The 143,555-nt window shown below is 49.9% G+C and overlaps 2 protein-coding genes across 2 annotated transcripts; both read right to left on the bottom strand.

Annotated features, from left to right (window-relative positions):
• Nucleotides 1–29,390: 29,390 nt before the first annotated feature.
• FGF18 (fibroblast growth factor 18) lies at nt 29,391–103,415 on the bottom strand. The gene is made up of 5 exons (XM_082489840.1): nt 103,157–103,415; nt 102,822–102,858; nt 75,238–75,418; nt 48,628–48,734; nt 29,391–30,421 (listed from the first exon to the last, which is right to left on the bottom strand). The coding sequence occupies exons 1-5, from the start codon at nt 103,186–103,188 to the stop codon at nt 30,155–30,157; spliced, it is 624 nt and encodes a 207-aa protein (XP_082345966.1). The 5' UTR covers nt 103,189–103,415; the 3' UTR covers nt 29,391–30,154.
• Nucleotides 103,416–116,734: 13,319 nt separating this feature from the next.
• Nucleotides 116,735–130,083, bottom strand: NPM1 (nucleophosmin 1). Its single transcript, XM_082489687.1, has 11 exons — nt 129,947–130,083; nt 129,185–129,264; nt 126,022–126,141; nt 125,208–125,301; nt 124,373–124,476; nt 123,791–123,852; nt 123,243–123,297; nt 121,626–121,715; nt 120,614–120,715; nt 118,068–118,142; nt 116,735–117,090 (listed from the first exon to the last, which is right to left on the bottom strand). The coding sequence occupies exons 1-11, from the start codon at nt 130,008–130,010 to the stop codon at nt 117,052–117,054; spliced, it is 885 nt and encodes a 294-aa protein (XP_082345813.1). The 5' UTR covers nt 130,011–130,083; the 3' UTR covers nt 116,735–117,051.
• Between the last annotated feature and the right edge of the window lie 13,472 nt (nt 130,084–143,555).

Below are 143,555 nucleotides of genomic sequence, written 5' to 3'. Positions count from 1 at the left end.
ATAGAAGAAAGCTCCAACTGGGAGTTCATAAATGGGTTTCTAGCCCTTGAAACTAGTGATGGCACACACAGGACTGGATATCCCAGGAGCTCCACCCCCAGCAAGTGAGGTACTGGGGTACCTGACTGTAACTGGGTTACCTGACTGTAACCCACTTCCTTCTGATTGCACCGAGAGAGAGATGGACAGCATGGTACTTCCGAGGTTCGGAGTCAAGAATAAAGCCAACAATAAGAGCTAGAGTAGGCAAAACTGACATCAGAGAATGGAAAGAAAGTGGGAATTGTGCTTTGAAACGGAAAAAGTACTTTCAAAAAATTTATCCTATATAATTTTAGTCCTCTAAATACCAGGCTGTCTTCTCTCCTCTGCCCAAGAAGTTGTTTTCACAAAAACCTGGTAAAAAAATCTCTTGCTAAATTCTGAGTTTACCAGGATGCTGCCCAAAGCTCACTTGTGCTTATTGCCAGAGGAGTTACCGCATAGATTTGTTCCCTGAACTGACAAACTTTAAGCCAATATCGAAGAGTCTCAGCAAGCGTGATGGATAACTAAAGCATGGGAGAAACCTGTTTCTGCGTACTGCCTGCACCCTTCCAATCAGGAGGTCCACTGTATGGGCCATCCCAGGGCCCGGCAATGCCAGCGGGAAGGATCCCTCCGACTAAACGGACTTTAATCAGGCCCATGTGAGCTGTGTGCATGCATGCAAGACAGTCTGGATTTGGACTATCAAACACTCACAACAAACAAATCAGTAATAAGCTGCAGACCACGATTTTCTTTTTTGTCAGTGATTATTCAAAAAAAAAAAAAAAAAGGTTTCCAAATAACGACTTTCTCTGGGAAAAATCCAGCCTTTTCATACAGACAACTCGCATACCAGAAAAAAGGCAGCATTACTCACATAAATAATTCATTACAAATTACACACCCGGTTCTCACAGCCAGCGGTGCTTTTCCTATACCTGGAGCTGTGGAAAAGCCAAGTTAACGTCACATCAGAGAGAGGGGAAGGGTCGTTATAACCAGCCGCGAGACAGCCAGCCAGCCAGCCAGAGTTGATGGTGGGACCTCCTGACTTGGCGTTTGTCACCGGGACCCAGTTTGCCATCAGGACGCGAGGCGGCCCCCCTCTTTCCCCTCACCCCCTTGAGCACTCCTGGGCCAGCAGAGCTGACTGAGGTAGAGGGGCAGGTTGCGTTTTCGGATAAGCCAGGCTGGACGGTTCATTGGAGACCTCAGGGCAACGCATTGGCAGCAGAAGGCACAGCTCACACGTTGGCGCTGCGCTGCCAAGTGGGAGAAGGGTTTGACACGAGAGAGAACCTATGGCTGGGAAAGGCACTGGCTCCGCTCTCGGCTGCTCCTCAAAGATAGCTGTTTTGCAACATGAATAAAACCTGCAAGTCCATCTTTTGCGATACGTGTTCTAACTTCTCTAGCAAACCCAGCAGCACATGTCCACTCTGAGACCAGGGCATCAGTAAAGGCTTCTTCAGAGCATTTCATCTGCAGGGGGATGAGCAGGTACAACTGAAATAAACAATAAAAGCAAAACTCACAGCACAGACTGCAGAGAGGCATTCGGTGAGTAACTAAAGGTATTGCACAAGTTCATGCAGAAATGCTTCCCCAATGCTGCACCACTTCCATGGAATTGCGACGGCCACGGAGCAGTGACAGACTGGGTCTACATTGACACAGAGATGAAGGCACCTTTGGGACCCAGCATGGGAGCTTCCTCGCTGCCCCTTCCGTGAATCTCCCTTGTACAGCAGCTTCCACTGGTGCTCCCAGTGCTCCCAGCTGATCTGCTGCCTTGGGAGAGGCTTATGGGGAAGGCACAGAGTGCTACTGGAGCCACAGCAGAAACTGGAAGTTTGTTTGTCTGCATGTTTGTACATAGATGCCTTATTTTGTAGGTCTACAACCCATTGCTGGGTTGTAGGAGGCATGAAAAACCTCATTTTTTGCCCAGCGGTTGTTTGCCTGCCCACCTCTAACCTTCAATCCACATCAAGAGGCAATCAGAAGAAGCCATCCAACATGTTCCCAACACATTGTCCTAAAAAGAAAAAAAGAAAGAGCAGGCAGTACCAAAGCGGGTGATAAAACACCCATTTGTTGAAAGCTTCCCAAGGGACAGTGGAAGCAAAGCAACAGGACTTCATTGCAAAACAGAGCAAAGCTTTGTTGGTTTCCCCCTTGAAAAGAAGGTTATCTGCAAGCAGTATCGTCCACGCTTACTAGAATGCCATTGTTCACTGTCAATGCCGAAGTCATGATGGAAAACAAACGCAGCCCGTGGAGGGAACTCGATGAGGGGTCCCGTGTCTCAGCCCCGTTAAGGCAGCAGCCAGACTGCGCACTGGCATGTGGCAACTTCCATCTCCCGGTCCCGATTTGCCGAGCTCCTGTGTACCATCAAGGACACCATGAGGCATGCCAAAGCTCCCATGCCAGCACACACTTTCCTCGGGGTCACAGCATTACAGCGCGTCAGGATTTTACAAAACAACAAGGCTCGTATAAATTCAGAGTTGCATTCTTCCTGCTTTGTGCATCCAAAAAATGTCTTATCTACTACCATAAATCTATCACGTGCATCTTCCAAAGCTGAAACTCTTAAGGCAAATCCTCCTGTCATGTAATAGTCCGAATGCACGGCAGTTGAGGAAGCCACAGAGTCAGGCGTTATTCTGCGTCTGGTGTCTTCCAGACTGTACAGTGCAGGTGGCTGTACGTGGCGGCTGGGGCTCCTCAGGTTGAGTTCAGCCTGGGCTGAGTTTTGCACGTAGGACAAAGCAGCTCAGCATTATGTACCCAAAACCAGGGCACATATTTTTTCTGACCAATAGCTCTTCTTAAGTGTTAAATCATTATCACTTCAAGTATATACTGTAAATAGTTTAAAAGGAATTACTGGAAGTGGGGCAGTGGTGGACCTCAGCATTTTTGTTTCATGTTGCTCTGAAGCTGACAACAGAACAACGTGGGCTTTCAGGCTTACCAGACAGTTAAGATCCTTGTGCCACGGGCGTACATGAAATCCCTGTTGAGGAGATTAAATGTCAGTTTGAACCAGCAGTTCCTCAGAACTGATGTTCTCCTTTGGCAGAGGCCCCTCCAGCAGAAGACACGAGCGCACGTTCCAGTACGTCTGTTCCAGCGAACAACTCTTCTTGCCATCTTCCTCCTACTTTCACATCTTGCATCTGCTTGAAATTTAGAGGCTGCTTTAGCAGACCTGACTTTGGCTCCTCACGCAGGCATCCTGACTTGTCAATCTCAGCAATGGCTGCTGCGAGAAGCCTTGATAACAACTTGGGTCGTATCCACTCTTAGAAGCCAGCGCCTAATGCTAGGCCATCTGGACACCCACAAAGTGCCAAACGCTGTCGTTCTTATTTAGTCCAGCTTCCTGCTCAAGTCAAACGGTATTTTGATGAGTGACTGCTAAAATGCTCAGGGTTTGACCCTCGCGTGTTTGCCTCACCGTCTCCAGGCCCCCTCCAGCAGTGACGATGGTCTGCTCATCAGCTGTTGACTCAGTTTGCAACAGAGCCAGCTGAAAATTTTTCAACAGAGCAATTTCTCATCCAGTAAAGTCTATTCAAAAATCAAAATATTTCTCAGCAGTTTGTCAATTTCAATGAAATTTTACAACAGGAGAATGTCAAAACATGGTGTTTCATCACCGCCACAGTGGTTCTTTTCAATGGCATCGACGTGCTTCGTTTCATTATGGTCTTTTTGCTTCCACGGCTGCACATAGTTGAATATTGACTCAAGCGTTATACAGATTTTATATTTTGCGCTGCCTAATGTCTTAGTTTTTCCACTTTTGTATAATAGGAAAGTAGAAACAAAACCAACGTCATTTAAATAAGTTTTTTTTTCCTGAATAGTTTCTAAATTTACGTTTCATGGGAAACTTTGAAATTTCGCCTTTTCATCTCGATTCATAACAAAAAGAAGCGGGGAGTGTCAGAGCTTCTCCTGGAGCGGAAATTCCACCTTCTGACCAGTTCTTGTTACCACTCAGCCCTCACCCAGCTGAAACCCTTGGCTCTGTGGGAAGGTCCAAGGTAGATCTGATTCACAAGCCTAGCAACAGCCGGAGAACACAACTGGCAAACCAGCCCTTTGCGAAACTCAGTGACTCATCATGGCTTTGATGCAGCCTGCCCTCCTCGCAAGGAAAATGTACCTCAGTAACAGAAATAAGATCCTAAATCAAATCAGATGCAGCTTGAAATATTTATCTGCTGTTCTTCTGGGAAGAAGAATCGTAGCTGAATAAATTCTTGGTTATTTTACTCCTAAGATGGAAGGGGGAAAAAATTAAAAATCTAAGTGCAGTTTGACCAAAAATGGGGGAGATACAGGAATGTGAAGAAACTCAGGCCACTGAAGTAATATTGCCATGTGACATTGGACAGGCAGTCTCCCACAGGCTTTGGTCGAGGAGCTAGAACACACACCAGGTCCTACCACAAGCAGAGGAAACCCTTCCTGGAGTGAGTCATGTCACAAGGGCTTGTGAAACACGAGACCACTCAGTGCAGAGCGGCATCTCTGGGTGAGATTCAAACAGTGTCTCCTCTTCCAAAGGAGCACTCCTTTGGACAGAGATGCTCCTTTCATTCTGAAGGTACCTTCTTGACTGCTGGAACTCATCTGCTATTTGCTCGAGTTTATTGGTTTCAGATGACGTAGCTCCTTCCTGTGTATTTGGTGATCGCCTGACGGTGCAGTGAAGGAGAAGGTGAGTGGACATATAGGCTGGTGCAACACAGAGTGAAAGTCATCTGCAGAAAGTCAGAGGAAGCGTGAGTTGGCAGGATAACATCTAATCCAAAACGATGTTGGCAAATCAACCACCGTTTTTCCCTTTTCACACTCTAGAGAGCTGTCCCAGAAACTCAGCGGTACCCAGGGACATGTTTGCCTTAGAAAAAAACTTTGGACCTGTTCTGAGGGTTAGGACTGTTCCTAAGATCCACCTATAAAGTGACTTCACCTCTACAAAGCAAACCAAGGGTGGCACTGTAGTCCTAGGAGCTGAAGAACCTTGCTCACCATTGGTAAAAGAATTTAGAAGATCAGGTAATTCCAGGTTGATCTTTACCAAATTGTTCCAATTCCCTCAGCATTTGCTCCCACACCCACCAATATTCGGTTGTACCTAAGCTACACCCTTTGGATCACACTCAAGAAGAATGTGTCTAGCCTATGACCTGCTCTTCTCTCCACTTTCCTGAGGGCCCTACAGCCTTTTCCACTTGCTGTCCAACAGGAGATGAGTCCAGTTGCAAAATGACCACACTCCCATCACAAGAGCAGGGGCACTGAGTTTTCCAGCCCACAGATGCCCACCCCCAGCCAAAGGGTTATGAACTACAAGGTTAGATCATAAGCAAAACAGGGTGGGAACTTCCTAGCAGAGCCAGGAAGCCTCTTAGGGCAATTTCAGTGCAAATAAACAAATAATAAAGTATCTTAAATGTGACTGATGTGGAGCCCCGAATATTTGAGGCTGACAGCCCTCGAGCAGAGCCCTGAGGACCAGAGGTGCCCCCTGAAGCGCTGCGATTAGAGTGCACTGTCCATGTACGAGTAGGGAGCGAAGAGCCAGGCTGCGGTTTCGCAGCTGCACGGCGCTGGCCTGGGCGATGAAATAAGGCCCAGACAGGAAGCAGTTTTCCTCAACAGTAAGCTGCTATTTTTACCCATCTCGCTTCTTTAACCAAAAAGATGCTTGAAGTCAGTGGGCTCTGCTCCGCTGCAAGTCACGCCAGCATCAGCCTCCGGAGGTGTCTCCTTGCCCACCACGGGGCTGGGCAAGGAGCACTCCTGGCTCCCCGCTCTACCAAAACCCCTCTCATGATGAGTGTTGCCTCCACAGGTAAGACCACTCAAGCCAAAAGTCCCAGCGGAGTTATCTGTCCTGTGTAAGAGGAGCAAGACGGGTTGTGAGTGATCTCCCATGGGTCAAGTACCTAAAGGGGGCCTACAGGAGAGCTGGGGAGGGACTTTTCACAAGAGCGTGTAGTGACAGGACGAGGGGGAATGGCTTCAAACTGGAAGAGGGGAGATTTAGATGAGATATTAGGAAGAAATTTTTCACTCTGAGGGTGGTGAGCCCCTGGCGCAGGTTGCCCCGAGAAGCTGTGGCTGCCCCATCCCTGGAGGTGTTGAAGGCCAGGTTGGACGGGGCTTGGAGCAACCTGGGCTGGTGGGAGGCGTCCCTGCCCATGGTGGGGGGGTTGGAACTCGATGGTCTTCAAGGTCCCTTCCAACCCAAACCATTCTATGATTCTAAGTAGCCCACAGTGAGCTAAAGAGCCTGCAACGGGGCAGCTGGAGGTGGGCTGGAGCCTGCTGCCGCACCACCCAACACACAGCATTAGCCTCAAGGAATTGCAGAGGAGGAGCCGCAGGGCATGGACGTGTCCAGTGCTTCACTATCATCGCAGCTGCTGTGTGACTATCTCATGTTGCTATTTATACACGGAGGCCGCGGTTTCCGATAGCTTCCCGCATGCCCCTGCCCCTCGGTCACAGCCTGCGGCCCCCACCCCGGGGGCTGCAGCTGGGTCGGGCAGCGGAGGAGGCAGGCTCCATCTCCGGCTTCGTGCAAGGTGACAGCCCTGTTTATCCCCCATTTCTCCTTCTCCCCACCCCCCGGCGGCGATGTGGGCTGAGGGAGTGGCAGCACTTCCCAAATCCCAGAGCAATAGATCTGGAGTGAAGTCACGAATAACTGCAGCTTCACGGGAATGAGCTGAAAAAAAAAAAAAAAGAGCTACGAGGGGGGAACATGCTGTTTATGCCAGAACCGCTTGACATCTAGTAACACCAAAAAGCAAGGAGGCGGGAAGGGGGGGGAGAAATACTATCGTCCTTTCCTCGAATATTTCTTTTTTTCCCCCTATTTCAGTGCCTGGGTGTGGGAAATCTGAGCTCAGCTGGAATAAGATGGAGCGAGACGGGCAGGGGTTTGCAGCTCTGGCAAAGAGCAGCCCCTGGCCCAGAGTCCCGCAGAGGGACCGTCGGTGGAGGCTCCCGTGCACGGCTGAGGATCCGTGCCATCCTCCTCCCTGCTAGCCGACGGTACGGGCGACATTTCTTCACCTCTTTGCAGCCTCCCTTGGCTGTACCTGCACGTGTGGGGACCAGAACGTCTCGTCACGCCGCCGCGACACTGTCCTTTTTAAGCAGGGGATGTTTAATACGAGAAAATGTTCTGATCTCAACCGCTCCTGCCGAAGCTTCAGTCCCACCGTTGTCTCCCCTGTTCATCGAGGACGCTGCAATGCTGCACGGAGAAATCAAGAGGCTGAAGACTAGACTTAATGAAAACATATAAATTAACATATGCCTCCTAGGGGGGTTGTTAGGCTTAGCTCATTAGTGGTTTAAAGCATATCCAATGCTCTAAGTTATTTGTTTGTTTGTATTTTTGCAGCTGTCCTTAGTTCTCTTAGGTCAAGTAGAGGTGTGAGGTCCAAAATAGCATCGGGATGGCTGAGCTTATGTTTCCAGCCCTGAAAAAACAATGAAGTGCTAATAAAAAAAAAAAAAAAAAAAAGAAAAAAAAGCCTTGTGAGAAAGATTTCACTCCAAAGCCCTTCGCAAACAACGCACACACACCAGCATGGAAATGCAGGAGCCTTCACTCCCCAGGGAGGGGAGCTGCTGCCAGCTACTTTGGGAGGAGAAGTGGAATCTCGGTGGCCTGGGGAGGAAATTTTGGACACGGATACCAGAATAAGAGAAGTCACTGGATCTTTGCTCCTTCTCTGCAGCTCGGCTGAGCGGCTGACACGGGTCAGAGGAAGCCGTCCATCCAATCTGGCTGGTCATTACCACCGAGAACCAGTTCTGCCTGCGCTGGTTCCCCACAGCTCCACAGGAGCATCACTGGGTCCTGCGGTGTGCATGCCTCTCTCGAGCAGAGGCACTTTAGCCCAAGCTCATCCTCAGCACGTAACCCAGTGAGGGGGTGTACGCTCTCAAAATATGGGCACCACGCTTGGGCTATGGGGAGCGGCTCTTGCCCAAGAGAGCTGCTTTTCCCCCATCACCCTGTCCTTGAAAACAAAGAAGTTCTCGAAGCAGACCCTGTTTTACAGTGTTACTCCTTTTTCCAGCTGAGCACGGCAGTACAGGTGTGGAAGTGCATGTAAAGGCATAAGCAAGGATTAGAAGCCTCCAAAAAAATGATGTAAAAGTGCTGTCGTCCCTTTCTGAGTTGCTCAAAGCAACTCCCGCGCATCCCAGTGCAGCCTCTGAAAGTGAAAAGCTGTGATTTCTTCTCCAGCTGGTGATGTTGGAGCAGACCTGCATGTCTCTGTATCCTGAGGTAGACGAACATCAAACCAGAGGAGAAGATCCACATTTGTGGAGGCAGCAGGGCCAGTTCTCCAAGAGGCTTGGTCTTGTTTGGACGGGTGACTGCACGTCACTGGTTTGGGATCTGCTGGGTGAGAAGCAGCACTGTCGGGAAGCAGTGACTCTGAGGGGGCCAGGGCAGCAGAGAAAAGGCGAGCTAATTGCAGGGCAGCCATGGCTCTGTGTGGCACATCCACCAGTAGATGATACAAAATCAGACTGGGTGATAAGGCAAACCAACAGAAAGGTGACGCGAGGACGTCTCCGCTTGCTTCGGTTAACTCCATCAGGGATGTGCCATCATTTTTTAGCAAAGAAACTCTGCTAAAAAAAAAAATAATCCCCTCGGCTAGTGATGGACTCTCCGTTCTAGGGTATAAACATTGCTGGGAGGTGATGGAAGAGCAAACAGTCAAGCAACCCTCCGATGGAAACTTTATCCCTGAAAATTGCCCTGAGCACAGCAGGAGTACTGCTCAGCATCCTGCCTTTGAGAAGGGGTCAGGGAGAGTCTTCCCACAAGATCCCGCTCTTTCTACAGCAGTCATTAAGTGCAGCCATCTTTGCCATAAAGTGAAAAAACCTGCATCTTTAGAGCCTCAGAGATAAAAAATGGACTTTCAAGAGACGAGTCACAGTACGTGATGGGGTGACTTTTTGAGAAGCAGTGAGGCACTTAGACTGTCCTTTTGATTTAACGACAGCCTCTTAACAAGCGATCCCCTTCCCTCCCCGGGCATTCCTGTCCCCGGTTCCACCTAACTGGTTTAGTCTTAAAAGTCACCGATGGTGGACTCAGCCCAGGCAAAGCCACCGGGACTTCTTTGGCGGAGCCAGAACCCCACCAGACAGGTTTAGGCTGGGGCAAAAAGAGGTTCGCTTCCAAGCGCCAGCGTTGTCGTGTGGGTTGCAGGAAGAGCTAAACAAAACCTCAGCCGAGGCGCGTTGGCAGGCTGCGCACCCAGCGAAGGGACTCTGCCTCCGCGGACGGCTGCTGCGTCCCGTTCCGGCGTCCAGGACAGAAGTTGGAGGCAGGCTTATCTCCCGCCGGTCAAACCCAAGCCCAAACCCAGCAGAGTTTTGTTGTTTTGTTCCTTCTTCGAGGGAATGAGCTCAGACGAAACTGAAGCAGGTGCTAATTAAAACCAGGGCTATTCTTCAAACCGGGCTTTTAATTACTGTAAAAATATGTCAAGGAAAGTTGCAAAGGGGAAGAAAAATAGTAATTTCTTGTGCTACCTGCCATTTTCACTTGATTACCATCACACTTTTCTGTAGAGCAAAAACATCAGTCCTTCATAACAAACTCCTCTCTTGGGGGCTAGTGTGAATTGAGAGCTGTGAGGCCCTGCCATGGGTTCCAAAACTAGCAGCATAATGTCTGTAACAGACATGCTACCTAATTAAATTGTTAGGGAACAGGCTTTTATATCTTTAACACCTAATTTACTATTGTTTCTTTGAAAGTGTTTGGCTTCCCTGTGGTTTTTTGGGCCTCCCTTCTCAGTTTTACGACGGCTTTTAAGTTTTCCGTGTGTATTTCAACTAAATAACCATTTTGGAGGTTTGGTTAGAGTCCCGTCTCGAGTCGGACCAAGGGAAACAGGGGCCTGTTTTACTGTTGTTCGTGCTGGGTGAGTTACCACTACCGTGCTAATTATGTAATTACCCCATTTTAATAGCTATTGTACACCACTTTACTGCCAACAAATCTTATTTCCTCTTTCTTTGCGCGCTGATCGAATGGTAAAAGTATAAGGACACACGCAAATGTTATACTGCACTATAAACCGCAATATAAACCTTGCAAGAGTTAGCAGGGCCCTAACCGTAAACAAGCATCTTCAAGGCAGCAGCGGTTTTATCCAAATCTACACAGCAGTTGACGATGACACAATTTTCGCTTACCGGGAAGATGCAAAATTGGATTCATTTCTCAAATACCAAGTGCTATGCTGCAACGGCCATTAGTCTCTTAATGTGAGCTTATACGGCACTCACCGCAAAAGGCATGGGTTAAACCTAAGGAGTTTAGACTGTGCTGTACCAGAAATGAGTAATGAACATGTTAATCGATTACTTCCTCCCCGGTATTTGAAGCGAAATGAAATATTTGGCCCCAGAGAGGTGAGGGAACATATGTTCCAAAATATTCCTGAATTCTGCATAGTCATTTGGAGCCCATGGCTGACAGAACACGGTAGGATACCGCCCAACACACTGACGATATCAAAATGCGGTGGGGCGGGATGAAAAGGGGAAAGGTTACCAAGTTCCTAGGAGGCATCTGAGCACCACTGAAATCAGAAGATCATAGAATCATAGAATCACAAAATGGTTTAGGTTGGAAGGGACCTTGAAGATCATCGAGTTCCATGCCCCCTGCCCTGGGCAGGGACGCCTCCCACCAGCCCAGGTTGCTCCAAGCCCCGTCCAACCTGGCCTTGAACACCGCCAGGGATGGGGCAGCCACAGCTCCTCTGGGCAACCTGCGCCAGGGGCTCACCACCCTCAGAGTGAAAAATTTCTTCCTAATATCTCATCTAAATCTCCCCTCTTCCAGTTTGAAGCCATTCCCCCTCCTCCTATCACTACGTGCCCTTGTAAAAGATGCTACAGCATCGGGCACCCCTCACACAGGGCTGAGGAGTGGAACCGAGAGAAGGGCATTGTCCAGGGAGGAAATTCGCTCATATGTTGATTTCTGAATGCTAAGCTCTGCCGTTACATTCTGTATTTATAAACACATATATGTACTCATCCTATGATCTCTTAAGATTAAAATAAGTCTATCCCACATGAAATTCCATCATTACAGCAAAACCTTGGTTTGCCCTCTCCATGTTTTTCCCCGCAGCCGGCTCCCCCAGTTTATCTCATCCCCCAGTTTATCTGAAGGGAATCCAGCCTCCAGGCAGGTAAAACACATTGAATTCAGCTGGACTTTCACTGGTGTTGAGCACTGTAAACCAGCGCACCTGCTCATTTCCACCGATGCCGATGGTCCCCGCTGCCCTCCTCCAGCCCACCCTCCACCCCGGGAGGATCTCCGCAAACAGCAGCAAGCTCTGCCGCTTCACATTCCTCCTTAAATCCATCCTTTGCCAGCATATCTACCGAAAAAATGACAGCAAAAAAAAAAGCTGAATTAGGCTTAGGCTGCTGGTGTGCTAAGACCACTGTCTATCATACTGAGCAATATTGGCTCATCGTCTCCCTGCGCTCGCTCTCTGTCTGCACCCATCTGCTGCCTTTCCTCTCCTGCTCGGGTTCAGAGCGCTGGTACTGCGCGTCGCCTAGGTCAAGGACAAAAGCTTTGGGATGCTGTGGTGGTAGCAATAAAGACAGAGAGGCGCACGTGCATGTGTGTATGTGTATCATAGAATCACAGAATGGTTTGGGTTGGAAGGGACCATAGAGATCATCTAGTTCCAACCCCCCTGCCATGGGCAGGGACACCTCCCACCAGACCAGGTTGCTCATACTCATATACACATGTACATGTACATGTATATGTATGCATATGCATGTTTCTATTTCTATTTCTATTTCTATTTCTATTTCTATTTCTATTTCTATTTCTATTTCTATTTCTATTTCTATTTCTATTTCTATTTCTATTATTTCTATTTCTATTTCTATTTCTTTTTCTATATTTCTATCTCTATTATTTCTATTTCTATTATTTCTATTTCTTTTCCTATTTCTATGTATTCTGTAGGGTCCAGCCTTTGGCAGTCAGCGTCTTGTTTCTCCTAGCTAGGCAAGAAAAAAAAACAAAAAAATCCCATCAGAAAACAGGACTTCACTGAAATCGAAATGTCCGCAGAGTGATCGCTGTTTGAGCAGCTTCTTCCCGCAGGAAAATCAAAAAGTGTTTCATTTCATGCTGGACCAAGAGACATTTCCAGCCATCGCAGTGGCTCTGGAGACACACTGAGCAACGTCAGCGTGCCCTGATGTAGCACGAGATAACGGAATTTGTTTAAGCTCTTTGTGCGGTCAGAAGTTTCAATGTTCTGAATTTTCACTGTGCGTGCCTGCCGGCATCTCTTTCAGCGCGGGGACCGCAGCCATCACTCCTTGGGCCGCGGACAGGCTGGGCTGGAGAGCACGGCCGTGAGCTCGCCGTCGTACACCTCCTGCATCTCCTCCTCGGCAGCCGAGGGCGACTCTGCCCTCCCCGCGCAGGACCTGTGCTCAGACCCGCGCAGAGCCGGCCCCCAAGCCTGATGTACCGTTTCATTATTAAAACAAGCTGCCACCACGGAGAGTCTTGAGCAGGACACGAAACCCCCGCTCTGGACTCTTGAGAAAATCAGCCGTGACCAGGAAAAACCTTTTTAACATGAGTTTCACCTAGGCAAGGGCTGACAACCCGACCTGTGACACTGTGGCACTCCACGTGCTTTGGCAGAGCCACCGATATGGCGTTGGCTTTTCAGCCCAGAGTGGCTTTTCACTCACTTGGTAACTGTGTGGGTTACGGGCTGTCCCGGCTTCCCCCTCTGAGCAGCCCCGGAGCACGTCAGGATCAGTCCGCTCTCATTCAATGGCTGCATGAGCCAAAAACCACAGTGAGAGCCAATTCGTACATGGTCATTAACGGTCAGATGTCATTCATGCTGGTATAAATTCTTTTTTTTATTAAATAATTAAAAATAATTAATAATGAATATTACATATTAAATAAAAATAATTGATGATGAAATCATTAATAAATAAATTAATTTTTTTAAGTGCCAGGCTAGCGGAGCAGAAAGCAGAAGCTGATCCCCTCCATCTCCGTTTCTGATCCCCGGCTCGTGTCTCAGCCCCTTTCACTGCCTCTGGGACACACCGGTGACTTTTCAGGAGAAGGTCTGGAGTCTTCTACTCATGGACTGCCTCTTTCATCCAGCCCAAACCAGGCCAGGAATTACTGGAAGCCGCCTTTGGAAGACCCAAAAGGCAAGAGCTGGTGCGTAGAGCCCAAGATCACGATGTTTCGAGCCTTTGGGCAGAAGCATCACCGCTCTCTGCTTAGGGTGCTTCTCGGCTCAGCGCTTTGCTGCTCAGGAATCTCGTACAACAGCCTCATCCCCCCGTTTGGATCTGCGGGGCATCGTTGGTATCACGACATTGATGTCAGCGTTGACAGCCATGCCACGGCAAAGCCCTAGCCGACATGGCACAACCCACAAGCATCTATTCTGAACTGATGACCGCATATTAATAGTTTACCGCTATTTTGCAGCTGCTGACTGGTACCTTGGGTGCTCCATCCAGGCGTGACTCTGTGGACCGGTCCAGAAGAGCAGCTTTCCACCAGCTGCTGCTGTGAGGACATCAACTGAGACCTGCCTGCCACGTCAGACCCCTCTTTTATTTCCCAGCCAGGCTCTTAGGATGCCCCTCAGAAGGGTCAAAATCCGATCCGTTTGTCACAACCTGTATTCCCAAGAGCTGTATAGTCTGTGAGTTGAGATACCGCCTGCAAAGCATCAGTCCCCTTCCCCCTTCTAACAGATGATTTCCACCTTCTCCTGCCTTCCACCAGCACGTGCTGCCCTGAAAGAGTTAAGAAGGATTTACAATATTTTTAACTTATATTACTCACTTGTATTGAATTATTCTTGGATCAGATATTAAATGGAGGTTTTCCATATAATATCTGTCACAGATGGAAAAAAAAAACATCATCTATGGATGAGTGTAATCCATTCATTGGTTTACGGATACAGCCCTCTCCGGGGATTGTCAGAAATAAACACGATGTCCCCGTTTGCCGGATTTTTGCATTTGGATTGCTGAGCTAGCTGAAAAAATGTGTGAAATCGCATGTAAGCCGACAGCTCCCTATTGACGAGGGGTACGAACAAGCTCCCATGTGTTATTTATTCCAGCGAGCCCACGGACTGTGCCGCGCACATGAAATGCTAGCCCGCTCTGAAATTCGAGGGGATAATAATCAATAACGCTTTGTTCCTAACGCAGCTTTCATCTGCCAAGCCCGCAGCCGTGTCGGGGGGGGCCGGGGACAACTGGTGTTGAGGAGCTGGGGGGGGGGGGGGGGGGGGGGTTTACACAGACCCTCACTCAAAAGGCAGAGCCGGAACCAGTCCCTCCAGCCCAGCAAACCCTGCTGACAAGGCACCTTTCGGCATCTCTCAGACATGCTAAATACATGGATGTTTGTTTGTTTGTTTGTTTGTTTGTTTGTTTGAAGGAAACACTCTCGGCCAGAGCAGCCTTCCAGTTACCTGCTATGATGTACTCCAGCGGTTAAAAACGACTTGTTCTTTTGGGAATTCCCAGGAGCAATTAAGGATGCCCAAAGCGAGGGTAGGGTGAGATGGGAAAAGCCAAGCCTATTTCCACCCCAGCCCCGCTAGCGCCTCCTTTTTATTCCCAAACGCAGGGTTTGCAGCAGCATCCTCTTCCCGGGCTGGTCACCCCCGAAAAGGTTCACCCCCGGCTCTCACCGAAGCGATGCCTCTGTGCTGCGTGGCACGGCTCCAGGAACGGCATCACCCTCACCGCACAGCTACCGGCTTGGGGGATAATTAGTCTCTCCCCCATCTGCTAGATTATCTTGGGGAGGGGAGGCAGGGGAGCGCTGCCAGGACGCGCTTAACTCTTCCGTCCTCAGGCGTTTCCAACGCCCCACCGACCAAGGAGGTCCGGGGAAGGTGGCCAAATCCTGCCGTGGGGACGGGGCTGCTCCCGCCGGCACTGCTGAATGGGGAGGGTCCATCCTGCTCTCACGGGGCCACCGCCAAATCCCTGCAAGAACCCATCCGGGGCAAAATATCCACCATGGTGCCCTCCTCCGGCAGCCCCCGGAGGGGCAGATTTGGGTTCCTCAGCTGGAAACCTTCTCCGCACCCCGGATCCCCCCTCCAAAGCCAGGGCGGGGGCTGCCGTGCCGGGGGCGGCATCCTCCGGGCACCGCTTTAAATGGGGCGCTGAGGTTTGGGAGACGAGGGAGGATGCTAACGCCTGCAGCCCAAATGCAGACGCAGGATTAGTGCCGCTCTCGGCAGCAGACTCCTTTCCTGCATTAAAGTCAACACATCACCCAACACTTACTTCACACCCTCCCTGGGGTGGCCGGAGAGTTCCCTTTATAAGGTTAATACCTTCTCCTCCCTCAACTCCCCCCTAAAGAAACAGGATATTTCCTAGCTAATTTGTATGTGTCTAATTTTCATATCAACAAAACCCAAAGTCATGATTCGGGGCTTTTTTTTCAGGTTTGCTTTATTTCTCGCCGCATTCCCGCTCTGTACTGAGTCCATTTCCACTCCTCCCCTCCTTTCCCAGATTCCAGTATCCACAGGTTTCTGGGTTAACAACAAAATAACACGGGCTGGAACGTGTTCAGATGATTTTGATTTTTTTTTTTTTTAACATTATTTTTATTTTCTTGCTTGGAAAACCTTTTCCCCTCTCTTTCACCCTCCCCGCCGGGGAGTTCAAAGGGACATGTTCGCAAACACGGGCAGCGCTCTCCACACCCACACTTGCCACCTTGAGGGAGGGAGCGGCACGAAAACTCGCTGGTGAACATTTGTGCAAATATTCATTTGGCATCTGGTAATGTCAAGTCTGGCTGGATTGGGGCTGGGAGCTGTGGAAAAGCATAAACGAGTCGGGCAGACAGCAAGAGCCGAGCTGCTTCGTTATGCAAACAGGAGCCTCCGCTGCGCAAGAGACGGGGCTCGCGCTCCGCATCGTTCCTCTCGTGCTTTGTCCTATCCTTTAGTTATGATGACTTTTCTCATGCGCAGACCCCGGAGTGCCAAATGCCTGTGCCAACCTCCAGCTCGAAAAAAAAAAAAAATAAAAAGCTTAGTCGCGCTAAACCACAGCCCGAAGCGCCGAGCTTTGTGCCCATGCACAGGCAGCAATGGCACCCCAACAGGGGCTGCTCCCGCCCCTCTTTTATTGCTGTTTTATTGCTGTTAAAGTGGTGCAGGACTGAGTTCCCATGAAATACACTGTGCTACATGAGCCGTGGGTCCTGCCAGCTCCCCGGCTACGGCAGAGGGTGCAGGCGGCCGCTCTCCTCTGCTTGCCGAGCAGGCACGACGCGGAGGGCTCGCCGCCAGCGTAAGTAAAACATTCAAACTGCAAATAACCCTCCTATCTCAGCCCCTGGCATTAATGGGGCAGCCACAGCTGGGTCGCGTGTCTCCCTGATAAAATGTCATCAAGTAATACCGGACCCAGGGTCCAACCTAAAAGGATGGACTCGGTTCCCACTCGCTACCCCAGTGGCAAACCTTCCCTGGGCACCAGTGGGACCTCGCGTGGCAGGGTCAACCTCCCGCGGCCACAGGGGGGACGTTCGCTGGTCTATCCACTGCAGAAACTTTATCCCTTTCATGTAAATCTGACAGTGCCAGCGCAGCGGCTAACAGACTGCGCAATCTAGAATTTACCAGTTAGTCAAATACAACCAGTAGCGCTTTCTGGAAGTGATGCGCGCGGGCGCAGGGGCTCACAGCGCGTCCCGCTCTCGGGCGGTTCGGAAACAGCCCGATGGCAGCAGAGGGATTGACCATGTCAACACAGTCCCGAGGCGTTCAAAAGACGAATTCCTCACTTCTGCCCCTCTCTAGGTGCGTGCCACCCTGCCACGGGCGATGCAATGCGGGGGGCAGGAGGAGAGGTCCTTCAAACCATGGGAAAATTCAGCGTTTCTAGTTCAATATTTACAAACAGAATAATCTATGTTAGAGCTGGCTGGAAATTTCCACGCATTTACAGATAAGCAAAAACTATGCATTAAAGGAAACCTTTATTTTTGTCAAAAGTAGAAAAACTGGGACCTGAAATGCATTCTTTTCACATTTCAATATTCCTAGACTTTGTTTCTAGGCCGGAAAAATGTGAAGAACTTTCCAAGAAAAAAAAAAATATCTGGTTAAAAAACACAAAATTTAATCCTTTAGCTGCACTTCTCATGGCAAAAAGGCAAAAAAATCCCAGTCACATTTCACCGGACCCCTGGCTAATTCCTGATTTAATGTTTAGTCCTTGTTTAATCGCCCCATTCCGATACCAGACTCAGCTCTGGCATCGGTGGAGGCATCTCCCGCGGTGGGTGCCGGCACCACGCGAGGATGTCACGCATGGCGGGGTGGGATGCTGCTCCGGGGCACAAGCTGCCATCTCCCCAGTCCTTGTCCTGGATCATGCCATGAGTCACCAGCAGAAAGGGACGCAGATGGCAGTGACTCTCCCAGCAACCCCCAGTGACGCTGGCTCCCTCCCCATCCCCTTCATGCTGCACAAACGGGGCAGACTGTGGCAGAGCTGGGAGGGAGCACAGGTTTGCCGCAGGGGGATGAAGTGTTAACACAGAGAAACCACTGCTCCTTTTCCATCTTTGGAAGCGGGGGATGCCGAGGAGTTGATGCCACTAATAATATTCCAGTTTGGGGTTGGAAAAGCCCAGTTGTGGTCATCACGGAGCGATGTGGGAGACCCACAGAGAAGCTCTGGTAGAAAACCCAAGCTCCTCCGGGGCAGCACGGTGCAGGTGCCAAGCAGAGGCTGCTTGTTTAATGATGCAAACTGCTAATGAGCCTGCGGAGCAGGACAGGCGGATGAGCCGGGTCTCCCGCTCCTGCCCGCCCGAGCATCGATCCCCGGGCTCCCCACCGGCATCCCTGCCCACCTCGAGAGCTTCCACCCGAAGCAGCAGGGCCTTGGATTCCTGGGTTTCACTGGAAACATCGGGGAGATGAATCCGAATTCCTTCTCATCAGCCTAAAGACTTCTTTATTATTTACAACTGGGAACGATTCCCACCAGAAACGTGTAGCTGGTTATAATTTAAATGTTTCTTCTAACTCGGGAAATTTCCAGGAAGGTCTAATAGTAAACACAACAATGTGCCCACAAGTTACAAATCAGCGGTCCTGTTTGTTTAATTCATTTGCCCAGAAAAATAATTAATGCAAAACTGATGGTGGTTTTTGTTTGTTCCCTAAAACAATGTTATCAGTACATGCCCTCAGTGCATTTTTACTGCAATTATAGAGGTTTTTCCAGCTGGAAAGTGAGTCAGCTTTACTTTTTTTCTTTTAAACTAATGACCATTTAATGTCAGATAAAAGGTTTAGAGGAAAGGATTAAGTACCACTTTCAACAGAGATGGTGGGAGATAATTGACTCAATTTACCCCTGACATCGTTCAGGACACCCGTGCGCGTGCGTCTGTGTGTGTGTGTGTGTGTGTGTGTGTGGCAATACCCAAGCGAGGGACCCCGCCAGAGACCCCACGCTCTCCCCAGGGATGGGGGGTCACATTTGCCCCTCCATCATTCGAGCGCATCCGACTCGCCATCTCTAGCAGGTGTCCCCGTGCCCTCCGGGAAGACGCAGCTATTCCAGGTCTGGAACTAGCAACCCCCTTCGAACAGCAGAGGAGGAGTTGCAGGACAGATGTGAAGCCGATAATAAAACTCCAAAAAGTAGATAAAGAAACAAAATGCTCCAGTTCGGATATTGGCCAGCAGTCGCGGGCGCAGCCCTCCCCTGACTCTCCAACCTCTGGCTACAGCCACATTTTCACTCACACCCACCAACGCTTCTCTGGAAACTTCCAGACCAAATAACTTCTGCTAATCTTTCATCTCTACGTGCTCCTTTGATCCATTTTCCTTTCCCCCGTCGCTGCCATTTTCAAGGACCTGGGGTAATTTCTCCTGGAGTGATGGGTTTTTTGCCATTTGCCCACATGGGCAACCCCTTCGTGCAGGACGGGCTCCTGCAGCCGGGCTGCTCCAGCTGCTGATGCTCCCATCCGCTTGCTGCCAAACCTTCCCCGGAGGTTTTTCCTGCGTGTCCCAGGAGACAGTGTGGCCCTTTTTCTCCTCTGGCTGCGAAGCCGCCAGGAAAGGCTTTGATTGCTGTTTTGGTGTAGGAACCACTTGGCTTGGGTGGAAAGGTGTTTAATGAAGCACATGCCGTAAAGGTATGCACCCCATCGCAAAGCCCAGCTGCCGGCTCCCTTGCAATGCGCGGAAGCCACCTATAAATTTAAATGTCATGAATTCCACCTAAGGGCAGGGGTTTGGTTTATTCCACAAGTTGGTCACTTTTCGAACGCGATCCCTGCCTCCCGGGGTCGCTGCAAGCTCGTATCTGGCTTGTCCCACGCATTTGGAGAGCGATGCCCCGGGAAGGGAGACAAGCTTCTCCAGGCCTTGTGACTGAGCTGGTGGTGGTCGGTCCCACCACCTGAGCGGAACCACTGGAGAAGCCAGCTGGGAAGGGTGAGGGTCTGTTTTCATTGTCTTTTTTCGAGAGCGTGACGTGATCCCAGTTCACACCTCGAAGAGGTACGGCGCAAACATCCAGCCCTGAATCACTTGGCTGCTGCAGCAGATGGTAGATTAGAGCACCTTGGGCTGGGTTCAGACCACCCGCCGCGACGTCTGACGGCAGCACCCCACGGCTGGGCTGGCCCGGCCAAAACCCGCTCCCCGTGCAGGCGATGGAGAGGACACCCAGTCACTCTGCAGCGCCCCAGAGCTTTCGCAGCCAGACTCGCCTCCCACCCAGCAGCTATTTTTGATGCTCCCCAGCAAACGGCGCCGTGCAGCCGTTCGGGTTCCCGTTGCACAGAGCCTGCTGCGTGCACGGATCTCCTCCTGAAATCACAGGAGGGATCCGGCTGCAACATGCCAAATGGATGGGACTTGAACACCCAAATCCTCCAGGCGACGGAAGATCTCAGCCTGAACGTATGCAGAGGAGCTTGTAAAATCAGGCTCCGAAACACTGAGCTCAAAACTTGCCACGTTCAAGATCAAATGATTAATCTCAACTTCTCCACCCCCGGAAGGGGACCACTTGCGCTTAGCTGCCTGGCACGGCTGGGGTGAAGGGCAGCAAGGGTTGGAGAAGACCTGGGTGACCCCGTGAAGGCAGGGGCTGATAGTTCTCCTCTCCGACCCCAACCAGCTGGTGAGGGTGGCCATACGTCGCCACCACGTGCCAGCGCTGGTGCTGTCTCCATGGTGAGAAAATGGGATGGTGCCTGTGCGCTGCAGAAAGGACTTTAGGATCCAAAAAGCACCTAGAGAAAATGCAAGGTAGGGTTTGCAAGCAGGGTGGTTGCCACCCGGGCAAAGGTCTCCTCAGGGAGAGGTGCCTGTGGAGCTTCTTGTGGGGGTGGAAAGGTAATGGGGAGAGGACGGACCCTACAAGTGTCCTACGAGGCCATCACAGAGCATCTTTGCAGCTCCTTCAGCCAGCACAGGAGTGTGAGAAGTGACAGGCCTGTGCGATCGGACCGGGAAAGGATCCAAAGCACACCTGGAGGTATCATGCGCTTTCTTCAGAGCTGTTTAACACGGACAAAAGAAGGACGAACCACCAGGACTTTCGCTGGGTGGGATGGGAGAAGCACCCGCCGTAAGGGGGTATGCTGCCCAGCGCCCTTCCCTCCCGAGGCCGCTCTCCGGGCTCTCATAGTCTGAACCCAAAGGTTAATCACCGTGCCGTATGGTAATTTTCCCAAGTCAAGAACCGCTCTCTTTCACCAGTTTTGAAGTTTGCTGCCTTTCATTGAATTTCCCCGCCTGCGTTAGGAGAGCAGGTGAGCGGGAGATCCCAATTTACTTTCTCTGCAGTCTAGACTATTCATTACTTTCCTGTCTCTAAATGAAGCAGGCGCAGTCCTTTCAATACCTCCATAAAGCATTCCCTCACCAGGCCTCTAATCATTTTCATTGTCAGCCTCTGAACACTTATTATTTCCACTATATCCCCTTTTGAGATCAGATATCCAGAGAGGAGCCCGGCATGTTAGCAAGGGTCTCCTCCGGATCTCCGCTGTGAGCAGGCAGGCTTTCAGAAATATTTTACATCCCTCTCTTTAACCATCCTCATATTTTGTTTTACTTTCCCGACAGCAAAAAAAAAAAAAGGAAAAAAAAAGACCCCGGAGTCGTTGCGGATAGCTCGATAAAAGCGTAAACGATTACAATTAATTTGGATCCTGACGACATGCGTGCATAGCTCGAATTATTCCTCGCCGTGCCTCGCCTCGTAGTCGTCAGGGGTGAGTTTTATCTGCCATTGTGCTGCCCATTCACCTAGCTTTGTGTGGTCTGACAATATCTCAACCCAAGGTGGTATATGGTTGCAGGCACTGCCGCTCTCGTTATTTACAATGGCTAATTAAGATCCTGCTACAACCTTCATCCCACCCTTAATTCTTATGAAGCAGCCAACAAAAGGTTTTGATTTCCTTTTTGGCTGGAAGACCTTTTGGCTTCTGCAAAAAGGGGATTAAGAATGAAAGCACATAAAGGTATGTGCACAATCACAAAGTCATAACAGCTCTCCCAGTGCAGTCTCCCAGGAATGAAACGCAGCATTAGCAAGAAGGGCTAATTGGGACCGGTTTAAAGAGCGCACATTGTGTAGCTGAGTCCGGTAACACTTTTGATCAGGCAGACAACACAGCCACAAATTGCTTTCTTCCCCCTCCAAAATACCTGACCCCGCAGGAAATGGTGTTTTACCTTTCCCAAGCAACCCAGACAGACAGACAGACGGGCAGACGGACGGACGGTGCGCACGCCGTGGGTCGCACCAGCGGGGCACAGCCTGGACAAGTCCAGCTCTCTGTGGGCTCCAGGCAGACGCAGGGTCCCTGTCCCCCACCCTCGGCCTCCGTGTCCCCGGGTGCTGGCTCTGACGGCGGTCACCAGTGTCACTGCCATAGGATCAGATGGAGCCGTACACATGCAACTCGCCCAGACTTTCTCTCCGGGGAGTGTTTTGGGCACTGCCATCGGCTGCGGGTTTCAGAGCAACTGCTCTCCATCACCTCTTTGCCTTCCAGCAGAGGTGGGTGCCGGTCCCCGGGCTCAGGTTGCCTCCAGAGAAGCCCTCCCCGTTGCAAACCTTGCTGTGGAGGAGGAGGCAGCCTGGGTCTCCTGCGGGCGGGCACCCCTGGAAGGCTCTCCACCGAGTCCTCCGGTCCCCAGAGCTTGTCCCCAGCCCAAAGTCCTCCCCTCTTCGTCCCCGCGTCACCGCGCCACCTCAGCCTGCCAAGCTTGGGAATCTGGTTCGTTAGCTCTTGGCAATGCCATCCCCCAAAATGTCATGGCATGCAGAAATCTATGAAAACCAGAGACCCGAGACATGTGTTTTTGTTTGTTTGCATGTGCCAACATTTCCAATGGCTCAGAAATGTGTGCCTGTGAAGGCTGCGTGTGTGTTATTCATTTAGGATCGTTTTCAGCCCCCATAATAGGAGGCTCATTTTATCCTTTTGAAAGCTCTCGAGCAGAGATGATCACAGCCCTAAAGCCTGCCATGGCTGTAAACAACATTTAGGCTCCACATAGCTGTCTCTCCGTGGAAAATAGTCCCACGAAGGAGTGGAAGGGTTTTCACTACGTGCTCGTGTCAGATACATAGATAGATAGGCAGCTCGCTCCTCGAGGCTCCTTTGTAAACCCCAGCCAAGACTTTCACATTCTGATTCATGCAAATACGATCATATGATCAAAGTAACATGTGCTACCTCCCAGGAACTAATGCGCTAATCGTTGGCGTGCCGCGGGCCATGGCCTATCTCACACCATCGCTTTCCCTCCTTGTTCCTGACCCTGCTTCCTCCTCTCCCTGCACACAGCATCCCTCCAGCAGACGGCTGGCTCCGAACCAGCCATGATGGGAGCTGCCTCAAGCCGGCTCTCCATGTGGCCTCACAGATCTCTTGGAGAACCTTCCATTGCGTCCTTTCTGCTCCACCCACGGCAAAGTTTCTGACGGCGTATCTCTCCCGGCTTCTGATGGGTCTGTGACTCCGGATCCCCTAGCTGGGAAGTTTGGGGGTGAAATCTCCCAATTACAAATTTCTCCAACGACTTCCATAGCTCCTTTCATTTGCACCCTGAGGTGGAAGCATGTTCAGAATTGCCTCTTTTGGGGGGGGGGGGGGGGGGGGGGAAGGCCTCTCCAAGCCTGGGACTGCACAAGTGGGTGGAAACACAACCCAAAGGAGGAGCGGGTCCTCGGCGCCCAGCTGGGAAGGGGGAACGGCAGCATCACCTGCAGTGCTTTCCCCAGCCAGGCTATGCTGTCCTTCATCCAGGCCATCCCTCAAAACGCACCGGGAACCTCATGACACTTAGGCTGCTTAACCAAGGAAGAAAATCCCATTAGAGGCTCCGATGCGGTTACATCTTCTGTTATTCCTGGCCGCCGCGGTTGTTTTTTCCAAAACAAAGGCGGTGTTTTCTATCCTTTAGGCCCAAGCAGACCGATTCATCTCTCTTCAGATTGGTTTGATGTGGCTTAGGAAACTCAACCGGTCGTTTCCCGAGCCCGGCGTAACGCGGTTATGCTTCCTGTGGCTCAGCCGTGGGTCCCCCAGCCTGGCAGACACCGGGGATGTGCACACAGTTACCCTTTTGTCTGCTCCCAAACTGGAAATCAGCTCTTGCCCGGCGAGGTGTCAGCCACCTTCGGGCTGCCCTGGTCGGACTACAACTTTCCATAACTTTCTGAGTAGAAACGAGTCCCACCCAAAACAAACAGGGCCAGGTACTGCAGCGGTCGCCACCAGGCCGGAGCTCACGGCTTGACTTGTCTCTGCGGGTAACCACTAAATCCACGGCTCTCCACTGCCGGGGAGATCCTGGTATGGGCCAGACCTTGCTGCGGGACAGGGAGGGACTCTCCAGGTGACACACTGAAGGGGATGGCCACGGGCTACATCTCTTTGGGTTGGCACCTTAACGTGGGCGTTGAGAGCTTAAAATGCCATGGGAGAAAGGAAACGGTGTTACGAGCTTTCTTCCCGTCAGCCAGGATTCAGCCTCTGGAGGAAAGGGGGTGGAAGCAGGGGGGCAGCAGAAACAGGTAAGACACAGCCAACCCAGAGAAGGTTTGGGCTCTGCACCCCTCAGCAGGCTCCTGGGAAAGGCGGCAGGAGTTATCATCCCCGGCCTCAGCCCAGGGAGCGAGGCGGCGTTCGATAAAGAAAGAGCAAATTGCCACAGAAGTGGAGTTTTAGAGTGGGGCTCAAATCTATCCACAGACCTTGAAAACTGTGTCAACTGAGAAATAGGCAGGTGAGATTCTTTTACACATAGGATACTGCTTTTTCTTTCAAAATGAAGCTTCTGATTTCTTTTTTTTTTTTTCCTTTAAAATTACCTATATTTATAGGGCTGAAGTAAATTGTTAAATAGGGTGAATAGGTAAAAATAAAAAAAAATAGGGTGAATTGTTAAATAGGGTGGTTTTGGTAAACCCAAATCTCTCCACCCAGTACTTTGTCTCACTTAAGAAAAAAAAAAAGAAAAGCTTCAGAGTTTCAGTTTGACCTGATTTTTCCTCCCTAATTTTTCAGCTCACACCGTTGGAAATAACAGAGTCTACGTAGGTTACATCATTCGTGAGGAATCTCCTCTCATCCGTCTCCAAACGAATAACAACAAACATTCAAAAAATAATTGAAGTTTTATATATATATCCCTTGGCCATTCAGGTGGTATGGCTGGCACGAGACATAGGCACTTTAAACAGCTGTTGTGAATCTTAAGTATAAACTTCCACCCTTTGGCACTGCACCAGGAAATTATGCATAGGAATATACCTGCTTTCCCTCGCAGCCGACCAAAATCACAGTGTTTAATACCTTGAGAGGGGATGGGAGAGAAAGGCTTTTTTTATTTTTTCGTGGGGGACACCCACGCTTCGTCTGCCCCTTTCTGCTACGTTGGACGAGCGGGACGGAGCGGGGCTCACGGCTGTGCCAGGACAGGCAAAGGGCTTTGCGGGGGGTATTTACAGTGACACCGATATGTACGCGCCTCCTCCTCCTTCATCGGCAGACACCGGCGTTGTAGAGCAATTCAGCGCCCTAAAAAAGAACAAGCACCACTCCACACACACGCTTTTTCACATATTACCACCAAAGGTGGGAACTGTAACATAGCGTGCTCTTGGAGCCGAATTCACGTGTGTTTTCTGTTACCCAAACTATCCCACCTAGAGCCGATTCCGTTTGCTCAGTTAGACCTTACTTGGTGGACAAACTCTCCTAGACCAGACAAAATGCTAGATCATCTTCTCCAGCTGGAGGCTGAAATCTCATTTCACTGCTTTCGTGAAAGTACGGAGACACCAAAACGCTCAGGGAATCCGGGAAAGGTGCCAGACGTCCATGGGGCAAAACACTGCCCGTCGCACAACGCATGCGCCAGTCAAGCCTTACTCCGAGAGCTGGTGTAGGCCGAGTGTTTGCTTCAACCAGACCTAGCTTCCACCTTGCCGTGTTTCCGCCAGCCAAGGTAAATAAGCTATTGCACAGATCAAGCCGATTCGAGGCGGTGCAGCCGGCAGGGGCGAGCCCAGCTCAGGTCTCGCGGTGCTTTCCGGGATCCTCCCCACGCTCCGCTCCCACGCGTGTCTCCCTACCGGGTTCACGGGCACTGGAGCATTCAGCTCATTTAGGCTATGGCCTCAACTCCAGAAGCCATGGACGTCAAAACTTGGTCTTCTCTTCTCATCGCTGAGCATCAGGGCAGCATCCCTTCCCCAGACTTCGTTACTTTTGTCCCGATTGCTTCTTCCTGACCTTCCCTCACCTTGTGATGTTTATTGGAGGGATGTATCAGCTATGCTCCCAAAAGCTAGTATTAATTGTGCAGATATACACGCTGGCGTGTGAGAGGTGATGTAGCTGAAGGGATAAATCCCTCTGCATAGGTGGGCTGCATCTTTGGGCAGGTCCAGTAATCCCCCACTTGCAGAAGGACACCGGTAAAACTGCACGCGTGCTCCTGGAAGAGGCTTCCCCGCTGCTTCACGTCTGCAAAATGCTCAGCTCTAACTGGGAGCCTGTGAACCAGCGCTACGGAGATGATCCCGAGCTAAACAAGACTGCAAGGACAGCCCAAGCCAACGAGCACCAAGCTTCACGTGCTCGTGCTCCCGAAAGTCGGGTTGCCAAAAGCTGACTGTTGGCACGAGGGGCAGATGCGGCTCGAACAGGGCAGACCAGGTGCTCCACAGCGCAGAGCCGGCAATGGCATCTGCATTTGCATCAACAAGGCAGAGGCAGAACAAAACTACCTCCTGTCGAGCAGGAAAGACCACACCAGCTTCAGAGCTCCAGCTGCAGGGATGTCAACTGCTCCCACTCGCTGACAGCTTTGTGGTCCAGGAAAGAAGGTCCCTGGTGAGCTGGAAGACATCTTGCACAGGGACCAGGACGCTCTTCGTCTTCTCAGCCAGTGGTGAGCCCCACACAGGTCATGACAACACCATGATGAAAGGTTTGTCCTGGTTGGACCAGACGCAGAGCCCAGCTGAGCTTTGACTGCCAACCCTTCACCATCACAGCAACAGCATGGGAGACCCACCACCCAGAAGGGCTCACCAACAAACTTCCCTGGACCTACAGAGCACCTCTCTTGGAATGGACTCAGGTTTCGGTGTGCCCAGCGGAGCCTGCGCCCGGCTTCATGACAGAGCCAACCACGGCATTATCGGAGCGTGCCACTGTCTGATCTCAGCTATGAAAACAGCGCTACAAATCTAGCAGCATTTCTGAAACAGTAGCTACAATATGCTTTTATTAAATCCAATTAAGCCGTGTATTTGTTTAAAATGTGCCCACCCAGAGCTCCACACACATTAATGCCATCCAGTTGCTTCAAGCAATCGCCTAGCGTTACACCCCTCGCTGTTGAGGTTATTTCCACAATAGTAATTAAATCCTCATTAACAATTTTCAATTATAAAGTAAATCAAGTGTAATAGCCTACACGGGGAATCTCAGCTCGTATTCAGGGAGCCCGAAGACACCCTGCGAGGAAGAAATGTTAAGCACCGCAGACAAGCTGCTGCTTTAGCCTGGAGGTCAGCAGAGAGACTTGTCCAACGGGGATGCTGACAACCACTTGCACCCTCTGGCCTCACCACCAAGCGCAACCCAGGCACAGAAACACCACATGCCGGGTGGTGGCAAGCACAAGACTGTCCGTCACTGGGCACGTGATGGATTTCCCCTATTTCTGTTCATTTCTTGAACATCTCCTCCCCAGAGCACCCTTTTGCCCAATGCCAAGGTGCTCCGAAGGGAACCTGGCGTGAACTCTTCTCCTCTTTGCCCTCGCTTTTGTCATTGTTAATAAAGCCTAAGGAGATGTTTAAGCACAAATCCTCAACGCACATCAGTCTCAGTCAACAAACCTCTCTGACGGCAGGTGACCAACACATCTCCTCACCACATTGACTTTTCACAGCCCACAGAACCCATCCCACTGCTGTCCAGTCTTGTAAGCCAACACCACAAGTGCCAGAGGCCCCTAGTGACAATTTCACGCTGCCTAGTTGCCACTTGCCAGTCTCCAAACCCAATGGGCCCTGCAGGACAGGCAGCAGATGCTCCCAGGTTGCTCTCGGCCTCACAGGAGATCCCTTCTGCCCAGCCTTCTCCGGCATTTGCCGCCTCCACCTCTTCGAATTTCCCCCATGGCAAACCAACCCTGTCGTTCTGACAGTGAAACCATCAGTGCCACGGGCCAAGGAGAAAAAAAGGCACCCATAAATCCTTTCTCACTCTGGAAATCAACTGGGTTTCTCCTCTTGGCGGCTCTAACACAGCAAATCTCCAGCCGCTCCCAATCTCCCACCCCCAGCGCTCCTCTGAACTTTCCCCAAATCTCTCCCACATGAATCAATCTGAAAGGCAAAGCTGGCAAGCCTTCCAGCCCCCACCAACCAACCGCTTCCACCACCGTGCCATCAGGTCCCGCTTCCCGTGCTGGTCTCCAGGTGCCCCAGGAGAGCAGCTCCCAGTATATCCACTGGGAGAGGGGCTGCTCGAGTAACTGCCCGTGCTTAGCTGGGGTGAAGGCATCACCTGTAGGGCTGCCCGGCTTTTGGTGGAGCAGCACGAAGTGACCCTGTTTAGCACTGTTCATTTTTCTCTAGGCTTGCGAGGTTTGGAGATCAGTGCAGATAAGCATCCTCAAGCTTGCACGCTTATCTGCACCATCTCCTGAAGGGCTTTGATCTGCGGGATTTGGCTGCAGCTCTCAAAGTTATCTTGAGAAAGCTTGTTCTGGGGAGAGCCGTTCTTCTGATGAACAAGAAAAAGCTTTCTTAGTGGCTTTGAGCATTTTCAGCCCCGGCTGGAATCAGGGAGCGTAGCAATGTCTGCACGCAGGAAGAAGGAAAAAGCCAAGAGACCTTCTCCTGAAAGCTTCGCTTGGGCTCAGTTGTCTTTTTAGCTAAAATTCGAGGGCAGTTATTTCACTGTCCTGCCTTTTTTTACCCGCTCTGTTTAATGCTCTATCACCCAACCCACCGCGTGGGTCGGTCCGTCCGCGCAGATTCGCGCTTTGTGGCTTCACATCGCCCAAGTCCTGCGCAGAACTTTCCTGGGAGGAAAACTGGCTGGATCGCCCAGGAGAGCAAGATGCCGAAGGGCTGGGGGAAGCTACGCGGGGCGAGGGAGAGGGATTTGGTCGGTCTAGGGCAAGTTTTAAAAAGATACAATATTGAATTCAATAGCTGAAACAAATAGCGCCTGTCAAAACCTCCGATGAAGGAAACACATGCCACACGTAAGTAGGCGTTAATTGAGTCAGACGCTAATTTTCAAGTTTACCTCCTGCTCGGCCAAAGCTTTAGGAAACATCCGTTGGGACTGAAAAAGATCGAATTTAACTCCTGCTCTTGAAAAGCGCCCGCGTGGATTCCCCCCCCCGCCCCGCTCTCAGCCCATCATCGCCTCACGCAGGATTTCTTCCTCGTGGGAACAAGGAGGGAGGAGGAGGAGGAAGACGGTATTAAGGAAAAGCAGGAATTACAGAAATAGCACTGAAGTTTATAGTGGGAAAACTACCCCGAACGTAACGCGCTGCCCTCACATAAAAGATAAATATGCGTTAAAAACCCACTACTCGGGGAGGGGGAAAGAAGTGTGAACAGCAAAAATATGTACACGTGTTTTAAATAATTTTTTTAATTGTTGAGGCAGTAATACTTGGTTCATGGAACTGCAATATACAGAGAGGTGAAATAAATAGCTTATATATATATAATATATATAATATAGCTGGTTTTAAAATATTCCCTTATCATTGGTGTACTAGGTCATCTTGTAGTCACTTGAATGTATTTAGCAGCATTCTCCAGAACTGAGCATAATGCAGGATCACGGAGCCGTGACACCTTATGTCGTCAGAAAGGTTACAGAAGATCGATGCGTCGAGAACTCCACGGAAACTCAATCACTGCGGCACACACCATCTTGTCTCGGGCCGGCGTGCAGCAGACAATAAATAGATTACTGCAAAACCGGCACTTTTCGGGGCGGGGTCTCAGTAACTTTGGGAAAGAACTTTGGTTTTCTTTGGTTTTATTTATTTATTTTTAATAATTACTTTTTTTTTTTTTTTTTCTCCTCTGGGGATATGCTTGAAAAGTTGTCCTTTCCGAAAAAGCGAAATAAGCACCTGTGTGTCATCAACAACAAGAAGTCAATTTAAATAGAGCAGTTCATTTTGTTTTTTCAAGTCACAATAAATCCCTAACAGCTTTTCCCCAGCGTTTGCCATCTAGTCTTTTATTAATTTTTTTTATTTTTATTTTTTTTTTAAACACAATGTACAAAAATAGAGCTTCTTCCTTATTTTTAATGTAAAAATATTCCTCTGGTGCAGTTTTTTTTTTTTTTTGTGGTTTATTATTGTGACACTGTTTTTGTCTATTTTTAACTGGGGTTGGTGGGTCGTATTCTCTTAGTCCTCTTGGTGACTGTTGTGTACTTGAAAGGTTTCTGTATCTCCACTTGCCCCTTTGGGTACCTCTTCATAAAATGTACATCTTGCTGGTTTTCCCGGGTCTTGGGCCCTTTCCGCGGCCTCCCTTTTTTGGTGAATCCAACATACCAGCCTGAATATTTTGCTGACATCAGTGCCGTATAGTTGTTTTCTAGGACTTTTTCAATGAAGACGCACTCCTTGCTGGTGCCATCAGGCTGAAAAAGGGAAAAAAAAAAAAAAGAAAAAAAGAAAAAGAAAAAGAAAAAATTCATTACCCAAATGCAAGCGCAGCGCCCAAAACCCAATTTGGCATAAATAAAATCATCATGGTTTTGCTTCAAACGTTGTTAATAGGAGTCATAACAAACATCAGCTGAAATAGAAATGAATTAAAAAAAAAAAAATGAAAGCGTGAGGTCATCATTTCTTTTTTTTTTTTAAACACTCCTATCCAAGGAGAGAAAGATTTTTCAAAGACAACAGTTAAGTTTATCCAGTCCAGCTCCTTCAATTGCAGGCAAAGCAAGACTTATAGCTTTGCTTTTTCCATTAGGAAAGAAGGATGAATTGAACTCGCGCCAGGGAAATATACTCAGAGAAAAATAAAATAATCAGAATCTCATATGGGCCAAACAACAGCGTTGCCACTTCTACCGCTCCCTTTTTGATAGGTTTTCTGAAATACTTTATGAGCTCGCATCCTGCAAACAAGCCACGCGTGGGGCTGCGGGGACGAGCCGGAGAGGCGCCACCGGCATTGAGGTCCCCGACCCCACTCCAGTCCCCGAATCCAAATGGTTATTTCGGAGCCGCGTTGCACACCCCAGGCCTGGCTCCAACTCACATCCCCGGGCGACACCAGTGGTGGAAAGGGCTGTTCCCACGCCAGAGCAGCCCCCGAGATGGGCCAGCGTCCCACTGGCATCCCGATGTGATGGGCAGCAGTGTCCTCGGCCACCAGAGCCACCCCAGCTTCACCGCCAGAGGGGTGACGCACATGCCCGATGTCACACCTCTGCTCTCTCAGGGTTGTTTTTTGTTTGGAAGAGGGTTTCACCTCGGGTGGCAGAGGGGACGGGGTCCTTCCCGTATTGGGGTTGCGCGGCAAGATTTTGGGATAGAGGCTCACTTCAGCCCTGGCTGCTATCTCAGCTTTGGGTGCTTTATGGATTCCGGATAAGCGCAGTATGCAGCATCATACAGGACTTAATCTAACGCTCAGCAAAGCCGAAGAAGGATTTCCATCGCAGTGTTAGCCCAATCCAACACCCCACTGAAGTCAAATAGTCAGTTTTTCAGCGCTGCGGGCCCAGGCTTACTGTCACGCCTACCACTCAACTCTCTCCGTGCAAGGTAAGCGGTATCAGACCCTCTCAGCCATCTCACCCGTCCCATCCCTGGGGGGGACAGGAGACCCACGGCAGCGTGACCAGCATCGTGATGGTTGATCCAGGCTTCAGGGGCTCCCCGGGGCACGACGGCGGGGGTGAGGAGCCCATCCCCGCACACTTACCACCCCTTCCCCAAGGCCAGGCCAGCCTGCTCTTTCTCAGAAGCTTTCCTAAAAAGCCCTGCACCGTCACAGCAGAGTTTGGTGCAGTTTGTGGGAAAGACAGGGGCCGCAGGACAGGAGGAAAGCCCCCGCGCCAAGCTGGCTCGGGCTTCCCCACACCTCTGGTCCCCAAATAACCACGGACGAGCTACAAATGGAGCTGGAGATGGGAACCATCAGGGAGGACAACCCAAGCAGGGTCAAAGCTTCATCACCACCAGCCTCCAGGACCATCCTTCCCTCCCCGGCTTAACACCTTGAGCAGAGCTTCAATTCAATCGGTGCAACAATATGTGATGTTTACCCTAAAATCATTAATCAACCCTGCCTAAGAGGTTTCGTTACCGCGGGTAGGTCTCATTAAGAGGGCAGAGACATCACAGCAACTTCTGCATCAAACATGCTAATCCGGGGCCCGCGTTCCCTATACGTGCCCCCTATACGGGGACAAAGCCAGCTCTGCCCTAGGACCGGCGATCTCCATGCCGGGCTAGGCACAAAGGTCCTAATTTCATCATCTAGAGGTTGGAAGCTCACAAACCCTTTAATGAACGGCAGAACTGGGCAAAGCTCAGCGGTTCCAGTTCCCGGGGAGGTCGTTCTCCGAGCCCTGGGTTTGATCAAAGCCACATGAAGTGGGGAAGGGGGAAATCAGTCGACACCACGGGGTTCCACCAGGTTTCAATGGGAAGCCATAAAACCAGCCCCAGGTTGCTCAGGGCTCAGCCCACTACAACCCCTTCCCCAATGAATGGAGAATTTTTAAACAATACCGTGGCTGAGTTTCAAATCCACCCAAACCCAGGTGCTGATGAACCGACCGGATCCGTAGCGCAGGGGGAGCAGGTAATTGGAAGGGCCGTTTCCCCCACGCTCGTGGAAAGGTCTTGGATTTGAGCCCTGACCTTGTTGCTAGGAGAATTAAGGCGTTTTCATGCAATTTGGGAGGTTTCCGCTTGTACTGCAATGTCAGTTTCTCATGGAAAACCAAGACTGGAATGAAAAGAAAACGTGTGTGTAGGAGGGGGAAGTTATTCTATTAATAACAAAAAAGTATTTACTTACACCTTCAAATTTGCCAACAGAGCCTAAGACAGAGATAGGAGGTGGAGGAATAACAAGGTGCAACTTCAGGCCAACCTCAGGGCTAATTTGAAGTAAACAAGCTGCATGAGATAAAATAACTTCGTTCTGGAAGAGGAAGAGCTAAGCGATTTGATAACGTGAAATTACAGCAGCATTTACAAGCACCTTGAGATAAATCAGGATAAGGACCCCGCTTCCCCAAACAGAGCATTCCTGTACGTGCTAAGACACATCAGAGACAGACAAATGATTTTCGAATGCTTACAAGATGATTTTACAACATCTGTTATAATCCCCAATAGAATAAATCACTCGCCCACACTACCTATACCACAGAGAGACGGACCCATGGTAATCTATTAGGGGAAAAGGCGATTTATAAGGGTTTTCAAGAATTTTTAAGCGTCACCTTGTTTTCACCGGGTGCCTATCACTGAAGGTCTAATCACGTCCCTATTCAAAGGGCAGCAAAACACTCGTTGGGTCTGTCACCCATCCCCTCGCTCCCCCAAAGAGAGGAGGATGGAAGAGGAAAGGGAGACGGCTTTGGCCGAGCATCGCTCCCTGCTCCAGCCGCCTGCTCGCCCTTCCCCGGGAGCTCGTAGGGCAAACACTCGCTGCCGATACGGGGCTGCACCCTCTGCCGCCGCCGCCAGCCGGGAGACACTGCCAAGCCGCATTTCATACACGCTTAGCTGCCAGGATGCACCTTGCGGAGCGCTCGCCCTTCGAAACGCGGAGGTTTATGTTTTCATAGAATCATAGAATTGTCTAGGTTGGAAGAGACCCTTGGGATCATCGAGTCCAACCATCTACCCTACTCTACAAAGTTCTCCCCTACACCATATCCCCCAACACCACATCTAAACGTCTCTTAAACACATCCAGGGATGGTGACTCAACCACCTCCCTGGGCAGTCTATTCCAATGCCCGACCACTCTTTCTGTGAAAAATTCTTTCCTGATGTTGAGTCTAAATCTATCCTGTTGGAGCTTGAAGCCATTCCCTCTTGTTCTGTCATTAATTACCTGTGAGAAGAGACCAGCACCAACCTCTCTACAGTGTCCTTTCAAATAGTTGTAGAGAGTGATGAGGTCTCCCCTCAGCCTCCTCCTCCTTAAACTCAACAGTCCCAGCTCCTTCAACCGCTCTTCATATGATTTGCTTGCTATTTGTTTTGAACCGATCCTTCAAAATAAAGAGGAGTTCTTGAAAGCTGTGCGGGAACCGGCTGGCGCAGTGCGACGGCACTGCCACACGGTGGGTGAGGACCCGAGCCCAGCCCTGCATCCCCATCAGCCCCCCATCCCCATCAGCCCCCCAGAGCAGCATGGGCGCAAGGGCTTGGCGGCCCCGCGGTGTCTCACACGTGCTCGAGGGATGAGCTGCTCCTGCGTTTTGCTCGCCACCGTCCCATGGGCAACCCCTCCCGCCAAGGTCCCTGCTCAGAGCAGGGCGAGAGCCGCGGCGGGGGCACAACCCCACTCCTGCCAAAGGCACGGGCTCTCTTCGAGTTGGCACCTCCTCATCTCTTCGATGAGGAGCCAGTGTGGCTCCTGGGAGCTGACTCCCGGCCGTGCCACGAGGCTGTGCCACCGCAGAGGTGACAACTCGCAACTCATTTCTTTGCCCAAAATAATTCAGAGGGTTGGGGTTTTTTTTGTTTAAACGCGCCCCTAACAGCCGCGGGAAGACGCAGCAGCTGTTAGCCAGACTTCTGATAAACATCTTATAAACCGCCTGATCTAAACGCCACCTTCCACGGAACCCCCTGAGGCATCACCCCGGTGTGCGCCGAGGCGAGGGGGAGCGCAGCCACGCTGGCAGCTCCAAGCGCTGGCTCCGGCGGGACATCTCCGGCAGCTCATAGCTGGGGACCAGCCCCAGACCAGTGGCAAGGCGGTGGACCCCAGCCCTCCCAGTCCCTTCACCAAGCAGGGTTGGGAGCGGCAGCAGCCGCCCAAGGGAGGTCTACAGCGTGGGACTGCTCGTACGCCGCGGTACGACGGTAGAGGCGGAGGAGCTGCGCTGGAGCCAGGGGCTCTCCAAGTGCCCGCGGCTTACCGCGGAGCAGCGCCGGAGTGTTTGCGCAGAGCATTTGGCGACGGGTTCTCCAGTATTAAACGTGAAACATGTTGAACTGACACTAAAGCAGAATTAAGTGCCAAAGCATTTGCTGCTTCTACAATTACACTCCGGAGCGCTCCGGTGCTCCTGCTCTCCTTTTTATGACCCAACTTGGTCTTATTGTAGTTTGGCTCTCTCGTTTCAAGTTCTCCAAATGGAAAGGATCAAAGGGCTCTTTGTTGTCGTAGCAGGAGCGCTCCTCCGAGCGCGGCGTTACCGCCGCTAACAGCTTGCTGCTCAGGGGGAATTCGCGGCAGCCGCTGTGCCACCAGCCCGAGCCAAAGCATTAGCAGGTGCAGCCGCCGCCTCCGCCTCCTCCCCATTAGCCGGCCACACTAAGCCACCTGAGCAGTTTTTTTTATGGGAAAGGGAGGCCAGGGCAGGTTTTCTCATTTGTGCCGCACAAATCTGGCTCAGTGGGCACCGGCAAATCCAAACTTCACTCGGCTTTTAGGGCAACAATAAGCTCGCGCAGGCGGCTCGGGTAACGCCGCGGCGTGGGGAGAGATGCCTCCAAGCCTGAAAGGTTTCTCTGTTTGTAAAGACGGGGGCACAAATTAAGCCTTACGAGCGATGCTGTGTTAAGCTGTTGTTAGCTAAGCTTATGTCAAAACGGTTCTCCCCCTCCTCAAACGAGGCTGCGATTAGGCGGTCTCTGGGTAAGGCGACCGAATGCGCTGGTGATGGGCTGCAAATAATAACAAACACCAAACCATAGGAAACACCTCTGTGACGACCTGGGAATGCCGGCTTGGCACAGGGCGCAGCGAGACTCAACCCTTCCAGTGAGACGGGGATGAGTCTCCAGTCTAATTATCACCTCTCTGCACGTTCAGCCCCCCCCCCCCCAGGCTCAAAGTCGAAGTGTGGAGATACAAGCTCTCCGTATAAGCGGGATCGCTTCCCTCTGCCCCTTTTCCTCAAAATCCCGGTGCAGAGAAAGCCACTGCTCAATGAAAAGGTTTCCAAGAGGTGCGCGCAGCTAGATTTATGGCAAGGAAAAACCCCCAAAATGGACCCTTTCTGCACCCCTCCTTCCCCCTCCGCAGACAGCCCAAGGGGGTTCCCGGGTAGCGGTACCCAGATCCCACGCTGCCCCCCGGCGCGAGGTGTCCCCCCCTGAGCTCTGCAGGTATTCCGAAGGCTGGCTGAACATCAGATGTGTTAAATGCACATGCTGCATTATACGGCAGAACTCCTGCCCTGTATTTCCTAAATTTCAGAGCAGCGGCAGCGTGGAAGTGTTGGGTTTTCAGGAGACGCATGGGTCAGCAGCCCCAGTGAGCACTCCTGGAGCATCCCCAGCTGAGGACCAGGGGCTGGTGCACCCGGTGTCACTGATACCCCCTATAAAGCCCCAGAGCTGTTTCCACAGCATCTACCTAACGACGTGATTTTCGGGACGCGTATTGCTTCTCTGTGGCTTTGCACGAGCTCAGCTCAAAGTCAGAGCCCAGCGGCTTGGAAACTCCCGAGTGGAAGAAGGGAAGGCAGGAGCTACGTTAACATCGCCAGCTTCTAGCGCTGCCACCTCTCCCCCTTCCCGTGTACACCTCTTAAAGGCAGGTCCGAAAGTGTGACAACGAGGTGGGTACGGCAGCAGCCAGATCCCGCAGCGCCGGTGGGAAACATTACCCCCTTCATAGCGCGGCACATCCGAGCGCTCCGGCTGCGCCCCCCCCCCGCCCCATCCTCCTGCACTTTGTCGGCACTACCAGGACAGATCCATCACAAGCATCCTGATGCTCAGCATCCCCGATTTACGGCAAGGCATCCTCAACCACACGAGACACCTCTTGACCCAAATGCGCATTCTTGCTCCTCGACCGGGCTGTAAATCAGGGGAGCCGCATCTATAACTGCCAAGAGTTACTCAGCTTCGTGCGCGTTTCCTCCAGCTCTCTGCCCTCTGAACCTGCACAATCCTCCGAGGAAAATACTTAGAGGAGTCATGACGGGCAGTTCAATAAAAGCGTCTGCCAGCGCAGCAGAGAGGTTAATTATGTATACGGGACGTCTAAGTGCATCCACGAAGCAGGGGGAGTAATACAAAACCCACGCGGAGGAGATTCTCTGAAGAGAGGGTACATCTCCGCTCAGAGGGTATATCTCCGCCCCGAGGCCCAGTTTCAAAGCAGTGTTGCCCCCGTTTGCACCCACCTGCCCATACGCACGGGGGGTACACCCCTACCCCCCCGCAACTCCTGAAGGCGCCGTCTTGCACACGTGGGATGGGACCCACAGGCTTCGACAGAGTCCCGTCCCCGTTTGCGCCGGACACAGCGCAACCTGCGAGAGCCCAGGAAGGAGGAGGAGGAGGATTTAAAATTTTCTTTCCTTCTACTTTTTGTTGAGAAATTCCACTTTTCTCACTAGCACCTGCTCAGTAACCCTCACACTGCCCTGGAAGAGCATATTTTGTCACAGGATGAACAGGAGAATGAGATGAATGAATGAAGAGACAAAAGGAGCGTTTGTAGGGGTGAACCAAGCAAGGCTGAGGCCACACCAGGAGACGCCTCCTACCCAGCTCCCTCCATCACATTTCTTGCCAAGAGTACGGCAGGACGGCACACATTCGTAATTAGAGCAAACTAGGTCGGCTTCGTCTGTAAAGACGTACATTTGGTTAACAGAAATTCCTAACTGCATCTCAGAGAACTACGCGTACTCGCTATTAATGATGGGAAACGTCAATCCCTTCTTAAATGAAATTTTCGAAACCAATAGAAAATTTATTAAAATTTAATTTAAGTCAAAACTGCGGGTTTCCTGCAACAGGAAGGTGCTGCTTCAGGAGATCTGAAACCACAGGCGGGTTTCAGACCCGACATCTGAGCAGATCTGAGACATCTACCATTACCTGCACCAACCTGATCCCGTTGCACATATGCTTCTGGGCGCTAAGAGCCGGGAAGGCATTTCTGCCCATCCGTCCAAAGCTCTGCCTGTGGGTTAAACACACTGCCGGGGTTCGCTGCGTTTCCTTTTAGAGCGGTCATTTTCAGCCTCCGCTGAGACTCACAGGTTAGTCCTGAACTTCTATAAAAGCCAACTACGAGCAGCAGCATATTTCATGCAGGCTTAAATCCGTTATATAGAGACTTGTGCCACTATAGGGAAATTTAAAAAAAAAAAAAAAAAAAATTGTTTAAAACATCGGGTCTAGACAATGAGCGGAGCAAGAACACGGGACTACAACAGTTGCTGACCCCATAGCAGGTCTGGTAAACCCCAGGTTTATACACATTAAACAAACGTACGCGCTGACTTTTTAAGTTATCGTTCCAAACGAGTGCAATCTTATTCAGCTGACATTCTGGTAGTGCCACCAGTTTCCCTGTGGCAAGTTTAAACCAGTGGAATTTAGGATCAAGAAAGGTCATTGATTGTCTGCAGCATGGCATTAGTTCTGTTCATGTCAAATTATATTACCATGAAAAAAAGATAAATCCACGATCAAATCAAGTGCCATCCATAAAAAACAATCATCGAGAATCGTTTCAGCCTGTGAATGACAAAATTCTTTCTGTATACAGCAAGTGCAAGGCTTTTGAGACCTGTCTTCCTTTAGGAAAACCTAATATCCAAAAGACAATGTAAGAAAATGTCAAGAACAAAGATATATTTAAGCAAGATCTACTTTTTTTTTGACCTTAAATGTATTGTAATGGACAAATCAAATGGATTTTTGCTGCTGTTGGAGCATAGATTTTATTCTCCACTTCAAAACTAGCGTCCATTCTCACTTCATCTCCAAAAACGAATTGAGAGTCAAGTAGAAACAGTCCTTGAAGAGCAGGATCCACCTGAACGTGCATCTCAACGTCTCAACTGCATCCCGTTGAGGAAGACAAGGCTGCGTTGCTTTGCTGCAAGTTCAATACATCAGTATCTTTGCAAAGTTAACAATTAGAAGAAATACCGCCCTCAACTTAAGAGATGCTCTAGACCAACAAAAAATTATACTTGGGAGATAAGATGTTCTGAGGAAAGCCATTGAATTCAACTTGATACAAGTGTCAGCACAAGACACATAGAGCACACCCTCCCTACCCAAACGGGGTGAGGCATGCCCGGGGCTCAGGGATCCCCTCTCAGTAATTTTAATTAACATTTAACCTTAAGGAACGGAAATATTCCAGCACGATACACAGCTGCAGCCACCAAGAAACACAGGGGACGGGATGTTAGCAGCTTTATGGTGACACTTGCTCCTTGTACACAGAAAGGATTTCATTAAATTGTCACGCAGTTTTCAAGAAGGCGGCATTTTTTTTCCCCTGGAAGGGGATATACAGCTTCCAGCCACGGGATAAGGAAACGGCTTTGGAGGTCACAGCTTGGTCTGCACTGTGAACCTTGACTTTGCAAGACTCCAACTTGAGAGAGAGAACTGGTGCTTTTTAAGACTTTCCAATCGAAGTTTGCTAAAGAGGAATCACAAGAAATGCATAGAATCACAGAATGGTTTAGGTTGGAAGGGACCTTGAAGATCATCCAAGTTCCAACCTCCCAGTTACACAGCTCTCTGGTGACCGGACATAGGCTAGAGATAAAGTCCAAGGCTCACGTCCTCAGCTGAGCAACCGTGACTCCCTAGCATAAAACTAATACCATGAAGAAATTTATTTTTTAAAACAAAAGGACCTTTTGCTTTATTTTTGAGCAAACACTTAAAGCATTCTGGCTGTGCTGAGAAGGTAAAGTTAACTGGAGATGTTCACAAATGGCTAAAACGTGATTATGAGGACCTCATGACCACCTGGCCTGGCTTGTGAAATGATGTATTAAGCAGCGGTCCCATCTCGGATGTTCCTGCTACCATCCGAGGAAGCCCCGCTCTCAGGATTCACAGCTCACCTCCCACATAGTTCCTCTACCCACGGTTTGGCTAAAGCGAAACCTCCCGTCCTTGCTCAGCATCCATCCGCGGTGCTCAGAAGGTTGCAAGAACTGATGGTAGCACAGAAGGACTTAGCATAGACCTTAAATATTCCCATTATAAGATGTTAGGCGATGGCCAACAAACACCGGGAACGTTCTGCCTGGCAAAGCAGCTGAATACGAATCCAACCTCAGCGGCACGGTGTGGGCTTAAATGTGCTTAACGACGTGCTCCATTTATGAAACCCGTGACCTAAATCCACCGCACCATGCAGCTAAAGCGCACACGCAGCGCGAACAACCGATCGGCAAAGGGAAGATGTTGGCAATCAGCCCGTGTGGCGGCACAAGCCTCTCTCTCCCCTTTCAGTGCCATGAATACCAGTGTCCTCTGGCTCAGAGAGCCTTCAGGGCTGTGCCATCCAAGCTTACACACACGTTCCCCCGAGGCCACGATCTGTTAAAACCCAGTGCAGTTTCTAACCATTTGTGAACAAAAGGTGTCTTCTCCACATAAGCCCGTTTCTTCCGTTTCCTCAACCTCTTGCGCAACGCGCGAGCTGAAGCACCGCCAGCGTTCCTCAGCCGTCCCCACTCCCTCTGCAAACTCTCCCGCCTCCCCTTCCCAAGCCTCGGGGCCATCCAGTGTTCGCCAGCAGCCACCAAACTGCTCTCCCTCTTCTGAGCACACAGAGCTCCCAAACGACCTCTGCTCTCCCTGCAACACCCAGGTCAGCCGCCTGCTACCCCACGCCACCACAAAACATCTAAACCTCTTCCGCAGAATTCATTACCCGCTTTCACGGCATTTTCCCTTCTCCTCCCCTCCTCCAGAGAACTTCCCGTGCGAAATGCTGCCGCAAACAAATGCTCACAAGTACAGAACCAGGACAAGGCCCATTGCTCATAGCAAATATTAACACTGCCAAGGTCCACTGAGCTCGCACAAACTCCCACTGCTTTGAAGGAACCACCGCAGCATCACAGCCTCTCCACTTCTGTGCCAGGGCAGCCTCAGTGCAATAAACACTGGAAAGCAGTTTGACTGGGCTCAACCATAAAGGGCTTCTTGAGGGTCATTACACGGCTGTGCCATCCCGAGCGAGGACTGCTGGAAAAGCCGGCTAACGCTCGGTGTCCGACGGCCGCCTCTGCTCAAGGACGGGAGCTGTGCTGGCGGAGCTCCTGCTCGCCGGGTGTGCAGACCCAACACAAAAGGACCCACCTCGGGCTGCGACACCCCATCCCTCTGCTGCCTACAACTTCGCAAGGGAGGGCAGAGCCACCGCAGCCCCCACAGGAAGGTGCACGATGGGGTCTGGCCAGCTCTTAGCACATTACACCCACCGAGAAGTGACATAGGATCAGAGAATGGTTTGGGTTGGAAGGGACCTTGAAGATCATCCAGTCCCACCCCCTGCCCTGGGCAGGGACACCTCCCACCAGCCCAGGTTGCTCCAAGCCCCGTCCAACCTGGCCTTGAACACCTCCAGGGATGGGGCAGCCACAGCTTCTCGGGGCAACCTGCGCCAGGGGCTCACCGCCCTCACAGGGAAACATTTCTCTCTAATATCTAATCTAAATCTGCCCTCTTCCAGGCATGACAAATTATTGTGTTCACACACTCTGAGACTGCGTGAGACATCCCTACCATAACATCTAGCAACCCCTCCTTGGGGAATTCTTCTGACACATTTCCAGCACTCTAAAGACCTGAAACTGCAACAAATGACCCCGGTGATACAAATTCCACCAGCACCCACAAACCCTTGAACGCGATGCTTTCAGGCAGCCCAGCAATGGGAAAGGAGCAGCTGTGAAAGGCGGCAGTGCTACCAAAAGCCTCATGATATTTGGGGGCTTAGAATGGAGAAGGGTCACTGCTGATTTTAGCTTCTGCTTTTAATTTCACTAGGAACTCAGCTTCTATGTTTTCGATAACAATAACCCAAAGTTTTTTACACCAGTTGCAGGAAAAAGCCTGATTAGGTGAATGCAGAAGATTCTAACGACTCAACTGAAAGGAAACTGGTTTGGTCATCTCATTCCTTTTAAGACCTTTGCAATCCTGCAGGCCCTGATTCGGGACTTCTGGACACTTGAGGCCGGTTTCTGATCAGGTCCCTGTTCAAAGTATGACAGAGTCCAAGGTCGCTCGGCTCCGGCTTCCACTGAAGGCGTTTATTTAGATGACTTAAACTAAACCAAACTCCCGGGGGAGCAGAAGCCTGGGAAGAGTTCACTTGGAGAAAGGACCGATCCCACCCTGTATGAAGAACCAGACTACAGTCCAAAACGAGATCTGAGCGAGAACCAGCAAAAGGCACGTCAAGTTCTGCCTTCACGTGAGATGCCAAGTCAGAACAGTTTATGGCTGAACACGTCACAAAGAGATCTGCAAAACGCACGCTATTAAACCCGACACCCCACTAATTCTGGTCGTGTCTTTGTTGCAAATTCAGCATTCAGCCCCAGAAATCGTTAGGTTTTTACAAGCCCTTTTCAAGCCACCCAAATACTGTGCAACTCCGGGACAAATTCTGGATACGCATCAAAACCCTGGGAAATTCAGTTCTGCCCCAAATCCCAGGTGCGGTTAGGCGTGGTTTTAAATATACAAGCTGAGGAGCGCAAACACCTCGTCTGCGGCATCGAAGTTTCAAACTCCAAACCTTTGAGCACCCCTCTGCCCTTGCCACCTCCCGACATCTTTGCAGCTCTTTTGGCTGGTGGGACAGACCCTGACGCAGGCAGGCACCGGGGAATAACAAATGCCACGCGGGACTTGGGCACGTGAAGGGCAACAGGCTTGGAGCTCATCCCTGAGACTCCTTGTCCCAGGCTAACACAGACCCCTCTGCTTTACAGCAAGGCCCTGGTTTCCCACCATCGGCGTTTCAAAGGTAGCTTTTCAAGAAAGCTCAACCTCAGCCTTGACCAAAGTCAACTGATGACAATGCCGGTCCAGGTACACCGATAAGGCTTTGGAGAACCCACCTGGTGTCTCCTACCCAGGTAAGTCCCCTTGTCCTACAAAGGGTAGCCCCCACTGAACCACCTGGAGCTTCCATAACACAACACACCTCTTCTCTAAGGCCAGAGGTATTATAAAGGGCCAAGACCACATGCAAGGCCAAGGGCCTTAGCAAGCGCCTTCACTCTTTGATGCTGTCAGAGTTTTTTTAGCCAACTTTCCTGACTTAAACACACACATGCCTCAAGAAAACCCCTATTTTAAAGCTGCAATGTAAACAACCCCAAATTATTACTATCCCCTAAAGGCTACTGCTGGCAGGCATCGGTGATAAAGCTCTGCCAGAGCAGTCTGGCATCTAGCAACAATTTGTTTGTTGTCCTGCAAAAATACAGAGAAGACTTGCCATATGGTATTAGCAACTTTCTGGTAACATTAAGAAATATATTGGCTTGGAAAGCAGTTATCACACCAGAAAAAAAAAATCTTACATCTCAGAGGCAGGTCCATGCCGTAAGTGGTATCAGCACAGTGGTGCTGGTCAGGGGTGGGAGAGGTGGTGGTGGCCAGCAGAGCTGCGCCACCTCCAGCCCCCGGCGCAGATGACGCTTTGGCTGGCAGAGCTTTTCTTCTGGAGCTGGAGCTGGACCGTGCTCGAGGGCACAAGCTCGGCACCGCTCGTCCGTGCTCTGTGAGCGCCAGGAGGGCTGCAGACATAGTGTCGGCAAAGCTGTCCCCAGAAAGCACCCAAGTTACCTGTCATGGAGCTGAAGCAATACCTCAGCCACCCCAAACGGCCAAGGGGTTCCTACCTTTCAACCGACAGCTTTTCCCCACTGTTCACACTAAGCATAGAGAAAGGAGAAATAGAACCAAACTCATTAAAATGCTTTTTCAAAAATAACGCATATAAGTTATAATGATTTTCTGAGAGCGCGTGTACACCAGCTCACTGAGGATTTTTGAAAGCATACCCAAAGAGAGACAGTGCGAGCCAGCATGGGGATTTGGTGGGAAATAGCCCATTTTATAGTATTGCATGCTCTCAGGCTTGAGTTCGTAGAAGGGGCTGAACTGATGTAACCAGCAGGGACTTCTTGGGATAAAACTTCGTTGCTCTCACTCTCTGTAGAGCTGGCAGGGATGATACCTGTGATAGACCTCATTCTACCTATCGCTTTTCTAACTCTGCCCCTATTTCTGGATTTTTCTCCGTAGCCACATCCTACCTCAGAAGAAGGACTTGCCCTCACATACAGTGGTGCGAGAGCTCCCTGCAGACTTGCAGTGTCAAGATTACAGCTGCATTATGTGGAGCAGCATCACACGGGAGCACAGCACACAACTGACAGTTGCTACGCTGTCCTGACTCTGCCTGCACTCTGAGTCCCATCCCACCCTAAGGAGATGGCCTCAGCACCCACCACCCGCTTCTCCTTCCTGGAAGAGCTCAAGGAGTGACTTCACGCACTGCGAGATGGAGCTGTTCTCAAAATGAAACCAACAGAGAACAACAGAGAGAACCAACGGGGAACAATATTGTTGCTGGGTCTGGAAAAGATGTAATCCACCTAATGCCATGGAAGAACATTAGTGGGATTGCTTGGAGCATCTTCTGAAGAACTTTCTGGATCAAACTGAAGATGTACTTGGCTCTTTCCCTATTCTTCTCAAATCTTCTGGATTCCTTCCAGCCATTACTTACCTTGCCTGCTTCTACATCTTGCCCTGAAAACTGATGTCTCCCTTGCTATGGTCTGCAATAAGCAGCACCTCCTCCCACTTGGCAGCTTTGCGGGAAGCCAAGATCCATTCTCCCCTGCCCTTGGTCAGTCCACAAAAACAGGCCTGCTCTCTCCTCACCCTTTATAGCTGGGAGTGCAAAACGCTCCCGTTACGGATACCTGCTATGACCTGAGCGCCAGTGCCGACCAGATCGTGTGTTCCCACAGGCGGCTGGTGGAGAACCACGGGAAATTCCCTGGCATCAGCACCTGGGGACTGGGAGATGCTCTGATGTCCACCTAGCAGCCAGTAGCCCCAGCAGTGCCCGAAGGAAGGGGCAGGGCTTCCGTCAGCTTGTGATGGTGCTGACAGATCCCGTCTAAGTTCGCAGAGATCGTTGACCTCTTGCAAACGCTCTCCTGGCGAAGGGACTGGAACGGGGCAAGGAAAGGAAATCTCCACTGCGTCCTGCAATTCTAGATAGCACAAATTTGCCGTAAGGACAGGCGCAGACAGAGCAGTTAGAGGTGGCCAAGCTAATTAACAGCTACCTGCTCACACCCCGGGCTGCTATTACTTGCTCTGGAGACTTAAAAGACCTATCTTTGACAGCCTTTTTACAAACATGAAATCCCCACTATAGTGACGTCCTTATCTCAAGGCACGAGATAAGAGATGCTGGGGCAGGGAGAAAAACCACAGGAGGACTCACCAGGAGAGCCAGTCAGAAACTCAGAGCTCCTCCAAAGAGACCATCAGCTCCTCTTCTCCCCTACCATCGAATTATTGCAAACGGTCAGAGTTCCTGCGTTCTAGGTGACCTCGTCACACTGTGCCTTGTCACAAGTGGGCAGGTCACATTGCGCCTCTCCTTGGAAGAAGAGCTGAACCTTTCAGAGTCCCCTTCTGCCCCGTGTTTGTAAGAAGCCTGAGATAAACAAATGGTAAGAATTATCTTTAAAATATGAAAACTCAGAACGGGAATACCAGGTGCTTTTGTTAAAAGCTTTTTTTGTCTTTTTTAAATCTCTCTCCTTGTAATATAACTCCACCATAAAGTTCAGTGGTCCATCGAAAACTTCAGCAAAATCAGAAAACTCAGGACCTACAATTTCTACGTGTGTATACAGAGGGGCACCAAAATCCCCAGGGAAAAAAAAAAAAACATGGTCAGAAGGAAAAAGATAAAATGAAATCTTTTGGGGGCTTTCTTCAACCTAACAGCAAGAATCAACAAAGAAACACAATCCAATTTGTTTTCCCCCGGTGCTGGTCACCTTTAACAAAAATGTCACTCCCTGTACAACACCTGCCCTGTCTCCAGTTTTCATAAGCAGCACGTAGAGCGTCGGTGACCTCAGCAGTTGCATGCTGTGACAATAAATAAAGTTAGAATCCTGCCCGAAACACCTCCGAGCCCTTTGGCCAACGTTGGCCGGGAACACACCTGCGGTAACAACCAGGTGAGGGAGCGAACGCAAGGTCTGGGGCTCCCGAGAAAGCTCCATCAGATGGCCTTCTCCATCCGGCTGCTCTTCTCAGCCCCGTGGGTTATTCTGTTGGCCTCCAACGCAACCGGCTCCGAGGTCGCAACCGGCTCCGAGGTGGGACACGAGCACGCCTCACCAGTTCCAGCTGAGAACAACAACCACCTGCTCCGGTCCGTAACACCCTTTGGAGGCGATTATGGGAAATAAAAAGGACTAAATTCAAAGCAGGTTTTCAACTGGGGGGGCATCCAAAACTGCTGACTGAGGCGGAGAACAAAGCCAGATGGCATATGCCGGTATTGTTAGGGATTATGCAGTGTAAGGCAATAGGAAACGAGCAGAGAAAAAGACCCGGCTTGGTCCCACGGCTCCTCTCTTGCCAAACGAACATACCGGGGGGACCGTGAAACAATCGGTTTATGGGTTTCATTCCCCTCCACCCCCAGACTGAACTTAAATATTTGTATAAGCCCAGGCGTAACTTTTATCTAATGTTTTCCTTGGGGTTTACTAGCTGTTTAGAGCATTCGGGCTAAAAAGCATTCCCTCAAACTCTTGCCACAAAAAGAGCTGAAACTATGATACTAATTAAAACCACACTCGTTGGTATCAGGAAGACATGCTATTTGCTATTTTTTTTTTTTTTTTTTTTTGCTCATGAGAAGCTGTTAATATGGGCAACGCGTCTGGAACATTTTCCTTCCAAACGCCACGCTCCGTACCCCCTCCTGCTCAGGTCGGCTGGTTTATGAACTTGTCAGCAGTCTGGGGTGGGAAGGCTCATATTTACAAGAATGGGTTTATTTATTTCCTTTATTTCCTTTTTTTTTTTTTAATAACAAACCATTTGCCAACTTAACATTACAGAAAGCACATCAAGAAAAGAAAAAAAAAAAAAACACAAACACAAAAGCTGCACGCTGTATGAAAGGTAACAAGCTAAAGAACTGTCCTGCCTCGGTGCCCGATGGGCCAAATCGAAGGATGTATCTTGCCAAAATATACTATACGTTTTGAAAAGCAGCCTCTGACTTTGCCAGGATGCTCCTGGATACTCAGCACAGACCAGGAACGGATGCGGGTCACGCTGTGTACCGCCACATATCCACCCAGGGTAAGGTCTGTTAAAGAAAAAGGTAAAATTTCACGCTCTTTTTACCCCATCTAACGTGGATGCTTCTAAGGTCTCCATTACTGTGGTATCAGCACCTCATAAGCATTAACAAAATTATCCTTATAACACTGCAGGGAAAAATGCTATTATCACATTTAAAGGATGGAAAATTAAGGGGGGGGGAGGGGGGGGGGGAAACAACCAAAAAAAAAAACCCCAAACCAAACAAATCCAAGGGCCAGGTGTGTTCAGCGCAATATTCAAAAGCATCCATGTGTACCCTGAGAGGTCTAAGTCCGGTTAAAAAAAAGAAACAAATTTCCTTGTCCGAGATCAAACAAGGGTACCCCATGCAGAGCAGTAATTGCACCGCAGAGGCGCAGGAAGCAGAGAGAACCGCTGCTTTGGTCCGGTCCTCCCGCAGCACCAATTCCCACGTGTGTGTGTGTGTGTGTGTCCCACTCCGATGTCGAGCAGCATCCTGGATGCTGCCTGCTAGCGCCCGCCTGCGAACCATCCGGGCTCCGTCTCGACAGACGGCTCGCGAGGAAAACAAAAGCGGCAGGAGGGACCCTCCAGGGACGGCACTTGTCCCGCAATTGCCACTCTCGGGACCACAAAACTAAATAACGTTTCATCAGAGCAATCGGGTTGCTGGTTTCTCGTTGGGAGCGTGGCTTTCGCTGTGTTGACTCAAAACAAAACTCAGCTTCCCCTTTTTCACGGTCGCAGAGATGCCAGATTTCAATTCCTGGCGGCGCAAAGCACGGGCAGCGGAGGAGGGGGCCTTCAAGGGCTGAGAGATTTTATATTTGACATGAATTTTTTTTGGTGATATTTTAGCTTTGAGCGAGCTCCCGCCTGGTTAGCAAGCTCCTAGGTTCGCCAACGATACAGAAGAACCGCCTAAGTTACAAAAACAAGTTTAATACACAAAAAAAATATGACTTCAGCGAAGAAGTTAAGCTAGACGGGTGAACACGCAGTAATTTGTTACATGCTTCCATTGTGCGGGGGATCCAAAGTAATAAAATATTGCTGTAACGCTAGAACCGTGAGGCCCAGCCCCAGTACGACGTTCGGATTCCAGTACAAGCTCTGCCACCCCGTCCCCTGGCTCACCACCTTACGTCGCCTCCTTCCCCCGGCAGGCTGCTCCGCTTGCCCCTTTTATCTGGAATTTCCCCCCAAAGAGAGATCGAGTAAGGAAGTTATCGGGGAGGTGGCACCGGGGTGCCGAGATGGCATCTCACGTCAACTCAACGCAAACCCACGCGCATCCGAAGCGTCACCGGCGGACGCCAGAGTTTTATGGAGGCGGAGGAGGGCTCGGCAGCCCCACGTCCCCTCCGTCCTGCTTTTCATTTCGAGGCTGACAGGCCAAGATCGAACACATCGTTACGGCCTCGCGGAGGCTGCTAAAGGTAACACTCATGTTACAAATGAATTAATGGGAAACACTTACCTTCCCCACTAGCTTGCCTTTCCTGTTCATGCAAAGGTAGAAGTCTGTCTCCTTCCCTTTGATCCGGACTTGACTGCCAAAAGTGTCTGTTTCCACTAGAAGCTGGGCTTGTAAAGGAAGAAGAAAAAAAAAACCAAACAAAGCGGTTACCAGTGTGGTCCCATTAAATCAGAGCGCACAAAGCTCATCAGCGCCTTGTCCCACCACCTCTACCCGAACCACAGCAGGCTGGTATGCTCTGGGAGGGAACGACCCAAGGAATCACCCAGGGGTTGAGCTCCAGGCTTGGTCACGGGTGCAGATCTGACACATCCCTCCTACGCAGATGCTCCAGATCAAAGCACAAAACACGCACGTACGTGCGTGTGCGCTCCATCGGTCCACACCAACCCCACCCTCCATCACCCAGACGCCGTCCCTTCGCGCTGCAGGCGGGTTCTCAGAGGGCAGAGACACGGATTTTTCTTCTCGTGAAAATAAAAGATTAGCACGACAAGACTGAAAATCCTTTCCCCACAGCCAGCAGCCCTCAAACACGTCACAGAAGTGGTGCGGCCACGTGCTCGTGGTGCAAAACATCGCAGTGACCTCCTGAAGACCACCACAACAGCTAGCAGGGGAGAAATTCGGTGCTGCTCGTTCTCTCCGATGAACGCCTGCCCTGCAGATGTCCTCTTGTGCAGCTAGCTATGTTCCCAGGAGGTCGCTAATTGCTTTCTGGAGGTCCAGGTCTGTGACTCCTGCTCTAGCCTGGAGAAATATGGCCAATCTCATAGCGCCTCGCACATTTATTGAGGCCAGAGCTGGTTCGCAGTGTTGCCAGGAGCCATGGCCGAGGACAGATTTCTGCTGCATCTTCATAAACCACCTGCCCCGGCACAGTTGTATTTGCAGAAGTAGCCAAGCTGCCACCCAGACGTGTAGCATGCCATCATCATCTCAAAAACACAGACACGTCCAAATTCAGCGGGTTGGGGGTTTTTTTTCCCCATCTCTGATCTAAACACAAATTCCAGTCATGCTCGAGGTTCGGATTCCAGGAATTTCCCTGGGGAGGCAGGAACGGGCAAGGCTGGACATTTTGGTTCAGATCCATCTCCGATACGGAGGGGGGAGAAAGGAGACATGGTCGAAACACAATGCAAGAATGTGTAAGTGTCAGCAAGTGCAAATCCACGGTCCTGCTCTGGAAATACTCACGCTTGTAAGACCCGAGCCTTACCGGAGAAACACGGCTTTTGCCAAACTCTGGAGAATGTTTGATCTGTGCTGCAAAAAGTCACATTCTTTTTGGCATTCATATTTCAAACTTTAAAACCCTCTAAGAGCAAATATGTTCGCTGTAAGGATTTACCATGGGGATAGAAATAGGAGTTTGTTTCATTTAAACACATTAATATTTTTCCCACTTGTAAAGTCAGCTTTTGGCTTCTGCAGCAGTGCAAATATCACAAACCTTTAACTCACAAGGGGCCTAAACGCAGCTTTCCCTTTGCAGCTCAGTCACATATGCAAGTTCAGGGTTTTCCAGTTACTACCCGTTTACATTTATTTAGATATATTTGTTAAACTTGTTATCACGGGGGATATTTAAAGAATAACTTCTTTCCGACAGCAAGTGGGATAATGCCTGTATTACAGCAGAATATTGCTCGAAATCATGCATAAATATGGATATTTATCAAGGTCTTTCAGAAATGCACCACTTTTGGGGGTATCTGCAGTGAAGAGCAGCTTGCGCTCTACCTCCGCACCTCCCAAGGCGGTATCGAAGCACATGTCAGTGAGGAAGGGCCACACGAGCCAGAAATATCCCATCGTAGTCAGGATACAAAGACGAGCAGAGCCAGGATGGGGGAGGATGGCACGGGGTCAAAGACGGGTCTTCAAGGGGAAGATGAGCAACATGGTGCATAATTTGGAGAATGTCCACTGCTTCAACAAGTTCAGGGAATCTGCTCAGATGCAACGTAGCATTAACGAACCAGGGAATAGCCAGAGGTGGGACTATCTTTAAAGAGGTGACTGGGAAAGGTCTTCCCCTCCAAGGAACAAGGGCATCAGAGAGGAGCAGTGGTCGGACTCAGACGGGGTGAGTAGCAGCCCGCACACGAGGGAAGCTTATGGAGTCAGCAGAAGAGGTCCCAAAGATTGCCCAGAGAGGCTGTTGAGGCCCCATCCCTGGAGGTGTTCAAGGCCAGGCTGGACGTGGCCTTGGGCAACCTGGTCTAGTGGGAGGTGTCTCTGGCCAGGGCAAGGGGGTTGGGACTCGATGATCTTCAAGGTCCTTTCCAACCTAAACCATTCTATGATTCTATGATTGGCCCAAGAACCACGGCCAACGCCGAGGAGGTACCCATAGATCTGCAGCGTCGAACCCACTCAGGCACGCAAACGGACCCAGGACCGCCCACTGAAGGGGTCAAGCGAGGGCCTGCAGGAACAGGACGTGGCAAGTTCCCATCTAAGCTGCAAGGCCTTCCCCGGCCATTCCAGCCTCAGTCCCGCAACTAAAGCTGCTGAGAATAATGCTGAATCTCAGACAGGGCCTTTGGCCAGCCAAAATAGGAGCTAGAGTTGATAAAGCGCTCCAACGTGACAGCCTGGGCCGGCGGTCCTGCCGTGCTGCCGGCAAACCCGCTCCCCTCCGGCACGGGTTCCCCCCGGCAGCCCGCGCTCAGACAGAAAAACACGGGGCACGCCGGCTCGCATTCCCCACCCCCTCGCTCTGCAGCCAGTATGAGTAATATCCAAGCTGATTTTAATTTGAAAAATATCACCTTAAAAAGATGCCGGTTCCCTGCTGTGAAAATTAAAACCATCTGGATGGAGTGATTTCAAATAATTAATCTAGGTCTCCTTTGACACCGCTACTAATTAAAATATGATACCTTCCTCCCCCTTTTTAAATAAAGAATTTAAATAAAGTTTAAAGATCTAATAAAATAATGTCATAATTTAGAACTAAATGGAAGTCACCTTTCCTGCGGGCTGCGAAGGTTACACCGGTGCTGAGATCCCTCCCGGGCTTGTTGCACAGCACGGACCCAGCAGCAGCAGATGGGCAAGCACCCAATGCAACACCCGCACCAACAAATACACCGGCACGCACGCCCTGGTGCCCCAAGGAGGCTCGCAAGCCCCAGGGATCATCCTGCACCCAAAGCCAAGGAGCAGGGAGCAGAGGGAAGGAGGTTCAGCAGAGGCTGGCTGCTCCCCGCGGTGATCCCAGCTGCCCAAGGACAGGCTAAGGCCACCCGTAAGCACCCAGTTCTGAAAAATCTGAGTTTTAAGATGCTGGAAATGTGTTCTTATTTCTAGGGATAAGATGCTGGAAATGCGTTCTTATTTCTAGGGATCCTTGACCTCTTTTCCTACAAGAGAGATCCATGCGGCTTTAGGTTTGGGTTCATAACCCAGCTGGCACCCCTTGGGGCTGATTCTCCTTTTTACAACAGGCATCTCCCAAAATTCTCTCAGGAGCTGAGACAGCGACCTTGGACAACACATTGAGCCAGCTAAAATCAGCTGGGATAAATCCTAGTCCTGAACGCTGCAGCAAGAGTTTCTGGAGGATGGAGGTTGGCATAGCAGAAAGGGGCTGCTGAGGTCTCCCACCCCACTCGACCATGGCAGAAGAGCTCGGTCACTGCCAAGCAGAGCTTAGCTTGCTGTTTCATTTGCCTCTATGATCATAGAATCATAGAATCACAGAATGGTTTGGGCTTGAAGGGACCTTGAAGACCATCCAGTCCCACCCCCTGCCCTGGGCAGGGACACCACCCACCAGCCCAGGTTGCTCCAAGCCCCGTCCAACCTGGCTTTGAACACCTCCAGGGATGGGGCAGCCACAGCTTCTCGGGGCAACCTGCGCCCTCACAGGGAAACATTTCTTCCTGATATCTCATCTAAATCTCCCCTCTTCCAGTTTGAAGCCATTCTCCCTCCTCCTATCACTACGTGCCCTTGTAAAAGATGCTACAGCCACAACGAAAGAGCCAGGGAAAATCCAAGGGAATTTTCACTGAGAGCTCAGGTAAAATAAGTCCCACCAAGCTGGACCGGCGTCCCCATGGCAGTCCCTGCTGCTCAGGACACCTGACTTCCAGCTCCATTAGTCCCTGGATACACCCCAGAGAGATTACGATCTTTATTTTCAAAAGCCCTGCACTTCAGCCTTCAGATCAGGTATTATTGTTTAAATTCTTTGACAGCTAGATATTCTGATATATTTTCCAGGGGGAAAAAAAAAAAAAAAAAGAGCTAAAGAGAAAAGATGTCTTTAGAGGGTGAGATCTTCTGCTACATGCTTTTGCCTTATTGGCCCATTTAACCTAAACCTTCCTGAAAACTCCCACTGGAAGAGATTGGAATTCCTCACATGTCTAGGTGAAAAGGATTACATATATACGTTGAAAAGCTATCTTCCAGCTAAGAAAACATGAAGTCGGGGAGATATGTGAAGGTGGCAGAAAATATGCCAAATTATCTTTCAAATATTTCCTGGGAGTGGGAGGATGGGAGCCAGAAAAGCACGGGGAAAGAAAGGAGAAAGAGGGCACCTGAGAAGTGTGAGGTTTGGACGTACCTATCCCAAAAGCCTACGTGCCAGCCAGCTTCAGATAAACGAAGAGATAAAGGGGAAACCACAACGAAGGTGCAGAAGGACTGGATACCTTCAGTCTATCCACCATTGCTTTCTTTTTTTTTTTCTCTATTTTTTTTTAGGTTTAAATCCTGCAAAAGGAGCCGCAGAGAGAAAGAACCTCCAGCTGCTGCCCACCAGCATCTTGAAGCAGGTCGGCTAAAACAGATTTCCTGGGGAAAAGGCTCTCCAAGGGGACGCAGATTTTGTTGCTTTTATGGCACTTTTTCCCTGATGCAATTACAAATTCAGGGAAACCATCCTCGGAGCTTTAAACCATTTCCAGCTAATGAAGGAGAAAGATGGACAGATCACAGGACCGCAGCGGCGCTTGTGACGGAGAGCGGCTTTCCAGTTGAGTAATTCTGACGCTATGAACCCAAAGTCCACTTCCAAAGTTCACAGCATATATCGCACCTGACGGGAGAGTAAAATTTACTCTCTCGGTCAGACCAAATCTTCCGGTGGGAACCCCGGCATGGCCAAGGGTGCTTAAAATAGTTGGAACCTGTTCAAACGCAGCCTGCCCCCAACCAAAACCACGTGAATCCTTTACATGACCACAACAGAGGAGAGAATCACCCTGACTCCGCTTCGCATCCGTGATGTAATGACGAGGGAATAACGCCAAAATTAGGTAAAGTCTGGAGGGTCTAATAAAGCCCACGGGCTACGAACAAGTGAGGGAATCTGGGCTGCATCCTCAAGTTTTGTTTGCACACTTGTATATTCCTCCACACCGTACCATTTTAAGTGGTTCTAATCCCCACAACCCAGTTCACAGAATCACAGAATTATCAGAGTTGGAAGGGACCTCTAGAGATCATCTAGCCCAACTCCCCTGCTAAAGCAGGATTGCCCAGAGCACATTACTCAGGACTGCATCCAGGCGGGTCTTGAAAATCTCCAGGGAAGGGGACTCCACCACCTCCCTGGGCAGCCTGTGCCAGTGCTTTGTCACCCTCACCGTAAAGAAGTTTTTCCGTGTATTTGAACGGAACTTCCTCTGTTCTAACTTGTGCCCATTGCCCCTCGTCCTGTCACTGGGAACCATTGAAAAGAGCCTGGCTCCATCCTTCTTCAGCCCACCCTTTAGATACTTGTACGCCATAATAAGGTCTCCCCTCAGCCTTCTCTTCTCCAGGCTAAAGAGTCCCAGCTCTCTCAGCCTTTCCTCATAAGGCAGATGCTCCAAGCCCTTAATCATCTTAGTTGCCCTAAATTCCCGTCTCAATTTTTCAGGTGCGAATCAGGAGTAACTACCGAAATCAGTAAGGCTGGCGTTCGGGAGGGCAGAGCTCTGACCCACATACCGCTGCGATTCGCTCCTCGGGGCTGCCTTGAGCGAGCATAAGGAGATGTACGTCAAGTTATTAAAAGGGACGGTCGTGGGGAGGTGGAGGAAGAGCAGCTCCAAGACCCGGCCTCCGGGTGGTTTTTTTTTTTAAGCCATCGCTTTGCCCAAGCAAGGGAAATACCCAGCGTCAGAGCAGGGGGACCGCGCAGGTCTCTACCCAGGCTTTTACAAATGCCATCTCTCTAAATCAGGTTTTCTTTTAAACTTCAGTTAAACATCATCGCTTTCACTCGGCCAGCCGATGCAGTTAGGGAAAAAGACACGCTCTGGAGCGCGCCAGTCCCTCACAGCATCAACGCATCAACATATGCCAAGCGCCAGGTCACCCGCGGCACTTCTCCATGCCCAATTTGAGGGCGGGAAGGGGAGCAGGACCGAGAGCTGTGTGTGAACAAAGGAAAGACTGCAGAGACAACCTTGCCACCCGCGTTAACAGCCTTAGTAGCTCTCAGGAACCAGACAGATTAAATATTTGCATGGGAGACATCAGAAGAAAATCTATAATGCAGCAAAGACCTCAAAGGCACTTACAGCGCAGCAACCTGATCCTGCAAATACTTTCACACAAAGGACTTCGCACACATCGGAAGTCCCTCGAGTGCCGATAAAGACCCCTACATGGCTTGAGGGTCCTGCCGCCGCTGCTGGTGGCGTGGTCGGACACGGCAGTGGCACGGCTTCAGCCACGGAGGTGCGAGCCCCTGTGCGGGGCGGCCTCCTCCCCCTGCCTACCCACAACTGCCCCAAGGGCTTGATGTGACGGAGAGAAGCGCGGGATCACAGCGCTTTTTGCCGAGAAACAAGGGCTACGGCTCCCCTCCCCGGCACACCTCCCTCTGGGTTCCACCTCTGCACCAGCTGATGCGAGGCTCAGTCTCTGCGAGGTGCTTTCAAGGCACTACTCATCTGCAAACAGCCCTCTAACACCGAGAAGGCGTCCTGTCCCATTTCCAGGACGCTGAGCTACCCCCTCGGCGCTCGCCGGGCACGTCTGCGTGACACGAGGCCAAGACATGCGGAAACATCTGCGCCGGTGCCAACCACGCCAGGCTGAGCACCCAGCCCAGGACAGATGTGCGAGCATGACGCACGGCCGCAGCAGTTAACCCCGCGGGGTGCACAGACCAAGGTATTCGGGTAGTAAAATACCACTCGGACACTAGTGAAAACTCCACTATTTAAGCCTGTCGCAGCATTACAGTGGTCTGACCTGTATGGATGCCCACCCTAAAAAAATCCCCTACCAGCAGCTAACAAAACATGCCCAGGGAACGATGCTGAGCTGCTGGTGGTCCCCAAGCATCTCGGGGACCATGTCGGGGAAAGCCTCCCTCCCTACCCTGTAGAAGATGCGTTGCTTAGGCCAGAATGGCAATATCAAGGAAAATAAAAAGCAGATTCCGAAACCAAGAAGTACTCTTCTGACCGAGCTCCTACAGGATGACAAAGCTTCCAGACACCAACCCTATAAACTAACCCTATTCACCACATCTCGCGAGAAGCTTAAGTGAAAATTCCCTAGTTTGAGGTCTTTTATCAGCCCACGCATACGAACAGTGTTCGACGGTTTAGCTGGTGTAAGGCCAGAATAAACACCGAAGTAGGTCTCCGAGATTTTGCCCAACAAATGAAAACTTAATAAACCTCTGAATCTGTGATTCGGTGAAAAACAACAACAAAACCAAAATATCTGAGGACAACAAGAAAATTATAAGTACCGTATTACCGGCCCAAGCCCGCGCTACCCAGAGTCTGGTCAGCGCTTACCCACATGAAAAATTTTATGTGGAATACTGTCATTCTGACACGGAGCCATTTGCACCCATTTGTAGATGTAAGAAAACAGGATTAGGCAGTGGGGAATCAGACTTGGCCTCTTGCAGATGTTTTATACGTAATTCGCCATAAGAGACACTAAAAACATCTTGGCAGTTGCTTCAACGATGGCGAATAAGCTTATTTAGACAAGATTCAGTAAAACCGGAGGCGATAGGTTGTGCGCTTTGAAAACGCCCCGGGGCGGGGAGCGGCAGCGAACAAATTCTGCACTGAACTTTGCCACCTGCACGCTCGCAGTGACTCAAGAAGCGGGCCTGGAAAGAGAAACGTTAAAAACGTTAGCGCAGAAATTCCTCTATCTCACCAGGGTGTCTTGCTGCCTCCAAGCACAGCTCGAGTGGACGGTATTTCTACAGGAGGCAGGAAAAGGGCTTGACAAGCTGCCAGGCTCCCAGTCTGGAGTCAGCGAAGGATGAGCCTCAAAAAAGTTCAGAAGCTCTGTTATGCTTGAAAAAGCACCTAAAACGAAAAAGAGAGGGCCAAACCCCGATGTCTTTGATCATCCTCATTTGAATAAATTCCTCCCGACATAGTCAAGCCCACCAGACAAGGACCTCAGAACCTGGCCCCGAGCGCCTCGCTGAAACCCATCCAAAGCACTGGAGTCTCTCGGGTCTGCAAACAGCCTGAGCTTTTCCCGTCCCGCAGAGGGTTAGAATTACCGCAAGAACAAACCCCGCTCAAGTTATTTTGACTCTCTTGTTCCCAGTCTCAGCTGAGCCCCCAAAAAAGTACCGATGTACACAAAAAGTCCGAAGCACTCGCCCACCTCTCTTGGCCAACCTGGCGGTTGGCTGCTCATCCTCAGCCGTGAAGGAGGTGTGATGTTACCACCACCATATCCTCTCACCGAGGAGCCTCAAACACATTAATCTTTCCCGTATGCCAACACCGTGATGGTTTCACGTACTCCAAAAGTCAGTCCCGTCCAGGCTCCACTGTGGTATTTGCGAGCGCTCCGAAACGGGGAGAAATCAGGAGAAATGCAGAAAGCATCTGCAGTGTTAATTGAGTTAAGATTATCAGCTGTGCCTGAGATGTTAAATTCTACCAAGCGGGTTTCTTATTCTGTGCCAGTAAAAGTTGAAATTACGACAATTAATTTTACGGCTAGGAATACAAGCGCGCTCGGGTATTTTCTCAGAGGGGCTCATTGTAACTTTCCCTTCTTCCAGCAAGTAAAAAAAATATGCTGAAAATAAAGTTGCAGGATGCTCCGGTATTTTCAATGGGATTCTTGTGGCTCTGGAACCCAGAGGTGGTGCAACCTACCAGAAAAAAAAAAAAAAAAACAAAAAAACGTTCTGGCACTGGAGGAAAATTCCTCTAGGTTTTAAGATTTTAAACAGGGTTTGCTCTTAGAGATGGACGCAAACACAATTTCAAAGATACCTGACTTTTTAACGCTGGTGCTGCTGAAGCTCACTTTGCCAAACAAAAGATAACGTATCATTAAATGAAGTATAGAAAATCGTCACTCTTAGATAAGAATATGAGATTGTGATTATTTTCGGGTAAGGGTTGAAAGAGTCAGACAAGAACTGATCTTCTATAGCACCTGAAGGCACACATCCTCCGAAACCAAGCACAGCCAAAGCGAGTCCCTCGGGTGAAGCACCTTGGAGGAGGGTCCTCTGCATCAGTCCCTCTGAAAAGGTTTCTCCTTACAGACACAGCACAATTCTTTCAACTATTCTCAGAGCAGCAGCAACAGAAATAATGACAAAAAAAAAAAAATCTGATCTCACATTAACAGTGCCTTTAGCACCTTTGGTTTCATACATTTATTTTTGGAAACGCATTCATCACGGGACTTTTCTTAAACTATTACCCCCAGTCCACAGCATAGGTAAGACTATTTACTTGCCTTTTACTGCTTTTTAATTGCATGAGAAGTTTTAAAAGTCTTTTTTTTTTTTTTTTCTTTCCTAGAGTCATTTGGGACAAAAGGCATCTGGCACTGGGTATTTAAATAAGACCTGTCAGAACTGTAAAATTAGTTTTATGTTTTAATAAAGGTACTTTAAAAATCTCAAATATAATTCGGCATTCAAACCATAAGTGTTTGGATTAAGAAAAGGAGATCCCGTGTTAAAACTTAATATAAAAAGTAAATCAAGTACAGAACTAAACCAGTCCTCACCTGTGGCTTTATAAACAAGAGCAGTTCTTTACTGCAATATCTCTAAGAGCTTGTTTTGGGGTATGCTGGGTTTAAAGAATCAGCACAGACAATATAAAATTTGTATTATATTATTGGTTACTTATCCCAGTTTCAGCCTAACTAGAGACCCAGGTCACCTATAAAGCTCAGGCTCAGCCTCATGCTTCCATCCAAAATTTTCTCGGCTCTTTTCTCTCCTGGAAAAGAGCACCTTTCCCCCTCTCTCCCCACCCTGGAGGGGGTGGCCCCGCGGTCCCTCGAGGTGGCGGTTGCCACGCTAAGGTGACACTGCTGCTGTCGGTGTCCAGCCTGTGCCCGTCCCCGCACGGATCGACAGAGCTCGTTTAGCACGGAGGGCTCTGCGGCTCTTTAATCAACCCATAATCCACTTTAAAAATCTTCAGACATACAAAAGACAAAACTCAAAGGACAAACCCTCCTTCCAGCACTGGCTGCCCCATGCCAGTGAGCACGTCCCTCCTCCCCACCGGGACACCTTGCTCCTCTCCTATTTTATCTCCCTCTACATACAACCTTTGGAGCAGACGGGAGAAGGAAATTCCCCACCGCTATTTATACACAGCAGACTTGAAATATTCGCAGGCGATCCTGACGGACGCATGTCCGTGCCAAGCCCGAGGAACAAGGCTGCCCCTCACCTTTGCCACGGCAGGACGAAGCCACCTTAGAAACCTGCCAAGGTGGCCAAGTCACCCTTCGCTCGCTGCCACCACCCGAGCTCAGGCGACCACTGCTGCCGCAGGAGGAGCTGCTGGTGACCACCACACCCCTCACCACCAAGCCACCAGCATGAAGGACACCCCACACAACCCGTGGGGCAAACACCGCCTTATCTGCAAGGGCTTTATGGCCCAGCCACCCTGGGACTGACCCATGGCAGGGTCATTTCTCCATCCAGGACCCCAGAGGAGCAAAGGAACCGGCTAACTAAGGAGCTTCCGCACAAGCTCCTGGTGGGGAAAGCACACGGCTTTCCCCAAACCCAGGTGCCCACCAGGCCTGGCCCTCCACCGAGGTCACCAAGTGAGCAGAGACCCTTTGTGGACGAGGGGAGCGGGAAGGGGAGAGCCGCAGGTGCAGGCAGCCTCCAGCCTCCCTGCTGCAGCCGCCACGCTGCCCTCCTCCTGCCGCCGCCGGCCCCGACCCGGTGCGTCACCGTCACCGCAGGTCCACCTCCGGTGGGAAGAGTTAAAGCTCATCCCCCCCCAACAGGCACGAATGAAAAGGAGACAAAAAAGCAGGATGCTGGTGAATGAGGGCAGTGGGTGGCCGGCGGCCCCCGGCCGGCGCGCTCGGCATACAACAGGCACAGCCGAGTGTGTCTGGCACCGCACAATGATTTCGCCGGAGGTGCGCGAGGCGGGAGCGCCTGGAGCCGTTCTCACGGCCGAGCAACCAGCCATATCGGCCAACAAAACCGCCCGCCGGGAAGCATCCCTCTCCTTGCTCCCATCTCCTCACCGGGGTTCGGTTGGGTATTTATTCTTGGTTTTTCCCTCCCCCTGTGTTGTCCTTCCTGCTGGGGCATTTGCAGCGCCGGGAGGGGAGGAGGGGGGGGGGGAGGAAAAAAAAAAAAAAAAGCAGGTCAAACATCCTCGAATGGTGTATTTAGTGCTTCCCCTCGGGTTCCCGCGGCTTTCCTGCCATTTTCCTACTGGACTTGGGAGCGCAGCAGTATTTATGGGGTAGCGAGCTGACCCCTCGGCTGCGGTGGGCGAGAGCGCCTGACGTTAAGTGCTGCTAATGCGTTTTGCATTTGTGCTCGGGGGCAGGAAATCTCAACTTCCAGTGCCAAGGGGTTAATTATAATTTATATAGCAAGATCTCAGGCTGTGGGGTTTGTTGGTTTTTGTTGGTTTGGTTTTGTTTTGTTTTTTTTTTTTTTTCCCTCCGGCTAATTAAGAGGTACAATTACCTTTGAGAATCAAAGGGATATTTTGGTACCCAGCTCTTAGAAACAGATTACAGGCACTTAAAACGTAAGGACCGCTTTTCTTTTCTGCATGTGCTCAGTTTTTGATGTAGATCATTAACAAGGAACTGTCATATTCCTGATCCACCATCACAATGTGCTGCAGGCCACCTACGGAAGCCACCGCAACAGGGTAACACGCAGCGCCGCTGCTTTCCCAGCGATTACCTGCCTTTCCAACGACATGTTTTACCACCTCAGGGCTCAGGCAAAACTTTCTGCTTATTAATTAACAAAGCTTCACGATAACCTTGAGGTGGGTGACACCTGAACAGACCAGTCTGCGCTCAGACTGCAAGCCCAGCACGATTTACTCCCAAGACAAGTAGCAGGTTGATGAATATTACTGCTGTATCAGCAATAACTATTAGTAAATCGTCCCAGGCAGGCTTTGGGAACACCGGAGCTGAGGGATAATTAGCTGCCACGGGTACCCAGGGCAGACACGAGCACGCAGCAGGGATGCTGGTGGGCAGCACCCGCGGGACCTACCTCCAGCAGCTCCAGTCCATCGCCTCCACCACCTCCTTCCCTCGGCTCCTTCTTTGTGCAGAGCTTTAAAGCAGTTACGGGTCTCTTTCTCACCTCTCTCAGAGGTGTTTGCTGAGCCATTTGCAAAGGGGTAACGTAATTGAATATTCAGACGTAAGGAGAGGAGAGTTTGGGCTCAAAACGGCAAGAAAAGGTTCTGGGGAACCCTTAAAGTTCTGCTCTGGGGTGTTACACACACAACGCAGGCTGCAACCTCAGCTTGATTTGGCACAGGCTGCGCAAATACATCTTCCACCATTCTTTTTTTTTTTTTTAGGGATACAGTGGGCTATTAACTCTCTGGGAAATTAGGCGCTTAAGTTAGAAACTGATGCTGCATCACTGCCGGCACACCACATACGGGGCAGGCTCCCCCGCAGCCGTACCTGCCGCCTCCAGCCGGCCCCAAAACCCAGCTCGAAGCGATGAAGACCGACCCTTCCTCTAAAGAGAGGGTCAGCATTAGGACCCAAGAGGAACGTCTGCCCAGCTGGGTTAGAAACGAAGCTCGTGCTGCCGAAGCCAAGGGGGCAGCTCAGCAACCGGCGTCCAACATCAGCCACCCTCCGCCTACAGCCCGATTACGCCGCGGCGGGTTTATCGGGCTGCCCTTTGATGTGCCGCCGGCGGCAGCAAACTTGCTGTGCTGAACCGGCCGCAAGGCGGGAGGAAGCACGCAAACCGAAAACACGCCACGAGAAGCGTCACTGTCAAATTAGGAGGAGAGAACGCAGCCGACACCTCGGCACGGAGAGATGCCGACTGGCGCTCCTCATCTCCAAGCAGCTCCGAGAGGCTCATTTAGACATCCTACGGGTATCGCCATCCCTCGGAGCCGCTCCTTGGTAGGCGACTGCCAGAGAAAGGGCACGCCGGTTGTCGTAAGCCATTTTACAACACCACCTACAAAACTACGCAAACCTGTACCGAGCGGAGCGTTTCCACTACTACGGCAGTCGCCAAACAGAATATTCCGTGTCACTGCAGGAGGTCAAGTGCAGATCAGGAAGGCGCTCCTTACGTAAAGGTTGGGAATAAGCAGGGTAGAAGAGGGGGACGGCATTTTTTTTAAGGGGTTTATTACTGTGTACAAGATGGCGTCTCTCTCCTCGCGCCAGGTGGGGCAACGGGTGCTGGAGCAGGCAAGAGGCTGGGAAAGGCCCCGGCTCCGCACTGGGAAAGGCCCCGGCTCCGCACTGGGAAAGGCCCCGGCTCCGCACTGGGAAAGGCAAGGCAGGGGTGACGAAACCGTCGCTCGTAGTCCCGGCTTGAGCCGCTAACCTGCGCCACGTTCGGTGAAAAGGACTCGTAAATGCTTCATCAGCAACACGACCGGGCTATGTAGGAAAGAAAAAAGACAGGGCGGGCGGCTCCAGAGGGAAATACATCTATACCGGCGTTACCTTTCCCTACAGCTTGCTATTTATTGAAGCAGCAGCAAAAGCTCCAGTGCGCTTCAGAATACAAACGCTGACACGGAAATTCAGAGCCCTGAACCGCTTCCAACAGGGAAAATATACTGACCGCAGTCTGTTTGGAGGTCAAACAAAATCAATAGCCTTTCTCTCCAGTCTGTCTCTAAACTAAGCTTCTTTCAAAGACGTCCAGAGAAAATGGATCATCTTTTGTTGTTGTGTGTGGTTTTGGGTTGGGCTTTTTTTTTTTTTGTTTGGTTTGTTTTGCCTTTTTTAAGTGGTCAAACATTCATACGGGTATAAGAAACTCCTTCCTCCCTCAATATACTGAAAGGATTGTACAGAGGTCAAAACTGCCCATCAGTTTTACTACACAATAGACGAGTTATCCACTTCTTGGGGAGGAAACCGAGCTGGAAGCCGCTTAACACTCGGCAAGAGAGGAAAAAATAAATCAGCGTATTTGCTTGATCGGGGTACGTTTAAAGCTGGTTGTCAATTAGTTCAACACAGTTTGCTGTTACGGAGCACAACAATTTAGCCCCAGGAGCTGAAGTTTGCTGCGTTTCCTCAGATTCCTCCTGCTGAGAGACAGATATTGGCTGCAGCCGGGTCGGGCACCGAGGAGGAGGAGGAGGAGGAGGAGTGAGGCTGGAAGTCACAGCCGCCGAGCGGGAGCTGGTGAAAGGGAGCCCGAGATCGGATGCAGCAGGACTGGGGACTCCTTCTTTCCACTCAGTAAACCAGATTCGTGGCTGGGAAGGGGTAGAGGTGATAACTGGTTATCGCACTGGTACAGAGTGTGCCTCTCCACCCCACAGCACACACCTTTTAAGATAAAATTACAGTTTGTTGTGCAGATGGTATCATCTTTACAGCTATAAGTGGGTCACCCCAAGCTGAGGGAAAGGGCAGAAGGACCGAAGCGGTAGAATGGAAAGCTTTGCCTACGTCCATATTATATTTTTAAATTATATAAATTCTTTAAAATCTCAATACAAAAGGAGAAAAGGGAGGGACAAACCACAAAAAGACACTTCCCACTGAACGCACCCAAAGGAGAACCACTGCCTTCAAAGCAGCAGATCATTGACGATTTTATCTGCCCGTTCTGTTCTGATAATCAGTGTTGAAAAGACACTCTTCAAATCACAAAATAATTTCAGCTGGAAAGGCTCTCCAGAGGTGGTCCAGCTCAAGCCTCTGCTCAAAGCAGGACCATCGGGGCTAGAGACCGTCGCTCCTCAGCCGGGCCTCAGCTCGCCCGCAGCCGGTTGCCCTCCCCGAGAAAGCAGACATCCTTGTCTCCATTTAAGCACACCTATAGCTGTGCGGTCACCGCGGCCCGGATGCGGCTGGAGAGGCACAGTCCCACCTGCACCCAACTCGGAGCCAAAGCGCAACCGAGAAGAGCCCAGGAGGAGTGAACCATGGCCATGACCACGAGCCTCTACCATCCCTACAGCCACAGCCCACGGAGCCATGACGATTCATGCCTGCCTAACGCGCATCCCACCCCGCTGACGTTTCCCCATCGCCGGTACCTATACTAGCTGTATTAAAGCTACTATACGTCTCTCGCTCCCCTTCCGAGCGCAGCACACGCGCCGCACGCCGGTGGCGACGCGCATCCTGCCTCCCGCGCCGCCCTGCACTCGCACACGCGGCAGGAAGAAGGGTTTGTTCCACCAGCCGCCGCAAAGGGCACCTCCTTTCTGAGCGAACATATTTAGCATCTTCGAATTAGCATCTCAGCTCCTTCTCCTGCCCACACGGGTCTAACGGTTCCAGCGCTAGGAAATCCTGGCGAAGCTCAGGGTTTACAGCAATGGTGACTGTCAAATGTTCACCTAAAACTCGTTACGGCTGCAAGAACAGCCAAGGTGAGTAGCTAGGCACAAAAGCGCAGTTTTCTTTGCAATGCTTTTTATCTCCCCTCCTCCAGCCCTCCCAGGTGGAACAATTTACCCGGTGACTATGCAGCTCTTACATTTGCTTGTTAGCACCCCCAAATTAGTAGGTGTAAAGTCAATATCCTTTTGCCTATTTACTCCTAATGAGTCACCAGCCAGAAACTTAACTTGAGAAAAAAAAAAAAAAAAAAAAAAAAAAAAAAAGGTTACAAATGCAGATGCAGAAGCAAATGAAATAAAGGCAAGAATCACCGCTGAGCCAACGTCGCACAAAGGCGAGGGGCCGGGCACACCACGCAGCACCCCACCATTGTCACCGGCTAAAACCTAACAGCTTTGATTTGCCTCCCACCAGCTAAAATGGTTTGAAATGCAAGGTCTTAACAAAGGTGCAAGACACAGGAGGAATGGGAGGCACTGCTGGGCACTTAATCTCCTTTCAGCCTCACACAGGAGCTCCAGCAACGGCTCTGCTGAAGTCGGTGGAGTTTCATGAGCGTAGGGAAGAGGATAATCAGGCCTCAGCTGCAACCGAGATCCAGCCCTGCGGCCCCTCCATGCAACCATGTTATTTGGGATTTATGCTGAAGTTACCTTTCGGTGAGCTCCTTTGCTCCTGGGACCACATCACTGATCCCAAGGGGACGAGACCAGCTCTCAGCGGCCGCGGAGTTCACCCTCTGCCTCGACACAAGGTGTGATTTGAAACGAGGAACCCAAAGCACCTCTCAGCACACCTCAGCACGCGCCCCTGCAAAAATCTGCCAGAGCAGCAACAGGGCTTTTGTGGTGAGGACACCCCTCATGCCCACACCACATGGGGACACAGACACGCTGTGAGCCTGGTGACCACCCCCGGCCAAGCGTTGAGGCCATTTGCACGTTATTCTTTTAAATTTATCTGGTGTTTACATGCCATCCTATTCTTAGCCCTTCCCTGCTGCTTCTCCACGCTGAACGAGGTCTTCACCACCTCCAGCGGCTGTGGGTGATGTCCCCTGCTGCTAGAGCTCCCCTCTCGCACCCATCCGCCCACCCATTTTCCTCTACTGCTTGTCCTTCCAATAAACCATACCACACCGGCCGCGCCAGCTTGAAGCCCAGATCCCAAGCATACGTCGCCCACCATATGCTCAAACACCAGCGATGGCTTGCATCACCATCAGGCCGCTCAGACGCAACATCCCCTCCTCCTCCATCCCACCGGCCCAGCTCTTGGATGAGGAACAGGAGCTGCCGAGCAGCACCAAGAGAACAAGGACTCCTCTCCACAGCACCGCCTGGGGCCGGACCCTTCCAGGCAGCTCACAGTTGTGACCACTGGGAGATGATATTGGAGAAGACCCAAAACTCCTTACAGCCAGAAGGCGGCAGGGTCATGGCAGATGGAAGGGTTTTTTGTCTCATTGCTTTGGGAAGAAAGGCGCCCTTTTGGGCAGCTGCAAATGCAGGAGGAGGAGAAGGCCTCTTAGGCACTCATTTCGGCTCTCAGAGACAAGGGCAAAATAAATCTGAGCACGACGCAGTGATTGTCCAAGCTCAACCACTCCACGGAGCCTCAGCAAAGGACGGGCACATCCCCAAAGCGACCACAGCAGGAGTCAGGGAAACAAAGCTCAGGAGACATTTAGAAGGTCCCAGCTCCTACGTCACCATGAAAGCATGAATCGTCTGTTACAGGCATTCAGAAAATACTTAAAATTCATCAGGGACCAAAGTGTGAGTTATTTATCGCTGGCACAGCTCGTTAAAAGGGATGCTCACAGAGCGCAGCTCCGCGACCATCTCCCTCCAACCCCAACGGCCCCTCTCTTCCTCACAGTAAGAGAAAAATGGAGGGTTTTTTTCCACCGGGCCTTCTCACTCCCTTTACTTCCAGCTCGCCTTCCCCTTCTTGCGAGCGCCGAGACCGCAGACGCTCTACACGTGTTCTCCTCTGCATCCGACTGGCAGGCAGTCTGGAAAATGCCAGTATTGGAACGGCCTGAATTCAGCGGTTTCTGAATGCTGATCGGACACTATTTCGTTCAAGCCACAGATAGTCATTTTTGGGGGGTATTTTCAGCTCCCTTTTTGGACCCTTCCAGATTTCCAAGCGTCATGCATCAGCAATTTCTCCTCTTTGGAGCATCATTATTTTTCACCTTTCCACCCAGCCTGAGGCTCGGTGCAGTTTTGCAGGGGACCGGGCTCTTCCCTCCTCTTTCAGACGGGTCACGCAATGCTACTGGCGTTGTTTGCTGTGCTCCACCTCGCAGCTGCGGAAAAAATCCTGACTATCTGTTTCTAAAAGAGCTGAGGTGAAACCTGAGCGATTGAAGTGCCTTTTTTTTTTTTTATATATAAAGTCTAATGACTTTCTTGAGGAAACCCCAACCTGAAAACAGGAATGGCCTCACAGCATCTAAAAACCACCAAATAATAACTTCTAACCAGGCTACTGATGTGCTCTCCATGACCACCATCTCTTTAGCGTCTCTCCATTTGCAACGCTTTTATCCTGACGGCACCACTGGGAGGTGAGGGAATGGTGTAACCCTTGTCTGGAGATGAGGGAGGGACACACGAGGAGCTTGAGAGGATTAAATCCATGCCTCTTCGTTATACGTGAGGAGCAAAGGTCCTTCTCTCTCCGCTGTCTAGAGGGTCCAGCCTCAGTGTCCCACTGGGCAAAGTGGGACAAGCTACCGACTTTGGGTCTCTCAAATGGCAACCTAGCGAGATCCTGTGTTCTCTTCAAGCAGAAGTACGCTCTTTACACACCGAGTTTTGAATTTCCCATGCTGTCTTTAATTAGGCACCTTCTTAACAGGGTTATTGACATTTTTCATTTCCTCCAGCCGTTTCTTCTGAAGGACAAACCTCAGTGGCCACTTGACAACACGCATGGTAACGGACACCAAAGCCAAAATTCACATGACAATTTGTTGACGATGTTTTCCTTCCTCCCCCCCCCACCCCCAAAGTAAAAGCAATTAAAAAACAATGCAGATTAGCCTGTTCGCAGGGTATTTTTAATTGCACCCCAAGAACCGACTTGAATTGGGCCCACAACCGGCCCAACGCTTTAGACATGGGAAAGCCTCAGATACCACGCTACAAGGCTTGACAACAGACACTAACATAAACCAACTGCAATAAACTCAGAGGAGCTCTCTCAGCGTTTGTGCACAGAAACACTCATATATTTAAAATTACGCAAACTTCTTCCAGAAGTTCATCAGAGAATCATAGAACGGTTGGGGTCGGAAGGGACCTTAAAGATCATCTCCCAGTATCCACCCGGCAGTCCCCAGGTACAAATTTCAGATAAAAGTAATCTTTGTACTAACACCCACAGCGCGTTTTTCAGTGTCAAGGAGGAGAGAGGAGAGCCCTAACTTCGTTTCTGCGCTATTTCATCACAGCCGGGGGAAGAACACTCAGCAAAGCAGCTGCCTGAGCTTCATGGGAAAAAAAGCGTAATCACAGCAAGGCAGGAACAGATAATATCATATTGACCCGTCTTCGGGGTCTGGCAGTCACATTTTCATAAAGCGTCTCGGAAGATAAATCACTACACTAATAATATTTGTATTGATTATCTAAACTGAAGCAGCAATCGACTCCATTGTCTCACTTCCTCTTAAATTGCTCACAGATGGGATCCTATTTCCTATTCTGCATTTCTAATGGGAACGCTTAAATCACAGCACAGAATTATATACACACACAAACTGTTAACAAAAAGCCTTTTTATGACTTGCATGAAAATAAAGATTTTTCACTTTGTAGCTCGCTTTCCACTCCGCACAGAAATTAAAAATGACAAATTATCAGCAGACCTCTAAATTACTTCTCCTCGTTATTTCTGGGTCCCTAATACGTACTGACAGACAGGCCTGTGTTCTCCGAACCCTGATCAGTGATTATGGAGACTTGAAGTTTGGACTCAGACCTAAAGGTGATTTTTTATTTCCCCCCCCCACCCCGTGAAAGTTGAGGCTCTTTAAACTATCTCAAGGTCCAGAAGTAGGGAAATCAAAAATCACTGCTGTGCCAGAGGAAAAATAAACAGCAGCTTCTGCTGTTACCGCAGGTACAAAACAGGGACCGCTGCGGAAAGAGCTGAACTTCAGGTGCGAACCCGGCTGCCGTGGGAGTTTGGGGCAGCAGCTATCAAAACCAAAAGTAAAGGAAATTGGCAACAAATACATTGTTTGAAATTGGGTTGGCTGAGTCAAAAAAGCAAAAGGCTTGGATTTTCCTTCCCAAACTCCATCCTGCCGAAGCAGAGCTTTCCCTTAGCCCGGCACAGGCACAGAATACAGCAGAATGAAAGGAAAAATATAAAATTAAAAAAAAAAAGAAAACATCTTAAATGTACAGATGGTTCGTCTAAGATGCTTACAGCGCATTTCAAAAGGCTGCCCAACCTGCCAGAGCAGCCTGGAAGAAGAGGGCAGCTCCTCGCCGCTCGCCGCAGCCCGGGACCTCCATCTCCATCTCCAGCCACCCCACCCCGTGGTCAACCCCACAGCGCTTCGCTCCATCCCCACACCCGCTTTCAATCCCCAATGAAAAGAAGAGATATTTTAAGGAAAAATTATTATTAATAATAATAATAATAAAGCAATGAGGGGATGTTGGGCAAGGCGGGGGGAAAAAAAAAACAGAGCCACCAACACAGCAGCTGGATGGCGAAGGCTTCTCGGGCTCGGGCCGGTCCCCAGGACGCATATGACTGTACAGCTGCCATGGTGAGTGATCATCCCCGGCGCTGAGGTCAGCTCTGCCCCCCGGCAAAGTAAGTGAAAATAAATGGTGGGGAAGATAAAAGGTCTTTTTTCTTTTTTTAAAAAAATTATTTGTCTTGTTGTCACGTCAAAACTGTAATGGGAAGAGACCGGAGGCAGCGATACGGCGTTTAAATAGGAAACAGCCATCCCGATGGTTCAGCGGAATAAACTACAACGCAAATCACAGTTCAGGCGGGGTACCGGGCTGAGCTGTGCCGGGACGGACAGCCCCTCTGCACATACCTGGTTCCTGGGGAAGAAAAGCAGGTTTCCGAATGTCCGGCCTGTGGAAATACTAATTTAACTAACCCCCATTGCTACTTGGGCCACATCTCCCATCTTCCTCGCAGGTTAATTCTGCGCCTTCCAGCCACAATGAGTTTAGTTGGGTTTTGTTTTTGTTTTTGTTTTTTTTTTTTTCTTCCTGATCTTCCCAGGAGGGGGATCAAGATGGATTTTAAGTATTCCAGGAAGGGAAAGGGTTAATCAGGTTTCCCAAGGCAGCTTGCTGTTAAGGTGCCAGAAATACAGAGGGGAAAGAATGACTTGCTAAAGATGGGACAATGGCACTGGTATTTTGCATTTGTTTCCAGGCTTTGAGATAGAACAAATGGGAGTCATTAGTGAAATGAGTTTAGGGAGTTCTAAATTAGCTGTCAGGCTGCCAAACCCCAAGAAGTGCTATGTCAGCTCATTAATTCTGGAGAGCAGAGGATTACCCAAACCTAAGGAAGGAATCCTGCAAAATTTCGAGTCAATTAAAGGAGCCCGTTTTGCTATAATAATATTTTCCACACGTATTACACCTCCTCATGGAACGGAGCCCACTTCTACCACAAATGAAATCTCTGGCGGGATGGAGTGTGGCTGATGTCTAGACAGCTGTAACGTGCTCTCCGTGGCCTTGTCCACCGGCATCTCTGGGAAGCTCCAGCTAGAAGAGAAGGCGGGGATGGCAAGCCGTGGAGCACATCGCCCAGGCTGGGGTGGCCCCAGGAAGGAGGCACCCGTCTCCCCGAGCGCCTTGCTTCCCCTGAACCACCCGGAAAAGCACATCTGTACAGGGCGTGATGTTCCGTACCAGGAACGCCCGTGACATGTGGAGGTAACGCCTTGCACCGTGCCTGCACGCCACCTCTTGGACCTGCGTCCCCTCCTTGGCCTGCCTGAGCCCGGATTTGTTGACACCCTCCCCAAACCTCCTCTCTCAGGGGCATCTCTTGAGTCTTGAGCTAAACCCCACTCGACTCGGGGGGGGTCTTTGAGAGGACTTCACCACCTCAGGGTCCGTGTCCCGACGGCTGAAAGAGCAGGCAGCGATGGGACGCTGAGGAGGAGAGATGTCATACCTTAGAGCAGCCTCCCAGTATCTGAAGGGGGCCTACAATAAAGTCGGAGAGGGACTTTTCACAAGGGCATGTAGTGATAGGAGGAGGGGGAATGGCTTCAAACTGGAAGAGGGGAGATTTAGATGAGATATTAGAGAGAAATGTTTCCCTGTGAGGGTGGTGAGCCCCTGGCGCAGGTTGCCCCAAGAAGCTGTGGCTGCCCCATCCCTGGAGGTGTTCAAGGCCAGGTTGGATGGGGCTTGGAGCAACCTGGGCTGGTGGGAGGTGTCCCTGCCCAGGGCAGGGGGGGTGGAACGAGGTGACCTTCAAGGTCCCTTCCAATTTAAACCATTCCACGATTCTATACCTGTGCGCTGCCCCTTGCGTGGGCTGTCCTCAAACCAAGCCTCCCATGCTGTAGACTGGAAGGTTTCTAAATGAGAAAGGTTTATGAAATAGATGGTTTACAACCTCCTGGGGGACCCGAGAGGTTTTGTAAACTGTGACAGACTGGGTGAATGGCCAAAATACCACTGGACAGCAACCCGACTAATAACCTACCCGCACACAGCGCATCCCAGCCTCGAGGACACCCAAGCGCTCGCCGCAAATAAAAGTTACCTCCACAGAAAGGGCAAGCCCAGAGCCCTCTCACCCCCCCCCCGCCTCTTTCCTGATGGCTATCACTTCTCATCGCTCGGCAGGACAGCAGTAGCCAGGGACAAATTAAAACAAAAACAAAACAAAAAAAAAAAATCACATGTCTGTGAAATACAAATGAGGCAAAAAAATGCCTTCACCCAACCAAGAGAGCTCTGTCTCCCCAACTGCGCCGGATACAAAGATCGTGAACAAACAGGATAGAATGTCTTCTGCCTTTTGTGAAATGAAAATAAATGAAAGGATCTAAGGTTTCAGGTCACTGATCCCTCTCTTCCCTATCTGTACCATTTATCGGAGGTAGAATATAAAGGTTCCAGGTCCTTTTCTTTTTTTTTTTTTTTTTTTTTTGTCAGCACTTTAATGGTTGTTTTTTCTCCTTCCCCCTTTCATTTTCTGAATGAAAGGACCACTTAGGAACCTGTAAAGTAATAATAAGCTTATAACAGGAATATTGTTTTTCTGGGGCAGTGCAAACTCCTTCTGAATAGGTTGAAGAGATTAAAGTAAAAATGCAATCTGTAAATAGACCAGTCTTTTAATTAGTTTATAGTCTGTTAAGAGATATTTTGCTCACACAGATCGTCTGTTATCTAAAGATCTCGGAGCACTTTAGGAACATCAATTAAGCCTTTAAAAACAAAACAAAACAAAACAAAACAAAACAAAAAAACAACAGAAAAAAACCTTGGGAGATAGGTAAGTGTATTTAGATTAATTAGTGTTGCTGTGAGCAGCAGGCATTATTATTAGATTTAATTTAGTCCAATAATTGACTTATCTGTTAATGGATTCTAATTCATCTGAGAAGGGATCAAACCCATCTGATTGAAAGGATTACATCGACTCAATTAATTCTATTAACTGACTTAATTTGCCATTTAATAATTTGACACATGGGGCCAGATCTTGGCCCCGAAAGAACACACAAACCAAAAATTACACAGCGGAATTGTTACGCCAGCAAAACCACGCATTGCCGAGCAGGCGCGTTTCCTTGCACGTGGCGTTTGCGCACCCGGGTAAAACATTCAAGGGGGGGGTGGGGGGTGTCCCTCTGGCCGGGTTCTCCCAGCCCCGCGGTATCTTCTCTCCCCGAACCGGGGCTGGCAGGTCATTTTGCTGTAGCTCACGGTGGCTGCCTGGAAAGGAGCAATTGGCCACCTCGGATCTGCCACCTCCCCTCTCTTCTAGGCATTCTCTTCAACCAAGAGGTGAGAAGTTTTACAGAAGTCAATAAAACCTCGCAATAAAGCTAACCCCCCTTCAAAGGCAGGACGACCCTCCCACGCCAGCCATTTGGATGCTGTATATGTGCAAAAAGAAAAAAAAAAAAAAAAAAAAGGGGGGGGGGGGGAAATAGCATCTCTTCCCTTGGACACTGTTGTTTAGTTGTGAATGTATGGGAGGAGAGGGGAAAGAGGTGCTAAAATGTTATTAGCTCGCCCCCCCCCCCACCCCGCTCTTAAAAACTGGCCAGTGCTAATTGCTGGTGATGAGCACTGTGGACCACAGCCACAGCCGCGCTGCTCAACAGACCTTCCCACATTAAGACTGAGTCTGCATTGCCCTCGCCTCGTGGTACCTTCTCCTACCGGGACTGAGCTGTTGGGAGAATTCAGGGAATTCTCACCGCCACCTTTTCCCACGTCTTTTGCCTTTTCCCAGCTCTTGGCACATCCTCCCAAAGCCTTCCCCGGGCTGTCATCCTTCGGACATCAATCCCCACCGCCTCCACCGCCGTCTCCCCTGTGAGTGGGGACGGGGTTAAGGCAGTGGGAGATGCCACCGTCTGCCAGGGCGAGGTAGCCAAGAAAGGAGCCAGGCACCCGCCAGCGCCCAGCCTGGCTCTGACGCAGCGTGCCAGCCCGCAGGCAGTAGGGAAAGGAAGAAGAGAGAAAGGGCAGGAGGAAAAATAGCCATCTGCTGCGCGAGAGGAAAGGTGTCCTCCTTCAAGAGGCAGATCCGACCCGCAGGACAGGAGACGTGGATCAGAAGTTTGCAACTGTTGAGATGCCCAGACCTGGTTTAAGCCTCTCTCTGGTCTTGATCAAAGGTTACTCCATCATAATGCCTCGGGGGGAGGGGTTCCCAGCACATAATGAATCCTGTGTCATTGCCTTTGTATCCAGTTTTGGCTGTAACACAGATGGTTCTCACTTCAGTAACTCTGACATCTCCCCCCCCCTTCGCCCCCCCCTTCATTATCGCAGCTAGGAGCTCTGCGTGGTCACATCCTGGACCTCCGCGTCCCACCTCACTGTCTCCCCGATTATCACGCTCGAAGCGTTGCCGGTGCCAAGCAAGCCGATGAACAGATTTCCATAACCTTTCAGCACGGCTAGGGACGGGAAAGGCTTTGCAGCGTGACGCGGCACGGCGTTTTATTAGGAGGGGCGGGGGGAGGGGGGGGGGTGGTGGTCAGCAAACAGCCTCCGTGGCCGGAGCGCTCCGGGTGGTTGGAGAGGATTTGTTAGCGGAGAGGATTTGGTGGCGAGTGGCGAGGCAGGCAGCGGGGCAGCTCCCCGCACGGGGGAATCTTCGGGCTCTGCCATCGTGCAGCATCGCCACCGGTCACCAGCGCCAGGATTCGTCGTTCAGGCACGATTGCATATGCATGAAGGGGACAAGATGGGCTTTGACACATAAATTAGCACTTGTCAGCTGCTCACGGGCACGCTTCCCCGCTGCACCCCACTGTAAATGCTGCCTTCTTTTATGGAGAGGAAAGCCACATCGCGTTACCTGACAGTCACCGCGGGCAAGAGCCTTCCCCGGGAAGCCGGCACGCAGCCACTAGTTTACATAGCAAACCTTAAGAGGATGAATGCGATAAAATGACACAACAATTAGCAGCCAAGCGGCACTTTCCACTCCTGTTTTATCCAGAAATTTGGGAATGACAAAGGATGAGGTTGATGAGACCTCAGGGCAGGGCTTTCTCCCAGGCGTGGGGGTTCGTTTCCCGTTCCACGCCAGCCAGGTGCTTTCTAGCCGTCCCGGTGGCACAGCTCACCCTGCTCCTCCACCCACAGCGGCAGGAGTGGCACGGCGCTTACCTCATCCCGCCTGAAGCTCCCGTGGGAACAACCGGCCCCAGGTTTTGACCTGCCATCATCACAGCTCACCACCACCTCCCCAGTGCTGCACGTGAAGTCAACCTCAGGTGAAGCCGCACGCCGGCCAACGCATTCGCACACCTCTCCAGCAACGCACAAACGCACAGGGCTATACATCCGTAAGAGAAAAAGGACCACTTCTCCGAACAGCCCCCAAAATCCTCCCAGCAGCCAACTGCAGCAAAAGTACCTCTGCCGCAACCATCTCCAAATGTACCAGAATTACGGAGATTTTTTTTTTTTCCATAATTCAGCCTGCTAGCAGCATTTCTAGCATGTCACTTGTGTGGAAATCACCGTGAGAACAGCTGAACACGCTGCTGGCCTGGGGGAAGCTCAATTATTTGCGTTCCTGCAGGACCCACGCGCCCTGAGATGCGGCTTAAGCTCTGGGCTACTCTCAAAAGCTCCCAAGTCTGCTATATTTCATCTCAAACCAAACATCCCCCCCACTTAGAAAGATGAGAGCGCTTCATCGAAGCACTGGATTCAGCCAAACTCGAGCCCAGGGTTCATGGGGAAAGAACATCCCCAATCACTAACCTGGGCATCGTTTATGAATTACAGCAGACACGCTGTGAGCTCATCCCTTGGGCAGAAAAAGATTCTTCTCTTCAAGCACCATCATACACTAATAAATTGGGGCATGACAGTACTGTGGGAACTGCCTGCAGCTGGGAGGCGGGCTGACAGCCTGCTCCAACACAACAAATCCCATGTTCCTAACCCGGAAAGGGTTGGGTTTTTTCCCCCTTTTATCCTGTTTTTTATCGCTCTTCTTGTTTTTCTCCCAAGAGGTTCTCAGCCCAACATACAGGATTAAAAGCCTTTGACCCGGAGTCCGGGGGATCCCAGTAAATATCCTTACCATATTTATCTCCATCTTCTCCTTTGGCACTGATCCTCCTGCCGAGCACTTGGATGTGTTTCCCACTTGTCCTGCTGTAGAGCTGATAGAGCCGAAGCTGCTTCCTGCTCACGTCATCCCTCGCTCGCGTCTGGTTCTCCACGTGTATCCGAAAATCTACATTCTCCTCGGCAGCAAACATCTAGGAGCGGATGGCGAAGGGGGAGAGAGAGAACAGAACAGACCATGAAACAAAAGAAGCATCTTGGACAGAAAGACGGCGCACCAACCCGCCAGCGGGCACGCGGCGCAGGAGGACTCGGATTTGGCTGCCCTTCGCTTGACAGCTGCGGCCGCGGTATCGGGCACTCAACGGGTAATTCTAGCCAGAGCTGCCTCTCGACAGTAAACCAAACCTGGGTTTTTACAATCAAACCATGGGGTTGGTTTTGTGATTTGGGGGGTTTTTGGGGGGTTTGGTTTGTTTTATTGTTTTTTGGGTTTGTTTTTTTTTTTTGAGTAAAAACTTCTGCTCGGTCCCGCTTTGATTTAATCCCGGTCGTAAATTAGGCGCTCCTTTGCCTCTGCACAGTCTCTACCGGGTTACACGGACACGCGTGGGATCAGCAGGGGTCTGATCACTTCAGCCACTTCATCTGCTTTTTCTGGCCAACGGATTAAATTAACCTTAGTTCACTACAGCCTTAAAATATTACCAGAAACTTTCTCTGACACATCTGCCCTTCTCTGGAGGTCTTGTTTCCTATCTTAACTGTTCCCAAGAGACACCAAAACGGGATTCCTGCTTTTGCTTCCAGAGAGTTGTCCCACCTTGCCCAACGTCAAAGGACCAGACAACCCAGATGTTCTAAAGACGCCCTCCCAAAGGGGATGCTGGGCAGCACGCACCCAAAAGCACTTTACCAAACGCGATGAAAGCCCAGAAATCGCTCCACGATCCGTCCCCGAAAGCGTTTGCACCACAGCATCCACACTGCCCCCTCCAAACTCACAGAGGGACAATATTTCAGTGGTGGACTCCCTTTACGGGACAATAAATCATTCAGAAACCAAAATCAGAAGATGAGCGAGTGGCACACGCACCAAACCACCGCACAATAGGCAATATTAAATTTGACCGAGACAAAGACCATTCGAAGTCTACTTGTTGCTGGTGAGCTCTAATGCTGTGTGCCACTTACGCGTAGAGACAACATCCACCACAAAATAAGAATCTTACGGGAAATTTAATGATGCCTAGGTTTGGAACCGGCAGAGGAACGACATTTACTCCTCCCAACATTACAACCTCTCCTCCCAACACGTTCCTGCTATGGCACGCTCGTCCTCCCGGCCGGCAAGCAACAGCGCTCTGAAATACCGGTGTGGGGATGGAGCTGGCAATGCAAATGAAAAAGGGTCAATAAATCCTCTTTCAGATCCATTCCAGGCTAAAACGCACAAGAGCAAATGGCCGCAACACGCAAAACAGCCCCGCTTCAGCCTCCTGTGTATGTCATCTCATGCCAGCAAATATTTTGAAGTCAAATACTCCCTGAAAGTCGAAAAAAATCTCAAAAGAACTTTTGAGCGTTTCCAGTTATCGAGCAGACACGCTGATCAGCAGCAGGAGGAAAATTTGGGGCAGGCAGGGCTGCTTAGCACCAAACCTTGACTAAGCGACCCAAACAAACCCACGATATTCAACACAGCGGCAACAGCAACAAGGTTCACAGGGATGTTGCGGGATCACCTTTGCTGCCCTTAGTAAATGCTGGAATTACGCTATTTGAATCCCAAGTCCTGGGAGAGAACGTGATTCAACTCTCTTACGTTACCGTCAGAAGTCAGGAGGAGACTGCAGGAGCTGAACGCACAGGCTGAGCGAGAGGAGATTCGGGGCAGCGCTGGGTCTGAACAGACATCCACAGTGACGACAGAGGTGACAGGCAAGAATTACACAATTAATCGTAGCGGTTATTTCCCGCTCTCAGAAACGGGCGCAGCAAGAAGCCGTGACCCAAAGCTGTGGACGGGAGAGGAGAAGCAGCCCTGGCACCCGCCAGGAGGGCACCGCGGGATGCTTGTGACACGAATAAAGTTCTTTTTCTCTCCCCACATCTCTTTTTGCTCTCTTTTCAAATGCTGTTGTTGCAAAGGATGCTAAACTAATAAAACCAGGGATGTTCAAGTAATGGTGACAGCCTGCCTCGTACCCACAAAAGCCAAGCTATTTGCAGTTAAGATTCTGGCTCCATCATTTGAAGATTTAAAACAGATTTTAAATCAAAATGACGTCGTTACATTGCTTTCACCACATGTTAATGAATTTCACATTTTTCTAGGGGGGGAAAAAAAAAAACCAACAAAACAGGTGGGATCTGAAGTGGGGGGAAGGGCAGGTTGCTTTGCTTTCTTGGAAACGGCAATCCATTTTCCAAAACAGGTTTTAATTCTCTCTTTTAATTGTCTCTCGAGCACACGCACCGCAGAGGCCCCCAGCCCGTAGCTGCAGTGCCCGGCCGGACTCTGGAGCACCCATGGAGCCGTCCTGTGCTGCGGTCATCCTCGAACACGCCATGCCATGAACCCGCATGCACGTGTGTCACAGTTCTCCTGCCCAAGATGGGCTAATTAAGCATCTCTTCCCTTGGCAAGAAGGGAGGACATCTCCTCCTGCCCCAGCCGAGGGCTTTTGGCCGACATCACCCACAACCCCAACACCTCCTCCGAGCCCAGCGGGGATCCACAGGGGACACCAATGCCTGAAATAAAGTCAGCCCGAGCCCGCATCACCCCATCGCTTCTCCAGCAACAGGACCGGCTCTAACCCAGGGAAAGAAATCCTGGAGGAGGAACATGCTAGAGGTTCTCCTCGTGGCTGACCTGTCCCCTGGGTTCAAGCAGCCATGGTCCAGAGCAGCAGCGGAACCACCGGGATTTAGCTGCCTGCTTAAAGGTAAGCCCACGCTTAACCACCCGCTTGAAACAGGACGCGCCGCTGGAGCGCGGCCAAGGCGAATTCGCCGTGCCAGCCTGGGCTGCAGCTGGCCTGCAGCAGAGAGCATCGATACTCTCAAATAAAATTTCACGCAGTGTCGATTTCACGAGATAAAAACCTATTTGATCATCGCTGAAATCCATTCTCACGGTATCCCTGCCCCGAAGAGTATACTCCCTCAAGCAGCTAACTTGACTGAGATAAGAAAGTCCATTTATATATACCATAAGAGAGACTCTCTTTCATAAATCTCAAAAAAATTAGTAACATATGCCTCCTTCGGTAACTGATCACCAACACTCACTCAAGAAGGTCACCTAAAACCAAGTCCATCCACCTCCAAATACATTTCCATAACAATCACAACGCACAGAAACGAATGCAGCAGTGTCTTTAAGTCCCAGCCCCACCTGAAAACTTAAGGGCGTTCACTTCTGGTCACCAAAGCGAAAGGAAATCTTTTTTAATTTCTCCTTTTTTTTTTTTTTTTTAAACTATTAATATGTTATTACTGCATATAAAAACATCATGCACAAAACGACCACCTCCCTTTTTGGCCTTTCAACTGATCATCCGCGCGGGAGGTAGCAAAACCTGCAGGTTCTGGCGTCCAGAGTTCAGCACAACAGGTCCCTGAAAGGAAGGGCTGCTTGGACCTTCTAGCTCCTGACCAGCAACGTGCCCTGTGGGATGCTCTCTGGGGTCAGGAAAAGGATTTCCTGCATTATTTTACCTCCTCCAGTGTTTCGGTGGGATTTGGGGTTGTGTTAGGGTCTATTCTGCAAATCTATCCAACTGGTACGGTCCCCTCTTCTGTGCAGGACAACTTCAGCATCTCAGGACAGCGGGTTTCATATAACTCCATCTCATTCTGTGCCAACGGTTTACAGTCTGCAAAATCCCAGTCGTTAAAACGGAGCATCGAATTTGGTTTCAGTTTGATTCTTCCCCTCTTTTTCCTTTTCGATCAGTTCCTCATCCGTTTGTTATTTATTTAACACTACATCTTTCAGTGATAATATCCAGCTACGAAGACAACCTAAAAATACAGCTGGCGGTACAGAGGCAGGGAACAGACAGCATTCCTTTTAAAAACAACCATCACCGCAAGCATCTGATGCATCAGCAATGCCTCACTCCTGAAAGTGAAGCCCCTCTCCCTCCTCCCAGTTGTACCTGCCCAGTCATTCAAGGCAGGTGCAATTCAGTCCCACCTCCTTCCCAAACCGCCACAGAAACCAGAAACGACATCTGTCTTCAGACAGACACCGCTGGGAGATTTTTCAAGTGCTTTTTTTGCCGAACGACTCTCAAATAACGAGCGGATTTCATTTTTAATGGTTTTACAACAAACCTTCAGCTTAAAGAATGACTCTATCTGTTATATCTCTGCTGGGGGGTGAGGGAAAGACCATTTTGCCGATGCAGCCCAAGGTTTCGCCATTGAGTAATCCAAGAAACGCTCAAGAAAGGCAAAAGCCTCTGACAGCGGCACTGCGACGACAGTCCTACACCAGCTCGTGCCACATCCCCGCACGCGCCGATGCCTTGTTGTGGCCGGGGAGCAATGGCAGCCCCGCCAAGGTCACCGAATCCCTCGCGGTGCCAAGCCACGTTTACGGGATTTGGCTTTCCATCCAACCAACCTCTGCGCACTTTGGTTTTCTATTGTCAGCTTTCCAGTGAAAGGGGACGTTGCTCTGTTATTGCTCATGTCATAAAGCGTTACAGCACGAGATGTCCGAGGCCCACAGCACGGCCAAGTTAGCTGGGAGCCGGACTTCAGAATTTCCTGATTTTTCTGCTTTTTGTCCTACGGAGCCTCCAAGCCTCATCAGAGAGCAAACCATATGTCATTCCCCAAACTGAACGAGGAATACAAAATCCCTCTCGCTAAGGGCCATACCGATTGCAAAAGATAAACAAATCAAGCTACTCAAAGTCCTTTCAAACCCCATCTGATAAGCAGGAAATACTTATTACCTTTCAGCCATCGAATCAACCCAATGTTAATGATTTTCTCCGTGACCTTCCAAACACATGAAAGCTAACTCGCTAAGGTCAACAACAGGATATCCAAGACAGATCTCTCTCGGGTCCGCAAAGGCAAGTAACGAACCGCTTTGCTTCCACGACTTTGGCAAAATTCCTCTATGCCAATTACGGCAGGATTTGCTAGTTCACCGTGACGGCCGTCCTCAACGTACAGTGAAACACAATGCACCCCTTTATTTGCTGCTTTCTCCTCCTCTTAACTGCAAAGTCGATCCACCGCCAGGATATTGTTACCTTCAGGTTACAGAGCACAGTCCGAAGCCAGGCAGAAGTGGATGCGCGCTGCGTTGACGTCTTCGCTTCTTGGGGCTTAGAAGCACATTTGGAAATCCATCTAACACAAAGCGGCTCCATATTCAGATGCGTGGCAGGAGCCCGGAGCGAGGGAGAGGGCGCTTCAGGGTGAATCCCTGTGCATCCCACAGGAGGGAGGCTACGGCATGACAGTGCCAGAATTGCACAGATGTAACTAAGCCTTTAAAAATAAAACAACTTAGACCTTTGTTTTGGTGTTTGTTTCCTCCCACCATCCACAGAAAAGGATTTTTTCCCTTGAAAAATAAACATCCAAAAAGGTAAGTTGCGCTCTCTGCCTTGGGAGATGTCACCTCGAATGGTGACTGTGTACCCTCCAGGATACACTGTGAGAAAGGGCAACTCGGTGCACCATGGAAGTGGTTGTTCACACTGCTGCAGACCCGAGACTGCCAAACTCCACAAAAGACTCCACCAATGGCATTTACAAAGCATTTCACTTGAAACACTTTTTGATATTTTTTTTTTTTTGGGTGGGGAGAAAAAAAAAAAATTCAGACAAGCATGAATGTCCTATTTAAAACCCAGATGTCAAAAGATCTCGTTCCACACGAGCTGTACCACTCCACAGCCTGTTCGTAAATCGAGTGATGAACCATCTTTTGTCTTTGCTGCCTTAGAAGCCTGTTTCAGGAACACACCCTGAACATTCTCTGCCTTAATCTTCTACCTCATATATTTACATCCAGTTTACATCTGTTTATTCTTGTACCAACACTGTCCTTCAGCTTCTCCCCACGATGTGTTCAGGCTATTCCCTTTCTCCGCTCCCTTCCCAAGCTCCATTTCACCATGCTGGGAAAGGTGGAAAGCCAAACACCAGACCACCTCCACCTCTCCTCATCGCAGAGGAGCTCCTGCCCGCACCGAGGACGGGTGCCGAGCTCTCCCTCGGCACGGGCCCACGCAGGAGACATCAGCCCATCGCGGGGAGAAACCCGGAGCTCTCCCCGCTCCTGCACAGATATGCCGGGAAATCGAGCCCCTCCTTTCTTTGACTTGAGCGCTTTCAAGTTGCTGCAGTACATGAAATTCAATGATGCTCTTTGTTTAATGCACTCCAAGGGAAGTGCACGTAGGGATGGAGCTGGAAAGGAGAAGGAAACGGGGTGATGAGGGGGTCGAGCCTGCCCGTCCCTTTGGATTTCAGAAATGTTAAACAAGACCCAAAGAGAAGACGTTTCCAGGGCTTGGAAGAGGGGACATAGAGCTCAGCGAGGTGACACATACTTGGATCCAAAAGCTGCTCAGCAAGCGGAGCCTGCTTTTCTCCGGAGAGCTGCCTGCCGCACGCAGAGAGGCCATACATCAAATCTCCTCGGGCAGCATCAGACCTTCCTTCTCTCCAAAACACACAGCCCCTGAGAAAGAGGCCTATCGCTTGGCCAAACTCCCCAGCATCTTCCCGAGGTGCCTCCGGCTTTCCAAGCCCCGCACCACCGCTATCCAGCTCCCCTAAAGCAACGTGTCCATCGACCCTCGGACGGCAGACAACAGCGTTACTGAGCCTGGTATGAAACCACGAGGAAGGCGGGAGGGAGTGCCAAAAAAATGCAACCTGAGAGAGTTTGAGGAAACGAATGTTTTATGGCCCATCAGTCAGAATTTGGCCATTTTATAGAGAAAGACGATGCTGCCTGTGAGAAAACTGAGTTTCTCCTTTTGATGATGGAGTGAGCCTCCTCCGGAACGGTGAAAACACACCATTTGCGAGACTGTGACTTTTTAAACTTGTTCCACCCCAGGGAACGGTTCAGTGCGGGGAAGAGCAGGGTTTCAGCCTTGATTAATGACTTTTAAAACCCCAGCTGCACTCGCGTGCGAGCCGAGGACGGGAAGGTGCCTCCAGCCAGCACTGCCCGCCGGCGCAAAGCCCAGCACCAGAGTGATGCTCCAACGCCCCCCGTCCTCCACATCTCCGCCTGCATCCACCCACCCTCACCCAGCCAGAACCAGGTCACTGGCGGCAGCCTCCAGGTCACATCATTAATATAATTACCACCAGCAACAGCAGCTCAGCAGCCTGCAAAGGGCAGCCCACCCCTCCGGCGGCCACCTTCCCCAGCGTCCTGCCATGGCGCAACAGCGCCGAAGGGGTCAGGACCTACCAGCACCAAAAGGCACCTCGGGGCCGGGACAGGGCCACCTCCCACCACCAAAAGGCATCTCTTTCCCAGTGGGCCCAGTCGCTGCTCCCTGCGCTAGCCCTCGCAAACCGACCCCGCGCACCTCAGCTGCGGGGGTACCCGCAGGACACCGCCTCTCGCCATGACCTCTTGACAGTTTTGATGCTCCAGAAATACGGTTCAGACCTGTTTTGTTTTTTTTTTTTTTCTTATTTTTCCTCCAGTCGCGATATACCTTTTTTTTTAAAAAAAAAAAAAAAAAAAATCCGGGTTGGTATTATTTTACCACAGCTATCAGTCAGGCAAGGAGCGAGCAGGGCTTTTTCTTTCTTCCTTTCTTTCTTTGTCTTTCTTTCTTTTTAATGCTTGTTGCATCTCTGCTATCTACTTCCTCTCCACACAGAAATATCCCTTCAAAGCGTGATATTATTGAGCAGCTTTCAACCATGCCCAGCAGAGCCGTGTATTCTCTGCGTTTGTCTGGCCTTTGTTTCTAGGAATGAAATGCCAATGGCTGAACAGTGTGACTTCGTTTCACTCCTTCATTCCAATACTTGTTCTATTTCTATCCCACTGGGTCAAACTCACCTATTGTGAGACCTCACCGATTTCAATTACATCAGGGATTAATTTGTTCCATTGCGTTGAAGCTGTTAATACAATCCGCGCTGGCTTGAGATGAGAAAAGGCACGGTGGAGACCTCCCTCGCAGGCAGTGTGCTTAACAGCGGTCTTGATCTTCATTTTTTGTTCAGCGGTGGGTTTGGTGGGTTTTGTTGTGGTTTTTTTTTTTTCTTCCCTTTGTGCCCCTTTGCCCCTCTTTTCTTTTTTTTCCCCTTCCTTTCTAAATTGCCCTTATCAGAACTGGGTGGTCCTTCTGACTTCCACTGCGACTGGCAAAATATTGCCTCCCAAAGCCGCTGCCCAGGGCTTGCGAGGGAGGTCGGCGCTGGAAGGAAGGTCCGACCCGAAGCCACCTGACACCACGCGGACATGACCGCTCCAGCTTTGGCACCTCATCTCCCCCAGGACGATTTCGAAGAGTCGCTGCTGAGGGTCCCCGCAGACCCAAAGGGATCTGCAGGTGCTCGGTTCTGCAGCTCCAACCATTGGCCAACCTTCAGTCAACGGAGGCCTCCAGGGAGGCCTGAGATCCTCCACGTCGCAGGTGGACACACCAAAACACACATTTGTCAACTAACTCTGGTTGTCCTTTCTGGGGTTCCCAAACTGGGACACAAAGTCACAACAGAGCTTTAAAATATCCATCCCTGTGGTCTCGTAGGACCTCTGTGATTCCAGCTTAAGGCGATATCAGCAATCCCGAGTTAAAAGTTGCCATTTATCCATGTGATCTTGTCTCAGGAAGAGAGACCGACGCAGGGAGACTTGGGGCCCGCACGGGTGCACATCAGTTTAGCTTTGCTCGAGTGCTGCAACTCTGTCCCAGAAGATCCACTGCTTTTCCATTTAAAAAAAATCCAACCACATCTTAGTGAAACTATATTTTTTACTAAATGGTGTGATGATTCCAGAATAACAAAAACAGGAGTTTCAAAAAGGTAAGCAGGGGAGGAAAATAGAGGATATTAAAATAAAATCAAACAAACAGCTCAACAAGCAGATTCCTCCCTTGCTTACTGAAAAGCATTACATTTCCATGGTGGTTTCATGAGATCACCTCGGGCTTTCGTGGGGCATCTCTGTGCAGCCTGGGCTGAGGCAAGTTGCACGGGTTAATGCCGTAGCTGCCGAACTCGCCAGACAGAATTGGACAGGCTGGGTTTCAGGGCTCCAAATTCTCTCCCATGGCCAGCACCCGAGTTTCCAAAAGGTATAACATTCCCATTTACCACTGCACTATTTTTTTTATTATTATTATTATTTTATACGGCAAGAAACATAGGAATAAGCTGGACTAGCTTTACCCAGCTGTTTATTTAGCTCTGCCACTCTCCTTAGGCCTTGGCGGAGCCATCCAGGGACAGCGTGAAGCTCCCACATCCCCCTCCAGGCACTGTCCCACCTGCCACCTCCTGCTCCAGCCACCCGCTCGCGTCTCACCCCTTTTGGTGCCAAGTATTGCCCCAACAGAACTGCCCTGTACCTACACGATCCGGACCAGGACAGCATATGACCACGGTAACCCAAACCTTGGTGCCAGCAGAAACCCTCGCGCCCCCCCAGGACCCAGACATCGCCCCACGTACATCGCTCCGCACACGTCCTACCACGCAGATCAAACCCACCCTGAGACACACCGAGAATAGACAGGATCGGCTCTGGAGGACGCATTACGCTACAACAGCCTTCACAACAGTCCTGATCTACAAAAATCACTGCCGCCACAAACCTGAGCTTTCCAAAATATTCCCCTTTTACGGCTGAAATCTCATCCCGTGGTTTCCCCCCAGGATGTTTGCTGGGGAAGAGCTAAGCTCCCATCGTTGCCACTTCGCCTCAGTTATTTCCAGCACCATCAAGTTCAATGAAGGCAAAACAAAACCCAAACCCATTTTCCCAATTCCCACCGTGCCTCCCAAGGGGTGCCCTCGCTGCTTGGGAGGAAGTTTCAATATTCATTAGTTCCCCACACCAGTGGCAACATCCTTCAGGCTTCGCACGGGCCGCACACGACCCAGGAGCCCTGCACGGTTCTGTGCCACTGCCACCACTCCTCGCTGCTGGCGTCAGGACGTAAATACGCTTCAGAAGTAGTTTCGTGCCTGTGTCCCTCCTCATGGCATGGGTATCGCCGTGAAGAAAACCGCACCAAGGCTTTGCAGAACAGCCCCGACCGACCTCTGTGAGATCGCGCATTGGGGAGCAGTTGGATCTGGGGAGCTTGGCACGCTACCACTGCCTTCACTACCTTAACAAAAAAAGTTTCTTTTCTTGATGGGGAAAATGCTCCTGCTGAAATAAACGGCCCTGATACGCAGGAATTAAAACCATTCAGCAATTCAAACGGTCGCAAGTAGCCGTCTATGTGTGTTTTTTGCGCAGCTGAACCAGGCGTTTGAGAAACAAAACCTGGAGAGGAAACCATAAAGCCTCTTTCAGCCCAAAACACGCTGAGAGCAAAGCTGGTCCCCGAGAAGGCGGCAGCGTGGTGAGCTGCGTCTGAGCAGGCATCCCCAGCATGGCGAGCAGGTCCCTTGGGCAGCAGACCCAGCAGCAGCAGCCAACCTGCCCCCAAACGAGTTAGAAGCCTTTGCGGAAAGCACAGGGAGCTCTGCAGAGGCGAGAAATCAGGGGGAGGGGGCTGCCGCCGGCCGAACACACGGTTTGCCCCCGTCGCCCTCCGCTCCTCGCCCCGCGTCCCACGCTGTGGTGGAGGAGCCCAGCTTGGCCACCCCGCTTGGGCTGCAGCGGAGAGCAGGGCGGTCCTCCCAGCGGGGTGCTCCTGGGACAAAAGCTGCAGGCACCCCACTAAAAATACTTACCAGCAATTTGTTCGTCTCTTCAAACGAGACCCGAGCCCAATTACTGACAGGTTCAAAGCACTCCAACTTCCTCCCAGGGCAGATGCTCCGTCTTGCCAACCCGTTTGGCCACAGCAGAGTGGAAACCCCGAGCCCAACCCCTGAGACCCGTCAGGGGTTTTCTAAACCCTGGAAAAAGGCAGAGTCATCCGCCCCGAGGACTTACAACGCCAGTTTAAAGCATGTGCCCATCAGGTCCGAGGTGGCATCGCTGGCTCTTCTGCTTGATACCAGCCCAGCCAGGACCTCCACGAAAACAGGAGCAACAGAGCAAGACATGGGAAACCCAAGCGATACTTAGGAAAACACTGCCGTCAGAAGGAGACAGAAGATCACCAGAGACCAATCTCCCCATAAAAGAAATAAACATTTGCAGTGGCAGCACTGCAGCTGCGATCTGACGTTTACCCTGGTAGCTCCTTTCATCCCGGTCCCCTGACACCATCCAAGGAACACACAGATCCCTGCTCCCACTGCAGAAACGCAACTCCCTCTAGGGTAAAACATGGCAACTGCCGAGCAGCGCACACCGGTTCAGGGCAGGATTTCCAAAACACCTTTTTTTCAATTGCATTTGCGAAGAAAATAGAGATGTGGCTAACAACCATCTCCCTGGACAGTAGCTCCCAAGCACTGGTCTCATGTGAAAGGTGGCTTCTCCACACAGAGATGCCTGGAGACCCTATTGACTTATCCTGTGCCGCTTTTCCTCTGCCGAGTCTTCTCCCTGGAAACCTTTTACTAAGCTCCAACTGGTCCTGCTACTGCTTATTGTGGCAAGACAACACCTAGTGACCCTACACGGGAACGGTGCCGAGGAGAAAGGGACCTCCTCAGGTGTCACCGCTCACCCATCCCATGATTTGGCAGCCCTCTGCACAGTGCTGGGGTATGAGAAAACGGTTGTGACCAAGGACAGGGAGGTTAACCCACCTAACAATAACCGGAGGCCAGTCGGGGGGTTTACTGAAATTGCAGGAGTCATTCCGCCAGGAACATTTGTGGGGCCGATACCTCGCTTCTGCCACGCGTTCATTCCCACTAGTCCGCCTCCAGTGTTTTCATGGCTGCTTTTAGGACTGGTGCACGTTAGGTGTTTGAGACCCTAAATCCCTCCCATAGCTTGCGCCCTCCCCTCCTATATTTAAAGTTTGTCTTCTCCATCATTCGCCTGAGCACGTTCTTTACTTCCACCATCTCCAACAGCACCGCTCTGAAGGGAGATGCTTTCAGGTTGACGGCAAGCATCAAATCCGTGTTATGGAAACTATCAAAACATCACTGGAGACAGGTAAATACACAGCGGCCCCAACGGTTACACGTCTCCTGAACAGTGCTAACACTAGTTATTGAGGGGGAAAAGTCCTGTCTCTCTAGGCTGATGTCTCTTTCAGAGCCTAATGACAACCCCTGATGGGGATGCCCTGCTTCAGGGGTGCCTCTCCGGGCTCTTCAGCCCGACCCGGTGAAATAAAGCCCGCAGCAGCAGGGCTGGTGCTGCTGACCGTGGCTGACGCCCGGCAGCGTTACGAGGGGTCGCTGCGGACCTGCCCTTCCACAACCCCGCCGGGCTGATCCGAAACTTTCAGTGTCAGAACAGAAAAAGGAGTTGTACGTGAAGAAGGTCTCTGCAAACTTCCAAGCTACGATTCACAGAGACGGTGACTCCTCCTCGGGTCTAAAAACCCAATAAAATACCAACCACCACTGGGCACTTCCTTTTCTCCTTCCAGTTCCCACCCGTCAGGGATGCTGGCAATAAGTAATTCTCTGTCCCTGGACTTTGCCTAAACGGTCTATCAGACGAGCCCTGGTTTGGGATGCTGTTGGAAGAGCCAGGGGCACAATCCTTACTTTTGAAAAAACAAACTACACAGCCATATCAAAACCCCAAATTCACAGAAAGGGGACATGAGATGCACCTGCCCCGTTCACGCAGGGGCCCAGAGATGCGCGGTGCTGCCACAAGGAAGGCTTAGGTGTGGAAGTGATGTTGGAGGCTCCCAAACAGGAGAGAGCAAAGAATTGGGACAACAGCACGGCACAATCCAGCGGGAGACCAGCGTGTCAGGAACAAGCCACCGGAGCTCTCTGAACTCACTGGGACTTGTTAAAGGCAAGGTCCTGGGGTAACGGCGCTGAGGGGCGAGCAGTCAGGGTGAAAAGCGGAGCAGGCCAGCAAATTGCCTAAAAATAAATGGCAATTTGTGAAGTCACAGCCATGGAGATGAGCACCCCTTTGTCCTTCAACCAGCTTTTGCCAACACATTGCTGACGACTTTCCTTTTCCTCTCCCCAAGTTACCATGACCAAGCTACCTGCAATATTACAGTTGTTCCTGCAAGAGCTCTTCTCATGTATGTGAAAAACATCTTGATTTACAAAAGTCTTGCAAGCTATTTCCGGAACAAGGCTTTCCAGACATGATTTTGATCAGTAATTCACTTATTTGAAACATAAGATGCAAAATTTCCTTCATCTCTGCAAGGGAGATATTTTCTTCTGATCTAGCTTCATGCTTTGCTCGCCTTGCAAAACCTATCTCATGAACCGTAAGGCAGGATGGAGCTCTCCAGATGTCCTCTGAACCCCAAATACATCCCCTCGGGAGCCCTGCTGAACTAAGAGGTGGACAGGACCAATTTCCATTTGAAAATGTGCTACTTACTTTTAAATAAATCTCTTCAAATCAACTTATCTGGGAAGGCCCACTTTTATTTAGCAAAACTCCATTAAAGTCGTCATTAACAACAACCTTTTGCATTTCCCATCATTTCTCCAGGTTGGCCCTGCTTGAGATGCCGCACGGTAACACACCACAGAGCTTCCAGGAGCTATCGGCAAAGCCCGACTGCACACCAAAACCAACCCCAACCTAAGAGCAAGATGTTTAAAAACGGCTTACAAGTTCACGTGCAGGGAAAAACCACGTATGGCCAGCTCCAAAAGCTTGATGGGCAAACAGAAGAGATGGGAAACCACCTCTGTTTCGGTGTCGGCACCCAAGACGCTCCTCATCAAGCCTGGCGAGAAGCTGCCAACCCTTTCCCCCCATGCCCCACCAAAGGCGGTCAGCAAACCCAAGGGCTTAAAGGAGGTAAGCGATGAAGTTGGGCATCTCTCAGCCCCAGCCCGAAGGCAGGTTTGAGGAGATGTGTTCCTACGCCTCCCAATTCACTAACATCCTCTCCAGAACGATGCTCCTGTACCATCACTGCTGCACGCTGCCACGCAGGGTGGCAGAGGGCCCTTAGCAAAACCTGCCGGCACCATCCCAGAGAGGAGAAAAATGGCTTCGGAGCAGTAATTTAGGGCTGCCAGTCACGCCAGCTCAGTACCCGCTAACAAAAGGGTCGAGCATCTCTCTGGCGCTCCCGGCTTCCCTGGATATAAAAACCCCGCTGCCACAGCATCCCCGTTCCGAGGCAGCCGGAGGGTCCTGCATCACCGCCTGCTCCCGCTTGCCGACACCAGCGGCTGATCGATTCTGCTTAAACAAGTCACCCCCCACGCAAACCCCAGCCTCGGGCTATCGGGCTCCGCGAGCATTTTCACTCCGACTTACCAACTCCGCTCCAGGCTGCTCCACGGAGCACCCACAAAACCCATCAGCCATTAAAAGGTAGCAATAAATAAATAAAAAATATATATATACCCGGGTTGTGTTGGTCTGTGAAGGCTCTTCCTCCACAACCGGCAGGTATGAGGTGATGGCTAACAGCCACGAAACTTCTCCTTCCCCAAAAGTTCTTTGAAATACATTCTCTCAAGCCCTGTTATCTCTCTCGTTTATACCGCGCTCCTTCCATTATCGAGAAATCGCCAAGTAATTTATAAGCCCACAAGCTCCTGCGCTAACAGGGCAATAAATCACATTTATACACCCCGTCGCCTACCGTTCGGAGGGCTGCGGTGCCGAGCCGGCCGGGCGGCCACGGGGAGCAGCCACTGCCTTCCCCAAACCCTCTGCCCTCCGCAGCACACGCTCTGTTGGGAGGAGAAGGCAGTTTTGTTCCGCATCGGCCGGATGTTTATTTTTATTTTTTTTTTTTTTTAAGTATCCGGAGAGGCTTCCAGCCCGTGTCCTACCTCACTGCGTTCTCCCCACCCGACACCAACACAAGCGCACAAAAGAGGAGTGTTTGTTTTTCTTTTTTTTTCTTTTTATAAAAATCAAACCAAAGGAGGAGGATGTTTTTTGGCTATTTTCCTCAAGGAAAGAGGTTGCCCATCTAATAATCCCTAAATGGGCAGTGGGTTGTCGGGCTTTCATGTGTGGCTCCGAGCCTCCCCTCGCCGTGCCAGGTCGCTGGTTTGCTTTTCCACGGAGTTGCAAAACCCCTGAATAACAAGGTTTGTGCATGGAAGTGCTGACACAAACCTTAACTACGGCATCCTGAACACGATACCAGAAGTAAGGACGCTCCCTGTGTGGCCCAGCGTATGGATAAATAAAGCATTTCAGCAGCCAGCGCCGACAGATCATAAACCTCCACGAGCATAAATACCAACAACAACCCCAAAAGATTAGAGGGCTTACGGGCGAGGCGGGCTGGGATGATTTAGGGTTGGGGGTGGAAGGGTCATTATTGCTGAATAGGTGGGGGCGAGCGGGCCAAAGAAATCAATAAACCACTCCGCTCCCAGGGAAGGAAGGGGCCACGCTAATTGTGCAAACACACGTTTTTCCCCACTTGAGGCTGGAGATCTCCAGTTCACCCTTCACGGGTGGATACGGGCAACTCGCACCGTCGTGCTGAGAAAGAAGGGCTGAGGCCCGAGAACACGCGGCCCCAGAGCTCCATCGCTCGGGGCTCACCTAAGCGCCTCGCTGGGGAGCCTAACTCAACCTAAGCCACTGCTGGAGGCAGCTTCAAATGAACGCGGACCCAGGCAATGTTCACCCCCAGCTCCATTAATTTCTTTTTTTTTTTTATGAAGTTAAGATATAGTTGGGATAAGGGATCTCAATCGCTTTCAGCATCACCATCAAGTCAGGGCTTCTCCAGCACCTGGTTCTAACACCGTACAACCAACCGACAGGTCCTACCAGCACCGGTTATCTTCAAGCACCGAAGACAAGCTTTGGGACCAACTACACCCCTGCTAACCATGTCTGAAAGTTGCCACGCTTGCATCGGAGGTGGAGGTGGCCCCAAGATCAGCCGCAACAGACGGCTGCATCCTCCAGCCCGGCCGGGCACAAAGCTTTGCAGCCGGCGTTCCAGGCACACAACCGCCGGAGCCACAGAGTTCAAAGGCGACAAGCCGTTCCTCCTTTGCCTCTTCTTCGGTCCTCCCCATCCCCGATTTTTCTACCTTTTCCCCCCCTCACTTTCTTTCTAGGGAACAGCAATGACAAAAGACACCAGCTTCGGAGAGCGAAGCCCATTTGTAAACAGAATAAATATATACTATACAAATAAATCACTATTTGTACCTAATGGGCCTAAAAATGTACCTAAAAGCCCACCTTTGGGACATACCGCAGGAGGTCGGTCAGGGAACCAGCAGCCCGTTATTCCCATGAAGAAACCCAAGCTCACAAGCACGTGCAGGTGAAAACAGCGACAACCTTCATTCCCGGCTAACCAGAACTGAGAGCTGATGCCGGTGGTAGAAGTACAGGAACCTGCCCTGGTCCCTCTGCGCAAGCCGCTCTCCTCCTCTGCTGCCTTTCCACAGATATTTAAAGAAAACGCTCTTTTTATCAGTTAATAAAACAGCTCAAAACCTGCCCGGGTCATGTCAAGCTCACTGCCTTGCAGTTAATGGATTTCCATTTTACTTGGGATCTCGGGAGTTTTTAAAAATCAGTAATTTCATCTTCCCTCCAGAAATAAATTCCTCGATGGTTTCACTGCGAAAATATTCCCAGGAACAGACAATTCTGCTGCTCGCATATACTAAAGACCGCGTGACAAAAGAAAAAAATCCGATTAATATCGAGCCTTATCAAAAGTATGGCATAAAGCATGTGTTGAATTTAATCCAAACCAAACTGTCAATCTGCCCTCAGGATCAGATATAACAAACACGTGAGCCTAGGGCCAGAAATGAAAAGCACAGTTTGTTTTCTAATAGAAGATTTGTACTGATCTCTATTAGCCGCGCTCCTGCGCGGAAATCTTTACACTGCAAATGCCGGACAAATAGGATTTCTTATCGTTCTCCTTTGTTGAGTTAGGGAAAAGTTTCGTTTGGTTTTAATTAATTCAGATTGCAGGCTTCCCATTTTCAGGGAAGAACTCTCAACAGTTTTGGAAAAAGAAACATTTTAAATAGGGGAGAAAAGACAAAGGAGTCACAACCACTAAGGCACCTTCCAAGGTTCAGGCTGCTGCATCCCCGCACGGCTGGCGGGTACCAGGGAGAGCCCGACACTCTTTGCTGTATCCGTCACCAGCACCGGGAAAAAATGCTGCTGGGGGGAAAATTCAGCCGTGGGCAAACACAGGAAAGTATGACATGAAGCTGCAGATTCCCCGACAGCCCCTTCTTCTGAGCAAAGGGATGCTGCGAAGCACCACGCCACGGTCCAGGCATCCCCATCCCCTTGCTCTCCGAGCATCCTTCGGCAAGGGGACCCGCAGGAGCGTGCCAGAGCCCCGCCAGCGCCTGACACACGAATGGTGCCAGCGAAACAGTATGAGCAGTTCCCCGTTTGGTCTGGGAACACCTATAGCTCCCATTGGGTCTGGGAACGCCTATAGGTCCCCACCTCCCGGGGCCCACCACCCGGGTAACGTGCCGGCCCGCTGTCAGAGCGAGCACAGATTTTTCTTTAGAAGTGGAAACCCCACGACTTAACCCGGCGGTGCCCAGCTTCTTGGCACGCACAAGCACGGTGACGGTGCGCGCTGGGGAAACTGGGTTCCCAGAGGGAAACGAAAACTGCGCAAGTGAATACCATTTTCTCATTCACTAAACTCAAAAGGCAATTAAATTCAGATTACCGACTTTCTCATCATAAACAGCACAAAAGCAAGCTCTCTGGCAGACTATTCCCATTTATTTGCTCCCTCTCCAAATCAGCAAACGCAGCCCGACCGACGCGGGAGCTGGTGGCTCCGCCGTGACGCTCTCGCTAGCGCGGTGAGGAGCGAGGACGATGCTCTCGGCGGCAGCCCCGTCCCATCCCGCACCTTGCCAGTGCTTTGGGGGCTCAGATGCTGGTTAGGGGGGGCAAGCCCAGCAAAGGAGCGGAGCCGGCACCTCATTTGCCACATCCACATCTGTGGGCATCTGCAGCTCTCTAAAAATTCAGCCCTGCAATCCAGCTATCAATTTAGCCACAAATCGGTCAAGTTTGGCTTGCAGGTGAGAAGAGTTCCCTCGCAGGCGCTGAGATAACGCTCGTTCGAATTCACACAAGATGACCAGGGCAGATGCTCCGTGCCTGCCCGGCTGAGCCGCCCTCGCTCCTCCCTTCCGTCCTGAGAGGGATCGGCTTTGCTGAGCATCGAAAACCCCGACGGAGGAACGCCGCACACTCCCTTCTGCACCGCAAAGTCTCCGGCCCCTGCCTGCCCCGTGGTGGGGCCGGCTTCTCGCACAGCAGAACACCCAACGCGGAGTTTCACATCTCATTTTAGGTGAAGTTTGTAGAAGAGCTGCCCAGTCCCCCGGGGTAAAAAAAACCCAAAACACCACGCGTAGGCAGCATCAAGCCATTATTCCTGTAAAAGGCCCCAGCAATCAGCCCCGCTGGTTCTTCTATTGATTGCTGGGGGGCTGTTTGCTATTCTGATCTCAGCTGGTCGGAAGTCTCCCCAATCACCGCGAGGTCGCGACCACGGGGTCAGAAACCTGCACTACATACATCATAATTTATTTTACAGATAATCAATACCGCACTGCGCCATGCAATCTTACAGTACAGCCCCGCGCTGGGGCACCGACGCTGCTCACACGGCACCGTAACCTTACGGCCTGGCAGCTTAAGGGGGTCAAAATCAGCTTTCATTTTATAGTTGGAAATCACGGCTGGAAGGAGAGCACGCATCCCACTCGCAGCTAGTTTGCGCCTTCGCGTAACCGAGTTAAATTCCACCTATGGATTGAAACCAATTTGGGAAAATAAATATTATTACTTCTCAGGTTGGTATCTGACAGTTCGGCAGTAGGAGAACGGTCAGCGGATTGCCAAAGGGTTCGGAAGGACGGAGGTGACCCCAGTCCCACCTGCGGGCGAGGGACCCGCTGCTATCGCTGCGCGGCAGCGGCGGCTCTCCAGACCGGCCCTCCCGTCAAACGGATTAATAGCAACAGGGAAGCAGCAAAACACCCTTACATCAATACTGTCCTTCATCCCGTTTTCTAATTTATACTCCCAGGGCTTCACGTCCCGCCAGCCGTGCCCAGGGTCACCTGGCACGCACCCCGCCAGCCCGGCAATTTACCAGGCTCGCCGCTGCTCCCTGCATTTCGCTGTTAATCCCGCATTTCTGCAGAAGAGCGGCTCAGGGTATTCCAAAAGATACAACAGCTTTTTAACAAGCTGTCCTTAAAAATGATGCCAAAGATAGTATTTTAGCAGGAAAGAAAGGGATTTGAAATACGCAGCAGGAGAAAAAGGAACTGGGAGGAATAAGGAGTGCTGGAAACACCTTGTAGGAAGAGCAACCCGTTAATTAATTAATTGCTGCACTCTGGTATGTGTATCCATGCAATGTGCAGTTCCCTTGGACCCTCACCAAGGTTTAGCATTCACCCATCTCAACATGATTTGGATTATAAAACATTAACAGAGGAACCACAAGGCACACCCGGCCCCGTACCACCCCGCTTCCCCCTCCGCGCCGTCCCCCCGTGGTTTCCAGTTTGGCCCCATGTCCCGTCAGCGCCAGCTGAACGGCAGAGAGCTGGACCCGCCAACCGTTCCCCATCACCCAATTTTTACCCTGTTTCAACAGCCCCCCCCCCAAGGCGGGGGCTGTGATGACGCACCACCGCAGCCCCGGGTGTTCCCCGTTGCCTCCCAGCTTGCCCCCAAAGCAAAGTTCCCCTCGGTCAGCATCACCAGCGGGCTCGGTGGCCGCACACTCGGCTACGGCCATGGGGCAGGAGCAGCACCACACCGGGACAGGAGCTACACACAGGAGGATGCTGTCAGAGGCTGCTGCTGCGCTCTGAGGTCAGTATGTTAAAGGCATTTCGGATTTCCTGGCAGCACGGCCCCTTTTCTGCCGGCTGCAGCGGAATAAAGCAGATAACCTCACAAAAAAAAAAAAAAAAAAAGTAAGAGTGCGGTGAGCGGAGTGTAAGTGCAGTTTGGCAGCAGGCACGGTGCCGAGCCGGGAAAGGATGGGATGTCACTATGTGGAAAACACTGCCCCGTGGTTTAGCTCGAAATCCAGCTGTTTTCTGCGGGCAAAGCTGGCAGGGAGGTGTCCGAGGAGCCCGGGGAGCCCAGCACCACGTCAAAGCGAGCTGGCGAGCCCGGCCGCGGGGGAAAGACGAACCCCACAGCCCGCACCCCGGCCGAGCGGGGAAGATTGGCACGTCGGCTCCCACCCACCGCAGCCCCCGGCGCAGCAAGGAGCTCGCACAAAGGGAAACACGCAGACCATGACAGCCTAAGCCTCCTCCTTCCCCTCTCCCTTCCCCTTTCTTTCTCTTCATGCTATGGCGAGGCTGTTGAATGCCAATAGGAAAATACTTTGGCAGAGCCAGACGGTCTTTTCTATTTTTTTTTTTTTTTTTTTCCTTACTTTCCCTCCAGCTGCTTCGCTGGATGCCTAATCCTCCGTGGACATCTGGAGAGGTACCAGGACACAGAAGCGACATACCAGGTAGACAGCGTAACGCACAGCTCTGCATAATTTCTGCTTGTACCTGCTTGTTACGGCACAGCGGGTGATCAAAACACAAAAAAAACAAGGAAGGAAAGGAAAAACCAAAATAATAAAAATAAGGTTCGGACCCGTCGGGGCCACAGCTTCCCACGTGGAAGCCCCCCTGGTCTCAGAAGCAGAGGATGGGAAGGTCATGCTTTGCAGCAGTGCATCTCCAAAGCATCGTGGGGGGCTCCCGGCTGCCAGCCCCGCCGGGGCTGTGACCTGGGCTCATGGGCAGGAGGGTATTTAGGCGCCTCCCTGTGCCCCAGGCTTGGGGTGACCTACCCCAGCCTTCCCAGGACCCGAGCAGTTTGTAGAGACCCCAGGCAAAGGCAATGGCAGCAGGTATCCATCCTCATACCCCTGCCCAGGCACCAACAGCAACCCCTCTTTTTTTTTTTTTTTTTATTTCCCCCTTTTTAAATCACTCTGTTCCCTGAACACATTTTTCACCTGCTGTTATCACAGCTGATATCTGAAGTGTCCATATCGGGGGAAAATCAAAGTGAAAGCAGCTATTGCTCAGCAAGGGTGGAGGGAGGAGAGTAGAGAGCACGACGGGGGTTTCCCCAGCTCCTAAGAAAAGGGAGAGACCTATAAAAATACTCCCAAGGATCCGGTAAGTAGCTTTATAGATCCAAAAAAATGATTTTTTTCAGCCCCATGGGAGTCTTTCTCTTGAGCTCAGACTCCCGCAGTGGAGGGGGAATATCCGCTCGCCCGGCTTGGAGCTATCAGCTTACAGTAAAATCAAATATTCTGAGTGGCCACCTGAGCCTCCCCCCCCCGATGCTGCTCATCCTACCTGAGCCCCCCAGAAGCCCTCAGAGGTCACCTCCGCCTCCCCCTTGCCAAAAGGACCCACCACGTGCTGCGCCACCGGGTCCCAAATGCACCCGGCAGGGCTTGGGAAGCATTGTGCCCCTTCGTGCCGCTCTTTTCTTTCCTGCCTCGGTACGCTACGGCCAAGCTGCTCGACAAGCAGAAAACAAGCGGGGTTTGAGCAGGCATCCCTCCTCCAAACCCAGCACTGCTCCAAACCCAGCATCGCTCGCCTCCGCCCAGCCTCGGACATGCAATAAGGAAAGCAAAATAGAAATTAAATATAACAACCGCGCTGCGCCCAGCTATCTCAAACGGGGGAAATCTGAGCCCCGCACCTACTATGCCCTTCTACGCACTCTCCTCAACACCACCCGAGTGCTTCTCCGTGTCTCTGAAGCATCTTGCGTCTCTCTGGAGCTTTGAAAAGGCGAACCACAGCACACGCAGGTACGTGGATCCAAGCCTCCAAGCAGCAGCTCTGCTTTGCTGCCTGCTGCCGCAAGGCACCCCGAAAATGCCCCCAAATGCCGAAGGAGTTGGCATTTGCTTCTGCCTCGCTGGGATGGGAATCTGGAAACCAGCTCTGTCCTCGCAAATCTTCCGGCTAAACGTGTGTTTGAGGGGTCTTCTGGCAGAGGTCCTCCACACGTTGGAGGGATGTGGGGCCATGGGAAGCAAAAGCTTGGGGGGGCACGGGGCTGCCTACCCCCATCTGTGCAGGAGCAAAGACCCACGTCTGCGCTCACCCCACACCAATCCTAGTCTCGCTCCTCCCATGGGAGAACCAGAGCGTGCACCAGCACGAGCATCGGACCGCCGCCGCTCAGTGGGGCCAGGCTTCCCCCCGCTCCAGCCCCGGCAGCCCCCCCAAGGTGCCTCCTCTTCCCCCACCAGCCTCACCTCTCTGGGGACCGGGAGGGAAAAAAGGGACACCGAGGGGCAGCCTCAGGACACAGCGCTCCATAGACCGGTGCAACGAGTCAGCAGCAGGGAGTCAAAACCCCTCGGTCTTTTCCTGGAGAGCAAGGGGGCTTTAAACAGGAACAAACGATGCCATAGAGAATCACCGAATGGCCAAACCCCACTTCTGTGGGTCGCAGAGCGGCAGAGCCACAGGAGGAAGCATGGCATCCACCACCGCCAGCCCAGTAGCTGCGCAGACCCAGAGCCGTGGGCCGTTTCATCAGCTCCAGCCCACAATGGGGTCATGCACTTCATCAACATCGCCGAGCTCCTCCCGCTCTAATTAAATCAGGCTTTGCTTATGCAGTTTCTCTTGTCTTGTCACGGCCTAATAATTAAGTTGGCTGCGATCAGAAAAATCAACAGAAAACTTCCTAGCCTTCCCCAGACCGCCTTTGCCATATTTTGTCCTTCAGAGCACCACTTCTACAACCGGTGCATTAGCAGTCCCGCACAAGCGCGGGGTGGGTATCGCAGCGCGGCAGGAACCACAGCAAGACAAGGCTGGAAAGCGGAACTCACATCACACGTTTTCATGGAGGAGCACTTCACCTCCTTCATCTCAGGAGGCTCAGACACCCTTGCCGAGCAGGAGGCAGGTGCTGGCCGGGGGACCCTGTGCCAAGGACTCGGTGGTCCCGGTCCAGGCTGAGCAGAGATGGCAAGCACAGGATCTCCCAGCCTGGGAGCCGCAGGGCGCCGGGCCGCCACCGAACCTCGGTGCGCAGGGCTTTGCCACCAGGAGCGGAGCGGTACGTGGTATCTAAGTAGCACCTGCCCTACCCCACAGCGTGGGCTTCGATGGCGATGCAGCGATGCCCAAGTCCCAGAGCCCCCATCCCTGGCAGCACACGCAGCCTTGGCCACCATCTCAAGAGAGATGCTCGTGCCACCCTTGGAGGGCACGGGCAGAGGGGTGCCCATCGGCAGGGAGGGTAGACACGAGAATAACCCCACCGGGGCTGCACGGTCCCTTCGTCACCCACCGCCAGGAGGGCGAGGGCAGGGCGAGCGGGGACCAGCTCCAGCACCGCTTCACACCCGCAGCAGCTCCAGCACCGCTTCACACCCGCAGCAGGGGCGGCACGGAGCCCTGGGGCAAGGCAAGCCAGGCGGGCTGTGACAAGGACCACGCTCCGGCTCGTCCACAAGGGTGTCCCTGGGGCGCCCGTTGGGTGTCACCCGCATCACCAGGGAGGACAGCCGCGGCAGAGCAGACGGGGAGAAGGGAGGGAGACGCTCGGCAGGCTCACGCCTCCGACATGTGCTGCGCGCGGCTTGGCCAGACCACAGGATCTGGCTCACTGCACGTGTGGAAGAAACACTTCTCTGTGTCTCACTTTACAAAGCCCCAAACAATAACTGTCTGTCGCTGCACAGGAGCTTAGGAGAAACATAAGTTGCTATTGGCATGGCGCGCGGCAGCCTTCCTCTTACACAACACCAGCAGATGTGAAAATAGCCCGGTGCTGCCTCGTGCGCTCCTCTGACCTCCTGTTTGCTTCTGGATCAGATTCCAAAGCTGGATCTTAACCTACAAGAGCCATAAAAGCAAAGGATTTGGCCCTATCAGGGACCTCTTCATAATCTAAGACAGATGCACTTCGTGCAGAAGAACACGGGGAGGTTTATCAGGGCAGGGAAGAGGCTGCGGCAGCACCAACCGCCGCTCTACGGCACGGCTGCGGCAGCGCTCGCCAGCATCGCCCCCAACTCTCACTGAGGATGCGCTGGAGGTGGCGCAGGGACAGAAGAGCTGGAAGCTCTTGCAAACCAGGGCAGCATCCAAAACCTCACATCCTACCGCTACACCGAAAATGCCTCCAGCCCCCACCTGCCCTGGCAAAGGGGGACCTCCAAGCTCCTGAGGTCCCACGTCCCTAACCCCGACGTCCTAAGGGCTGGCAGAGCCGGCACAGCATGGGAGATCCCCTCCATCCAAGCAAGGTGCTCCTGGGGTTTCTCGCTCGCGTGAAGAGCAGGGACTGATTCCAAAGTCAAACCCCGAAACCACTCTGGGACAAAAACAACACATGAAGGACAAATTGCTCCTGGAAGCGCGAAAAGACAGCAGGAGAATTAAACTGAAGGATGCTAAAGACAAGCGATAGAGGGAGAGTTTAGTAACCAACGGTGAAAGGGCATCTCTAAGAATAACCTGCATAAGTAAATTAATCTCTCCAGTGTCCCCAAGGATACCCAGTGTTCCTGCTGCCTTCGGGACTGCGGCAACCCCAAGCAGCGGAGGAACTTCCCAAGATGCAAGAGAAGAAACCAAGTTGGGGACATTGCTGCCACAGGGAGAGGAACTGGAAAACGAGCTGTCCTCCTCGCAGCCCTACAAGGTACCGGGCTGCTCTCATGGCCGTGCTGGCACACACCCATCACCCACGCTCCATCACCGCTCCCCTCTGACCCGCCACGCGCTATCCCCCGGTGTCCCCACGTGGGAATGTCACCCAAGGGCAAAGCCCTGAAAGAGTCAGACTCATCTGGGAGTCCAAACCCTACTCCTGGAAACTCCAATCCCTCCGACCGCCCCACAGTCCGGGCTGGGGAATGCCTCTCCGGTGCTGCCACAACCCACCCACGGGTGATGCGACACCTGGCGGGGTCACCTACAGGCTCGGGGTCTACGAGGTGGCTTTTAGCCAGCAGCTGGGCTACCATACCGCCTAACCGCAGGCAGCGGCGCATCCCAGTCTTTGTACACGAGGAACTAATATTAAAGATACAAAATACCACAAAAATACAGAGCCAGTGGGTAACAGCAGCAGAGGAGCGTAATTCTGAGACTAACACGCGGGACGACCCGCTGGTCGTGGCTCGCGCAGGAGGGCGAAAGGCGGCCTTAGAATATAATCCGTTTCAGGCGCTCTTAAATCTCTCCCCAATACAACACAGAGCCCTTTAAGCAAAACTAAACAACTTCCTTTAGCCTAAATAAATATTAAACCTCAGCGATGCATTAATTTACTCCAGTTCACCAAAGGCTAACTCCTACCCAAACTGATCATTATAAAAGAAATCCTATAATCCCTTGCTCCCATTCAGGCTCAAAACATGTAATCCCGTGAATAAATCCAAAAAGAAAGTGTAACAAAATGGGCAATAAAAACTTACAGCGTTCACATCTTTTCATCTACCATTAATACTGTAAACACTCACTCGAAGGCCCTTGAGTATGACTAATCTAATGTTTTGGCTCCCAACGCTAATCGCCGAAAGAGCTCGCCTCTCGGTGTAACACCCAGCGAGATCTGCGGCCCAGGACACCTCCGCAGCGCCCATCCGCAGCGAATCCCCGCCTCAAATCCCGCAAAACGCTGCAAAAACCAGCATGAAATGGAGCGAGTATGGTTCTAATAGCACAGAGCTTTTTTTTTTTTGTGCCTCCCCCCCCCCCCCCTTTTTTTTTTTTTATTATTTTATTGCTTTGGAAGCCTGCAAGCTCCAACTGTATAAATGCCAATAACTTCCCAAGTTTTAAGGCTGCTGAAGTAAGAGATCAGATTTTAGCAAGTGCTTTCCAGGCAGCTGGCCAAACTTTTTCTGATTCACTAAAAGCACCGAAGGGAGGGGGGGGAGAGAGGGAGGGGGCTGGAGGGATGATTAACTTCAGTTTACCGCACAAGCGCAAAAAAAAAAAAAAAAAAAAAAAAAAAAAAAAAAAGAAAAAAATGTCTCCCTGTTGCAAAAAGGGTGCCGTCCCTGCGAGCCCTGCGCAGCCTGTTATTCCTCCTCGGGCTTGAAAAAAACACCCAAAAACGCACCGGAGCAATACGGCAAACACCTTCCAACCGCAGGGTAATTTACAGCTGTGGGTCCTCTCCTGATGAGGAGGGCTGCTCCGCCGAGGGGAGGCTCTGCTGGCGTGAGGTTCGAGATGCAGTTTTCAGAGGGGATGAGAAGGAAGAAAAAAAAAAAAAACAAAAGCTATGGGGGAATTTTTGGAGGGGTGGAGGAGCAGGGGATGGGGCTGGTTGGGGTTTTAGCTTGGCCGAAGGGATGGAGCCCCCCTCCAAGGCTGCAGCTGTGCTCATCCGGGACCATCCCTCGCTGCCGTCGGGTACCGGCGAGAGGACGAGCAGGTGCAATGCCGGCCAAAGCACCACGCGGGGCCAAGGGGGGGGCACGAGTGGCCCCCGGTCCCAGCAGGACGGTGGGCTGGAGCCACCGGGGCAGCGGCACCTGCTCTGCCTGGCCCCACAGGTGGGTCTGCTCCGGGATGCCCAGCTAAAATCCCCATCCCAGGGAGGTGGGTGGCCCCTGGGGCTCTTGGCGGGGTAGGGGGTGGGGGGGTGGCCAGCGGCCGCCCCGACAGCCCCGGTCCCGTGGGTGCCTGGGCTGCAGAGCCTCCCCGCTCAGGGTGTTCCTCCAACGGCTTCATTCCTGCCGAGGCAGGATCAAAGGCAGGATCTGACTTGGACGGCTTTCTACTGAATAATGGGGAGGGAGCACGCAGCCTCCTTTCTCCTGGCGAGGAAAACTCGTGTTTTTCAAAGTATCAGTTTTTGGGAGCGAGTTCCCTAGGAGTGGCGGCGGCGGGGGGAAACAGGGCGAGCAGGAGAGCGCCTGCTCTTCCAAGGCAAGTGCATCAATCAACGTTGTGCAAGGAGGAGAGTCCAGCACTCCCTCTCACATCATTAGCCAGGCTAATGCACTCCAGAGGATCCCGCTACGGCCGGCTACCGGCGCACCCAAGTCCGCAGCGGGCGGCCAGCGGTGCCTCGGCGCAAAGCGGGCACCGAGAAGGAGCTTAGCGAGCGGGGCAGCCCCATCCCAGGGCCAGTGACACGCCAGCATCTGGCACGGGGATCGGTTTAATACGGCTATAAAAACTAGAAGGGGGGGGGGGGGGGGGGGGGGAGAAAGAAAAAAAAAAAAAAAAAAAAGTGAAAGCCCTAGCCAAAACTGCCTGGCACTCCGAGGTCAGCACGCCGCCTTTGTTTCTATTTTACAACCAAAAGCGAAAGAGGACAGAAAGGACACGTACCTGTACCTGAAAGCACAGCAGCAGGAAATGTAAACATCTGGAGAGGAGAAAAAAAAAAAGCAACAAAAGATCAAATGATGCGGTCAAATGGTTAAAGTTGATATTTTTTTTGCTTTGTTTTTGTTTGCGATTTCTTTTTTTTTTTTTTTTTCTAAAGGGTGCAGAGCGATGCTCCACTTATAAAAAGGCTCGGGTCCCCATTTAAACCACCTGATTGCAAGGAAAAATGCAACCGGAGCCTCCAAAACAAAAGTTTAAAAAAAAAAAAATAAAAAACAATTAAAAATTAAAAATAATAATAATAACAACAAAAAAAAATATGCCATAATCCTTACAGGCAAGTGCAGGCTGAGAGCAGTGAATACATCGCTGGGCGAGGAGAAGGGGGGAGAGGTCAGTGGCTTCGGGCAAGCGGAGTGCAGTCCCCCCACCGCCGCCCTGACATGGGAGCGATGCGGCCGCCGGGCTCCGTTCCGCTCCGCGCTGCTCCGCGCCGCTCCGCGCCGCCGAGAAGTTGTGGTACCGCCCGCTTTGCCTCCTCCGAGTGACTCGCTTAGGCATCAGCTCTCCTCTCCCCCTGTCTCTCCTCCTCCTCCTCCTCTCCCTCTCTCCGCCTTTGGGGGGGATGAAGGTGCTTATTGTCAGTAACTTCCGATCATCAGCAAGTGCCCCCCCGCCGCCCCCCCGAGGCGGAGAAAGCCTCTCCGCGGCCCCGCGCCCCCGCGCCCCGCTCCGCGCCGTGCGGCATGGCGATGCGCGGAGCGCGGAGCGGGAGGCGGGACCCGCCGGGGCGGCCCCCCGCGGGGCTGGTACCGCCTGCGCGGATGGGGAGGGGAGGGGAGGGGGGGGAGCACCGCTTGCGCAGCCTTAGGGGCGGCGAGGAAAGTATTTAAAAAAAAAGAAAATTAAAATTCAAAAAAGGAGGAAGGGAGGGAGGGAGGCGGGGGGGGGGGGGGGGGAGGGAGACACCGCACCGCTCCGGCCCCCTCCGCCCCGACGGAGCGGGCTGTGCCGCCCCTAACCCGAAACGCCAAGGGGACGTCCCCACCGCCCCGCTCCGCGTGTCACCGCGCTCATCCGCGGAGGGGACGCGGCGCGGTGCGCTCTTACCTCCGAGCGGGCAGGAGCGCGTCCCCCCGGCGGGCAGCCCCGGGGGGGCGGCAGCGGGGACCCTCCAGCCCCGCCGCAGTCCCCCGGCCCCGCCGGCGGTCGGGGAGGACAGCGCTGCGCCCGCCCGGGCCCATCGGGGCGGGATATTAACACCGGGGCTCAGGTTGTCGGGGTTTGCCCGACCGGCGACCGGGGGACCGGCGACCGCCCGGTTCGGTACGCTTCGCCTGCCCTCCAGCGGCCGCTCCGCCGCTCCGCACCCGCCGCTAAAGGCTCCCGCAAACCACCCCCCCTACCCCCTCTCACGGTACAACCCGACAGGGGCTTCCCCCCCCCTCCCCCCTGTTAATTTGGGTTTTGTGGGGTTTTTTTTGGTTTTGTTTGTTGTCTGGGTTTTTTTAGGTTTAAAAAAAATAAAAAATAAAAAAAATCACACTCTCAGAGCGTTCGGTAACTCTCCCGGTCTCTAAAAGCTCGTTTATAGCAGACAAAACGCTGGGAACTGTTAACTTCGAACTCTCCGAAGAGGCCCTAATGTCAGTTAACACCTTATTAAGTGAGAACATAACCATAGCTCATAACTCCGAGCTTTCCAAATTCTCCACTCGAGCAACGGTGCTCCTTGGCGCAGAGCATTGGGCCCTGCTGTTCCCACACCTGCGGGGACCGAAGCGCTTGCTCCCTCCCCCCCTGCCGTGTTTTCAGCCCCAAAATCAAGCAGCATCTTTAATCCCTGGAGTTCATCACCGGGGACACTACAGACACCAAGTCACGGTGTTTTTCAGCTCATAGTTTCAGGCCCAAGAGGCACAGAAAACGTTAAGAAATTTGAAAACGGTGACCAAAGCAAGTTCTTATAAAACCTCCTTCTTATAAAAACTTATGTGATTTATCTAATAAGAGTTCACACTTCTGGCCTAATGGATCCATAAGCCAAAAAATCCAAACTGTTGCTAATTCCTGGTGCCACCAGCATCAGAGGCACCACACATCCCCATCACAGCAGTCCCATGGCACCTTGCCACGGCTGAAGGCTGTTTCCAAGGATGGCCAGGACCATCAGAGCTGCTTTCCCCAAGCCCTGCAAGTTGAGCTCACCAGGATGCCCACGCAGAAACGGTACAAACAGAATTTGGGGACTCGCAGGATGAGAGCATTCGGCTTAGATGTGAAAATATGCAACATATTCCTCACGATCACCAATGTCTCTTTTCCCTGGGGGGGGGAGAAACCCAGCCTACGCCACCTTGTGCCATTGGGCGCTGCTCGCTCACCCACGGGAAAGGCACCCCACAGCACAGGGGTCAAGCCCAACGTTTCCCCGTGCATCAGTCCATCACCCCACTAAGTCCAGTACCTGCCGCCCAAGGAGACTCCACACAACACACGCGGCGGTTGTGCAAAGCCAGAAGGCAGTAATTCCTCCCTGACACAGCCACCTGCCAGCACGAGCTTTGACTGCTCCTTCTCAACTTTCCTGACCACTAAAACTCACAGCAATCAGAAAATTGATCTGAACTGTCCCAGAAGCAGCCCCAGGGCAGAAGTTGGACCCTGATAGGTTTCTTTGGCCCTCCTTAGGTGTTTTTTTTTTTCCCCCCTTTAACTCTTCTTTAGCACAAACACAATGCTGTAAAATTAATCTGCTGTAAATCACACACCAAGGTGGAAGATGGTAGAGGTTGGCTGCGGGAAGCCCACAAGGCCTTCTCCATCCAGCGGAGCTCCTAGAAAGGCTACCAGGTCTCCCGCAGGTGGCCAGCACACCACAGACTGCACCAGCCCCAGGATGTCATCCCCAGCTGAAACCAGATTTCCCCTGCACCACCCACAGCCCAGGTCAGTCTTCTCTCCCTCCAGCCCCACGGTTATCCTTGTGGAAACAGGATCCATGCAGAAAATGGGTACCTGAAACTTGGTCCACATCCTTGCCGTGATGGTGCCACGTTGCTGCACTGTTACCATTGGGCATTAGGTTCATCCTGCCAAGCGCCAAAGCTCAACCTTTCCTACAGGTGACATTTTGTGCCAGCCGAAAGCATCGCGTTGTCCTTCCACGAGAACAGAGAACACTCAGCAGCAGTAATATGGAAGTCAGGATTTCTTGGTGAGGTTTTCAAATCCAAAGCATCCCCGGCACGACCTGCCCCCTCTCCCACACCAGCAGAGCCTTCAGCACCCCGAGCACATGAGCTGCTTTGTGTTCCCAACATGTGGGCTGGCCTTGCCTGGAGGACCTCAGGGTCTTCAAGTAGAACGTTTTACACCTGCACAGCCCAGTGATGCAAAAAGGTATCTACAGAGAAGTTCAGGCTTTTCTACTCCGTGCCAGTCTGATGTAGAAAGGCCACTGGTGATGCACTGGGGAAGGGATGGAAGTCCCTGCAGCGGCCACAAGCACCCGTCCCACCGCTTTGGGGCTTTGCATCGCAGCAGCCCCATCACCCACCCCTGAGAAAAGGCTCCTTTGACAGCAATTGGTGGCATTGCCCGACACCAGAGCCAGCCCAGGGCCGCTGCGCCTGGATGGAAGTGGCATGGCTAGAAAAGCAAATTGCGACGCTGCTGCTAACCTTTATAATTTCAATTCCCCCCAAAACAGGGAAAATTACAGCAGCTACAGCAGAACTGTGAGCTATGCATGGAAAAACTCACCACAGGCGATGCTGGCCCAGGCCGTGCCGACATGCCGTGTGCCGGCAGTACAGCTACCTCCCACCACCGCATCCCAACTGCGGCTTTGGTTGCCAGAAGGGACTGGATCTGCACAGAGCAAAAGGCACCTGGACACCTCGAACAGCGAGAACTGCCAGGGTAACACCTGGGGGTGTTGTTTTAAAGAGGGCACATCAGATTTTTCTCTTTTCAATTGTGAAAAGATCTCATTTGTGGTCACACAGAAGTTCTATATTTACACTAGATCCACGGTTTGTGCCTGGGTAGTCTGAAAAAGCCCTTTAATCTTTAAAACCCCAATAGTTGCCTGGAGAATAATACCGATATTAAGTGAATCTCAGGCTACCAGCCTTGAAGGCCACAGCAGAGCACAGGAAATAGATGAGGCAGCTCACGTCTATCTATGGAAAAACAAAAGTACCACTTAGTTCCATGTTGTTATGAATATATATGTGTGTCTACGTATATATATATAATGTTAAAAGCTCTGCCCCCAAGCCTATTGCTTCACTGCTGAAGGCTGCTATTTGATCAGATTCCCAACACAAGCCCAGCCAGCGCTGCTGGAAAACAAACACCTTCATTTTAAGGTGTTTATTTTTAATATGGCACACTCAGGGCGCGAAGGCTGGCGCGGCGTGTTCCCGAGAGCCTGATGCTCATGACTTTTTACGCAGCAAGACATAGGCCGGGTAGGGTCTCCGCACGGCAGGGCCCTCCCTGGGATCTCCCCGGGTTACTGCCTTGCGCTCACCCATGCAGACGCCGGAATTAAGACTATGTCCTACAGCGCTTCGGTGGCTTATTGGATTAGCGACTGCTCTTCAGCAGCTCAAATCAAAGCCGGAGCAGCATGACCTTTCGCTTGCAGGACTGTGAAGGTGCCCCCAGTGAAATGAGCTTCCCTCGCCCTGCTCCAGTGGTTCACATCACCCACGGAGCGGACATGTCACAGAGCGTGAAACCCCTTCAATGGGGCCAAGGACTTAGCAGCATGCTTGAGCGGGAAACCATCCCACCCACTGGACGCCCCTTCGGAATGTGAATGAGAAGCCGGCGGCAACGGCTGGCGCAGGATCCGGCCCCGCTGCACCTGGCACCGCTTTAGATGCGAGATTTAAAGGGAAAAGAAAAAGCCCGGGCTGTTGTTTTACAAAGACCAAATTCAGCTCTGCATCTCAGCCCCGCCACCAGCACACGAACCTGCGCATCATTTGCTCCCATCATCTTCTGCACCTCCAGCCTTGGGTCATTGCAATAAGCAGTTCTTACCAAAAAATCAGCTCGAGGAGGGTTTCTACATTTTATACCCTCAGCAAAGACAACTTTTGGAAGGGCTGTGGTGCGTATTCTGCCTTTACCCAGTTTGCACACAAAAAGGCAACTTCACCCCCCGAGGTAAGGAGGGATTTTAGAAACACTTCTGCCATGTAGCCTGGGCAGGCAGGGAGGGAGGGAAGGGATGCTCTGCAGTAAGTGCCATTTGACAGGAGAACCACCTCGAAACAACCCTGAACTGATACCCAGGAGGACACGATGTGAGCCTTCACACCATGACATTCAGCCACAACCTTGTGGGAGGAACACAGTGAAGAGCAAACAACCAGGACAAAGCACTGGGCTAAAGCCTGCAGTTAAAGTGCTGGAAGCACAAAGCCATATATATATACATATCTATAACCATGCAAATTGCTTGCAGAGTTTTCATGCCAGTCATCAGGGTGGTAGGTGGCGGCATGGCTGATGCTCACATATGGGAGAAGAGAGGGAAAGGCCATACAAAAGGTGTGATTTCTAGATGAAAACGCATCCCCTGAGACAGCCCTGACAGCAACCGCAGGGGAAGGGTGTGCTTAGCGTGGGACAGGACCAACCCCGAACGCTGCTAACGCACACCTTGCAGAGGGCCCAGCAGAAGGCAGCCGCTCCATACTCCTGCGGCAGCGTGGTTGGAACACAAGAAGAACACACGATGATTTGGCGTTCGGCAGTTTTGGTGCTTTTGCAGCCACGGTTGGTCACCAGAACCTCGCTCCGCCACGAGCTGTCAAGGGGAAAGATGCTGGGCGCTGGTGCTCAGCCCCTCAATCTCCCGGATCTCACCGCATACCAAAAGGCGTAGGGAAGGGTCACTTATCAGTTAACTCCAGGCAGAATTTAGGTTTTCGCGTGCTGAAGTTTCTCCCTGGACATAAACAAACCATGTGTGGAGGAAGAAAAGCATCCCAAGGCATATGTTGTCAGCTTTTACACCAGGAGCTGAGCGAGCCCCAGGACAGGGAGGTCATCACAGACTCAGCGTGTGTCTGCAATCACTCCGCCGGTTGCCCAGCCTTTGAAAACGCATACAGTCATACGGGACAACCCAAAACACTGACAAAGGCGTAAATACAGTGAAAGCAGAAATGCTGAATTCCCACACCAAGCATTTGAAACACTAAAAATCAGAACATGCCTAAGACCTGGGTGTGTTATAGGGTCTCAGTCAAGAGACCCAAAGACTGGCACTACTGAGATGCAGGTGTGGCACCACCCCACCTTTTTAGCAAGAAGTATTTGGTATTTAATAGCTGCTGGGAGGCCCAGCTGGAAAGAGGTGAAGGTCTCTGTCTGGAGCCTGGATAAAGACCACACATCCCTCATTCAGCATTTAGGAGAGGACAACTGCGAGGAATGATCTGAAGTCCCTTTAGTGGCAAGCGAGAGCTCACACAGATGTATCAGCCCAGCTCTGCCATGACCAGGGGAGGCCTCTTCTGGCCACCAGGAACCCCTGCCTCAGAGAATGAAGATTAAAAAAGCACATAATGCAAAAATAAACCAACATAAAATAATGGAATGATATAAAATAAATGGGAAATACAAATAATAGGATCTCAAGCATAGCAGCTTTCATTCTGTAGCATTAATAAGAGGGACAACAAACTGGGACAACCTTCTGTGGACTGGAAGGGGAGGGAGCCAGGCAGGGCAGAGCACCAAGTCCTGGGAGTACAGAGGTGGCCAGGAAAGCCCAAAAGCCATCGCCAGCAATCCCAGCACTGCAGCCCAGCTCCAGAGAGCAGGGGTGCTCCCAGGAGCTTCTGCAGCCCATGGCTCTTCCTGGACTTCTTAGGAACAGAGGCAAAAGCAGCAACTCTTCCAGCTCTAGACCATACGCACCTCTCACGGCCCCACACAAAGGGAGAACCCAGCACAGTACAACCCTTACTCTGATGGTCATCATTACTTCATAAGAATAAAAAAAAAAACAAAACAACAAAGCCTCTTATTCAGCAGCCAGGGTTTCAGGCTTTACAAAGGTTCTTCTCCACTGAAACACCTCCTGAACTTCAATGGGATTTGGGCACTGAAACCTCAGATTCCTCTGAAAGCTCCAGCACACGCATTACATAAACCTCAGCACTTTATCAGCAGAGGAATGAGGAAAACAAAATCACTCAAAGCGATGGACGTCTCAAGCTAAAGCAGAGACAAGTGGAGTGGTTTCATATGCTGTTCTCCTGGGGAGACCACCTCTGGTGCCCAGGGCCACTCAGCCAGTGGATGCCCCCACCCCGTGTCCCCCCAGCCTGGCCACCCCTGCTCTGGTGTCCTGCCTGTCCCTGCACAGGAAGAACGCCCACAGGCTTTCCTTGGTCCCACCACCCAGGAGCATCACAGCTCTTCTCTGAAAGCAAACAGCAGCTGCTTGAATGCTTCTGAAGGGAGACAAGAACAGACAAACCTCTGCAGACAACCCTATGCAAACCAGGGGGAAATTCCACTTTCCAGCCCTTGCACTGCATTAAATCCTAGGGCTTGGCTTCTTGGATTTATATTCCTCCATGGTTTCATTTTTCCCTAAAAAAAAATAAAAAAAATATCACAAGCTGTTAAGCTTCAAAACTTAGTATTTCCTTAACTTGGAGCTTTTCAGCTCGACAGCTCTTAAACATAAACCTCTTTGACTGAAGTCTCCCAAATTAAGCTGTCTCCAGCAAGTCACCATCTCAACCTCCATCTGCGGAGCCTCCTCCTCTCTGGGATGACCAATCCCTTCCCACACTACCGCTGTGGGCTCCTGCCCACTGCCCCCACACTGCTCCAGGTGCTGTCTGGCAGGCAGGACCTCACACAGAGGCTGCGCGTCCACACGTGTCCCCACAGCTGGCACATGCCACCCCTGGGGGCAGTTCAGGGTTGATGCCCATGCAGCTGTAGGCACTGAACAACTGGTGATGTCCTGGATCTCTCAATGTCCCCCTGTCACTGTCCTCAGCGATGGCACAACTGAATGAGCAACTTGGAGCAACCTTGGAGCTTGAGAGAGACGTGGGACAAATCTTTCAGAAGACAACGCTGAAAAAAAGTGTTTCCATTAATCCTTCTGAAGAGGAGCTGTAGGCCACATCTTGCTTCACAGCAAGAACTCAAAAAAATATAAGAGTTGGGTGGATCACCTTCTTTGCTGTTCACACAAAAATACACCCAAACATGGCCATTCTCTGGAAAACCAATGTCGCAGGTCAGCTAAGAGACATCTCTGGAGGTCCCATTCTCCTGGGGGCATGCCTGAGCATCTTGCAGCCCTACAAGCGGGTAAGGCTGAACGAACACTCCATCTACTTGGAGGTGCAGCAGCAGGACTGGACTTCTGCCATCAGCATTCTTCACCGCAGCTGACATGAGGGCACCAGCCTCTGATGTGCTCTCAGGGACACTTTGCCAGAAGAGGGAAATGGATTCACGCAGGAGCACCATGTTCGTGTTCAACACCATGGTGTCCAAGCTTTTTCTAGAGACTGAGAGAGCGAGACTGACCAGGGAAAGACAGCACTGCTCACAACAGCAATGCATGGAACAGACCAGAAGTGGAACCAATAAGGATCAGAAGTAAAAGAGAGAAGCCTGAGGAGCAGTGGAAGACCAAGTTAGCAAGGAGAAGGGCTGTGGCATGATATAGAACTGGGAAAGAGTTGGAAGGGACTATCAGGAACCATAAAGCTAGAGGGAACAAGCAGAAGCATCTCTCCTAGTTTGAGACCCTAAAAAAGAAGCCAAGATCCCCCAATTCCCCTGTCCTTCTGTGGTCTCTGGAGATCACAAGGGCTGAGTCGCCTTCATTATGATGACCCCATGACATGTTATTGCCCTTATCTATAGGTGGGGTCATTCAGTTAAAACCTATTTCCATGTGAAAAATCTGAAGAAAATGCTTAAGAGTAATGGAAAGAGTTAAGGGACAGGGAAGAATGTCCTAACGGCCAGAGGTGGCTTTATAAATAAATTGAAAGTTTTACCTATTAGCTGTAGTTGTCCACTGTCCATGCACATGCATTTACATACAGGGAAGAACTAAAGCAGCAGATACTTATGGGAAGCAGCACTCAAAGCAATGCTGGGATAATATGTACTGCTCCGATATAGCGCAATATGTGTCACGAGAAGCCTCTCACCAAGGACTTTCTTGGGGAAGTATCACCATTACAAGCTTTGGGACAAATGTGAGGAGTAATCGGAAAAGTTAGACAAACCAGGCACAGGTAAAGGTGGCTACAGCAGCAAAACATACCCCAACAAGCTACAAAATGCCTTTAACTCTCCCTGCAGTTATTTCTCATAAAAATAAAAAAAAAAAAAAAAAGAAAAATCAAATAGAAAACCTGAGGCTTAGTTTGAAAACAGCTCTGACCATTTATAACCTCATTCAAGAGGAACTCATTTTCTCTTAAATACCAAGTCAGTCAACAGAAATGGATTTGGCTCCACAGGCTTACAGCCCCAGCAATTAGTTGAAGGGATCTTGAGTAAGATTGCAGGACCCTTCTAACAAAATTACCTTGTTTATAAAAAAGAAAAAAAAAGACCATTTCTAGCACCACCATCAACCAAACAGTAAGTCTAAGATGAACCAGGCACATCAATTCCGGTTTGAGTGGCCTAATTACGTTCCCTCCTTTCGCCATCTGCCCTTCGAGGATGCCGGTTCCCATTCCCTGGGCTGAGCATGTCACTGCCTGCATGGCCACCTGTGGAAGTGGCCGGTGCTGTCAGAGGTCCCCTGCTAAGCACCTCACCAAAGGTCTCCATTTTTCCTATTCTCACTTTTGACCTTCAATCACCTATTTCTCTTTTTATTTGACTCATTGCCCTTTCTTGTTCTTTGTTTTCTCCAGAAATCCTTTTCCTACATAGGCTCTTCTGGCTTGGTTAAGGGGAGCTGGTAGAAGTGGTAGAAGGGGCAAAGAAAGTTTCTGAAGAAAATAAGGAGCAGAGCAAAAGCCATTCCCCTAGAACTGACCACAGGCCTCCACTGCACACTTATATCATCTACAATTAACACTGAATACATTTGATTTATTTGGTCCAAATAAGGTATGGCTTAAAATCCATTTGCATAAGACAACCCAACGGACGACCACTGAAGAGCTGACCCAGCACACCACAGAATTGCTCCCAAAATTGTCAATGTAGATAAAAACGAGCAAGTAGGACAACAGGGCCTTCCCTCTGCTGTCTGCAAAAGGGAGGCCGGGTCAGGCCCCGTCAGTCACACCTGGAAGTCCTGTACGCCTTCTCCTCTACCCAGTCACACAGGCTCAGCTCTCCTTGTTGAGATTACGAGAGGCAGGACTCAGACAAAGCAGCCCTTAATAAATACCAGATCACAAAACCTCCAAACCTCACTCAACACAACCAATTGCGCTCGCTGCCGTTTGCCAGGCCCTACTGACAAGGCCAGGGAATAAAGGCGCTCCATCGAACGCTGCGCTCCAAACCACCCCATTCGGTTGCAGCTTTTCCTGTGACATTTCCTAAGCAGGATCCAGTCTTTAATTCCCCTTTGGGAAAATGGCAAGAGGAATAAGGATCTATGTGCTTGTTCCGCAGGGAAAGGGGGAAGGAAAAGTTGGGAGTTTGGCTGCCAGTCAGTAATGGCACGTTGGGACGGAGACAGGACGTAGCTTGGGCTATCTGGGTAAGATTTCTAGAGGAGAGGACAGCGAGCATGTTCCAGCATGAACTTAGCCCCTGAGGGACTGTCTGGGTGGCAAGAAGCCCAGAACCACCACCCATCCTGGCCCTGTTTTCCATTACCTCAGCCCACACACACTCCCTCCCACCCTCCTGCCAGCCACGCTCAAGTTGTTCCTCTCCAAAGGCTGCAGCCATTGCTGAGCACAGGCAAAGCAACAGAGCCCCGTACCCACCATAACACACCGTTTTGGCCAGCCAGCTTGATTCACAGGAGCAAACAGAACCCCAAGACAGACCCTAAGGTAGCCACAAGCACTTTTCTTGAACAATCCAAGGAATAAGACACAGACCAAGACCTCCTGAAGCTGGAAAAGGCGGTTTTACTGCAGGACGGTATCTTTCTATTATCACCGCCTCTGAAATCAGGTGTCCAGAAACATCAGAGATGTGGATGCGTATGGAGCAGCTGTACCTGCAGGCAGCACCGAGCAGCAGAGGACCCGCCTGGTCCCCACACCCACTCAGACCTGTGGCCTTCCCCTTGTCCTCTGCTGGGGACCACCACCCGGTACCTGCTCATCCTAAGGAACAAAACGCTTCGGGGAGGAAACCAAGCATGGGAAAAACACGGCACAGAAGGGTCCTGCAACAGGAGAGGCAGTAGGGGGAGGAATTCCATGGAGAAAGGAGAGGTCAAGGGACAGCCACCTGGAGAGGTGTTTTACCATCCTGTAAAGGGAAGGAGAGTTGTTTTCCCATGGTAGAGTGAGAAACCCTGTTTGCATCAATGCACTCGATTACGTACCTCCATGCTCTCAAATAAGCCATCCTCAAGGACCAGGATCACACAGGATGATAACCCTCAACGTTGCCATCAAAACACTACACTCCGCTGCAATCGTGTCATTACTACCATGGTAAATACATGTTTCATCTCTGTAGAAAGTCAAGAACAGTACTTCAATAACCTACATCTGGTACGTGGTACCTTCTCTTTAACATCTATTTTCACATCCGAGTTTAAACTAAGATTTTTTTGAATGCAACCTTTGAGGCTGGGTTTAGAGAACTTGAAGTGGAAGAACTGGCGGCTGCACGTGAACATCCTGGAGGATATAGCTGTGCAGCCCAGCAGCCCCATGGAGCTGTCGGATGGCCAGTCCCAAGAGGAGCAGAGTGCTTAAGAGGACTGGGTGAGCTCTGCCCCCAGTAGGGAAGACGGGGCAGACGACAACGCAGCCAGGAGCAGAGCAGCCCACAGCCACGCTGACCCCTGCAGCTGCAAGAACACAAAACCAGCAGGGAAGACTGAGCAAGTGAACCAGGGCCACGTAAAGTTACCATTTTTGTGCCCGTGATGCAGATGCCTCATGATGCTTTACAGCAGCCCAAGAGATTTGACTGACATTACACCTTGGCTGTACACTGGAATACGTTTTCCATCCTCCCCCTGCAGCCCTCCTGCCCGGCGCGGCTGTGCCCGACAGCCCTGCATCCAAAAAGGACTCGAAGACAGACAACACCCCGGCTTTTCTTAAATGTTTAATACTCTGCATATTTTATTGGCTGGATAGCCTCTTACTGAAATTACTGTACAATTTTCACTTGTTTCAGCCAAAATTGAGGGCAATTTTGCTTAAATAAGCCTGTCTGTGCCATTAGCTCTATTTCACCAGGGAAATTTGCTCTCACTTGTGCATATGACATCATCTGTTGACATAACCCCACTGAAACAGGCATTTCAAACCCTTATACTCTGCCATTTCACAAGCTGCAATTATACTCAAGCTTAAATGAATTTTTGACACCAGACTTGCACCATGTTTCGCTTTTCTACCATGCGCTTTGCTTGGCTTTGTTTTTCCAAAACCAAATACTTGCTTCTGAAGACTTGCATTGGTCTCCCATCATGCCCAGAATCTCAACTATAGAAACTTAAGGTTTCACAATAGCAGACAAATATTTCTAGTGAATTCTGCAAACCAAATTAAACATTCTGCTTCTGAAAAAATTAAAAAAAAAAAGTATTCTAGTAAAATAAAGAGACCCCGTGCCCAACTGGCGCATGGTTTTTACCATGTCTTGCGATGGTAACTGCTGTAGGACCCCAACTGCGCGAGTCCAAGTGGGAAAAAGCCTCAACCTCGTAAAGCCTGCTTAAACTCCCTTCTGTTCTCAAACAAGATTTTCTGCTGTGAAAAGTAGAAAACAGTTGCATTAATTCTCACACATAGCAATGATTGAATCAGTTTAATAGTTACAACTGCTTAAATGTTTTTTAAGTATTCTTTCTGTCTTCACACCATTACTGCGGTTACTACACAGATACAGCATTCAAGCATTTGAAGCAATACAGCATTTAGACAAGAGCATTGAGGAAGAGTTCAGTGCCAGGCATGATTTCCACGTTTTCCTTCCCCTTCATCTGAAAGAGCCCTTATACTTTGACATTTCTACTTTATATGACAACCAAGAATGGCCCCAAAATTTGTTTTAACTCAGCCTCTCAGTATCATTGATAGGCAATAATCAGAACAGACCCAGCAAACTGCGGTAAGACTACCTGCCCACCTGAGCTTTTGGGATTTGCTGGAGATTAGCTCCTCATCATTCCCAGGAATTCATCCACTGGCATTGATCTCCCTCAGTGAGCTCTCAGCACACCCTAAAGCATTCAAACGAATTCTCTTCTCCACAAAACCCTCACAGGAGTAATTACGCGAGACGACCTCAGAGACTGCAGACCCTCAGAAGGAAGAGCACAGCCAGCAATTCTCAAATCACAACTACTACATTTTACAAGCGGAGTCACAAGCCCTACAAACTCAGTCGTTAGAAACCATAAACCAAAGAGCAGTGAAGCAGGTCAGAAATTGAGATGCAGGAAAGGCTCTTTTAAGCAATTACATAATTAGTGGTCACTTCCAGACAAGAATAAAGCCCCGCTTACCACTTAAGTCTTCTCACCAATCATCTGCTCCGTAGCTGTAAAGCTCGTGGAATTGGACTAAAGTTGACAACATAAACGAGACTATCTGATGTGTATTTGGTAAAAAGAAGTAGCTAAAATACTTAGCAGTAGTTCCTGTGAGAACTTCAAAGCCCTATTATCTTCTGGGTTCAGTTCTGCAGACTACCCCCAAAACTCATAAAAAAAGAAACGATAGTACTTTATTAAAATACTAAATTTTATTTTTTTCCACATACATTTAGTCTCCCCACCATTTCCATTTGTCTGACCACCACCACCACCATGCCTTATCAAAACATTCCATACATACTTAAAATGAAGCTGAGGGTGGAGTCCCGTCTTTAAAAACTAAACAGGCATTTTGGACAACACATTCTTGGCAAGGTAATCTGGATGACATTTATCAGACATGGTAGGGAAAGCTCTTTCAGCATTTGTAAAAAGGACAGCCAAATAATGGTTACAGAAGTAAGACTGCAGATTTTAATGAACTGTTTAAACTGTTTTCTTTTCTTACAGAGTCTGTCTCCACTGCCAGAGAGCTTGAATGACCTGGAAGTGTACACAAAAAGTTAGAAACTGAAATCCATTTTTCCTCATTATTTTCAGTTTACTATCTCCGCTTACTCCACAAAATATTGACATTAAATTACAACAAAAAATGCATTCGTTTCAGAGAAAAAGCAAGACAAAAAGCAAGACACTAGGTCCTTCTGCTAGAAGACTTACTCCCTGTAAGTCACAACAGTAAGAATTCAGCAAAGGTAAGCAAGAGGATGGGTGTGGACCAGCTAGGCAAATATTGGCTGAACTCTGCCTACCCTGGCTAACGTCAGACCCACTCCAGTAGCTGAGGCTAACTGCTTTAAAACATTCTTTCAAGAACCTATCAATTTGTCTATCAGACAAGTTTACTCTGAACCACCGAAGGAAGCAGGAAAGCGTAAGGAATTCTGTCACTGGAAGAAAGTTTTAACTCACAGGAATTTTGATAGGGAAATCTAAGACACATTTTAGCCCAGTGTATGTCGAGTAATAACTAATTCAGAAACTTGCTTCCTGATACCACCTTTTGGCTTGCCCTCCTACAAGAGTTCAGTTGACTTTGGGAGAAAACATAGCAAGAAAGCCATAATCTCAATCGCAAAACAGTTCCCCCTCCCAGACACCCTCCCCAACAAAAGGCTGAACAGCAGACTGGCCTAGGTGGCCAAATTCAGCAGCAAGGAAAACCACAGCTCATTTCCTTAGCCAATATGGTGCCAAAAGGAAAATTCTGTGGGTTTAGTAAGCAAGAGATAATTTACCAGCCATATAAAAGCTGGAAAAATGTAATAAAATATTAGCTTTCCCATCTTAGCCAACTAAACCCTTAAAACCGTTCCCATTTATTTAATTTGAAGTATTGTTCGTGGTTTGTAACCCTTTGAAACGGTCCAAAGCTTGTAAAGATTAAGAAGTGGAAAAGAATCCCTAAGTCAGGTTATAAAAGTTTTTGGACTTTATCAAGTTCCAATAAATTCAGTTACCTTCTGGTCCTCCGTCCTGAAGCAATTCTTAACATAGTTGGCAAATTTGGGTTCCAGCTTAGGAAGGGTAGCACCCTATTTTGAAAAAAGCAAGCGTTAGTGTATGCAGGTCATTTAATGACTCCAATAAAAAAGAAAAACTTATGAAGCTTAAATCCTTTGCAATACACATGGAAAGTTACTGAACTTACCTTGCAACATCCCAAACCAATCTGCTTTTAAACTATTTATAGAGGTTTGCTTCTCTGCAGTACCCAGGTATTTGCCACAGGATTGAGTGCCCACACACCAAAATGGCTGTAGAAGTATCATTGCTCATGCTCAAAAACATAACAGAAAGCATTCACCACTCCAGATAACCTTGTTTGTACTCAACATTCATATGCTATTCAGATAAACTAGAACTAATTCCATATTTATGGATTCTTACTACTGCATACAGCGCAAGACATTACTACCCTTCACAGGTAGGTTTCCAACTTCAACTCTAAAGCAAAAAATTAACTCATCTCCCACCTACCCTTAAAGACCCATTTTAATACATTACATTTAGGAATTCAAAGAACTGTTCTAGAGACGTTTGCTTGTATCTCTGAAATTGCATTCGTACATACTCAAATGTACAAAGCAGATTCAGTGATTCAGGGATCTAGGTTTATCTTCATGTCTTCTATCTCCAGGCAAAATAATACAGTACATTATTTTAAGAGACATCAATTTACTTTACCATGCCCCATGAGTAATATTTTTCCGGGACATCAGTTGAAGTATGCCATGCCAATTACGATAGCACACTTAGCTGCTACCCAGGACATTGCAGAAGACACAGCAATTTTATCTTCAAAGGAAACAAAGCTACATTAGGAATATTTGAAACCGCAATACTGCGACCAAAAAGCTTGGATTTGGACGGTGTCTTACCTCTGGATTCTGTCAAGCAGTGATGCTTTTCTATTAGCTTGTTGACATCTACTTACTACACAATACAGCAGATCCACTCTTTAAAAAGCTGCTAACTTGCTGGCTGTCAGCTAAAAGTGTTGTTGTATATGGCAACGCACAAACCTTTTGCCTTACATACACTAAAGGTATGCTCTAGTACCATCTTGGAAAACATTTAATTCAGCTGCCTGCTATTGCTTCTACATATTTGTGCTTACATAGCATTTTGCAGTAAAAACTCTTCAGCAACAGAACATATATTCTAAAGCTACTTGCTAGTTGCCTGTTCTACAGGCTTCCCGCCATAGGGACATCTGTCTACTGGGAGCAGCTCAGCCACTTCTGCTTATGCTGCAGAAACAACACTGATTGTGGCTCCTGAGTCACGCATAAAACCACCCTAGCACCCACTAGATCCAAGAGGTTAGTTTCACCTAGCAGAATGACACCATCCATCCCTGTCGAACTCACAGTTTAGGGATATGCATTTCGATCCTGATCACAAGCTGTCGTTGCTCACTCTGCATCCGCTCTATATTGAAACACTGTCTTATTTTGTGTTCCTGGGACTAAACTGCTTCCAAACATCAAGAATCTAAGCAGAAGCTAATCCTAATTCTTTAGGTGACTTGATTGCCAGCCTGAGATGGAAAGTTTATCATCTCAGATCAAACTAAAAAACCCAGAATTCTTCTTAACACTTACATCAGTGCAGGCTTTAGCCAAAAGTAAGTCTCCAATAAAGAATCCAGTTCAGTCACAAATGAGCTTATTATCTATAAACACACTCCCAAGACCTAGTGAAGTAAATGCAGAACTCATCATCTAGGTGTTGAGTCCTCACTACCACCTATTCTGCAGCAGAGGTGTGCACTGAACTGCACCCCTAGCTAGCACACAGGTTTCCAAACTTGGCTCAGGGGCAAAGAATTGCTATTACCTGCTACACTTACCCAGCCAGCCTGTAACTAAAACACATTTTCTTTTTTACATTTAAATAGCAGTGAAGAATACTATTCATATGCATAACCGTGAAGTGCTAGTCAAAGCCGATGGCAATCAAAAGCCAAGTGATTGCCCTGTGACCTTCAAAACATGATTAACCCCAGATCTCCATTTCAGAAAGCAAATGCTTTCATTGATTCATTAATGCATAGCACAAGCACCTATCTCCCCCTTCTGGAAGTTTTATAGCCCTACAAGCATCAGAATATCGAAGTTGGGTACTACTTTAATACCAAGCAATCCCAAGCATGTGAAGAACTCTGCTTTGCTCTAGTTGCCTAAAATAAAGCGTGTACACTAGTTACGACAACTTTAGACTAAATATTGCCCAAGGTTTGTTGCTTTGTTTTTTGCTTTGTTGTAGGGTTTGGGTTTTTTTAAAAATTTTAACTGAGACAATTCAAGAAGAAACACCAAATTACCAATCGTCACTACTGGAGGAATACAAAACCAAACGTAGGTGCTTGTTTCTCATGAGTACAGAGGTTTCTTTTTGTCCCAAATAAGTTTTCATTTCTCTGAGCTTCAACATCAATACACTCTGGTAACAGCATAGCGATCAGTGACCCATAACCATTTCTTAAATTCAAAAAACTCACCTTATCTACAGATGCTTGCATTTTTGCTTTAATCTCCTCTAACGACAGAGGGACTTTTGGTGTTTTTGGAGTTAGAGATTTATCCTTCTTGGAATCTGGAGTCTGAAAATTATTCATTTCATTAGAACTTGCAAATACATAAAGCTGCTTAGTATACAAGATCAAGTTTTCTAAAAACAGGACTTAAAACGTACTGTAGAAGTTATACAGAATAGAAGAACTAGCTATCACACAGATACTTCAGATAGTTCTCAAAAGTCACAGAAGTCACATTTGTGCTTCTCACACATTCCTCAGACAAGGAAAACAACAACATTTAAGTCTGGAGTTACTACACTTAGCACAGCTAATATCTTATGCTTCTGGGCGCATGCCGACACAGCTTACTCCCAGCTATGGAACTGAAAATAACCCAAACATTCAGTGATTTAGAGTTGACTCCACAACTGCAGCCAGATTAGGTCATGCTTTACAAAGCACACATCTGCACTGCTTTTTAGATGCTATCCTGCCATCCATCCACCCCGCACTAATTTCTGCATCAACCTTCTGGGCACACATGCTTAAGTATATGCAGCAAGGAAAAGCTGCTTAAGGAAGCTTGACAACTAGAGAGCAACTGAACAAGAAAACTGTTAGTTCTCAAACAGACCAATTAAGTGAGACTTCCTTATCGGCAGCAGCCTCCTGCTGTACTGCAGTGGCAACACAGTTGGCACTCGTCCTCTTATACAAGCAGCTGCAATAGAATTGCGTTTTAAACTGTGGGATCACAAATACTCACAAGGGACAGCGTGTCTGATTTCGAATCCTGGCTGTTATAGTTATATATTGATCACCAAAGAGCGTCACAGGAGAACATGAAGCAACGAACAGTATCCCCAGCATACTTCACAGCAAGATTCAAAAACCTAACTTAATGGTTAGTACATTATTTAAAATTACTGTTGGGTGAGAAAACTAGCATCCACACTAGAACAAGCATTTCTTCTACTCATTTGTCTTCACTCACTTTTGATTTAGATGCTGGTGTGGACGGCTTAGAGTCTTTTCCATTTTGCTTTGCTTTCTGCATATTTTTTCCTGAAACCTCACGAACAGGCTGAAAAGAAAGCACTTAAGTTCATTTGCCATGAAAAACAGCTACTAAATGTTAAGCTCATTAACATAATACTCAAGACTTAGTGACAAATACTTACTATTTAATATAAAAGAAAAAAAAGCATTCTCATAGCCCATGCAACATGACCAGCAGAAAAAAGCATGTATGCTACAGGAATTCAAATGAAAAACTGTTGGTGCAGCACAACACATAACCAAGATCAAGTTTTGTTAAAATGCCATACAACTATGTGGTACCGCCACTGTATTTCCCTGATATACTACATCTTTTCTTATTACCACAGAGACTTTTGGGGGCAGATATTGCATAAGACTAATTCCAGATGGCACTGCAATTCCAACATCTGCCTCAATGCTACTTGTTTTTTGTAACACAACCATTACCTCGTTTGGTGTCTCACAGAGAAATACCTCAGATGTGCATGGGCAATAACACGTGTATATTTAAGAACTGGATTCTTATATTCCCCTATAAATCAAGAGACCATTTCTTTCAACCACACTAGGTTTGATTAGATGGCAGGTTTCCTGCCGTCACCTATAGAAATTCATTAGGACAGAGCAGCATATAGCACAGTAAAACACTGTTTTTAAACAGCAGATATGGAAAAATAAATTCAAGCCAAATTACGCCAGTTCAAAAAAATTACTACCTTCTTTCTACCTCTGCAGTTGCCAAGTTGTCTTACAGTTTATTTTACCACTAGATGGCACTCAAGGGCTGACGTGATTTTTGCATGCCAGCACTTGGATGCCTGAAACGAACCTTTTCCAATGGGCTCACACATTTAGATTCTCTTTTTATTGGAAGCTAGGTTGCTAAAGATTTTTTTCACAGCATGCAGGACAAACTGAAACGGCAAAGTACAGACTACATCTCTGAGCAGGACTTTTCTTGCTGCCCAAATACACGAAACCAGTCTGACAACTGCACGTGCCTATGCACACTGTTAAGAACCCAGCCACCCCTCTGCAGCAAAGTAAATAAAACACAGACTGGATGTGCATTCGCACTGAAGCATTCTAGTGTCCTACTACAATTTCTTTATACTGACCAAGCTAAATCAAAAGCATCCCATTCACGCATTCCAGATAGCTGTTCTTAAACTCATTGATTCAAGACACTGTCATCGCTTGTATTGATCTCTAGTCCATCATAAAATGGAACATGCACAAAGAGGAGGACGCTTCAATGAGCTTCTGCATCACAACAAATGCAGAGCTCAAACCTAAGCAGCTATCTCACTTAAAGTACACGCAGCTTCCCTCTGGTTCTGCTTTAGGGACGTTCATATGAAATCTCAAAGACAACTCAAAATCAGGACAATTAATTAACACCTATCTGTAAGTTAAGAGGTGTTAGCACTTGCCCCTCTGTCTGAACAAACTTAGCTGCAGATACCAAGTCCATCAATATTATCACTTGCTTCCTTTCAAGTTCATTAAACAGGCTGTTTAATCCTTCATGGGTGAAAAGAGTCACAATGTGTATTTATATACCACTTACTTTCTTTATTGGTGTTTTCATTTCTTCCTCATCATCCTCCAAGTCATCCTCATCCCTACAATTAGAAAGGTAGTCACCATAACTCAAAGATTCATACCCGCAGCTTTAACCACATTAGGAACGTCTTCTCCCTCCCCCACCAATAGAATGTTTTATTCATGAAGGAAGCAAGTAATCTTCCCAGGTGTACCTTATACCTTAACACATGGCAAGGTGTTAGGCCAGATACTCTACTTAAAGTTAAGTGCACTCCTTTCTGCTTTAATACTGAAGGCACATATCTTAGGTCTTCCACTGCTAATAAAGAATGTTCTAAATTTATTAGAAGTTAACTAATTACATGAAACTAAGTTTTATAACCCAATATGGCATATTTTAACAACACTAATTTAGATTGCATTGCAGAGATAAAGTTGAGGTAATTGGGCTTTTTTCGTAGCCAAGAAAAAAAGTAGTTCGTTCACTTAACATCCAGTTATGTCACACAATTCCTATTCTGGAAGTTTACCCTGTATTTCAAAACACATTATCAAAAGAAGAATACATACTCATCGTCATCATCCTCATCTTCATCATCGTCCTCATCATCTTCTGATAATTTTGCTTTTTTCTTAAAAAAAAAAAAATCAAGTATGTTAACTGTCAATACCATTGTGTCTTAATAAACAGCAACTTTGATTCAAAACAATTTGTGGCATAATCACAAGACTATCTTCCATCAATTTAACTAAAATCGCAAGTTACAGCTGACAAGTCAAAACTATTAACAAATTTACAGCACACCCTGAGCATATAAACCTCTCCTTCTACATTACAGAGCTACAACAGCATTTAAACCCTTGCAATACATTGATTACATTACAGTCTGCACATACACTAGAATCTTCCATGCAAAAGTAGTCTTCATATTAGCCTCTCCAGCAAAGGTTTGGAAACTATCTGTACTTAACTACACTTTGTAATTTAGTGCTCGTCAAGAATCAAGTACAAAATAATCCTTCCCCACAGATTTCAAGAGACCCCACATTAAGTAAATCATCGCAAGCCACCTACCTGCTTATTCCTAGAGGCAGCGTTAACACCAAGCCAACAGAAAACTCTGCAGGCAAGCTAACTGAAAGTCTATATACCTGTGGTGTTTTAGCTCCTCCTCCACTCGCTGGTCTCTTTGTTGAAGTGTTCACAATTTTTGCATCGTCTTCCTCATCATCTGATTCTGGTTCTTCCTCTAATGCTGATAAAATGATGGCAATGTGTAAAAAATCCACCTCGTTTAACCATATTTAAAACAAGATTGCTAATAAGAAACAAAGGAGTATCACCCACGCTTAAATAAGCAAGGTCTTACTGAGGTGCTGAAATGATAGGAGGAAGCAGTCTGAACACCAAGATGAGAAACTCTTCCTGTATGCAGATACTACTACATTGAAATCCAAAATGGGCAAATAACCATCTATGCACTACCTGTAACACTCCTCACAGAAAAGAAGCCATAGGAAGTCAAGAATAAAGTTTTCTTCCTTTCTAAGGAGGCACATATAAATGAACTTCTAGAGAAAGATCAGTCTCAATGACAATTCTACAAAGGACAAGAGTAGTCCTGGCTTAGTTTTTAGCCCAAGCTTGGTCTTTTCACTCTCAACTGATAAAGCTTACAGCTTTCTGCTGTGAGACACTAACACCAGGAACCTAACACCCATTTTTAAGGGGAGAAATGAGAACCAGAATTGCCAAGGCTGCCAAAGTTCCCTCATCCATACAAAACAAGAGGCAAGAAAAGGTATGCAAGCATTTCTCTGAACTCCTTTGTCCTACAGTCACCCCATGCCTCTGAGACAGTCAATTAAAGATTCAGAGGGCCCGTATTAAAGAAAGTACTGCTTGAGATACCAGATACATCACTCAAATTCTGTTGGTGCTGACAGGTAGTAAGATCACAGCTTAGTTAAGCAGAGTAACACATACCTACGAGATGCTGACCACTGACGTAAACAGGCCCTGAACCACACTTCAACCTCAAGACCACTGGCGGTGTGATCTCAAAGCCACCTAATGAAACCTAAGGAAAAAAAGGATTGTTATTTATTCAAATATTAAAGGCAAAGCATGCTTAACAGAATCCATTCAAATGAAACCAACAGCTCCAAAGCCAGTACAGTTACTCCCAATTTCCATCTGACACAATATTCCAGAAGTGTTTAGAGTCAAATCAGGGTCAATACGCCACAACAGGGTTTACTACACTCCCATTGCTTATCATAATTAACACACACTTTTTTTAAAGCCCCATTTGTTTCTACTCCTGTTGGCAGCAATGCCAATTTGAACATTATCCATCACACCTGTCCCCAGCATTGTGCAGTTCAGTTTGTACAACATCAGCGACACTGATTCAAATTACGTTCCAGATGGCAGGAAAGCCAAGCAGGGTGCCCTTTAATCAAGAAAGGGTAGCAGTCACCTTTAGAATCTCTTAAGAGCTTGGGACCTGCAGAAAAAACAGGGTTTTCTCACCCCAGGCTCAAAGAAAGCAATACAGGCTATAGATGCATCATCTTGCATCTACATGTTTCTATACATATAGATGTTTCTATACATAAAGATGACATGCATAATCACCATCATGTCTTTAAAAAAATGCAATTTCAACAAAAGTCTATTATTGACAGATGACTAGAGTAAATGTAAAAGACAAAAAAAACCACACTAAAATTCAACCAAAGCCTTTTCTAACTTGTCTTTCAATTTATTGTACATTTTTCCAGGTTCCTGTACTTACCGTAGGCTGCACTGACATTTTCAGAGATGCCAGTACTACTTTAATAGGGTTGCCTTCATAGTCCAATGCTTCTGCTTCTACAACATGTAATTCGTCTTTGGCTCCAGCCCCTAAAGTAACCTGTGAAATAAAGAACAGTGCACATTCTGAGAATCTTCCTAAATATTCTGAAGTCTTTCAAACTCCATTCACTATTCCGTATCTCTTGAGACTGAAGTTTGCATTTCTGACTGCTAATGATTCAGTTGCACTCCTTCCCAATTCAAGATCCCCTTTCCCCATAACACCGGCACTTTCAAGGTGCAACTCAAGTCACATCTTTTGATGGGAGTGAAAAGTAGACCTTTAGCTCCTGGATTATTATATTTAAATGGCTCAGTGACGAGTTTAGTCAGCACTGAAGCTGGCCCAAGGGAAGAAGTACAAGAGGAAGGGAAACAACTGCTATCACTACTACAGAATGACAGCCTTTATCCTTCCCCTTCCTGCCATGTTTCATCTACCAATTGCTTCACTTTACCACACTACACACTTTTTGCCTGACACTCAATGAGGAGTTTAAGTCTTAACAACTGCTTGGTTCAGTACTGTCATTTATGAGTACGCCTTCTGCATTAGTTCACCAAGGCCAGAGAGCTGCTGTTCCAGAGCATTTCAAAACTCAAGTGCCTGGATTCCATACACTCAGTACAAGTCTTTCCGAAGATTCAAAAATCATAGCTGCAGGGAGGCAAATGAGTGACAGACACGGGATAGGCCTGCATTTCCAGTTCTCTGAACCTCTGACATCAGGATTACCATGCAAGAGATGTGAAAAGCAAGAACCCAATGAAGTACTGCAATTATTCCCTAGACGCATGAACAAGGCTCTCCATTTCCTTTCCCAACACCTATGAAGATAAAACTTCCCACCCTCCATGGAAGATGCGGATTTAAACGCTCCAGGCAGCAGCATATAACTCAAACTTCCATTCTCCAAGAGCTGGTTTTTAGGCAGGATATAATGAACCAAACAATATGTATTCAGACTGAAGGCTGAGAAACAGGATATAGGATTCACTACTCCTGGCAAGTTTTGTTACTGTAAGTTTAAAGAGGTGAAATTGCTGCTCTGACCTCGTCTCTCAAATGGGGTTGCAACAACACTGAAATCATTCAGCTGGTGGGACTACCCACCAGGACAAGAATTTAAGAGTATGCCCTCCACCCCCAGTTACTGTCATTTGCACCAGTTCAAGCCATCCCGCAGCATTTAATTTATCTACTGAGCATCTGGAAAGTATCTGTTTATGTGCTTTAATTCCTACACTGAAGGAATGCACACTGGCAATAAATAGGTAATGAAGCAGTGACCATCCCACTTCATGTTCTCAGCTATCATTAGCAAGACACCTACAGAAACCCTCATGCCACTTTCTACCTCTACATGCATCAATCCTCCTCTCTTCACTTTTATCCTTTTGTCTCCCCACTTCTTTCTGTACCTTATACCCAAGTCCATCACCATATTTGTACCTTAACTGACAGATGTCAATCTTTACACATGTCTTTTATCAGCTGCACAGATCAGACACCGGGTATTTGCTACCTTCACGCTTTATCTTCCATCAACTCCTTCCTCTGCTTGCCAAGGCATTTTCTGTTTGTAGCTATGTCGAAGATCTTCCATGCCTCTTTGACATTTCCAGTTTGTCATTTGTTACTTCAACCCCCATTTCTCATATCATTTTTTTGTCTTTAAAAAGACAGGTTATTGAATTCGTCTTCCCCCCTCCCCCAACCCTAAAAACTAAGTAGCTGTATGCATCCAGTCTACTTTATCCCTCATGAAAAGTACACAGCATCAGAAGAGATGCTACAGGTAATTCTTCAAAAACAGGATCTTTGGATAAAGCCAAACAACTCGAGTATCACTCAGTGACTAATTTAATTCTGCATGACAAACATTCAGAAGAACTATTCACATGAATTTGTCCTATACATGCTTTACTGTTATATTCTTCCCTCAAAAGAAATTCTAATAAAGAACAAATTAGTCATTGTCAAGTCCAGGCTGTAATTTTCATAATATGCAAGAAGTGAAGACATGATTCACAAAACTGTAATGCCCATATTAAAGTGTTGTAAGTATCCCTGTGAATAAGTTTGTAGAGCATTATTATACAAGTGTCCTGTAGGAAGTAATCCATAATTACAAGACTCTCTTGTTTCCAGGTGTCATCAAGGTATCTTTGTGCTTAAATAAACACAGTAATAAACCCTGAAGTAGAGAGGTACTACAACTCTTCATTTCCTTTCCTATGAAGCTGTGGCATATTATCTTTCTGCTAAGCAAAAGTAATGTGCTCAGCCCAGAAGCCTTGAAATACAGAATCATAGCATGGTTTAGGTTGAAAGGGACCTTGAAGATCATCGAGTTCCAACACCTCCCACCAAACCAGGTTGCCCAAGGCCACATCCAGCCTGGCCTTAAACGCCTCCAGGGATATTGTTTCTTGCTTGCTGCAGCAGCAGAAAAATCTAAGAACACATTTAAGAACTCTCAGTGGACAGATCCTGATTTCCAGGAGTATTCTGCTTTAGACAGGGCAATGCTAAGGACAATAAATCAAAACATAACCCCTCCCCCCATTTAGATTTAGTTATTGGCTGCTTATGGAAAAAAAAGCACTGGAATGATTGCTGAATCTATGAAAAAGTTTTGACAATAAAGTTTCTAATAAAAGTCTACTAAAAAGTACCTATGTATGATTCTCAAAAATCTATTCTCCCCCTGCGCTCCTGCAGGATCTGAACGATTGCATTAGAGATGTCAGCTTGTATGTTCTGGCCTTTAATTCCATTTAGTATATGCTTATTAACCTACTGTGAATTCATTTTTGAACTTTACCAGACTTGTATTGCTTGCTGTAAATGACAAAACATCAGTGGCTGTTTCAAACATTTTTTCCCCAATACAACAAATGCATCAAGTGCCACGGTATGCCCTACTCCCAATAACAGATTATTTAACAGATTGACATATAAGCACTTACCACTTTAAAAAACTGAAACAAAAAAGAAGTTTAAGGAAATAAAAGTACAGGTTAAAAAAAAAAACGCTTCTTACAACATTGCACATCACTACCTAAAAACAAAAACTCAAAACCCAAACAATACTTGCCGTTCTCAGAGACAACTGGTGCTCGTTTTCTTCATCATCTACTTTGAACTGATATTCCTTATCTGCTTTGAGCTCGCAGCCTGTAAAGAGACCGTTAAAATATAAGCATACCGTTTCACTTAGACGCTAACCGCTTGTTAATCCCCAAATTTGCCGCTTCAAGGCTCCGCACTCACACACAGAACCAACGGCACCGCGGGCGCGCAAGCGAAACCACGTGGAGTGGGGGAAAACCCCGGCCGGGCCCGCGGCCTACTCCTTTCAAACCCCATCCGCTGCAAGCCCATCCACCTCCGGCCTCCTCCGCGCTGCCCGGAGGATGCCACCTCCCGGGACGCCCAGCGCCGGGCCTGCCTCCCCCCGCGGGGCCCAACGGCGCCACGGCCCGCCGCCCCCCACGTGCTCCGCCTCCCGCCGCGCGGCCATGTGCTCCGCGCCCGCCCGCCTCCTTAGGAAGGTGCGGACGGGCGCGGGGAACAAAAGCGCGCCGGGCCTGGGCCGGGCCGCGCCGCCGCCACGTGCCTGCGGCGCGCCACGTGGGGGGCGCGCGCGGCGGCCAACGGCGGCGGCGGTAGCCGCCGCGCGCCCCCCCTCCCCCCGCCGAAGCCCTCCCCGCCACGCTTGAGGCGCGCCGCATAGGCCGCGGCCCCCACGGCGGCCCCACCGCCTCCCGCTCGGCGCCAGGGCCTGAGTGGAGGGAAGCGGAGCGGAGGGGCCGGCGGGCGCCGGGAGCGCGGAGCAGGGGCAGCGGCGGGCCGTTACCGAAGAGGAAGGTCTGGGGGCGCAGGGGGCCCATGCTCTCCATGTCCATGGCGCTGTCCTCCATCTTCTCGGCCTGCGGGCGCGGGGCGACAGGGCGGGATGCGGTGGGGCGGGCGGACGCGCACTAAAGGAAGCCCCGCGCCCGCCCACTCCCAGATATAGCCCGCGAGCTCTCGCGAGAGCCGAACGCCTGGCCACGCCCCCTCACCCCGCCTCTGCGCAGGCGCGGCCCCGCCCCTGCGCTCTCACGCCGGCGGAGGGGAGGGTCGCGAGTGCGGCCGGCACCGCTCTGCCACGCGCGGGGGGCTGAGGCCGTCGCAAAATGGAGGCGGCGGCCCCCGCGCTCGGCGGGCCCGGGCGGGACGGGGCGTTCGCTCACGCGTGGGGCCGGAGTGGCCTCCCTAGCGCGGCCCGCCGTGTGCCCGCTCACCGTTATAGCCTGGAGGGAGAGGCCGGGCGGCGGCGTGAAATGGCTGCCCGGCGGGAAGGGCCCGACGCCCGGGAGTTGCGGCGGCCCAGGCCAGGCGGTCGGTGGCTGGCTGCGCCCCGCCGCTCTCCTCAGGTGCCTGCCCGGCCGGCTGACGGGAAAGTGGTAGCAAGGGCGAGGCAGAGAGGTTGCCCGGGCAGCCGCCCCCGGGAGGCTCCGCGACTGGCACGGCTCCATCGCTGCCCTGCGGGGCAGAGCCTCGCCGAGGCAGCAAAGAACCAAAAGGCTTAATGCTGTGGCCAGAGTGACATACCCTACGGAGGAGCAGAGCGTGTTAAAGCACAGCCTTTCGGCTTCCAGGCCTGAGACACAGAGGAGCTTGAGCAAGGCGAGGAGCTGCATCCACCCGTGCTCCTCCACGCGGAGGAAGGCCCTGTTGTAGAGGCCCCTCCACGCGGAGGAAGGCCCTGTTGTAGAGGCCCCTCCACGCGGAGGAAGGCCCTGTTGCAGTGAGACATCCTCTCCATATTCTATTGCCTGTGCTACGAGCTGACGGCTCCTGTCAGCTTTGGTTTAAAAAAAAAAAAAAAAAAAAAACCAACAAATAAGCAGCCCCTTTCCTGTCTCCATCCCTGTTAAGGTGAGCTGCCATTCTGAGATACTGCTCCCTGTTCCACTGGGCTCTGAGGACCAGGGAGCAATGATATTTTGGGGACCCCCATTTCAGCTGGTGTGTGACGGGACTGAACTGCTCCATGCGATCAGGCATGTGGAGACAGTTGTGTGTCAGAACACAAAAATCTTACTTGCACTGAAAGCCACAAGCTCTGAAAAGATGCATGTGCATTAATTACCACAGACAATCCATCACTGACCCTGGGCAGGGCACACCTTCCAGTTCCTGTTCCAGGCTGTCCTCATGTCCAGGGGCTGATCCGTAAAAGTCGGATGTGTTGGGTGCTGTAAATTAGCTAATCTCGAAATTAGTTTTACCTGAACACCCACTCTTCAAAAATATAAGTATACAGCCTCTTAGTGCTCGTGTCTCGCCATTGATTTGAAATGTGTAGGATGTGTTCATAATGTGTGCATTTGTATTCATAAAGTAAGAAAATTAAATTTTGTTGCTGAAAATGAGACAAACAGAAACAAAAAAGAACAAACGCAGTAGTAAAATAAACCTTACCTGCCAAGACGTGGCATTCACCGCCTTTCTCGCTCACCTCTTTGAAAAACAGTAAATGCAGCTCCACAGGATGTATACATTCGTCTTCATTTCAAATGGAAAGCCTCCCGTTCGCAAGATACAATTAGTTTTCCAAATAGGAGGTTACTTGAGCCGTGTGTTTGCCAGGATACGTCCCGCTACAATCCTGTTAACATTAAAGCAGATCGTCTACTGAGGTGTTGTCAAGTGGATTGCTGCAGGCTAACTAAAATACAATAATAATAAAATTGACTTGTGTGTGAGAACAAGGTATAGGAGTAAGCAGCTCCCCAGGTGAGCGAGGACGGGGGATTTGGGCTGCTGCAGGAGCCCTCTTCTCAAGTCACTGGATAATTTTGCCTGGAAGGCACCGCGGGAGGCCGCCCGCTCTGGCACCCAGCTCACCCGGACACTAACGTGGGTCACGCTGCGAGGGCTCCGTCCCTGCAGTTTGTCTGGGCCAGTTTGCTACAGCGGTGCAGTAACTAACCGATACTAATTACAGTGGATTTGGGTTAAAATTAATGGGGGGTTTGCTATTTCTATTCTCATCTTCCTACCAGCTCATCTACTTAAATGTGAGATGACACACTTGTAGCATGTGACGTGTATTTAAGCAAACCCAGAAAAACTAACAATCTTTTTCTTTTTTTCTTCCTTTGTACCCTGTAGTGGAGACATTGTTAATTTGCAACCTGTGCACCACTTGTGTCTATAGAAATAACACCCCGATGGATGTCAAAAAAGAGGAGGGCAGGGCATTCACTGAAGCATCATGGACCACCCTTCCCATTTACTCCACTTAAAATCTCCCTAGGAAACCAGAAAAGGAAGAGCAGTTTTTTTCTAACATTTGGTTTGGTTAATTTCGTATTATCTTTAAGAATTAATTACTTCTAAAGGTGGCCCTTAAAGTAGGAAGAGTGGTGTTTTGGCAATGCAGCACAGAGAAGATACGCGCAGGGACTGGTGCAGCGGCAGAGGCCGGGAAACCCACTGAGTGTGGTGGCTGCTGTCACCGGCAGAAGAATGATGAGACATCACTGACTGATGAGACATCTCAGCCGAGAGGAGCTCTACAGATGCAGATAAAACATTTGTTTGATTTGGCTTGAAAATGGGAACTAGTATCAAAATTTAAAATGAAGCTTTGGCATCACCCGAACGACAGACAGACTGGAGCAGGAAGGTGAATGGTGATGGTGAAAGAAGCTGCAGCTGTTGGCGTGTACATTTACCTGGTGTAATGCCCACAGGAATACATGGCTAAAAACCACCCAAAAAACCTGCTCCACGCGGCACCAAGCCACTCACAAAGCAGACTGCCGTTGCAGACGTCCGCCCGGTGCTGCTGAAGGGGAGCGGTGCAGCCACAGCGTGTTCTTGTGCGTACAGAGTCGCTTTTAATTCAATTAGAGTCTTCCATTACTGAGGAAATAAATGTGGGAGGAAACAAAGGACAGACCCAGAGAAGCAAAACAGGGGTAGAAGTAGGAGATATATGCTTACTGCGTCTTGTTTGGCTCCACAGGGCTTTAGAAGGGCTGTCATATATCATGACATTTATTATTTCTGCCATGTACTAGGATGAGAAGTCCATTACAATATCGATCATTTTACTCTGCTCAACTCTACGCTATGTAATACTCAGCATAGCTGAAAAAGCTTACAAGTGATTTAGAAATAGCTGTACAGGGAGAATTGAGGAAGAAATCGGAGTCAACATGGTTTCCCTTAATGGAATTCTCTTTTTAGTAAGCTTTTATGAAAGTTAGGAAATTGCATTTTAAACACGGTTAAAGCCACAGCACAGTTGCAGTCGAGCAATCAGAAGCTACAGACACAATAAAGATTTCCTATGCAATCTTAATTTATGCGCTGACATAATGACATAATTTTCAGCTGCGTTGCCACGTAGCTGTCACATAACACCTTCACCGGGCTCCTCCTCCTTTCATCGGTCAATAATTTCTTCCCCAATGAACTCAGGGCCAAAATCTTAAAAAGCATCAAACTGCTTACCCTTCCTTGACATCAAAAAGGCTAATTGCAAACCTGAAAATCCAAATATTTCAGTTTAACCTGCAATAAGGGCGGATGGCAATCATGGGTGGGGCAGCACAAGAGAGGCGCTAGCTGTTATCGTTGATGCATCGTTAGCAGTACCTGGCAGCGGCAGCGAGGACAGAGCTGTCCTGGAGCCATTAGATCATCTCAGGGTCTCAGGCCAACCTGTGCCCAAAAAGCAGAGCTGCCGCACGGGTGAGAGCTCTGCTGCCGTGCAGGGTTGCTTGGAGAAGACTTGTCCTCGAGGTTATAATTTCCCTCTGCTTCCAGGTGGGTCTGCAGCCAGCTCTGGAGAGGGAGATGTGATGGAAAACCATCCTTACCCGGCTGTCTTCTTTCTTACCTGCAGTTTGCTTTTTACTGCTGATCCTGCCATGGGTGGACGCTAGAAGTTTTCTTCATCCTCGTTCTTTAATGTGCTGTCTCTTCCATCCCCAGCTTTGCCTGTAACACATTATTTATGCGGAGCAGCAGGAAGGGACTGCATCAGAAGATCCTTCAGCACTGGGGAAAGCTGCGTACTGGGAGAGGAGCCAAGGGAGACTACCGACCCGGCTTGTGTGCTTGTGGCAGCACGTGCTGGTGCTGCTCCATCTCTTCTATGTTCTTGCATATAGCTTTCGGGGGATCCTTCTCATGTTAGGGCCTGATTTCAGACCTTCATCCCTAAAACGGAGGAATGACAGACCAGCCAGGATGTCCACAAGGAAGGCAGTCAGGTACCACAGTGATGGTAAGAAACAAAGCTACACAGCTAGATTACACCAGGTGTGAGTGTCACAACAATAAAACTTGAGGTAGCCTGAAATCTTGTCTTTTTTTTCTTCTTTTCTTTTTTTTTTTTTTCCTTAAATACACTGAATCATACCAACAGACACAGGATCTAAACATGCAAACAGTAAAAGTTGGATTTTTGTAGTGACTTGGACCACATCAACAGGTCATGGACCAGGATACACACTAGGGTCAGAGCTCTGAGTGTCACAGGAGCTGGATGTTGGAGTACCTGGGTTAGCATGGCCACGCTTTGGGGAGGGAAGGAAGAAGACAGGGTGTAAGAAGGATGCTTCTCCCACGGAGTTATATGACCTGGTGCAGGGATGAGCTGTCTCTCCTTGCCTCCCTTGGTGCTGGACGTGGGCTAGAGCCATACCTTTAAAGAGAAGAGGGAAAAACTGTGTACCAGGTACAATTCAAGGGGAAATAGTATCCTGAACATTTTCACTAGCCCTTGCCAATATTCAGGACAATCCTTCCCAAACAAAGGCCTCTGGTCTTTAAACAGGATATAATCAGCAGATAAACTGAATCCTACCAACTTCTGTATATTGTGCGCGTACACTGCTTTGCAGCAAGCAACATTTTAGGTGAAGGATCTTATCGGTACTCCCAGGTGCTGTTTCCTCCTGGGGAACCCATGACTCCAGGATATGTATTACGCACTGATTGCTTCTCCACCTGTGCTGTTTTCTGTTTTGTTTTGTTTTTTTCCTGGAAAAAATTGGCCCCAAAAGTCAACATACTTTGAAAGTTTCTGTGCCCTGTTGGCCCCAAGGGTGAGACGACCTCCCAATAAAAGTTTGGAGATGGTGGGGCTGAGGTGTCTCAGGCAGGACCATGTCAGTGAAGAGCTCCATAAGCCATGGGCATGGAAAGCTGGCAAGGCAGACTACACATAACCGTTTTGGCGTTCCTGCTCCAATGATGCCAGATGCCCTGGCCCTATGAGCTTGTCTACAATGCCTCCTCCTGGAATATTATTTGCTGCTCTACACTACTGCTATACCTGCTGCCAGCCCACGGCACTTCTCTGCTTGTTAAACCCAGTGAACTTGATCCCCAAATGATGCTCTGCATCACTGCTGACGTGGATGAGCTCTGCTGACCACCTGCAGGTGACCAAGGCCATGGAGATGGGGGACAATACATGGCACTCTGCATAAAGTAGCCTGTTCTGGTGGACATTTTTCACACCTGCTTCTTCTGCAGTACAGACTTTAAAATCTCCTCCCACCTGCTCCATGGGTCCTGCAGGCTCTGGGAAGGGCAGAGCTAAGGCCACGTCGTGCCACAGCACACACTCGTCCAATTCCTGATTTTCCGGTGTTTGTTGTACTCCTTTGTCTCTGTAGCTTCACTATCAGAACCTGAAGTGCAGCTCCATTTGGTGTTTGGGAAGCACATAAGATGCTCTCAGTCATATTTTTGGGCAGATGCTCTGGGTACCAGTTCAGGAGAGAGATTCCCTCTTCTGAGAGCTGTCTGTTCTCATTTCAAGATCAACAGCACCATCTAGTGACCCCAAATCAGCTTCCTACAGACCTGTCTGCTTTGTCTCCCACACAGCGTACGCTCCTCCGGGTCTCCCAGGTGAGGTTTGTCTGTCTGTGCCTACCTACACCTTTCCTGCTAGAGGGTCGCTCACTGGAAGGTCTTGCATGGTGGAGGCTGAGGGCACTCAGCCACAGTCACAGACCTCTGAGATGGGATGGGACGATCCAAATTATCTCACAGGCCAAGAAACATCACTGAGCTGTGCGCCAGACCCCGTTTGCCTCAGTGAGAATCTTTTCTGCCTTCCTGGGCACCTCTCACAGCTTCCTCCTTCAAAAGAAAACTGTTCAGGGAAAGAAAATAATCCTCTCTCAGCCTTCCCTTGGCCCTCTGCTGTGTTTGACCTTGCGCACATGTTGGGTAAGGACCTCAAGCACACCAGTCAAAGGTCATGTTTTGTCCCCGAGATCCCACTGGTGTACATAGCTGATAATACAGATGTTAGGAGCGTCAAAAGCATGGCCAACATGGTCTCTCAACTTAGAGCAGCAGGTAGACAGGCAGCTCCACCTCTCCAGCATGCAGTGAGCCCTTCTGTTCCACTCCCCATCACCCCTCCCTGCAAAAACCCCACAAAAATAAAAACCTGCAGGATCCACACACAAACCAGGAGAGGCCGATGTCCCCTTATCATCCCAGCTCCTGCAGTGCTGTATTTCAGCCTCTCCACAACTCTCCCCATGCTGGGTAGAAAGACAGAAGGATGTCATGTTGACAGCATTATCATTTTGTGCCTCTTTTTTACCCGACCAGGACGATTTCAACCCTCTCTACTTCCCTTCTGCATTCTCTCAGTTCCTTGACTCTTCATCAGCCCACCTTGCAGGCTGAGGATGCCGCAGGGAAGGAAACAAAAGGACCCCAAGTTTTTGACTGCTCACGGTAAGGAGTTTTGACGCCATCGAGTGCCTCCTCCAGTGTCAAGGTCACGGCCAGGAAAACCATACTATATGTGAGATGCACGTGGCAAGCTCTTGTATTTCTGTTTGCTCATGAGGCTAAAACAGGTCCACGTTCCCAGTTTGTGTTAGAGGCCAGGAGTCTGGAGCCATGTGGTTATACACAAGGGTCTGGATTGCAGCTCTCAAGTTTGCGGAGACAAGCCTGGGAGAGGTCTTTCAAAAGAAACCACTTCAGGGTCGAGAAAATGAACAAGATGGGTGTTTAAAGCCATCCCCATAAATCAATTTCTTTCCCAGGCTTTACTAAGCTTCTCTAATGTAAGCAATAGCGTTAAACCATTCTGCATCCAGGGTTCTATTTGCCCGGCTGGGGTAGTGGCATGGGGGTTTTTAGCATCGCAGCAGCATTCCAGGGTGGTTTACTGGCTCCTACACACAACACATCCTCAGTTCACCTTACATGCTTATACATGCAGATGCTTATATGCTTACAGGCTTTTGGAGGCTTTTGGACAAAGGTATTCACTGAACAAATGTACATTCATCACATTTTCAAACTACAGTTGTGAAAATTTTACAGATGAAACAATGCGCTCCGGTCTGATCTCTGATCACAAATGTGACTTTAGAGATGTAATACACAGCTCTGTGATCTGTCTGAAGCACTGCAAAGGTCAAAAAATCAAACTGAATGTTAGGAATCACTGGGAGAGAAACAGAAAATATCATTAGGTCAGTGTTCGAGTGCAGGGTACAACTACAGCTTGACTACTATAGGTAGCAATAGCCCTGTTGTGAAGAGACACAAAATAAAGGGCTATTCAATAACAAGAAGCATGGAGAACGAGAAACAACTGTCTGCTGTCTCTCCTAATACAAGAAATAGCGGGCATAAAATGAAACATGTAGGTGGCAGATTAAATAAAAAAAAAAAAAAAAAAAAGGAGGCGGCAGATCCTCACCCGACACATTGCAGAGCTGTGGAAGTCACTGTCACAGGATGCTGGGGACACCAAAACTTTACCTGCATCGGACACATGCGTAAAAGAAAAATCAGTCAAGGGCGGGGGGAGACAGAAGATGATGTTCTCTGGCTCAAGAATTCTTCGAACAGCTTGGGAAGATGTGCTGGGGAAAATATCTCTGGAATCTTAAGCCAATCTCATAGGTCTCTTCCAGCCCCTGTTGGCAGCCGGACGCCGGCTGGCTGAGCAGCGCACCTCACCCAAACTGGGAGGAGGGCATGTCACTTCTCAAAAGAACATAGAACTTCCTTTACAAGAAAGAGGATTTCCAGCTTCCTCTGGGAGAAAGAGACAATTTTTCAATACTGCTTCAATTTCATCTAAAGTTTGGAAGTCTGAGTGCTGACAGCAACCTCAAGATAAGAGTTCCCATCTGTCTCGTACTGCACTTTTCGGGCTTTGCTCTCTATTTGCAAGTCTTTAACAACCTTCTGCGGAGCTCTTTGCCAAGATCCTGGCTTTGTTTTTTAAGTATAAACATTAACTGGTCTGCTACAACCAGATGTACTGCACACATCTCAGCAGCTCCCTGCTGCTGCCGGGTTGGGCCCATCGGTTTAATTTTCCTTGGTCGCGGCGCCTTCTAACGTTTAATTACAAAGCAGCGCTCGTCAGTCACTCTTCTTATCATCTGCCATTTCCGTCACCTCGGCAAGAGCCCAGAATCCCTCACCAGCAGAGTTTTGAGGTGGGAAGGTCTGTCCCAGGAACGCCTTTAATAGCTAGCTGTTGACAGATCAATTAGCGCTTGGCACTCCTAGAGTTAGTGTCACCCACGTGCTGTCACCATGTTACGCTCGCTTGCAGCGTGGTTCCTCACTCTGGTATGTTCCCGTTTAGCAAACGCGGCTGGCACGTGGCGGGGACACCTCCCGTGTCCCTGGGCATCCCTCAGAGCAACCAGCACGTGGCTCTGCTGGAGCTGAGCAGGTGACCGGGTGGGTGAGCACCTTAAGGTACGTGAGTCCACGACAGTGTCCCTCTGTGCTCCGTCACAGTCATTGCGGCGTCCACCAACCAGTTGCATCAGACCCAATCTGAACGGAACCAGTTGCAATTAGGTGCAAACCCACAGTGTGTATGTCGGCTGTAAGGAAGCAGAGATCAACCGAGGGGCTCCCAGACGCCCACTTGTTAGACCTGGCGTGCCTTATTGTTACCTGCTACCAGCATCCGAGGTCCCTGCAGAGCCATGGTACCTCCACTGGTCCTCCCAGCATCATCCCGTAACGCGCCTACTCCTCCCTACAGTGCTGAAGGGTGCAAAGCCTCTGGTCCGCAGGGGCTCCTCTGGTTTTGTTTTACGAGACATAGCATCCTTGTAGACAAGTTGCCAAAACTAATAGGAAAAAAAAAAAAAAGTAATGAAAAAAGGGATCAGATAGAAATGTCATTGGTCAGTGTAAGAGCCTCATCCTCTCGGTATGTTAAATCCACAGGGGACAGAGCAAGGCTTATTTTGGCTCCCTTACTTCTTGTTCACAATTTGGAAAACAGGGATCAGTTCTGCAGCCGCGCTCGCGCAGCGAGGCTCACCACCCTTGGTGGCACCAACCCAAGAGGAGTGTCATCGCCCAGACAAACTGTTTCTCAAACTCAACCAAAACCCCACACTCCAGGTATTTTTCTCATCAGTGGCAACACGCGACCGTTTTCACCACGGTTTGGGGCTCTGATTAGGCAGAGCCCTTCGTTAACTAACGCGACAGCGGGGCAGCTCCCAGGGTACTCAAGCTCAGCTCAGTGCCTTTGCAGGATGAGGACTTGCATTTGGACCTGGTTCCCCCTCGTAGGAAACTTGAAGCAAGAAGGATAAATAAACCTACGTGCTACGAGCGAGTGGATTTTTGTCAAGAGGTGTGAGGGAGGGCGATGCGTTGGAGATGTCTGTACACCAGAGGGCACTCTGAATTTGCAGATGTCGAAGTGGAAAATTTATCAAATTATTTGGGCTGGGAAAAGATCAAGGATAGCAGGAGGAGTGGGGATTTCACCTGTAAACAAAGACTTTTTAACCTTTATGCCACCCCGTAAGGGTGACTTTAAAATATTAAAGCCTGTATTAGAGAAACAGAATATTTGGAATATTTTGCTTTTAAACTTCAAAAAAACATTTTTGAAGTCTTGAAACCAGCATCAGTCCTTGCAGTGTTTCAGTTTTGGCTTGATTTACCTGTCATTTACAAAGGTATAACTTAGCAGCAACTTTGCTGGAGTCAGACCCATTTAATCAACATTATTACCTGGCCTTTGGGGTATCTTAAGCTGTTACGGATGACTCTTCCGTCAAAAACCAAACTTCACAGTGCCATCATCTCTCCTGGAAAGATACAGAAATACGGGCACCCAAATCAAGCAGGAAATTCCTTTGGGTAGAACCCCCGTGCTCTCCAAGCAGCCCCGAATAAATCAATGCCCACGACGGCATTCGCTGGCGATCTCGCTGCTAGAAGGCAAAAGCAAACACGCAGAGAAGCGGATTAGCTGGGTAAAGCCCCCGCTTCCAGCCCTGGAAAGGCTCCCCTGAGGCACATGGCATTGCCACCCTCGGCTCTGCCGACAGATTTCTCCTCTAGCGTGAGGAGTACAGTACTTTTCACCAGCGTTAGCATTTAAAATGATTTCCTGCTTGCAGTCTAACCACCTCACCGTATAACAGCAAACCCCAAAAGGATGGGTATTGGGTATCAAACCCCAAATGGATGGGTATTGGGTATCAAACCCCGAAAGGAGGGGTATTGGGTAACAAATCCCAAAAGGATGGGTTTTGGGTAACAAACCCAAAAAGGGTGATATCTGCAGGAAAGCGCCGGACTGCCCGATGGGTTTGGGTCAGCCCTGGAGCAGGTCGAAACCCGCAGGTTTCCTGGGGAAGGGAATCCTGGAGGTGGAGGGATCTCTCTAAGTCAGTCCGAGGATCCCAGCTCAATAACAGAGAGACAGATAATAGCATTTGAACACTATCTTCTCCAATTCAATTGTATTGATTTATTGCCTGTCCAATGAAGCCATCAAGTGTACAAAATGGTTAATCTTATATTTATTTTTTTTTTTCCTGCTGTCTGCTCAGAGGAGTGAAGTTGTAAACACAGACCCACACAAGGAGGGTGGCGGAGGCGGAGGGGGGGCGGATATTTAACTTTTTCAAGGCAGATGCTGCGGTGTGCCTATGCAAAGCGAATCCCATTTTAGCAGGGGGCAAAGGAAGGACACAAGCTCTTCCCACCACTACGAAGCTGCTCCACCTGAACAGTTCGGACTCTCTGACAAACGGCGCTGGCGTCACCATGCCGGCCCAACCTCGAGAGCCGGCGGGAGCAGAGGTTGCCCCAAAGCTGCCCTGCCAGCCCCCAAACCCAGCTGGGGGCCGCGGGGCTACCTCCCTCCTGGTGATGGAGGGAGCTTAGCAAGGCCCATCTGACCTGCAGGACTTACCAAATTCACAGCCTTACCTGTCTAAGTGAGGGAAACAACATTCCAGCCCATACCAGCAGACCTAAAACACACAGGAGATGATATTGCTGCTGTTGGAAATGCACCATTTCAAAATAGAGGGTGGCAGGTCCAGCTGGGGCGAGCGGGTCCCCGGCTCCGGCACTGGGGGACTGGGAGGGAAGGAAAACAATATTATTTTTTTTTTTTTTTAAAAAGTATTTTCTTTCAAAATGTACATTTGCAATTAAAGGCTAAGTATGCTGTATATTTTATTAATGATGTGGGATAGGGAGGCATTTTAAAGCTCTCTTGTTTTGATGATATTTTTTTTTGGAGGAGGAGGGGAAGGAATTAAAATGGAAAGCTTAACACTTATAATTTCAAAAATTTGGCTTATATTTTAGGTTCTGGTAACATGCAATTACAGGCACTTAGAAAGAATTCCCTTTTTTATACTATGCCCTAGAGCATAAAATTAAGAGGCCAATTCAGGCTTTGTACTGCTTTCAGAGGCAGTTTGCTTCAGCATAGATCAACATGGAGACTGACTGTCGCCTTTCTATTGAATTAGGTCTATATTTTTGACAAGTATGGCAGCAGTATCATCACTTTAATCACCAACAATCCATTGTGTCTCTTTATGCTAATAAATAAAACATTCTGTGTTAAATATTTCCCAGTAAGCACTTGAAGACCTGCAATCACCCCTCCTTCTATATGTTCCCAAGTAAAATAATATAATGGTAATAAAATCAAATGATGTCTAGGAGTTTTATAGACAACTAATAGCAGTTATTGCGAAGTGCACATCAGATACCAATTGAAGGTTACATTTCTCTTTAATATAATATAGCATGCATATTTCACTAACTGTCTCTGTATATGAAATGAATTAAACAATATGATGATATAGGTCAAAAACGGAGTTCTTTAGGAGAGGCCTTTAGGCAGAAGAGTTTTACTGGAGCTGTGTGTTAAGAGTGGGAGCCTCTGGAGCACTGGATGCCAAACATGGGAAAATCATCCCAAGTTACAGAGAAATTGCCGGAGAAACCTCCTGCTCTTCCCGGCCAACCCGTACCCTCCTGAGGGCAGGGCCGGCCCTCTCCACGTGCTGGGGCTTTGCTTGAGGGGTTGGTGGTGGCAAGGGACTGCCAAACCATTGGAGAAATGGCCGGGAGGGACCCCCAGCCCATCATCCTGTCCTCTGTTCTGGAGGTCTGAGACCAACTCCTGGGGTCAGTCTCTTCTCCCAAGGAACAAGCGATAGGACAAGAGGAAACGGCCTCAAGTTGCACCAGGGGACGTTCAGTTTGGATATTGAGAAAAATTTCTTCACCAAAAGGGTTAGCAAGCACTGGCTGCCCAGGGGAGTGGTTGAGTTGCCATCCCTGGAGATGGAGGGATGGAGACTTGTAGACGCAGTGCTGAGGGACATGGGTTAGGGGTGGGTTTGGCAGTGTTGGGTTAAGGGTTGGACTCGATGATCTTAAAGGTCCCTTCCAACCAAAACGATTATATGATTCTATTCTATAAACATAACCGCAAAGCAGAAATTTCGGTCTTAGGAGAAACACAACCAGATCCACAGTGAGCAAATGAAGGCACCCACGCAAACTGCCACCCCCCATCCAGTGGAGCTCTGCCAGCAGCTCGGCCAGGGCCCAGGGATGGGCTCCCGCAGCGCCCCACGGCCATCAGGGACACAGGGTGTACCCCCATGGGGTCCACGGCCCCGCCGACCCATCCTGCTCCCACCACCCAGCTTACCCTAGACTCCCAGATCCTCCCTTGCTGCTTGGCCGGGCCCGGGCCCTGCAAGCCCTGCAGCCCCCGTTGCCACTGGACCCACTCCCGCACCGGCACCGGCACCGGGCCGCAGCGTGGGAGCCCCAGCGAGGCTCCAAAAACAAACCTTGTCCTCGATCTCCCCAGTTTCCTTGGTTGCATTCCCACACTTCACTCCAGAGCATTGGAGTCACCCTAAAGAAACCCTCCCTAAACTTCAGATCAGCCTGTCAAGAGATTTTTCCCATCCCCGTTACTAATATACCTAATATATTCAGGGGGCCTCGCCTCAGTGAACATGAATTGTAAACCATTTCTCTAATCCCCTCAACAATACCCTTCCCCAAACCTTTTTTCTATCTTAATTAGATATTCTATCCCTTTGGTTTAAAATAGTATTTAATTTCACTTAATGATTTCAACA

This window comes from Vanellus vanellus (assembly GCF_965231255.1).
Source record: "Vanellus vanellus genome assembly, chromosome: 13".
Taxonomy (NCBI): Eukaryota; Metazoa; Chordata; class Aves; order Charadriiformes; family Charadriidae; genus Vanellus; species Vanellus vanellus.
Note: the sequence above shows the minus strand (reverse complement) of the source record. Positions and strands in the feature narration are given on the sequence as shown.

Bases quoted from the DNA above. Each gene is read 5' to 3' on its own strand.
- FGF18 (XM_082489840.1), bottom strand. From the start codon at position 103,188: ATGTATTCACTGCTCTCAGCCTGCACTTGCCT. The intron at 75,419-102,821 runs GTACGTGTCCTT...ATCCGCTCCTAG, and splicing joins TGCTGTGCTTTCAGGTACAG to ATGTTTGCTGCCGAGGAGAA. The intron at 48,735-75,237 runs GTAAGGATATTT...TTCCTTTACAAG, and splicing joins AGAAGATGGAGATAAATATG to CCCAGCTTCTAGTGGAAACA.
- NPM1 (XM_082489687.1), bottom strand. From the start codon at position 130,010: ATGGAGGACAGCGCCATGGACATGGAGAGCATGGGCCCCCTGCGCCCC. The intron at 120,716-121,625 runs GTGAGTGAAGAC...AATAATTTTCAG, and splicing joins CACCAGCATCTAAATCAAAA to ACTCCAGATTCCAAGAAGGA. The intron at 117,091-118,067 runs GTAACTGAATTT...GTACACTTCCAG, and splicing joins TCAGGACGGAGGACCAGAAG to GTCATTCAAGCTCTCTGGCA.